The sequence below is a fragment of the Solea senegalensis genome, linkage group LG4 (genome assembly GCF_019176455.1).
Source record: "Solea senegalensis isolate Sse05_10M linkage group LG4, IFAPA_SoseM_1, whole genome shotgun sequence".
Lineage (NCBI taxonomy): Eukaryota > Metazoa > Chordata > Actinopteri > Pleuronectiformes > Soleidae > Solea > Solea senegalensis.
In genome coordinates this window covers 21,086,025-21,201,315 of record NC_058024.1, presented here as the reverse complement: position 1 = coordinate 21,201,315, position 115,291 = coordinate 21,086,025, and the positions used below count along the sequence as shown (strand labels likewise).

The 115,291-nt window shown below is 40.8% G+C and overlaps 10 protein-coding genes across 23 annotated transcripts; 4 read left to right on the top strand and 6 right to left on the bottom strand.

Moving 5' to 3' along the window:
• The first annotated feature begins 4,049 nt into the window (after positions 1-4,049).
• LOC122767610 (mitogen-activated protein kinase kinase kinase 12-like) lies at positions 4,050-17,568 on the top strand. Its single transcript, XM_044022987.1, has 14 exons — positions 4,050-4,472; positions 6,333-6,864; positions 9,273-9,456; positions 9,557-9,748; positions 10,129-10,287; positions 11,906-12,064; positions 12,265-12,373; positions 14,091-14,200; positions 14,353-14,469; positions 14,731-14,868; positions 14,964-15,675; positions 15,994-16,061; positions 16,360-16,660; positions 16,815-17,568. The coding sequence occupies exons 2-14, from the start codon at positions 6,372-6,374 to the stop codon at positions 16,899-16,901; spliced, it is 2,829 nt and encodes a 942-aa protein (XP_043878922.1). The 5' UTR covers positions 4,050-4,472; positions 6,333-6,371; the 3' UTR covers positions 16,902-17,568.
• A 1,434-nt stretch (positions 17,569-19,002) lies between these two features.
• On the bottom strand, positions 19,003-29,264 carry LOC122767611 (poly(rC)-binding protein 2). Of its 8 annotated transcripts, none has more exons than XM_044022988.1 (14): positions 29,096-29,264; positions 27,583-27,711; positions 26,876-26,899; positions 26,744-26,776; positions 26,486-26,602; positions 26,276-26,407; positions 25,984-26,112; positions 25,441-25,515; positions 24,679-24,720; positions 23,833-23,889; positions 23,500-23,599; positions 22,917-22,969; positions 22,504-22,673; positions 19,003-20,206 (listed from the first exon to the last, which is right to left on the bottom strand). In XM_044022988.1, the coding sequence occupies exons 2-14, from the start codon at positions 27,649-27,651 to the stop codon at positions 20,170-20,172; spliced, it is 1,038 nt and encodes a 345-aa protein (XP_043878923.1). In that variant the 5' UTR covers positions 27,652-27,711; positions 29,096-29,264; the 3' UTR covers positions 19,003-20,169. The 8 variants fall into 8 exon arrangements, with proteins under 8 accessions (XP_043878923.1, XP_043878925.1, XP_043878924.1 ...); XM_044022990.1 differs by having other exon boundaries at positions 23,500-23,572; XM_044022989.1 differs by lacking the exon at positions 29,096-29,264 and adding an exon at positions 28,828-28,944.
• A 1,110-nt stretch (positions 29,265-30,374) lies between these two features.
• On the bottom strand, positions 30,375-33,110 carry LOC122767613 (proline-rich protein 13-like). 3 transcript variants are annotated; one of them, XR_006360227.1, is made up of 5 exons: positions 32,877-33,108; positions 32,216-32,279; positions 31,554-32,104; positions 30,923-31,084; positions 30,375-30,809 (listed from the first exon to the last, which is right to left on the bottom strand). XR_006360227.1 is itself a non-coding variant. In XM_044022997.1 (4 exons), the coding sequence occupies exons 2-4, from the start codon at positions 32,229-32,231 to the stop codon at positions 31,028-31,030; spliced, it is 624 nt and encodes a 207-aa protein (XP_043878932.1). In that variant the 5' UTR covers positions 32,232-32,279; positions 32,877-33,108; the 3' UTR covers positions 30,375-31,027. The 3 variants fall into 3 exon arrangements, 2 of the variants coding, with proteins under 2 accessions (XP_043878932.1, XP_043878933.1); XM_044022997.1 differs by having other exon boundaries at positions 30,375-31,084; XM_044022998.1 differs by lacking the exon at positions 32,216-32,279 and having other exon boundaries at positions 30,375-31,084; positions 32,877-33,110.
• A 3,137-nt stretch (positions 33,111-36,247) lies between these two features.
• Positions 36,248-43,827, bottom strand: LOC122768813 (bone morphogenetic protein receptor type-2-like). Its single transcript, XM_044025056.1, has 11 exons — positions 43,793-43,827; positions 42,167-42,458; positions 41,667-41,876; positions 41,283-41,447; positions 40,939-41,022; positions 40,101-40,207; positions 39,706-39,927; positions 38,808-38,922; positions 38,274-38,642; positions 37,226-37,362; positions 36,248-37,146 (listed from the first exon to the last, which is right to left on the bottom strand). The coding sequence occupies exons 2-11, from the start codon at positions 42,201-42,203 to the stop codon at positions 37,012-37,014; spliced, it is 1,581 nt and encodes a 526-aa protein (XP_043880991.1). The 5' UTR covers positions 42,204-42,458; positions 43,793-43,827; the 3' UTR covers positions 36,248-37,011.
• On the top strand, positions 43,092-46,493 carry LOC122768815 (cell division cycle-associated protein 7-like). Of its 2 annotated transcripts, none has more exons than XM_044025060.1 (9): positions 43,092-43,169; positions 43,278-43,358; positions 43,812-44,168; positions 44,756-44,851; positions 44,994-45,146; positions 45,469-45,612; positions 45,784-45,933; positions 46,121-46,257; positions 46,384-46,493. In XM_044025060.1, the coding sequence occupies exons 1-9, from the start codon at positions 43,167-43,169 to the stop codon at positions 46,424-46,426; spliced, it is 1,164 nt and encodes a 387-aa protein (XP_043880995.1). In that variant the 5' UTR covers positions 43,092-43,166; the 3' UTR covers positions 46,427-46,493. The 2 variants fall into 2 exon arrangements, with proteins under 2 accessions (XP_043880995.1, XP_043880994.1); XM_044025059.1 differs by having other exon boundaries at positions 44,994-45,152.
• A 61-nt stretch (positions 46,494-46,554) lies between these two features.
• On the bottom strand, positions 46,555-53,900 carry sp1 (sp1 transcription factor). 3 transcript variants are annotated; one of them, XM_044025051.1, is made up of 6 exons: positions 53,817-53,900; positions 53,141-53,214; positions 50,555-51,941; positions 49,592-49,733; positions 48,794-48,987; positions 46,555-48,447 (listed from the first exon to the last, which is right to left on the bottom strand). In XM_044025051.1, exons 1-6 carry the CDS (start codon positions 53,821-53,823, stop codon positions 48,146-48,148), a joined length of 2,106 nt encoding a protein of 701 aa, XP_043880986.1. In that variant the 5' UTR covers positions 53,824-53,900; the 3' UTR covers positions 46,555-48,145. The 3 variants fall into 3 exon arrangements, with proteins under 3 accessions (XP_043880986.1, XP_043880987.1, XP_043880988.1); XM_044025052.1 differs by having other exon boundaries at positions 48,794-48,984; XM_044025053.1 differs by lacking the exon at positions 53,817-53,900 and adding an exon at positions 53,728-53,810.
• A 2,365-nt stretch (positions 53,901-56,265) lies between these two features.
• On the top strand, positions 56,266-66,570 carry tespa1 (thymocyte expressed, positive selection associated 1). Its single transcript, XM_044025055.1, has 12 exons — positions 56,266-57,172; positions 58,309-58,466; positions 58,643-58,685; positions 59,963-60,003; positions 60,225-60,278; positions 62,478-62,517; positions 62,817-62,855; positions 62,967-63,062; positions 63,268-63,476; positions 63,569-64,662; positions 65,498-65,579; positions 65,772-66,570. Exons 2-12 carry the CDS (start codon positions 58,328-58,330, stop codon positions 65,861-65,863), a joined length of 1,929 nt encoding a protein of 642 aa, XP_043880990.1. The 5' UTR covers positions 56,266-57,172; positions 58,309-58,327; the 3' UTR covers positions 65,864-66,570.
• Positions 66,571-67,070: 500 nt separating this feature from the next.
• Positions 67,071-72,193, bottom strand: tarbp2 (TAR (HIV) RNA binding protein 2). Its single transcript, XM_044025061.1, has 7 exons — positions 71,736-72,193; positions 70,488-70,802; positions 70,335-70,404; positions 69,754-69,871; positions 69,543-69,670; positions 68,502-68,697; positions 67,071-67,766 (listed from the first exon to the last, which is right to left on the bottom strand). The coding sequence occupies exons 1-7, from the start codon at positions 71,786-71,788 to the stop codon at positions 67,609-67,611; spliced, it is 1,038 nt and encodes a 345-aa protein (XP_043880996.1). The 5' UTR covers positions 71,789-72,193; the 3' UTR covers positions 67,071-67,608.
• Positions 72,194-78,628: 6,435 nt separating this feature from the next.
• Positions 78,629-82,751, bottom strand: sp7 (Sp7 transcription factor). Of its 2 annotated transcripts, none has more exons than XM_044025057.1 (2): positions 82,658-82,751; positions 78,629-81,282 (listed from the first exon to the last, which is right to left on the bottom strand). In XM_044025057.1, exons 1-2 carry the CDS (start codon positions 82,691-82,693, stop codon positions 79,936-79,938), a joined length of 1,383 nt encoding a protein of 460 aa, XP_043880992.1. In that variant the 5' UTR covers positions 82,694-82,751; the 3' UTR covers positions 78,629-79,935. The 2 variants fall into 2 exon arrangements, with proteins under 2 accessions (XP_043880992.1, XP_043880993.1); XM_044025058.1 differs by having other exon boundaries at positions 82,673-82,751.
• Positions 82,752-104,851: 22,100 nt separating this feature from the next.
• igsf8 (immunoglobulin superfamily, member 8) lies at positions 104,852-114,004 on the top strand. The gene is made up of 8 exons (XM_044023339.1): positions 104,852-104,980; positions 105,156-105,315; positions 108,102-108,482; positions 109,205-109,666; positions 110,515-110,693; positions 110,945-111,197; positions 111,487-111,936; positions 112,908-114,004. Exons 2-8 carry the CDS (start codon positions 105,261-105,263, stop codon positions 113,033-113,035), a joined length of 1,908 nt encoding a protein of 635 aa, XP_043879274.1. The 5' UTR covers positions 104,852-104,980; positions 105,156-105,260; the 3' UTR covers positions 113,036-114,004.
• Positions 114,005-115,291: the final 1,287 nt, after the last annotated feature.

Below are 115,291 nucleotides of genomic sequence, written 5' to 3'. Positions count from 1 at the left end.
CACCTTTGGGCATTTTTGAGTCTTCAATTAGACTGCATGATTTTTGGAGTGTGAAAGGAAGCACGAGCCCCCGTGCTGGCACAGGGAAAGCATGCACATCTCATACTGCGCATCCTTCTCATCCAGCCGAGTCTGACTCACTCACTGTATATTGTGTTGACAGTCGAGAGAACAGAGTGCATGGATACCATAGTGAGGCCAAATGTATTCTTTCCCCACCATTGCAGGGTTCAGTTAGATTCTCCCACATGATTCCCACACATGACGTCACTCAAAACGTGACTCCAGGTAAAAACATCAACTTCTGTGCAGAATCACGAGCAATAGAAGATGTAGTAAATCCAACTGCTGCATCCGTGATTTCCTCATGGATGTTTTATGCCATGATTCGGTGAGTAGATGTTCCAGGACCAGCTCATCGGGGAGGAAGACTTAAAACTGGTTAACTCAATGTAAGCCACAGCACACACATTCCCAGACATTTGTACGACAAAAAATTATGACTGTGTTATAATAAGATTCAGAGGATGTATATATGAGCTACACAAAATGAATGTAAAATTATATTTAAAAAAAAACATTGGACCTGCCAGAGCAAGTTGGGCTTTGACAATTACTGTAATGCTGGATAATCTGCATACAGCATACCAATAGAGACAGACAAAAGCTTACATTTTTTATCAGAAAATAAAGTGACTATATCAGTCAATTTTTTATGACGTCTTCTTTTTGGTCCTGTGTTGCTGTAATGCAGACAAGGTCAAGTGATGAAAACTAATAAACACTCATCCTTTGTCGAGTTCTTAAAGAGGAGGAGGAACCTTGGCGTCCAGCAGTGATCTCACCTGAATGTTGTCTCATTGGCTCAACTGTTTCCTAAGCGTCCCAGAGGGAGTATGTGTGTGTGTGTGTGCATGCGTGCGTGCATGCACCGTGCACATGTTGGTGTGAATGGATGAACTTTATGAATGAAGTCTTCTTCCTGAGCTGCAGACAGGAGGTGAGATCATCTTGTTGAAATGGAGAATCCCCCTCCCACAGCTCCTCCCCGTGCCTCCTACCAATACTGTGTGGCGCCAATCTAAATGAATCCCATCAGTGGAAAGTATGGGTGAAAGGCACAGTAGTGGCAACGTGATTGATGACAATACTGTCCAATATCAGCTTCCCCCAACAGACAGGAAGGGATCGGTCAATAGTGCATGCTGACACAGACACAAACACACAGACACACAGTTACCTTTCATCTTTCATAGCAAATCAAATAGAATATCTTTGGTGATCGGCTGTGGATTGTCCGTCGATATGGCGTTGAAGCAGAGTGCCAATTATCTTGTCTTCTTTGTCCACGCTCACTTTAGGAACAGAGTTGAGTGGATTTGATAATTGGCCGCCTTTTCACGTGACAATGAGTAACACAAGGGTTCCTCAATGAGGATCCATAAATAGGCTCTCCAGTGAGCCAAAAGCTGTGCTCCCCCCTCATTCTCCAGTCTACAGTCACCCACACACACACACACACACACACACACACACACATACATACATACACCTGTACCCCCCATACACTGGGACAATCTGTGACCACTTGGCACGGGGCCTCGCACAACACACTGTCCCCTCGTTCTCAGAGGCGTGCTTCTGTGAATTCCTTCCCACAGATTGCGAGGCATGTTGTCAAACAATGCATCATTTGAAATCAGGCATTTAGACGGATGCCATACAGACTCTAGTTTTTCCTTCAGCTTGTGTTTATCTTTTCTTTAAGGTGGGTAAGAAATCTTTCTAGGAACTATGGTGGCCTTTGCATACCAGAAAGGATGTTGTTCTTTTTCATTTATGTGGTGAGCTTGTGCACTAAATGTCCATTTGGGTATAAAAAACATGGTGGTACAAGATTGTGGCCTCGGAAAAGTTAGGCCCTTGCCTATAGTGCATATAAAAAGGCTTATTCAACAATCTTTATTGTAATGTGATTAGAAACTCATTTAAAAATACTTGATTTATTCTATGTCCACTTTCTCTCAGAAACACCCCCAAATGTTTCACACTGGACATTTAAATGTAAGGAATATTTGCATGTACATATGTGATGTGTGGACTGTATAACCTGACTGTGAAACAGCTCAAACCGAATCCACTGTGCAATGTGTTATAATGGAAGCTCCTGCTGAATATATTTTCACTTTGTAGATTTGGTAGCAGCTTCCTCAGAGACACACAAACATCCACAATGTGAAGCTACAAACATAAAAAAATAAATAAAAAATATCATGGAAAAAGTTTTTAAGGGAACAAAAAAAGATGGAAATAGAACAGATGACGTGTTGCTGCTTTCAGATTTGTCCACTAAGAGACATTGTGAAATCAAAACATGACATAATTACAGTTGAAAATAATGCCATTAAATATGCATAGGCACATCTGACGGTGTCCAAATGTGAAACTGAGTGTTATATATGATTGAATATTTAAATAAGTGCATAAAAATAGGTGCTATTCCTGCCTGGTTTCCTTTGGTGGTTTGAAAACACAGCATTATTTATCAAGAACAGCTAAGAGAGTGTGGTGATCTTTTCTTCAAAAAAGCACAGTAAAAACAGAAAGAGGAGGAGGCTCTGAAATGCCTTTGTAGGTTTCTCGGTCTTAACTTGTCTGTGTCCTCGTTAGGGTTTCCCCTGCTCTCCGCAAGCGGCACGATGAGGTCATCTTTATGGGTTTAAGCCTAACATGAGCTTAATCTGGGAGATAAGGGGTGGATTTGGATTTAGCACTCAAAAAGGGTCATGTCGCTATACAACCATGGAGGCTCTGGGTAAATACACAGCTCAGACACGGGAACCCCATCTGGTTCACAAAGTCATGTCTGTGCCAGCCAAATAATTTGAATGTTGGAGGATTCTCTTGTGTTTACAGTGATTTCATGCTCTCCCCACAGAGTTAAACTGGCATCTGTCATAATGTAGGATTTCCCTGACTTGTGTTTGTGAGCTGGGTGATTTAGGGGAGGTAGATCGTTTATTTAGGTTTAACCTCTAAGTGTCTTTTTTTCCCTGTGAAATCAACAAGCCATAAATGTGAATACCTGTTCAATTCTGATGTGATAAAGCTTGTTTTGGGTAAAAAATGATTATTTATTGTTTTTAATGTTCCTCAGGATTATGAATTTCACTGTAAATTTGTCTGGAAATCTGACTTAGTATTGGTTAATCTTGTCTTTCCACTTGCTGTACACCAGTTTGGTTGTGTGACTATTTCCAATTGTCTTTTATTGTTATATAGAGGCGGCCAGTTGTCAAAACTTTTTAACATGACTTGACAAGATTTGCTGTTAGATTTTGGCTTAACTGTGGCAACACTGCCAGGTCTTTGTAACTATATACCCGAATAATAAAATGATGAGTTAGAGATGAAGTTGATCTTCACATGAGTGGGACATGTTCAAAGTTGACAGTTGTTTAAATTAGTATTGTTTTATTTCATTTAGTTGGTTTCAAGTCACTGAGGCAAACAAAACACGACTGGGGAGAGTTCCACTTAGGTCCTGAAAGTGTTGCAACCAATCTCTCAGAAAAGTCTCAGGAAAATGGGTCAGCACAGATTGGAATGGTAATAATAATATACTGTTGAAAAAAGCAACCTGCCCTTCCTTTTTCCTTCCTTCCTTCCTTCCTTCCTTCTTTTCTTCCTAGTGCTTACAGATTATGCACCAATCACACACGATACTCCGGGTGTTAATAGGGCTTGAGGGGATTTTCATGAGGCTGTCCAGTCAAATGCTGCATTCCCTGGGAATGACATCATTTTGATCACCTCACATACCGGCTGACCCCCCCACCGTCCTCCCTCCCTTCCTCCCCTCTATCCTACCCGGTCCTCCCAAAGAGTAGCCTCACACAGTAAGCACATAAACAGGTTTACCTGCAGTTGTCCCGTGTCTCACCGGACTGCGCACGTCACAGCAACGTCCTCCTCTGATAGGTGGACATCTGCATCGAGCCTCCTCCCTCACATTCCTCCCCCCTCTCCTCCCCCTCCCAGCCTCCCTCGGTCTTCATCCTTCCTTCACCATCTCCGCTCTCTCGCTCTCTCTCCTCTCCAGTCGTGGTTACTATAGGTGAGGTGACCGTATAAATCCCTGAGTGTGCGCACATCTCATCCTCAGAGGAGAATGGCAAAGCAGCATCAGGAGGAGGAGGAGCAGGTGTAGGCACGAGAACAACAAGCCGTGTTTACTGTTCACGGGGAAACGCGCAGGCGAAGACGCGCACTTCCACGCAGCCCTCTCAGGCGCAGAAGCCTCACTTGGACGCAAGGAGAAGAAGGAGGAGGAGGGGAGGTGTGGATGCTGAGTGCACAGAAAGGAAGAATTATTATTATTAAACGGTGGATGTTTTTTAGACTGAATCCCGAACCAAAGTGGAATACGCTATTGCCTTCACCGGGGATGGAGTGAAGCTGTCGACACTGAGGTAGGAAACGTTACATTGGCAGAGAGGATGAGCGGGGACATGGCAGCTGAATAATATCGCTGCCTTCGTCCTTGTAGTATAGCATAGGAAAATGAGCTCCGGCGGTTTTGTAATGGAGTGCTGTCACAGTGATGCTGCTGCTGCTTCTGCTTCTGCAGCTGCACCGCACGAGAGAAGCGATGATGCATCTCTGATACATCCACAATTCACTGGCCTGTGACAGAGCGTAGCCTGCTTCTGCAGCTGATACCATCCTCCACATTAATGAAGTGAGAGTAGGAGGATCAATCGTATGTGGATGATGTGTGATTATTCCACATTTTATACACCAGATGTGTCTCAGTGGTTGGTTGATTAATTCGGGTTTTTTTTTTAGACTGGGTATTTTATGGTTTTATTGGCTGTGACCGTCTTTCATGTTTCCTTCTATTTATGAATTGCAGTTTGGTTGTACAGTACAGCGGTGGATGGATAACCATCAGTGTTTCCTCTACAGTGGGTTGTAGTGGTGTCACGCCATCGGCTGATAGCCCATCCATCTAATGCCCGCTGCATTTACTCTAATCGGGGGAATTGTCACAGAAGGAAAGTCAATATGATAGTCTGTAATAGCATATAGATACATTTAAATTTAGTAATTTGATTTATATTGACTTGTAAACGGAGTATAAGCAAGAAAGTACACCTGAAGTGCACCTTACATAAGCAATGGAGCTCCATGTTTAGGGTTTTTTTTAACATAGGAAAAACATACTTGTATACTATACACACGTTTTGATATATAAAAATATATATATTCTGAAATAAACTGAGGAGGCCTCTACTTGTAAAAAAAAAAAAAACGGCCTTCTTCCTCCACTGAGTGTGTGTGTGTACACGCTTGTCTTTGGAGAGATGACAGATAAAACAGTCTTCAGATATAATTCAGCCATCATCTGACCTCATCCATTTTAATGCACTGGTGCTACGGAACATAAATCACTGAGTATAGCACCATTCTGCATCATGGCCCTGCTACACTATTACTGTGACATTCTATGTAAGACTCAAGTACTTATTCTATTCATTTACTACTTGTATTTGGCAAAGCCTGGTCATTTTTTTCACCCTCACCTAATTAAAGGTTGTACTAAGCTGTCCAAGGCGTCCTCAGATTTATGACCCAGACACAGTCTAGTCCTTTTGTCCTTTATCCACATCCCGCATCATGTTTCATGTCCTTGTATTGATTTAATATCAGACATATCATATGATCAGTGCCCCCGTCACATGGTACATGTACAGTGACAACCACTACACTCTCACCTTACTCAAATTACGAGCGAGCAGAACTTAACATAGTTTGAATTGTGACAAATGCTGGAAAAAATATCACGTATGTCTTTTGTTCTGTGACATTTGCCGTCTATGCTGATGACGAATCCTTTTCCCTGGGCCTTTTATTTGTAACCTAATCATTCAAATGCTACCGGTCAACAACATATGAAGATTTAAGATTCATTTGCAATTTGTTGTTAAAGTACGAGTGCCCAAGACCAATGTTATACAGCGGATAGAACAAATCAAAAATTGACTCATCTGAAATCTGATTGGTTTAGCACAGATATCAGGAATGTGCATTTCTGTGTTATTGATTGTGCTTGCCTGCCAGTTCAGCGGTGCTTAGTTCAAACCTGGGCATTTCCAGATAAAGAACTTCCACTGACTGAAGTGTCTACATATACGTGAACCTAAATAATAATTTTCCAGAGGTGACATCCAAAATGAATGTTCAGCTAAATCAACCTTCCTGGCTTTGATTTGATTTATAATCCTCTTTTTTTCCCTCTTCCTCTCTGTTTATGTTTGTTCTTGTCAAAGCTCCCTCTTCGCTACTTGTTTGGATGACAGCAGTTCCTCATGGCCCTCGTTCATGAACCTCGTGCCCCATCTCCTTCTCTCTCTGGCTTCAACTCACCGCTCTCTGACCCGCCATCTTTTCGGCGGCTCGACGCAGAAACACCATGCACGCCAGAAATGGATCTGACCCCAACTCAGTGCGTCCTTCGCAACGTCCTCTCCATAGACACTGGAGGGGATGTTGAGCCGAGGGACGGAGGAGGAGAGGGTCAGACTGCTGGACACAACCACACGCCAGGAGAAGAACAACAGGAGCACTTTGCCAACAGTATCCTGAAGCTCCATGAGCATGATGGAAGCTCTGGAAGGACCGAGGGAGAGGGGCAGGAGCCGGACAGCAGTACAGTCAGGAGCCAGGCGGATGCTGCCAGGTTACATTGCCAGTCTACCGGAGGAGGTGGAGGGTTTCTGGAGGGGTTGTTTGGCTGTCTGCGGCCCGTCTGGACAATGATTGGCAAAGCCTACTCCACAGAGCACAAGCATGTCCTGGACGGTAAATATACCAGTCAAATTCATTTCAGCACACGATCACAAACACAATCACATCCAGGCACGGTGAGATCAGTGGTTGCTGCTTTCTTCCCCAATAAAAGCAGATACGAGCCGCTATTTAATTTCACGAGGAGCTTTGATATGCTAATTTAATGATCTTATACCCCCAGTTTAATTACATTAACCAGTTGGTAGCAAAATGGCTTCCACACAAGCCACATTGTAAACAAACACAGTCTTTGACGTGAAGAGCTGCAGCCGGGGAAAGACACTATCAAAGCTGCAAAGGGCTTATTTTCCCCTGATATTCCCCCTCCATCTTTTTGCCTGCTTGAGCCCATGCCACCTCCCTCCCACTACCAACCCCTAATGAAACTAGCTCCCTGTGACGCTGTGTTGTTTATGTCTGCAGCCACTACAATAGTGCAGAGCTCCCCCGGGACTCCTCTGCCAAATCTGCTTCATGAATTATGCATGGCCACGCTCTGACCCTGCGCCTCTCATCTCTATTAACGCAAACCTGACACACACACACACACACACACACACGTATGTGAGCATCTACCCAAGGGTGAATGCACACTCACACACACGCACACATGGGTTTGTACAGCTTTTCTTTTTTGGACCATTAATTTGGACAGCCTAAACAAAGCATTATACCTAACCTAAACCATAACCAGTTACACTAACACTAACACTAACCCTAACCTAACCACAAGCACTAAACTTAACCAGTTCCTCAGCAATTAGGTTCTGCCTTTATATGGCCAGGTTTTGGTCTCCATCTGTATTATCTTTCTATAATATTATCTGGCTGGCACTACGATAAGCAAAGTTGGCAAAGAACAAACTTCAAAGATAAAAAAACATTAACGCCTCACACATAAGGCATTTTTATATCTCTCCTTGTCTTTATAGCCTCCTGATATTTTGTCACCCATTTGACATCCACATCTCCCCTTCACACCCCCACCCATCCACCCATCCACACATACACACACACATCTCTTATTGTCTCCTTTCCTCTCCTTTTCATCCTGTGCTGTTATCACTCCCAGCCCATCTGCACCGCGCTGCTCCCCTTCTCTGTGCAGCATCACAGGGAGTCACACACACTGAAGGGAGGGGCAAAACGGATATTATAAAAGTGAAATAAATAGGGGTATTTCAGGGAACTGCCTGTCTACCACATGAAAATGCCCTAAGATTAAACATTGATTGCAAAGAACGATGGAACGCAGTAAAAACACTGTCTGACCTCTGTTAATTCTGATGGATTTTGAGGTTTCTCGTGATGTGTTAAATTCCCGTATTTATTTATATTTTTCAGCCCAAACAAAGCACACAGGGGGAAATTCTGGCATTATCAGATGTGGTGATTTTTTTTTGTAGACAATTTGTGGGGGCTCATTAGAGGATGAGCCCTCAATTACTGGAGAGCATTAATCATTCATATCATTCTTATTAATATGATAAATGTGTTCCTATCTTCCCTCCCTTTGTTATGAACAGCCGCAGAGCAGGCGGTACATTTTTGTCATATTAACAGTCTGTCTTTGGACACATGGACCCTCACAAACCCACTGGGAATCTCCCCATCTCTCTCCATCACACACACATCAACCACTGCCACTGTCATCACTTCCCCTCCACCTCCCGATTCACCACACATCCACATTAGGCCCTTAAATCCTGTCCCTTTCCTAACCCTCTCCTGTGGGTTGGACCCCTGTTTTGCATCACCCCCACAATGGGACTAAGTAGGATTTAGGACGCTGAGAGAGACTTATACCCACAGGAGATTAAAGCTCCATATCTGTCTGCCTGCACTCAGAGTCTTAGGTTAAGTTGAGGTTCAGTTGCAGAACAATACTTACAACTGCTTTTTACTGTAATGGGATGTGAAGATATGGCGCAGATATGTTTTTTCTTTATGTAATCATTTTGCCTCTGGAGTTAGCAAGAATTTATGTTGAGATAAGCATCAAAATAACTCAAATTATGTATTACCAGAATAGTAGGAAGCTGTATAAAAATCTATTTAGAAAGAGAAATCTTACAAGCCTCACCACCGCAATGAAAGTCAAATGACTAGTTTTACTAGTATTTGGTCATAAACTGAAATATTTGGCAAATAAAATGCTGTACCTGATTATAGTGCACAAGCAAAAAGTCGTTATTTTTATTAAAATGCATCTGCTGGGGATCTTGAATATAACAGATGTGGAAATGTCATTTTAACGCACCTGAAAGGTCAGAGGATCATCAAGATCATTGGGTGGAATCACCTGGGGATGATACATGTCTGTACAAACTCACAAAAGATAAAGTTTAGTAAAATGTTAAGTTCTAAGTTGAACCCACTAAGGCTCCACTTAGCTAATAACTAATTTTTTCCAATCACAGAGGCATGGGAGGTCCCATTCGAGGAAATATCGGACCTACAGTGGGTGGGCAGTGGAGCGCAAGGCGCCGTCTTCCTGGGTAAACTCCACGCACAGGAAGTGGCGGTAAAGAAAGTGAGAAATATCAAGGAGACCGACATCAAGCACCTGCGCAAGCTCAAGCACCCCAACATCATCACGTTCAAGTTAGTGGAGATGATCTGTTGACTTACTGTATAATATGGTTCCAACACTGCCACTGTAGCAACTCCTAACATTTCTATACATGTTTTTATTCTATCTCAGAGGTATTTGCACACAGGCTCCATGTTACTGCATCCTCATGGAGTACTGTGCCCAGGGGCAGCTGTACGAGGTGCTGAGAGCGGGCAGGAAGATCACACCATCCCTTCTCATGGACTGGGCCATGGGCGTCGCTGGTGGCATGAACTATCTCCACCTACACAAGATCATCCACAGAGATCTCAAGTCACCGAAGTGAGTTGTGTAGACTGTTAGAACATTCTTTGATTAAAATAACTTGTGATTGATGTTTATATAATTTCCTAAGCAAATGATAAAAATGGCTTATAATGTTAAGGAACGGTGGGGAAACAAATCTGGCAACCACCTCTATGACTGGATCTGCCAAAATATAATTCTTCTCCAGAGTTGCATGATTCAAAATTTCAAAACAGCAGTTCCCAAATCTAATCCCCTCGAACTAAATACCTAATTTTGTCCCCATGTATTGTAATTGCTGTTGTTGCTGTTGTATTTTTTAAAGAGGTTATTATATTTTCATATGTGACACATGAATTAACATTTCTGGAAATGAAAACCAAAGTTGAGAAATGTCATCTCGTGTTTAATTGTAGCATATTGATCACCTACGATGACTCAGTGAAGATCTCTGACTTTGGCACGTCCAAAGAGCTCAGTGACAAGAGCACCAAGATGTCCTTCGCTGGGACGGTGGCCTGGATGGCTCCTGAGGTCATTCGAAATGAACCTGTCTCAGAGAAGGTGGATATTTGGTAGGTGTCATCATTTCTATTATACTCTTCTTTTGCACTGGTGTGTTTTCCCTTATATGTCACTGAATCTATGCAGAATCTCATTAGTTACAGTCTGCTACAGTATGGAGCACAGGATCCTATTTCCAGAAAATCTATTCAGTATTACATACAATATCTCATTACATGAAATTCTGTAGGGTCTCTGCCATATCTGATGGGCTGCCCTAGATGAGACCCTGATCTCCCTCAGTGCATTCTCCCTCCCTCCCTCTCTCTCTCTTTCTCCTCCATCCTATATCCCTCCATCACTCTTCCTCTCCGTCCTGAAAGGAACGCTGGCTAATTTAATAATTGATTTGCCAGATGCTGCAGCGCTCAGGAGAGGCTGAAATAACCGTCCAAGCCTACAGATGGTTTGGCCTAGGGCCAGGAGTGCATTAGCAGAGAAGTGAAAATAGGATTAAAAAGCTTTTGAAGTAGAAGGAAAGCAAAGTATGGGTGCATACTGAAGAGTTTTGTTTAAATTCACGTGGATCAAATGGATGTACATGCCGCAAAAGAGAAGGAGAGGCCGTTGTAGAGCATTGTCCACAGTATATATACAGTATATTCAGTTCTGCGGTAAAATACTTACATAGAGCCACATCCAGAATTAACATTAACATATTTGGAGGACATTCATTCACTGTCAACCGCTTTATCCTCTATGTGAGGGTCATGGGAGAGCATTCATTGTCGCATTCACACCTTCAGGCAATTTTTGGACTGTGGGAGGAAACCGGAGTACCCACAGTACGTGGAGAAAACCCACATGCACACAGGAAGAACATACAAACTCAGTCACAAGCTCTTGGACGTGTACAGTGCCAGCCACTATTCTGTCAACTTGAACTCGGTTTATAGCCCTTCAGTTATTTCTTCGAGGGAAATAGAATTAATTATTATTATTATTATTTAACAGGATCTGGTTGTGTAAAAATGTTTTTGTAAACCAAATCAAAAGCAAGCAAGAGGTGGAGAGACTCTAAAAATATACATGCAAACACATCACACACCCACTAAGTGCCTTATATGATGCTATTGGCACCTTGGATACTGTACATGATCACCATGGCAACACCGAGAGTCAGCGACAACAGACTTTCCTTGGTTGGCATCCCGATGGGCCTGCTGTCCTGCTGCTCTCCTGCAAAACAGCTCCATGTCTCGTCAATTACAAAAACAAAAAACATATTTAGACCGAGTTTGGGAAATCATAATCATGATCATTTTCCGTAGTTGTGATGGTAAATGGTCTGCTTTCATAGAGCGCTTTCCTTGTTTCGATAACGACTCAAACCTGCTTTAAACTAATGTTTTGCTATTAACCCATTCACCCATTCACACCTACACATCAGCATGTAGACGAGCAGGGCCAGGAATCAAACCCAATTGAAAAAAAAATGCGTAAACTGTTCAAGGCATCAGCATAAACTACTAATGCATTAAAGACTGATATATTTGTACAGAAAAATGACTTTTATAACTTTTTGCCTATCTTCGCCAGATGTGCTTTTTTTTTGCAGAAAGTGAAAAAGGTGACTATGATGCTGGCTCTCTGTGTGTCTGAAAGTAAATGTGGCACGTCTCTCTGCAGGTCGTTTGGCGTTGTGCTGTGGGAGATGCTGACAGGAGAGGTGCCCTACAAGGATGTGGACTCTTCCGCAATCATCTGGGGAGTGGGCAACAACAGTCTGCAGCTGCCTGTACCTGATAGCTGTCCAGACAGCTTCAAGCTGCTCCTGAGGCAATGCTGGTGAGCATGCTGGGATGGGAGGGGAAAGGGGAGGAAAGTAGATAGCAGAGAAATGGAAGGAGAAGATAATAAAAGTGAACGCATGAAGGGTGAGGGAGTGAAAGTTTTCCATTTTATCAAGAGACGGGGAAACTGTAGCTAAGAGGTGAAAAGTCATTTGTCATTGTCTCTCGAATTAACATGGTGTACTACATTTACAGGAACTGCAAGCCAAGGAACAGGCCGTCATTTCGACAGATTCTCCTGCATCTGGACATCGCCTCAGCTGACATGTTGTCCACTCCACAAGAAACCTACTTTCAGTCTCAGGTAAGCTCCTTCAGGTATTCCTCCACATCTGAGTGAACACATCAAGTGTTTCTAGTGTTAAACACAATCTGCAGTGGAGGCCAGTAACACAAAGAGAAAATGTTGCACTAAAATCCCTTGAAACCCAGGAAGATCTTTTTCTTGTCCCCTGTTATTAGCATGGGAATATGAGGGATTTCTGTGGCATGCTAGAAATTGGATGTGCATGTTTATGTATTATATGCACAAATATTTATTCATTTAAATTAATTGAGATCAATCACTTGCCTCGGTCCTTGTCAAAGAATAAATGGCTGAGAGACGAGGGTAGAATTTACCAAAGAACATCCTGTCAACAACATCCACCAACCATCCTCCAATAGTAATTTTCTATCAAGAAACAGCCATTTGTTTCCAGTCTGCTGCAGTGATTTCAGATTTCAGGCAGTGAGTGCAGGGTGTGCAGCTGGCCCGCAGAGCCCACTAATAATACCTGCCATTTCAATCACAACATATTATTGTTGGTTTCCTCGGTCTTTGTTCCTTGTGGTCAAAGCGGGAACCTTTTTTCAGCCTCCATCAAATCAAAATGAGAAGGCCTGTGTGACGGGGAGGGAGGGCGTGTCTGCCTGTCACTGGGTGGGGGATGGGGCCCACATCTCCAATATGTAAGACATCTGCACAACACAAACAGATGACGGACAGGAGACTCAATAAGTGTCACTGTATGGGGATGTCATTGTCTGAAACTCACAAATATGCAGTGTGTGCGTTGGTTTTTGATTGCGCTTTGACTGCCACACACACAACCATACGGTAAATAAATCATTATGTTCGTCTTAACTGCAACAACCTCCTCCTCTGTTCACTTACATGATGCAAAACACATACCTCTCCCACTCCCCCCTGTTATCCTTGATCCTTTATTTTCCGCCCATACCCCTTCCCCCTCCTGTTACCCTCCCCAGTTTCTATCCTCTCTGCCCCATAATGGATTTTTCTAGTGATGTTGGAAAGAAGTATTTTCTGCTCTGGAGTGTATTGATTGCTTTAATGGTAGGGAGCAGAGAGCTAAGAGAGAGAGAGACAGAGGGAGAAGGAGAAATAGGGGACTGGAGACACCGAAGAGTGTGCAAGAGAGTCCATTAGCTTATTAAGAACTGCATGGCTCATGCAGACAGAAATGCACGCACGCACACGCACACACACGCATGTATGTGCACAGAGTCATATATCTGACTTCCGTTGTCGTGATATGACAGGTATCAGATAACAACGGTCAGGCTTCAATGTCAACCAAAAAAAAGGGAGGAGGAAAAGCCCACACAGCATTTTTCTTTGTGTTCCTGTCATGTCACGCCATGTCTACTTCTGTTCCTTATGTATTGATGACGATCTTGACAGTGTATTGATCTGATTTCAATGAGACACACAAGTCTTATTCTGTTTGGAAATTAAGAGCTTCTTCACTACGTCATGGCGCAATAATACTTCATGTCAATATGAATAGCATGTGTTGAGTATCACCAGTCAGATTCAAGAAATCAAGTTGTTGCTGCACAGCATTCAGATGACTGTGTTGTTCCAAATCTAATGATACACAGAATTTACAGAAAGAAACAACTACGAGGATCTTTCTTCCCTCATAGTTTCTTTCTTTCTATCTGAATATTGGACCTTCTTAATTATCAAATGTAAAATAGTCTGACGTGATGGATGTGTTTTCTTTAACCCACAGGCGGAGTGGAGGGATGAGGTGCGGCACCACTTTGAGAAGATTAAGTCTGAGGGGACGTGTCTTCACAGGTTGGACGAGGAGCTGATCAAAAGACGCAGAGAAGAACTGAGGTTAGCCGGGGAATTGGGGGAAAAAAAGGGTCCATGAAGAGAATAGACGTCTTGAGATAGAGAACAAGGAGAAACGCACAGATGCAATTATGGCAGAAGCAGATAAAGTAATGTGTATTTATGTCCATCTCCACTCTTTTCTCTCTGAACAGACATGCACTAGACATCCGGGAGCACTATGAGAGGAAACTGGAGAGAGCCAACAATCTCTACATGGAGCTAAACGCGATCATGCTGCAGCTGGAAATCAAAGAGAAAGAACTGCTCAAGTATGAACACATTGACATGTTATTTTTGAAAGAAATATAAACACATTTAGTAATGATAGAGATAAAGGAGATTTGTGGCTGTGTACTGAAACATTACAGGAGTAACATCGGGAAAACAAAGCTAAAAGCTTGTTGTCAATGAACTTTGTTTTACTACCGGTCACACTGGACCATGACATGTAACAAAGTGCTCTCAAATGCTGGGCTGAGTTGTCCATGGATGTCTGTTAAATAGCTATCGGTTCTGTGTTTAAATGTCAGGAGGGAGCATTCACTGGACAAGAAGTACCCGGGCTGCTTCAAGCACCACAGTTCCAGACAGTCGGCCTCCTCCAACTCGATGGAGAAACTCATGAAGAAACGCAACGTACCTCAGAAACTGCCGTCACATAGCAAGAGGTGAGAGAGAATTTGTTAGGCTATGTTTTGTGATGTAGTGAAAAGTCAAAATGAATTATTCATTATATGTTTTATTATTATCTGTGTCTCTTCAGACCAGACTTACTGAAGTCAGAAGTCATCCTTCCCAAACTGGACTCGTCCATGACCCAGGTCACAATACCCAACAAAGGTTCTACCTCCCCTGGACGCTCACGCAGAGGAAAACCCCGCTACAGAAAAGCTGGGAAAGGCAGCAGTGGGGATTTGGCTCAGCTAAAAGCCACCCTGTCTTCATCTTTAGCAATGGTCAATGTCACCTCATCTGTTCCCAGCAGCAAGCATCATCTAGACCCCAGTGCAGCCATCAGAGGCCTGCAGCATGACCTGCTACTCAAAAAAATGTCCTCCTCCAGCCCTGATCTCATTTCAACCACGCTGGAAGCCGAAGGGCGGAGGAAGGGACAGATGAGGCCAGGGCTGGACAGAGCGGGCAGTCAGAGTGCCTCAGCTGGTCTGGGGGAAAGCAGAAGTACTGGAGGACCAGAGGAGCGGACGGGTCTGGATGTAGTAAATGATGACTTGGCAGAAACGCCTCCACGCAGTGACACGCCCAGCGAAGACGCAGCTTCCATCCCGTTCTCCAGCAGCCCGGACTCGCCGTGTGGCAGGGGAGCCGCCGCAGGGAGGGCGTCTGTGCTCGGCAGCCCCCGCGCTCCCCACGACAGTGAGGACAAGGAGGAAGGAACAGTGATCACGCGCTCACCCAGAAGTCAACGTCTCACACCTGCAGCACTTCTCTACAGGGCAGCAGTTACACGCAGTCAGGTGAGACTGGAGTGAACGACTTCCTAGGGAGCATATAGACAAATTGATGCTTCTGGGCAATAAAACCATTACTACCATTACTACCAGTACTAGTACTGCTAGTAGTACAGTATTAGGTTAATGACTGCTCCTCCACTTGTTTTCAAAAATCCAATAAGAAAGGGAAATCATGCCATTGGTGATTCAGTAAAATGTAATCCAGTTCATTCAAAACCTGGCATGAGATTTCCAACAGCAGTATGTTGTGTCAAACACTTCATCTGTGGTGAGACAGGTCAACAGTTGGAGTTTGATACTTACAGTGAATATTGTCCACAGAGACGTGGTGTGTCCTCAGAGGAAGAAGAAGGCGAAGTGGACAGTGAAGTGGAGTTGCCAAGACGACGGTGAGTTTTGTTGTCACACATTCGGTGGAACTTTGAATTATATCTGCTGTGTTTGACATTTAAATCTTTGTATCCACCCCAAAATACTTATCTAACACCAATGCAGAAATATCTGTTATTATAATATTATATATTAGTAAATGAGAATTTGATGACCTATGTTTGAGATTGCATCATGTTGAGTTTTAAAATATCAGTGGGTCTTTACCACTGAGAAGCACTAATTAAATCACTACTAATGTAAAATTATGCAGGAATTTTCATGAATATATATGTCCTCTCTCCAATTGTCCCCTAGGCGTCCTGTGAGCATGACCAAATGCCAGTCCCTGTCCACGTTTAGCTCCGAGAACTTGTCCGTCTCGGACGGCGAGGAGGGAAACACCAGTGACCACTCCCATAGCGGCACACCAGACGTGGTCAGCACCAACACAGACGAGCGTCTGGATGACAAGAGCGATGACCTACTCTCTCAGGGTTCAGAGATTCCCGCCGACCCATCTGACCCGACCCAGCTGGGCTCTGACGGGCTGTCTGAGAAAGAAGCTATCCTACGACAAGTCAAGACCCAGCTGGCTTCAAATGACCACAATTATGAGGTATGTAAAAAAAAAAAGAAAGAGTGAATTGATAGAACAAAGAAAAAAGTACAGAGAGTGGAATGTAAACGTACATCCAGTATTTCACCCTTCAAGAATCTGATGCTGTAGATCAAAATCTAGTAAAGTAATTCATGTTTTTGCTCCAAACCAGGGCCTATATGATGATTCAGACTGTGACAGTGCAGAGCTGGATCATTCAGGCTGTACGGAGCCCAACCAGCCTCCAACCAACTGGTGAAAACCCAACACCTCAGCCCACTCAGACACCCGCTGGCCTCTTTCACTATCACAAGACGTTAGAAAACACGAGAGTCGTGATCAGGGACATTAGAGAGGGTCAGGGAGGGAAGGACTGTCTCCTTCATTTTGAGCTGCATCACAAAACAAATACTTGGAAAAACGGTTTTGTGGGATCAAAACTCCTGATACCCTGGGAACTGAATCACACTCTATTTGAGATAAACGCATCAAGGGGATTTGAAACTAAATCGTGGCACCAGCCAAGCTGACGGAGCAGCTGCTTTCTCTGCTCCTTCCACCGCAATTGGTCCAAGACCAGCTCTACAGAAACACATCGAACAACACCTCAGTGACAGAGGCCTCGGTCAAAAGAGGCCGTCTACACAAACACGTTATCCATGTCTGTTGTAATGTCCCACGTTAATTTTTATGTCTTTATTTCTGTCATATCGATTTATGTTGAGAACACGTTCATGAACTCCTACCAGGGCTCATTCTCATTTGAAAACTTCACCGTTACTTGACATCCGACGATGCTTCTTGCACTTAATTTATGAAATTGTCCAATGTCCTTGAGATGATTGTGTCATATTCTCTGAAATCATTATGCACTAATTTATTATTTATTTACAGTGAATTTATTGACTCTTTTTTTTAAATTCCCTTTTTTTAAAAAAAGGGAAGTTTACATTTTTCCATGTGTTGTTTACATTTGTAACTCGGATTATGTTGCCATTTTCTACTTCTGTGTTTTAATATAGATGTAAATATGTGACGCTGTACAATGAACAAATTTTTAAAATGTGAGATTGTATAATTTAAAGGTGCTGATGTTTCTAATTAGGTGGAGCTAATCTATTTGAACCTCATACAAAAAAAAGCTTATGGTAGTAGAATGTACTGTAGCTGCTGTTCATGTCTGAGCATCGAAACAGAGACGGAAGAGGAACAACAACAACAAAAAGCAATATTTCTGCTGTAGTACAGTATGTCCTGTCATATCACAGGTCAAGGGGAACCACATCTGGGTCCTTTCAATTCTGAAAAATTAGTATTGCAGTGTTTATTGTATTAAAACACAATACCGGTTCTGAAATCATTTTCTGAGCATCAAGGTGTGTATATATCATCAAAAACTGCACAGTATGAAAATGACAAACGTGCATAAATGAAAAATGCACTCGAAGTACTACTTAACATGGAAAGCATTTGGCCCGTTAATACAAATCTCAAAACATGTGAAAAATTATGCCTTCGTTTCTGGTTTTCTGCCATTATTCAACCATGCAAGTTGGCACAACGTGTGCTAATACAGAAGAGGAAATTATTCTTTAAGGGAGAGTTACAAGCAAGTAACCCATTTGTTCTATGCTGATGATTTTAGTATTGTTATATTTAGTATGTAAATGTGGCTTCCTAAACATCAGTGGGTAAAAATACCCAAGATTTTAAAAGCCAGCTTTTCTACCCACCTAAAATCAGTCATCATCAGTGCACCCCCAATATCAGGTCTGTGATATGACAATTTCCCCTGCTTTAACATAGAAGCTGAAGATTTCCAAGTCCAGTGTGGTTCATCAGTTAAATATAAATAAATATTAAATATAATAAAAATTAGATGCTAGTCCTAATAAGCTGAAAAATACAGGCCATTTAGTTACATAGGTTTGAGGCCTCCTCTATATTTGGTATGACGTTAAAGACTGTGATGCATTTGGTTTAATCTGACTGTATAGTGGCACAAGATCTTCAACTTATAACTGATCAGGTCAAAACCAATAAGCTAAAAATGGCAGCTTTTTTATTTATGTTTTTAAACTGATTGAGCCCCAAGATTTAAAGCTGAAAATCCTCATGCAGGAGAAGAAATGTTGCCAAAAGCAAAACTACTGCCCTCTAGTGTCTCGAACGTAGAGGTACTCGTTCCCTTTGATGCTGATCAATACAACCCAGTATGACATGCAATGTTTGCCTTTTATACTGCATAAGTGTAACTGTACAATAAAGATATTTAACAATTTAAAATAAAAAATCATGCTCGTGAAATTTCAACTTGTGTGCTCAGAATACTTGAAACATTGACAGAATACTGGAGAGACTTTGTGGTTTGAGCATTTCACATCTTTATTTCTCTATTTTTTTTTAAACAATGTTGTGGCACCCAGATCTACAGTCTCAAAAACGTGCACAAAAGTTTTCTTTCCTGCAAATAAAAAATAAAATAAATCCTGACTTGAGCAAAGCAAAGAGCAGGAAACTAGTGTTAACTCACAACCCTTTCTTTGTCTAGTTCCAGAGCATCCATGATTTCATTTCTACGCCTCGTCACATTTAACAGACAGGTCAGTCAGTGTCCAAGAGTTAACCCCTTTGGTAGTTAAAAAAAAATATTTTCTCCATTTAAAACAAATATTCCAACATTTTTTTTCAGTATATATCAGTCTTTACAAAAAAAGCGAGGAGAACCCTCTGCTTCCGATCCCTTGAGCCTAGCCCAAACCCCAAAAACCTCCCATCCCAACAAATATCCACACATGATCTCAGGAACAGGAGTGGGGGGAGGCAGGAATGACATGTATAGGGGGGTAAAATTGACATGCGGAATAAAATAAGTCTTATATTATCTGGATAAATTCAGCTGTAAGTGTTAGAACATTTGTCTTCATAACCAAATATAATCAGTGACAGTGCACGTACGGCTACGTATTCTCGGTGACACGAGCAGAATCCATGTTACACGCACTTCAATTGAAAAGGTGACAAAGGGGGGATAATGAAGTGTATATTTAAAGCAAGTGAGTCGTCGTGAAAATGACAGTCTGACTTGTGGAGTGGGTGAGAAAAAGGGGGCTCTATGTAAATAGAATAAGTCACTCTATTTATATTTTGTTTATTTTTTTCCTTTTTAAAGAAAAAAAAACTGACTGTACAAAATTAAATGTAAATGCCTCATCAGAGTTTTCGGCAAATAAACAAAGGAAGAGGGGTCCATCAAAAAGAAGAAGAAAAAAGTCTAATAACATATCACTAAAACCTCCAACTCCACTCAAAAAAGGGGAATTTAAAACCTAATTATTTGCTTCTTTTGACTAAAACCAAAACAAAATAAATAATGAACTCAATGGATCAAATCAGCTGCAGTTGACATGATTTCAAATGAGGAAGAGGCAGTATAATATAAACTCTTATGGTGGGTAGTTGCATTGACTGCTTAAAATGGTAGCTGATGATATAAAAGTGAGATTTAGTGCAGATGCAGTGCCTTATCAGTTGGCTGCCAGTCCTGTGGCCTCAGAGGAAAGCCTGGAGAAAAAGACAGACAGACAGACACCCGGAGACCAGGGAGGGAGAGAGAGAGAGTAAGGCATGCAATCAGACAGACATGATATATGTCAACCATGATAATAATACATAACATTAATATTATAATAATAAAGTCTTATAGCAGGGTTTTCTGAGTGGGACATTTTTGTTGACACAGAAAAAAGAAGGTTCCATGTTTGGCTGCTTATATCATCAGTGGTAACAGCTGATTGACCAGACGTCAAAACTGATACGCAAGGATTTGAGATGAACTCAGCAATTTGGAATATGCACCCGTTTAGTTTCTCGAGTGTAGGATTGTGAAATGAAACATAAAAAACTGGAAACGACGAGGTAAACGGCGAGCTCTGGGACTAAATCTAATGGGTTTTTTGATGCTCACTCTTTTAAATGTTTGTTTTTAATCTACAAATGTAAAAACAACTAAGTTTCTAACTTTTTCCTCATGTTTGAGAGGTCACTACAGGAAGCGACTGTACCACAAAATAGCCTGATAAACAGCATGTCACACCTTCACACTGGTTAAACTTGCATTGTACCACACCGATTTATAGGTGCCAGATTGTATACAATACGTAGTCACCTCCCATTCCTTTATGCTAAATTAAGTCAACCAACTTCCAGCTACAAATTTACTGTATAAGAGATTACGCTGATTTTCTTTAAATTTGAAGAACAATTTATTTCAAGAAAGGGTTACTATACCTTTAAAATTACACTAAACTGGTGTAACAGTATCTACAAGGATGATATGGTACCTTTGATACCTGAGGGCATATTTAGTTGGAACTGAAACTACAACAGCTTCTTACATAATGCAGAAAAAGTGACACATATTATGTATTTGTTCGATTATGACAGCTAACATTAGTCACTTAAAATTCACTAGAAGATAAAGTATACTCATTAATACAACTTGACATCTTAAAGAGAGCCGCTACCTGAGCAGAGCTTACACAAAGAGAGAAAAGCTTCAGTAATAACTCACTGTCCATGCTAAGTAAGTTTAAAGTCATTTAAAAATATAATCCACACAAGTCATTTATTTTAAGAACAGGCCAAATCAAGCTACAGATTGATCCTTTTGTATAAATATGGCAGCAACCATCTCTCTGGCTGTGTCACTCGTTTGTGTGCATTTGTTTTGTGTTTAAGCGTGGCATGGCACAGCCAGGTACAAAAGCAAGTGCAGATACAGACAACATAGAGCATTGTCAGTACTTAATAGAAGATGACTTATGTTTCCTTCATTAGTAAGGGGACAGCCTTCGCCTTTTAGACTTGGAGCCAAGCTCTGGGGCAATTTTTGGCTCAGTGGGGATTGGGTGTGCGGCGTTACTGGACCCGCTGACAACATGGAGGGCCAGTAGAGGAAGGGGCTTGAGACTGAGAAGACTCGACACACAGGCAGGAGAGCTGGGGAGCAGGGAATCAGTGGAGGAGGAGGAGGAGGAGGAAGAGGAGGGAGGAGGCGGCCCTGGAGCCAACAAGGACAGTGGGATGGAGGCTGAGGGGGGCACCACACAGGAGGAAGAGGAGGAGGAGGAAGAGAAGGAGGAGGTAGCAGCAGAGGAGGTGGTGGTGGTAGTAGTAGTAGTATTGGTAGTAGTAGTAGTGGAGGTGGAGGGAGGGCACAGGCTGGTCTGTTCAGGGTTCAAGGAGGAAGAGGAGGGAGGAGGTTTAGAGGACTCTACACTGTAGAAAGAGAGACAAGGAGAGAGGGACAACACAGTCGGGATGGGTCACAGGGCAGGCTAGAGAGCAATGGGTAGAGGGAAGTTACATGTAGGAGGACTGGTGGGGTGTGCGTGGATCACTCAGCGATGAGACCAAAACGTAGGATAAAAAGCTTAGTTGGAAATAAGGTGTCAGTTATGAGCAAAATCTCATCTCTAAAAGACATGTTAAGTAAAACGTAGAAAAGTGAAATAACTGTAAACTGAGAAAATTTGAACAAATATCCAAACTAGAGAAGGTCATGCATTGCACAAATAAGCAGGTAAGCCAGTTATTTCTTAGCACATATTAGTCACATTCAGTGTTAAATGAAACCCTGTAGTATTGAGGCGGTGGGAGAAACTCAATGTAACAGTCCAGTACAGCAGGGAGGAACTGAAGAGCAGAACCAACTTGAGGGGGGGGGGGTCAGGGAGACAGAAACTTGAATTTAAATGTATTATTGTCATTATTGAGCTATGTGAAACATTTTAATTTATTGCAGCCAATGAGTGCATCGCCTACCAGGAGCTGACATGTTTTATAACTGCATATCTCACCTTGCGTTGATGAGGTACTCCGCCAGACTGATGCTGGCAGGTGACCCTGTGATGGTAACCTGTCGGTCAGTCGATCCATCCACTGGATTTGCAATCTTGATCTGAGCGCCTGACATTTGCCTGATCTCATTGATCTTGGCTCCCTGGCGGCCGATGATGCACCCAATAAGCTTCAGTAGAGAAGGGCAAGACCATTGTGGAACAGGAAAGATTGAAAGACCGCGGACAACATAATTAACAGATACCCCAACTAAAGGTAGCAATTTGCAATTAACACAATAGCAGGCTGTATTCTTTTTTTGTTCCCAGTCCCACCACATGGTAAACATGGTCATTTTTTGTAAAGAAATTTTTTTATGAGTTTCTCCATTTAACTATAATGATGATAAAGAAAAAAACATTTCTGCACTTACATCATTTGGAATGGTCATCTCATGGGAACTGGGTTGAGCAGAAGCATCTATCCCTATTGAAAAAAAAAAACATACAACTTTCAATCTACTTGTGATATTATATGTATAGCACTTTCATGATGACAACATCAAATTGTGTTATGAGAAACACATTTAGAAGGTATTTAAATTAACATGTTATAAAGGAGCCCCAAATTCCATCCAGGCATGTGAAATCTAAAAGTTTGATTGTGAATTCAGAGATTTGAGAGATTCTCCGAGTTTAAGATCCCCTTCTTTCCTCACAGACAATGTGCTGTTTGTTTTCTCATTGGGTTATCTGTAGTGAATGTCAAATAAATTGACAAATTATTGGAATATCTTTTAAAAATATTGCAATTACATACACTTTAAGTACAGTCTCAAAAACAGACAACCATATTCCTAAAATGTTGTCAAAATAACTGCAATAACCAGAAATATGGTTTCTGCTTATTCAGTGGACTTTTAAAAAGGATGCATGATAGCTTAATAAGGAATCAAGCCTATGATTTTCACATTTTGCTTTTAGTGTCTGTCAAGACATGTCACTCATGCTGCATACCAGTGAATCCCTGGTTACTTGGTGCGATGGGGAAGGGGCTCTGCTGCATGGCCAGCTGGTGAAGCTTTGTGAGCTGTGGAGAGATAGCAGCAGAGGAAGACTGTGAGAGCAAAAGAGGAGGCAGGGAGAGAAATGGAGAAAACGGAAAACACAGGAAGAGGGAAAAACAGAACAAAAAACAAAAATGACAGTCAGTACAAACGGCTACACAACGGACCTCAAAAGAAAAAACAATATTTCACATACATCAGTTCATTTAGTAGGGTGGAGAAAGATGATGAAAAAAGTTCTATATCAAATCAATGGTGTATATGAGTTGTCTATGTGGGGTACCCCATAGGTATTCCTCCAAAGTGCAGACTGCATCTCTTGATAATGTTCTCCTGCCGTCTTCAATGTCAGGGGAAAGTCACAATACACAAGAAAGGGAACTCTTAATATGCAGCAGGTTCCCTAACCAACACCAATAAAAGATGCAAACATGAACTGAAACTAGCTTCACATTGTACCAGTCGACACCATTTTAGCTGTAGGGGGAAATCTAGGTCAAAGACGCAGGCTAGGTCTAATTAAGAAACGGTCATGTTTCATTACATAAAACTGCACTAAGTGATGGCTAGCAAATTACATTAATAAATCACAATTTTTTTTTTATAAACTTTATAAACTCACTGGCCATTTACTCTGTTGCCAATACACAGTATAGTGTAGGTAAAATTAATAATATATAACCAATATCCGAAGAGGCACCTAGAGCTCATTTATAAAATGAGAAGGATAACAGAAAGAGCAGAAAGAGCACAGTTTAATGATGAAGTGAAAAAAGAGGGGGGGGCAGCATGTTAATGTGGGGCTTATGGTAAAATAACAAGACAGGACAAACAAGAAAAGCAGACCAGAACGAGCAGCAGGAACAAATTGTTATCCATGGAACAGTGGAGAATTTGGACAAAAAACAAATGTCAGTTTAATTTACAACTGACAGCCAGTCAACTGAGAACTACACAAACATCAAGTTCTACCCGTGCCACTTTACACAAAAATGGGGGCAAGTGCATCTACAATAACACGCTGTAAAATGAGGAGGGGGTGGTTGTACTTTTCTGAAGAGGACAGTTATAATTATGGATGGGAATGATGATGGGAGGGGGGGTCATGTAAAATGTTTCCTGCACTTACATCTGGTTGTGGAATCGCGTGCTGTCCTTGTACGGCATATGCCTGAAACAAATGAAAACAAAGCTATCATATGCCCCACAGCTGAGTTTTTGCAATGTTTACTGCTCCAGCTATATCCTAGTAGATAAAGATAATTTTTCAGACTCAGGCTCTCCAAAGCTGGTCAAAATAAAAAAAAGAGAAAAAAGAACTTGTCCAAAATCTCCACATTTCTGGGAAAATAGGGATTTTTAGAAACACTGCAGTAGAATTCAGGAAAACAAGAGGCGGAGATTTTTGTTCCAAGGAATAAAAGGGTATTCAGTGACATAAAAGACCTTGTAATGTTACGCCAAAAAGGACAAGAAAGTGCATTGTTTGAGACAAACAAAAGCAGGAAAAGGGCTCCCTCACTTTTGAAATGGTGTTCAAACCAACTAATACAACTCTGGAGAATAAAACAAACAGAAGGCCCTGTAGCTATCTCAGGTGAATGTTTTGTGACTGAAATTCATGAACAAGTAGCACATCTGTCTGTTCTCTAAAATTAAATACCTCCAACAGCTACTATTTTAAAAATGCCTATTAGGAACCTATTATTCATTTGAGACTTTTATCTGTGAGTGAATTCACATCACTTAATCTCTTATCAAGGTGAACGTTCTGCACCTTTATACATGTTCTACAGGCGAAAAAAACAAACTGACAGACAATGGCAACAAAAAAAGAGCATCATGAATACACAGGTTAGATCGCTGTGTCCCTCTGAAGTCTTGTATGTACCTGTCCACCTGCAAAGATGACAGGAGATCCTGAAGGCTTGGGTCGATATGGGATAGTGACCCCCTTTGGAGGAGACTGTACAAGAGAAAAAGTGTGTCATTAAATGACCACCAATGACATCAAAAGTGTAGCTGGAAAAAATGGATGTTGGTTGTGCAACACATGCATCATGTTTCCATATTGCAAAAACTGAGCATTTATAGTTGTAACAGTAAAATTACAATTACAGTAAAACCATAGCGACAGTTTTAAAATTATCATCAAGCCCATTATGGGGATATCTCTTGAGTAAGTTTTACCTCAGTTAAATATGTACCCTCAACAGTGGCCTGTTTTGTTTTGTAATGCATCACATAATATTGTAAATTGTGCACTATGGTGTATTTTTTATGACAAGTTACAGCATCAGAAGTAGAGCATCTGAAGTTATCCCTAATACAAAGCAAACACTTAAGAGCGAAAATTCCAGAGACCTCAGTATTTCACATTAACACTTTACAGATCAACAGCTGCCATGAAATTTGCTTCACCACTTTCACTTACCTCAAGCATGACCACACAGATCTGCTTCACACACTCAATTATGGACTGGGGAGTGCCGGCAATTGTGATGGCACGCTCCGTTGAGTTGGGAAGCATGTCTCCTGCCACTTGTACCTGAGCACCAGTTGACTGATGTATGCAAATAAAGGGAAATCAAGTAAGAATTTAAAAGATGTGATCAAAGTAAGCTGTGCTAAATTATACAGGTAGAATGTTCACAGTCAGCAAATACTGAGGAGATTGGAGTGTGCATGTTAAAGGTTTTGTACAACATGCTCTTCTTTCCGCATACCTCACGAATTTCCTTGATTTTGCAGCCACCTTTCCCAATGAGGGACCCACACTGGCTAGCAGGCACCACAATGCGAAGAGTCACTGGGGGCTTGCTGGTAGCTGTGCTGTTTGTCATTGAACTGCTTATATCCTGACAAAAATGTGAACATGCGAATTAGTCAGGTTTGTATTACTGTTGACCTGTGAACTAATTTAAGCTGGTACCTACCTCTTCCAGCTTTTCAATAATCATGGAGAATGCTTTAAAGATGGCCGTGGTTGGACCTGCCAATGTAATGATCCTCTCAGGACAATTTCCCTCAGAGATGTTGATGCGAGCCCCACTCTACACACAAAAAGAGAAGAAAGAAATTAAAGAAGCAATTGAAATTGTATATATATCTTTCAATTTTGGATTCATGCCAATTACAGGATTACAGCCAATTGCACTGTACCACAACTACAAACATGGACGAAAATACCTCACCTCTTCTCTCATCTTCTTCACAGATTCACCTTTCTATTAGCAGAGGATCACAAAGTCAGATTCATTCTCACTTAATATGCACAAATATTTACATTTGATAAAAACAATTACACTATATCCACCATAGCTTACCTTTCCAATAATACTTCCAACTTCCTAAAACAGAAAATGATAGAGTTTTATTAGGTTGATGAATCCACTGTAACCCACATTTAAGCTCTCTAGTTAAGAGTGGCCCAGATTATCTGGCAATGGAAAAAAAACCTTTCAATTAATAAAACTATATAGTTTCCCCAAGGTATCAATCAGTATGTGCTCCTCCATTAGAAAGTCATGAGTGTGAGTACTCGGTATTCTCTCCTTAATGAGAGAATAACGATCTGATCATTCCGCTGGATGATCAGATCAGGACAGCATTGATAGTCTGTCCAGTTGGTAGCCTTTTATAAAGAAGGAAATGCTCCAAGACACTGATTCATCACAGGTTCCCAGTATCTCCATCACAGTTTAAGTTTGACTAGCCCCACACTGACAGTCAGGATGCAATCAAGAGTAAAGAGTCAGCACCTATAGGTTGCCAATGTACTGACAAGAGCTGGGACTTGTTAAAGATGCTATAAGCTAGTAGAACGTTTAGGTCATTTGGTTTGAGTGAATCAGAGTTTCAGCTTTGTATACTGAGCCGAAACACCATTTTGCTTTGCTCTGAGATACAGAATACCATTACAATACCCTAACTCATCACATTAAGTCCCTTTCACATCAACAAATTATTTAATTTCCATATACTACCCTAAGATAAAAGACTACAGACAGGAGCAGCTAAAACAAGTCCTCACCTTGCCATGCATGAGCAGCCTAATGGTAAGGGTGACATTAAGGCCTCCTTCAATCACACCGGAGTCCATAACTGCAACTGAAATCTGTCCGTCTGTATAGAACTAGAGTCGTTGGTCACTGAGATGGATCTGAAGAGACAAAAAATACACACACACACAGCAAATAATATTATATGCCAAAGATGATCACGCAAAGTACAGAAAAAACATAACAATGCAGATTGGGGGTAATATAAGACGAGTGAGTTGCCTCTATTCTATGTAAGAGAGTAATCCATTACCACAGACTTGCACATGATAGTAGTTAGCACTAAAAGTCAGTCTCTGTGGCGTTCAGTTACAGCAACATTTGCAACAACCACGGGAGGTCTCATAGCACATCCTCACATTGGCAAGGATGGGAATTGATGCATGCCCGATTTTCAAACCTATCAGGTTTTTTCTGCGTTTGTGAAAAACAAAACAGATTATTTACTGACCACAGGTATAAATATCATTTAAAAAATGAATGAAAGCTCTTGTCTAACTACTTAAATAACAGACGTAAAACACCATGTCCAGACACATAAGACAATTTCACATCTATTGGCCGAAATGTACAAAGTCGGACGGTAAATTTTCAAAATATATGACGAAGCTGTAGGTTTTCTACGACACAAATCTAAGAACCTAACGAAATAGTACACGAATAAGTGCGCGTTACAGGCAGCCTGTGCTAACGTGAATGCTTACGAAAACTGGTGCGTACTTGAATGAAACTGAATAAAATAGCTTGGTGCTTGACGAACTTGCTGCTGGATTAATGCCTGTTATTTCCAAACACCCGCATTCTGCTCCGACCAAGTTATGCGAATCCACACCAATGGAAAAGCACTGAAACCCCATTATTGCTAACTGAAAAACGTATGGCTCGTGTGCTAACGTAGCACGTAGCCTTCTTCGATTAAGCTATAAATCAAGTTTACCAACAAACATGCGCAGAATCACTCCATAATTACCGGTTGCAGTCCTATTTAAATTAAATACACTGTAAAGAAAGTTCGCTACGACTAAGAAACAAGCTAATCGCAGACTACCCCTGTGTTCAGCAGTTTAAAGTGAGTCCATTTAACTATTTAACCCCCTTTGCAAATCCGTTAGCCGTTTAACACTGTGGTCGCTCACCGTGCTGGAAAATGAATGGGGCATGTGTGCGCTACATAGCAAAGCTAGCTACTTCGGTTAATTACTCCGCGTTAGCCCTACCTGGTCAAATACCGGGGTCGTTTAAGGCACATTAGTTGTGTCTTGTGTAGATTTAGAACAAATGCTTAACAACCGGCAGCAGTTTTCAAATGCGACACTAAAAATTCAACTTTCCCTCGCTAAGACTGCGTGCTCATCGCCGTGCGGCCTGGTAGCATTAGCATCCTGAACGAGCCACCGCTGGAAGCTGGGCGCGATTTATTTCCGCTACTTCTGGTCATAACAACAAACGCAAAAACAAAGTCAATAAACATAAAAATGAACTCACCTGCCTCCTGTGCTGGTGTGTGTGTGACCGGGGGGAGGGTTGGGGTTGTAAGGGTAGAAGGGGAGAGGTTCGGGAGGGTAGAAACCCGGGGGAGAGTTTAGAGAGGACTCGGGGAAGAGGGAAGAGTGATGTGAGATCGAGCTCCACTCGTTACACAAAGACAACAAAATCGTCACCTTTGAACTTTCCCCTTTCACCTCACCCCCATCCTAAGCCGACCCGAGGACGTCCCAAAACCACGTCCTTGTTGATATAAACTGGAACCCGCATGTTTTGTGGGACATTGTGTATAATAAGATTTAAATGGAAGTATGTTCATTAAAAATCAAGAGTTATTGCTAACAATATAGAAACAATTGCACTAGTTTAAAACTGCAAAGACGTGCTGTCGGAAATCGATAGTGGTATACTGGTTTTACATGTATACAAACATGGATTATCAGGTACTCACTATTGCAGGTAAATTATTTACTATAAGACAACCATTACTATATTATGGTACTTATTTTAATGCCCCTAGTGGGCGTAAAATGCACTGCAACTGTGACAATCCTGAGGACATTTTAAACTGGATTTATTTATTTTAACTACAAAATCTAGTTTTGGTTCTGTTAGCGCATCATACTATAATGTATTCAGTATGATTCCACCTCACAACATCATGATTAACTAGCTCTTAAAAATGTATGTTCCAAGTACAGTCATTATTGATTTTGTTCTTAACTTAAAAACAGGTCCCAGTCTATGGAACAGTGTACACTACTTCCCACAACACATAAGCTGGTGATACAACACTGATTGGATACATGAGAAATCAAGAAAACTGAAGAACTAGTTATGGATTTCAGAAGGAACAAATCGGTGGCTGATGCTGTGGTAATTACCGGCCTAGAGGTGGAAAGTGTGAAGCATCACAAATATTTAGGTGCGGCCATTACGTACTGGCTCACATGGAATGACAATGTCGATTCTTCTTAGTATCAGCCCACATTCGTAACTTCTCAGGAAGTTAAACTCGTTCAATGTGAATTCTGGTTTTACAAAGATGTTTTGTTATGTCAGTGATATGTAGTGTGATATTATTGTTTTGTAGGTTGGGCATGGAACACTTGGGCAGTTTAGGAGGGTTTAATCTTGCCAGGATTGATAAAATAAGAAGGAATGGTGAACTAGCTGGATAGTGAGTAGGAGGATGCGGGACACCATCTCATTTTGATACATGATACAGTGTGTGCTCTCTTTTGTATACCAAGCAATAAAACCACAATGAGCACTTTAATTCCGTTATAGGGGCTGTATTTAAGATATGCAACTTAAAACAGGCAGTACAATCCAAATAAAAAAATTACAACAACCATTGTCTCCTCTCCCCCTTCTTACCCTGAGACTTGAGGTTGCCAGGTAGTTTGAGGAACTACGAGGAGCTACACTTGTGTGAGCGTGTACAAAAATGTAGGATGTTAATAAAAATTGACAGTAGTGTCTGTACCAATAGTATTTTAATTTAACATGTTTACTTAATATCTAATGACATATCATGGTAATTTCATGACTTGATACAATGCATTTCTTACATAAAGCTCCTTTAATTGTACATTATTGGAGCCAAGTTTGTAAATATGGCTATAACCATTGTAGTGTGTAATAAAGGGGGCATAAGCACGGACATTTCTTTTCTAATGGATGATATTAGAATAGATAATAGAAACTCTAACTCTAAAGAAAATCTGACATGAACACACCCAGAAAAGATGCAATATGGAAGAATGTCAAAACAGATAAATGCTGTGAAAATAAAGATAGCCCATATTAGAATCAGAATAATAAAATAGTGTAAAAACCCTGTTTAAAATGATACAAATCTGAATATGTAAATTGTCCTTTTTGTAAAAGAGCAAATTTCCATGAAAGCTTTGTCTTGAGCCGTTGACCTTAGTCTGAACTGCTGCTGCTGCTACTGCTGCTGCTGCTGCTGCTGCTGCTGGATGACTGTATATAGAGAGAAAGTGTGTTTAAGTTTGGGAATAAATTCACAACATTTAAAAAGAAGACTAGACAATACAGAGAATCCTATACTTGTAGCATTGTCGACAGACAGTGTGTGGCAGTTTTAAGACAGCTCGCAGTATGTTCAGTGATATAGTAGAACTATATATAATATACTATATATATATATATGTAGTATAGTATATATAGTAAGAAGAACTGGCACATGTGCTTGCATAGGGTCTTAACAACCACTCAAACATTTGCCACTATGAGTCACATTCACACATTTACACACATGCAGTGTGTATGTTTACACAATGTTGACTCTTTAACAGTAGACTGAAAACCATGTTGATTCACAAGAGAACTTACAACATGACTGCATCTATGCTGTTTGGTAGAAATTGTGTGCTGGTTAGTGTAGACAGGTTCAAGTTGGAATCTAGTTTAAACTTAAATCCGAGCTCACCTTGCCGTGTTTGTGGTGCCCATGTCCATGCTTCTCCCCCTTATGTCCTTTCTTCATCTTTTTGTGGATTTTGTGTCCACCCATCCCCATTCCTCCCATCCCCATTCCCATTCCTCCCATCCCTGCCATCCCTGCCATCCCTCCACCAAATGCACCAGCCATGGGATTCATGCCTCCATGATGATGTCCTTTGTGATCTTTGTGGCCTTTTCCGTGATCTTTCTTGTGATCTTTCTTGTGATCTTTCTTGTGATCTTTTTTGTGATCTTTGTTGTGACCTTTTTGTTGACCTTTTTGGTGATCCCCCTTTGGAGAGTGTGGATATGGACCTGGGCAAACACCTCCTGGGGGGATCGGAAATCCACCTGAAGCCATAGGATAATGTTGAGGCCGTGGAGCGCCATAAGGCATTGCACCTGGAGGTGCATGAGGTACCACACCTGGGTATTGGCCTGGTGGGGGGAAGAGACCTGTATAAGGTCCAGCTGGATATGCAGGGTTGTAGCCAGGAGGGTAGGCAGGGTTTGGTGGGCCCATGGGAGGGCGTGGTCCTGAAATACATAAAAGCACACACACTTTACTCTTGAGAATAAATATTTTACAACACAGGCAAAAAAAAAATCACATTTCTGAATATGGATGAACCATTTGAGAAATACTACCTTGATTTGGCCACATGTTTAGATTTCTTTGACCTGACAGCACTAAAGGAAACCTAAGGAAATGCTAGGAAATTAATGCAAAGATTGTTTGTTTAGTAACATTACACCACATTGAGCTTGATTGACAGCTTTGTCTTCACACGTATCTCCAGTATATGACACGACAAAAACACAGAAATTGCAATTTCAAACAATGCAAGTAGGACATCCTAAAATGCTGCAGTTTAACTGTCCAATGTTGTTATTGTTCACCAATTAAAATGCAATACATTCACGTTAAACACAATTTATAAATATGTTTAAGTACAAAAGTTAATATTTTGATGGTATTGTTTTGCTCACAGTACAAAATAAACATTATGATTCTTCCACAGCTAAATGCAAGAGAGTTCTTCAGCTTCAAGTGCACTTAATCAACATCAAAATCTTTTTTCCAACACATAATATACAGTGACGGATCATTAGTTACCACATCGTGGTTGAATTTTGCTATAAGTCTCATTATTTATGTCAGCAACTGCATTCCTCCGTGTCATGTGATCAATACTCAAAAACAAATCAGACACTTGTAGTTTTAGCGTTTTTTTGTTCCATACATATAATATATATATTATATAAAACAATAATCACTGATTCGTAATATGCATAGGTCCACGCTTACCTTAGAAACTGGCCTTGGATGTGAGGAAGTTTTCGCAGAATTCACCTCCGCCCTGTGCTTATCTTCCGCGTTTAGCAGCAGTGGGAAGAAGATGCACGCCCATTTAGTTTGTTGCGTGTTTTGTTTCCGTCACGTCAACATTCCTGCAGGCTTTTTAAATGAGAGGGTGACCCACGAGTTTCCACTGTACACCTTCAAAACGATGCTGACAGGTGCGGCTGTGAATGACTCGATGCGTAATCTACAACTGTGCAGGTGACGTGGCCAAAGCATCGTGTGCACACACTCTTTTCAGGTGCAAGTGGAAAAAAAGGGACACCCCTTCATAAACATGAATTGAAAAATAATAACGCTCATTCAGATGTTAAATAACACGGCCCATGACCTCATCTTCTTTTAAACACGGCTGCCAAAGAGGTGATAGAATATAGACAGTATATTGAACGAAATGAGTTTCAACGTTATTATTATTATTATTGTTGTGCGATTTTAAATTTATTTAGATTTATCTCATAAAAACGTTTTATTATGACGTATATATCATTCCATATCAAAATATCATCATGAATATCTAATTATGTGATGTCATGATAGAATGTTGTGTTTTAATTTCAGGTTCTTGCTATTGAAGAGTAGCAAGAACCCCCACATTTCTCCAAAATATTGTATCAAATGCAATATTTGGATATTATTGCACACTTTCACCTGATAATTGGTGATGCTATCAAAAAATTGGAATGAGGCACTTGCTTGAGCACCACCTGGAGTCCTCCTGTGCACATCTATGGCCCAACGTGATCATGTGCAAAAACCAATCTGTGCGTGCTGTAGCCTTTTTGACCCACTTTTTCACTGTCATTTCACAAGTGTTTTGATTTGAACACTTTGCACCCACTTTGCAGTTATCATTATGACTGTATTATTAATATCCTGCCCTAGATAGATTATACCCCCATTCAGTTGGGTTTTTTTTTTTACCTGTAAGGAGCGTCTGCCTCAAAAATGACCCTCAGTACATTTACTGTAATAATAATAATTAGTTTTCACCCACAAGAGATTTGACAGATTATAGCCTACTCAGTCCCCCTTTACCTTTTTACTGCATAATATCAGACATGCCATTTAACCAATGAATCATATTCACAAACACTTCCTTCCATTACACGACAGACAAATAAGTTTACATAAAAATGCAATTGTTTTGTTTCATTTTAACAAATTACTCACAGACAGTATAACTCAAACCTTGGTTACCAACAGCCAACATTTTTTAATTTCATTACCAATTACCAATACATATACAAATGTCAGACATGTCATGACAAGTTGAGGACAGCGGCCGTTGATAGCATACCGTCTTAACAGTTTGACTTGTCACAGCAGATCACAGTAAATGCACATAAAAGTAATAAAACTGTTGCTGGCTTACAGCACGAGTGGCACTGATCTAACCTGAAAAAGAGCACACACAGCATGCTTACTAGTGGTGTAGCATAAGCTTAGTAAAGAGCTTAAGTAACACTTTTAACTTTACTTGAGGTTTGTTTTTTTCTATAACAACTCAAATATCATCTCAACAGAAAATCTTCAACATAAAATAAAAAAAAACAGTTTATATTGTCAGAGATCCAAAGATTAAGCAGTGCTTTAAAGTTCTGTTCCCATTGTCGTAAACCCTTTACAGAATGTTTCACTATATACTGTATATACATACTCATTCGTATGTATTTTAACTATATCTTTAGACTGTTTGACATAAATACAAAAACAAAATACTGAAATAGGCTTCTGTAAATAATCATCTCTGTCACTTTGCATGTCTTGTGGTGTTGGTCCTCAGTCTGAGTCACTGCTACTGCTGCTGGATGACTATTGAGAAAAAGAGAAAATCATACGTTCGAATGTATCCAATTCAACAAATGCAAAGGCAGACTTGCAGTACATCTTTTTTGATAATAGGTGAATAATACGGAACATCTGTAACTCAAATGTGCTTCTTATTGATACATTCATGGTACTGGCAGGTTCAAGCTTAATCTTCTTTCATCTGCAGAAGGTAAGATTTTAAAACCCAATCTCACCTTGCAGTAGTGGAGCCCATGCTTGTTCCACTTGTGTGCTTTCTTCATCTTCTTCCTCATCTTTTTGTTAGCTTTGTGTGTTACCACTCCCATTACCATTGCTGTCAATCCTCCGGTTAATGACCCAGGCATGGGAGTCATCCCTCCATGATAGAGACCTTTGTGGTGACCTTTGTGGTGACCATACTTTGGATAGTGTGGATATGGACCAGGGTGACGTGAGTGTGGGTATCCGCATGGGTGAACACCTGCAGTGGGGGCAAATGGAAATCCACCTGGAGCCATAGGATAAGGATAAGGTTGTGGAGCCCCATAAGGCGTCACACCGGGAGGTGCATGTGGAACCAGAGCTGGGCTCATCGCTGCTGGGAAGTGGCCGGGTGGGCACCCTGGATTTGAAGGTTGGGGATAAAATGCTGAAGAAGGTCCAGGATATGCAGGATATGTAGGATATGCAGGGTTGTACCCAGGAGGGTTTGATAAGCCCAGTGGAGGAGGAGGTCCTGATACACATACAGTAAAAGCATGCATACATACATACAATACATTTTTCCAAAAAAGTATTTGTGGGTTATGCTGATTTTTGATATATCCTACCTTGATTTGGCCACATAGTTGATGACACGTCAAATACTTCAGGAAACCTGGGAAAACATTTATACAATTAACATTTAGTCAACATTTAAAAAGCAAGTTTTATACATTGTGTAAATGAACTATATGGTATTATATATATGTATATATATATGTATATATATACATATATATTATAAGAGGATTTTGATTCAGTCCAAGTCACTTTCATGATTGTACATGATTCTATGAAAAGTTATAATCTGAGATTATACTTTTCGGTTGCCATATACTGTATATCTTACCACATATAGTACATACAGCATAAACAAACATTTTACCAAAACGCAACACACAGACAGACACACACAGGTGCACCTGTAGTCTAGTATCGACAGGTGTAGGGCTATTGTTATCAACTTTATGACAACTGACAAACTCGATTCACAAAATATATAGTACATCATGCTCAGCATTAGATTTTGAAACTCAAAAATTGTTTAAATCACAGTCTAGAGATTCAGGCTTACCTTAGAAACTTACCTCTATAAGTTTGTCAATTCAGCTCTGTCTCGTTTTGTCTTCCTGTTTACTGCAGGAATACGATGCACCAGAGTGCCACACCCTTTGTTACGCGACATTCCCGTAGGCTTAGAAAGAGAGGATGACCTACTACAGTAGTTTCTATGGTGCAAAACACACACACACACACGTGACTTGAAATCATTGTAAACAGCTATTTTTAATGCTCCACACACATTTCCATGACATAATGACACAACACGGTTGTTGCAGCGTAATAATACAAATTTACTTTTACTCTTCAAAACTAAATTACATCATTATTAAAGAAATTATATGAAAATGAAATGAAAATACAGAATTAAAACTGTTAAGACACAACATTAAGATAACAATGATAGTAAACTAATACACAAACCAAAATTATATCGTTTCACAAGAATGGGTACACAATAAAAACACATCCAACCTACTGTGATTAGAGGAATAACCTCTTATTCATTATTTCTCAAATACTACAACTTTCTTCATGACAAAATGGAAATTTTTAAGTAATTCTAAGTAAACCAAATTAAAGGTGAGTAATAGAAACATGCTCAAGAAAACACAAAGCGTTCAATCTAAAACTATGACAAGTAGTGACACAAAAGAAACCATGAAATTGTTTGTTACACAGCATAAATGACAGTGTACATTGTACTTAAAATATTTAAGTTCAATTTTAACACTTTGTGGAAAAATATACTCTCTAATTAGTACATTTTCACATTGTTTTTTCCAACAACTGCAGTGGAAACCTAGAACCTGCACAGAACATTTACCACAAGTCAGTGCTTTACATTCACTTCACACAGTTAATAATTTGACACCAAGAGGGTAAAAATGTACACACCTGTAGTGTAGATGTAGAGTCCTCAAAGAATTAAAAAAACACAACAGTGGTAACAGTTGCTAGTGGACTACTGTAAATCGGGTGGGAAAAGAGTCATTGTAGACTGAAGAGAGTCTAATCTGTCTGCGACACACTGAGCCGTCACTCGAGCGTCTGGATCAAACTCCCAACAATCTGACAGGAGCTCCTGCAGTGCAGATCCCTGAAAGGTTTAAGCCATACCCAGTTAATAAACATACACAACACAGCTCACTATAGCTAATGAAAACACTAATGAATACCTGTGGTAGCAGCTCCCAGTGTTTAGGTATGGAGGGTCTCTTTTCCCTGGTAATCACATGCATGATGAGGCTCTCCAGTGTTACATTGCCCTCCAGCTCAGATTCATAGGGCAGTAGATGTTGTGGAACGTTACCGCCTGCAGATGGAGACATTTATTTGAATTTCCTTCTGATCTGAAGCTATACTGTATATTTATCAGAGCAGGAGGCTGAAACAAAAGTTGTGAAAATCCCAGTGTTGATGATGTAACCTTTTTTGTCTGGAATACTTTTTGTGCACTCTTTCAACTCACCGAAGAACATTCTCATGATATAAAAAACCCCAAATATGTGCACTTTCCTTCTGCAGTGTGTTTTGACTGTAAAAGTTACTGGAACATTTGCTTTTATTCATTTTGTAATAAACCCAAATAACCCTTAGTGCTCACACGGCACAGATCTGTGCTGCAGGTGAACCCATGGTAAACTGCTGTGGGAATAATACACAACTCCTTATATGGACATCCTGGGGAGAAGTCACATATTCAGGTTTTAAAAAATGTGGGGCTTTTCCGTCTTAGGTTTTTGAGTCAAAGTTATGATTTATTTTAGATCGCATTTTTAGTAGTGATATAAAGTAGCAATAATTTGTCACAAAATAAGTCACAAAATAGATCTTTTTTCTTTTCTTTTTGTTCATAAAAACAAGCCAAGTGAACTTTGACCTGTGGCGTATTTCCAAATTCAATTGGATTTTAAACATCTTAAGTACTTTTTGCTCAGGTGTCTTTATATAGTTGGTGAAATGTATTTTTTTTCTCATCAGGTTGTCCTGAAAAAAAAGGATATGAGACCCTCTATGTTGCACGTTCTTATACTCTCAGTGTATACTGTACATTTAAACGTAGTAATGGAAAAAAGCAGCTGGAATGCTCTGTGCTCTAAGGGTTAAATATCCAAACACTGGCTCGATCTGCGCAGTAAGAATTACAGTTGAGAAAAATAAAAATGTCAGAGGTGAAGAGAAGCACTATCTGACATCACATGACATTACTGAAAGTGAATTTACCAGCAAATAAAGCCGAGCAGCGCATCCAGATCTCCCACAGCAGCAGTCCCAGCGCATAAATGTCCCCCTGCTTGAAACAGCTACTGCTGCGTAGATCTACAGCACCATCCAGGATCTCAGGAGCCATGTAGCACAGAGTGCCCCTCTGACAAAAAATATGAGCGTCTCCATCTTCTTTGGCCACTTCCCTTTGACCAATTACTCTGTGCTGCCTGCTTCTCACCATCATGGCCATGAGGTGGCTTTGATATGAACAAGTACGCAGGATGGTGGAGCATCCAAAATCACACAAGGCACAAGTACCATCTGCTTTCACAAGTACATTGGAGCTGCTGAGGTCTCTGTGAGCCACCGCGGGTTTATGCATATCTGCAAGAAAAGATACAAACACATGAATAATCAGTCATATAACAGTATACGTGCTATTTAAGCTACATAGCACACATAACAGTACAACCATCATGTCCACATTGGTAGGCTGTAACACACCGGCAGATACATGACGTGTATTCTCAGTAACATTCTGGCTCATACCATAGCTGTGAAGGTCAGAGTGGAGATAGGAAAGTCCCTGCGATAAAGACTGGCACAGCTTCAGTGACTGCATCCAGCTGATGGTGTGTGTGCACAGAAAGGAACAAAGAGAACCCTGAAATCAAAGAGACATTTTAATATTGTTAAGCAAATGATTCTCCACTTTGAATGTTTGCATACATACTGTTGTTAATTGACTATAAAAGTTAAATCAAGAAGATTAAAACAAAAAAATTGATTGCATTTGTGTGTGTTTGTTGGGGGAAATAGAACTGTTGATTTTCCACAGTATCCGATAGAATAGAATTAGCACACACACACCAATTAGTGATAGTGTATTGTGTCTTACACACCACAGTAGTGAACACACACACAAGCCAGTATGGTATGGTATGGTATGGTATGGTATGGTTAGGGTTAGGGTATGGTACCATAGTAATGATCATTTGAGCATCCATGAAAGTGAGCCAATAAGGTGGAACAAGAGGATGCTTTTTGTAATTGTGGTCAAAAGTGGAGGCCTGCAGTCTCATATTTATAACACTGTTACTCTTTTCCCTATTTTAATTTCCAACTTACTACAATAAAGCTGCTTTCAATGAAATACTTAAGCCAAAATGCATGTTACATAACTCTATATTGATATCTGTGATATCTGGTATCAGTGACACTGGATTATCGGGCGTCTGAAGAAAAAATTTCCAGTATCCCACAAGACTTTTTCCAATCGTGAGCCAGAACTCTCGGTGAATAAATGTCCCCCTCACCAAACATGTTTATGAGGTGACTATAGAGAGGAGGCAGGGGAATGCTGACCATGCAGACAAGAAGTAAGCCAAAATAACGTAGTCAAAAGACAGCAGGTGTAATTTTCCATGAATGAGTGGTTGCCATTTACATATTCAGCTAACTGCACAACAATGAGCCAGCTGCCATCATCCTGTTTCCTCCCTGTGCCCAGGAAGTGGAGAATCCCAGCATGTTTCATCAGTGGTAGCTCATAAACCTCCTTCTCTGCAGTAAATCTATGTTTCCAATCAGAGGGTAAAACTTTCACAGCCACTGCAGATCCACGGTATTTCGCCTGCCAGACAGTGGCAAAATATCCACGGGCCAAAATCTGAAAAAGGATTGAACACGTAGTTAAAATGGAATTGTGTATGTATATATACATACTGTATATATACATACTGTATATATATACTGTAGATAGATATATATATACATATAGTATCACCTCATTTTCCACACTGTAAGTAATATAATATGAATACACTTGATAAAAAGACTTACATGCTGTAGTTCAATATCAGCCACATCAACCTCATTGTTTTTTGTGGTTTGGCAAGACAACCGTGAGGAGACACTGTGACCATGAGGGCAACCTTGTAGATTCTCTTCTAAATCAAAGCAAATGAACAAAATCCCACTGTTAACACACTTACTATGGGTAATGTGATGCTATGATACAAGACATAAATTAAACTGGAGATTGACAAAGAAAGGACACACAGGTAAAAGGGAGTATCACGGCAGAGATAAACACTCAGGGTCAGTCAAGCAGAGGCAGTTCCGAAGGTCAAACAAAGGCATCACTAAAAATGTGAATGAGAATGTTAATAATGTGAAAAGAAAGTCTTTTTTTCCCCTCTAATCTTTGAGAAGTAGAGAAGGCATTTGATACTAAAGCAATACCGTTTAAGGTTTTAAGAGAAACAACAAACTGCCTGTCTGTTCCGAATCAGGTCTAAACCAGGAAGCCAAGATTATCCAGCAACTCTTACTTAAACTGTAACAGCAAGCTGAGTTTTAATCAAGACAATAGATCATCTCTTTTGTGAATGTTAATGTAACAGTCACAAATATCAACTAACTTTATTGTCCTTGTATAGGAAACATAAAAAATGCATACAACTGAAAAGGCATCTGGATTATTCTAGTTTAACTTTCTGCAACTGTATTTCACAAGAGAAAAAAAACTTGTATTTCTATATAATATGATAATGTAAAATCCCATATATGGCTTCAATACTCTAAACAAGGGCGTCAAATTCAATGGAATTTCTAATGTTACCAACTAAAGTAGGCATTTAGTGTTAATAGAAAAATGAAAGAAAATAAAAAATCTTACTTTTGCTTTTGAAGAAGTGTATCCATTTGGCAGCAGCGATCACAAAGCCCAGGACGAGTAATGCTCCAATTAGAGTGACAGCAACTTTAGTAATTTATTTTGAGAAGAAACAAAAATGACAGCACCATTTTAATTCAGACATTTAACCGTCACACATTCTATGTAAGACTGTGTGAGTATATTAAAAACCACGACAGAAAACAACATTATTCTTCTCAGCTTTGTCCTCCAAGTTTGTGAAGTGGGAAAGATCTTTAGCTACAATGTCAGTATAGTAATGGTGTCACTATATAGTTCACAAAACTGATATTCAATGGCTGATAGAAATCGCGTTATCACCATACCTTCCAAATTAGAGTGTGTGTGTTGAGGCTGTTCTGAATCTGGTGTCCACGTGATGTTGCTGTTGCACAAGTCTGTGTTGCAAACACATTTCATGTAGTTCCACTTAAAGCGCGTTTGTGTCTTGCAGACGGCATCTGGGCAAGCCTTTTCAGCGACATCACAAGCTGCAACAACAACAACAACAACAACAACAAAAAGGAAGTAACACATTAGGCTCACAGAGGAGACAGCTGCATAAAACCCTATATACTTAACTATACTTATACTTATAACAATATCAGACAATATTAGATGGCTTTTGGGCTTAAATTTGATTAGAGCATAAATCACATGTCTTTCTCTAATGGCACCAGTTTGGATATGTAATAAGTAGGTTTTCTTACCAAGAAGGTCGACCACAGGCTGACCACTGAGGACCCGGAAATATCCCACACAGCAGTGAGTGCTCTCACAGACCTGCACTGACCTGGTCACATTGCCAGAAGTAACGTATTTGTTGTTCTGCTCAGTGTTTGCTGCGGTGCCGTTCAAGTGGAACGCACACCGTCTCTTTTGAAGTGAAAACGGGCTGCACATGCATGTACAGATGAATACTGGAAAGAAGAAGAGGAAATAAGGACATTAAGATGTGGTACACATTACCACAATTTCACTTCAAATAATAGTAAAATATTTACCACCTTCAGTTCAACATTTTCATTGTCCAAGTTTTAGTATGATGAAGTTTAGTAACAGACCCAGTTACGGAGTTGTTGTATATTGTTGCATATTAAATTGCATATTAAATTATAGCAACATGGCAGCTATCAAATCACAAATAAGAAGTCACGAGGCAATAAAATCAAATTAAAATAAAGCAAAGTATATACAAGAGCACACTCACCAGCAGCCAAAATCACCAACCACTGTTGCAGGATCATGGTCCCTCTGAGACCAGAGTGGCCAGGCAGGGAGTGTCCTGGGAATGTGATAGGAGTTTCCCACGTTTCCCAGCATCACTCCCACTGCCACACACCTGCATGTGTTGGACTGTGAGAATACAGTTCTTTTATCAAAAATAATCTACTCCCAGTGTTAAGAAACATACCATGCTGTCAATGTGGGAGTGTTGTATGCCGCTGCCTTTGTGCTTTTATGGTCAACTGATGACAGCAGGGAAGTCCTTTTGGGAAAAACTGACAGGGCCACAAAAGAAACCAGTACAAAACGACATCCATGCTTCAAGTTTCCATTTTGTTGTACTCAAGTCCTTTATATATATACATATATATATATATATACATATATATATATATATAAAAGGGGGTTTAGTAGTTTTTTCTACCTAGGAGCAGATAAGAATGATAATATACTATAATATAATAGTTTTATGTGTGTCAATAAGATACATACCTTTAAACTATCCATTTATTTTATATATACATATTTAGTCACATTTATGACTGGTAAGTCAAGGTATTTCCTCTTAATTCAATATTTTGACAATATATTTAATACAAGAAGCAGTTTTTTGTTTGTTTGTTTACAAACATTCAAGGACTTGCATCTTAATTCTTCTTACCCACACATACCTTTGATAAGTCTGAAATAAATTATTTTTTTTAAATATATACTTTTTAAAAATTGTTTTAAATTCGCGTGTTTCTAAATTAACGTTATCCAACTAAATAGAGATAAATACATATACACAGATAAAAACAGAATAGTACGTGCTTTGACCCCGGCTGGTGTCTATATAGTCCGCTGCCCTGACATTTAAAACAAGCGCATCTCACTGTCAATCACATTAATTAAACAGGTGACCGGTACCGACGCGTGGGCGGGTCCAACTTTTCACGCTAAAGGTAGACTTGTCTTCGGTCCACACGTTAGCCACGAATAAGATGGTAAAACATTCAAACAACCCCCCAAAAACAACTTGCTTTCAGTATTAGTGGTTGATATTCAACCCGTTATTCTGTTTTAACTATTTTTCTCGACATGTCTGTCTTCAGGCAACGGTTTTGGCTGATGTGTTTGCGGAAGATTCCGAAAACGACCGAACATTTTACGGCTTCTCGGACAGTGAGCTCAAGGTGCGTTTGCTGGCTTCAATCGAGGCCTTCACGTCCTCTTCAGGACACAAATGAGAACAGTGAGACTTATTATTTTAAAGAGATTATTTATATGACATAAGTTACTCATTGTCGTTAGGGCTGTACAATATATCAACATTCACGGTACACGAACTTCAATAAACGTAGATGTTTTCCTTGTGCTACCTTTGTTTGACCAAGGTCTTACCTTAAAGGACTTACCTCATGTGTTAAAGGGGGCATTGATTTTATTTTTCTATCAATTCTGTTAATTATGTTGTTGGAATTAAGACAACAAAGTTAACACGTCTTCGATCAGCCCTAATTGTCACTTCAGTGCAGAGTGAACATGCTTTTCATTGCATTGCTGCATCAGTCTCACTGTAAAAACTGGTGTAATGTCAAGAGTTGTCACTAACCTCATTATAAATCACCTGTGTTCATATCCACCAGAATTTAAGTTTGGAAGATGAGGCTGAGTTTGATCTTTCACCCAAGAAGCAGGAATCTAAAGCACCCTCTAGAAACCAGCCCTTCAGGCTGAGAGTGGCACTGCGCTCCACCCGCTCCACCCCCTCCACCTTGCAATCCAGTGAGGAGGACAAGGATGATGAGGTGCAAGAGGAAGAAACCTCAGCACAGAAGGCAAGAAAGACTAGTAAGGCAAGAAGAGGGACACGTGTTAAATTTGAAGATGAGACGGCGTTGGCTGCTCCGCCTCCTCGTGAAAATCCTAGATTCGATTCAGGGGACGAGTCGGCTTCTTTCCTGGCGAAGAGGGAGCAGAACATCAAGGCCAACAAAGCAATGGTAAACCAGAATCACTGCCCTAGAATATCCAGGTTAATTTGAAATTAATATCACCAATGTCCCAAACAAAGCTACAATTCAGACTCATGATATATTACTCCACTACTAAATGTAGTCACTAACACCTTTTGACATTTTTTATTTTTTATCTCTTTGACTTAAGGCAGGATTGACAAATGAATTGTCAAGTTAGACATTAACACCAGTAACTCATGACTAGTCTGTGAGCTGAGTGAGTGCAGAAAGAGCAGAGGGATGACATTACATTACATTACATTACATGTCATTTAGCAGACGCTTTTATCCAAAGCGACTTACAATGGAATCAAGTACAATTAGCCAGGGGTGGAATCGAACTTGCGACCATGATGTCTTTGGTACACAAGGCAGGGTCTTAACCACTGAGCCACTCCACCCCCGATGACAAACATACCTGTGTCTCAGATGATTATCATAGTAATATATGTAAATATTAAAGGCTGGCCTGGCTGACACTGTACAGATTCAGAGCACTGAAAACAATTTGGATATTGGTGTAATACATACAGATATGTTCTTCAAACTGTATCTTCTCTGTTTTCTAACAGCTGGCTCAACTGATGGCAGACCTGCAGAAAATGCCAGGAGGTGCAGGGATCCTGAAAAAACAAGCAGACAAACAGAAGAAGAAAGAGAGAAGACATGTGAGTTGACAGTGGACAATTGGAAATGTTTAATATTAAACAAGTGGCCAGAAATCTTGATAGAATTTCAGTCAGTCTTGTTGGAACAGTATTTCTTTGCAGACTGATGACTTGTGTGATTTTTATCTTACTTGGACTGCAGCGTCCACCAAACTCTGGTGCAGCTGGAGGCGAATCCAGGAGGAACCCAGATCGGGTGTCCCGCAGACAGACCCGCTCGATGGGAGGAACCGAGGATCCTGCAGCTGTCAAGGAAGAAGAAATTGAATTCAGTTTGGAGGAGGAGTTGTTGGAGGTACATGTATGTTCTATTTGTTCATTTATCAAGGATTGGGTTATGCATGGGACTTGTGATAACCTTCAAGATATTGTGATTACAGCTCCAAAATGTCACCTCCACATACAGCTGACTGACATGCTTCTCAACAGCCTGAGTGATTCCTACATCCTGTTTATGACAAGTCATTAAAAACAACTTATACTTTAGGCAGGTTATGACAGAATATTAGAAAGTTATAATCAAACTTGTGTAATGCTGCAGAGACTGTAGCCGTGATACTTGGCACTAGCTCTTTTTTAACAAATGCATCTGGGGGGTTATTGCCTCTGTGTCCCAGGTACGCCGAGCCCCACAGCGACGTGGCACTCCACGACCTAACCAGAGCAAACCTCATTTTGTCCGTCCTGTGGAGGACATCACAGAGGACGAGCTCCAGCTGGTAGCAGACAACATGACTGAAAAAGTCTACAACAGTGCCACAGTGAGTTCACCACGAGACCCCCAATAAAAAACTGGTATCATGCCGCTATCAGGTGGCTTTATCCTTTGTGCTAAAGCCTAAATATTAAAATTACAGAGAAAATTGTAAAATTAAATAAAACTCTGTACGTGCCTTCCCAACTCCACTGTTGAAGCTTCTTGGTATTTTCAGGGCTCCACGTGTCATCAGTGCCGTCAGAAAACTGTCGACACAAAGACGTGCTGTCGGAACGAAGGATGCCGTGGCATTCAGGGTCAGTTCTGTGGGCCGTGCCTAAGGAACAGATATGGAGAGGACGTCAGGAAGGCGCTGCTGGATCCGGTTAGGCTGCTGATAAATTGACACACACACAAATTGACATACAGCTGGAAAAATACTCACAAATGTCAATGCTCAAGGTTGTTTCTGTAACCATGTTTGTCATTTTCTGACATTAAAAAAAGAGAAATCTTATTTTGGAAAGCAAAGAAACTTCATTGTTTAACCATGCTGTAATTTTATTTTCCAGGAGTGGCAGTGCCCTCCCTGTCGAGGCATTTGCAACTGCAGCTTCTGCCGTCAGCGTGAAGGCCGCTGCCCGACTGGCATCCTGTTTCCTCTGGCTCAATACCACGGCTTCTCCGACGTCCACTCCTACCTTACAAGGTGGGCTACTGGTGGGCTATGCAAGTGTGGAGGTGCACTGCAGGTCCTACAAAGTGGTTTTGGGGGGACCTTAAAAAGAAAAGACAACATCTGTTCACCTGACATGTGTTATTTATCTCATTACAGCCTCCGTAACAAATTGAAGAGTGAGGATGATGTGGAGATGTGACCTCAGCAGCATTGTTCTGAGTCTTTATTTTAAAGCATACACAATCTGTGATTCTAAAATCAATAAAATGTTGTTTTTTGTTTAGCTGACTGTTGTTTGATACAGGTTTTCATAGAAATCAGACAAAACATGTTCAGAATTTTAATCCAGCTGTTGGCAGTTGCAGTAGTTGTAGACACACACACACAATATAAAATCCCTTATTTAAAATGGGGCAAAAGTAAGAGCACTTGTCTGGATGTAGTTTCAATGAAGAGTTTCTAAACATAGTTTATACAAGTTATAGCTTTATGTGAAATTAAGCAGTGTCAAAGCAAAGAAACAAAAGCTACCACTGGGTCATCATTATACATTTTGCAACTTATTTATTTCAACAATAAAGGGATGTGTTCGAGGTTTGCCTCGAGCTGGATCTTTCCAGTTAGAACTTTAACATGCATATTGTGAGTAAAAATTAGAACATTTGTGGACCAAAAAAAAAAGCATTTCTTAGTTTTCCCCAAAACGATTATGAACCTTTGGTTTGGAGCTTACATGTATAAGCTGTCTGGACGCTAATACAAAATACTTAACTATGACCAGATGAGAATAAACAAGAAATAGTTTTTCACACACTCAAACAGTTCCAGGTGGTAAGTACAGCATAGAAAAAGAAATACTGGGAAGATCTTGACTGTATAGAATAAGCATTCTATGACTGAAAGGCTTTTATGTTAACATATTTCATCTACATACATACATACATATATATATATATAAAAGTAATAACAAAAGATTAAGAGTGATTGTGCATGAGAGTCATACAACTGAAAGGCAACTGTGTATGCTAAGAGTATCTGCAGCCTTTACATTACCAAAAGAATTATATTTATATTTTTACATGGAAAAAAATAACAATCAAAAATGCATTTGCAATGATAAACATATCAAAACTTGATGGCTTAAATGTGTGTACCTACACAAGAGGTTTAAGAGTTACTCAGGATTTCAGCACCCCAGCACACTGACATCCTCACACTCATTATTGCTTCTGGCTTATAAATTGCTGTCCACCATAAAACATGTAAGTATTATTCCTATGATACTGGGATTGCTCTCCCAAATCATAGAACTCTGAGAAGCAAATATTTGCCACACTAGATCATTATGGCGTGCCTCTGATGGAGAGAATAAGTGTTAAGGGGTGAAGTGGGCCTGGAGTAATGTTTGATAAACACCTGAGCTGAAAAAGGAAGAAGTAGAGAAGCTCACAGCCCTGGACACAAGCGTAAAAGTCCAACTTAGTAGTGTCATCTGTTAACTACTGGAGGAGCTTGTGTGAAGAATAGTACTACTTAACAATAAAACACTAAGTGTGCTGGTCTGTGTGCTTTATTGCAATCCCACCATCAATTAGATTGGGCTTTATGTGGGACAAATGTTAGTGTAGTGCCAGTTCCATTCATGGGATATATCTCATGACTTTTCTAATCTAACATTTTAATTCACCTCGATCAACCTCTGACCTTTAAATGCGACATTTCCTTAAATAAAAGGTGGAAATCATATTCCTGCCTTAGTTTTATATCCAATAGCATGGGTTGTGTTGCACCTGTGACCACCTGTCCTGTCTGAAGCCCATGAGAGGATCTGCATCTGACGTCAGATGTGCTCTTTTTTCAACCCCAAATGTCCCAGTGCAGCATCCATCAAGGCCATCGTCCTGCTCCTTCACTGGACTTAGTAGCTGTTGCCATTGATCTGGTGAAGGTCTACCTGCATCATGTTGATCCCACTGTTGGCAAGTCGAGCTATGCTGTCAGCAGATAAGGTCTCCATGGTGACAATGGTGTGCTGGTCATTGGCCGACACTGCCCCACCGCCAGCTTCCGTTCCTGCTGCAGGAGAAACGGCGCCAGCGGAGACTGCGGTGCCGCTGTTGGGGGCTACTTTTTTGTTCAAATGGGTCTTGATGTGCTTTGAGAGGTGATCACTGCGCATAAAGCGCTTAGGACACTCTGGGCAAATAAACTTTTTCTCGCCTGAAAAAGAGTTAAGAGAAAAGATCAGTGTAAAACAGCTTCAGCTGACAGTCATTCACACTATGAACTACCACTGGCAATACTGTGGACATAAGTAAATATAGCAAATGATTAACATGATGTAATATTCAGGATTGTTAATCGTGTTAAAAAAAAAAAACACACTCAATCACATAGCAAATATGCCGCTGTCACATGACACACACAAACGGCTGTACTGTGCTCCTTTACTGTATAGTGTTAGTACTAATGACATAATCAAGGACTCTTTTCATTTATCTTTTCAACATGCATGCATTTAAAAATGTCCTCCTAGATTTTGTTTCCGTGTATATCCTGATTGTACCTGTGTGTGTCCTCTTATGACGCTGAAGCTCATCCGAACGTGTGAATCGTTTGCCACAGAACGACCAGCTGCAGACAAAAGGTCGTTCCCCTGTGTGCCAGCGGAGGTGGGCCCTCAGGTGGGATGTCTTGCCATAGATCTTCCCACAGCCAGTGATGTGGCAGATGTGCTGCTTCTTTTTAGATGGGTCACTGCTTAAAGTCAAAACCATACATCAGAGTTAGAGGACTCTGAATAGACAGTACAGGAAAAAAATGTCAAAAGAACAATAATAATAACTTAGTCCTCATCGACTAACTTAAAGAAAAAGAGTTATGGATTTCCAATAAAATTTGCCCTTTTGATGAAAATAAATTCAATAACAGCATACCAGATTGAAATAACATAAATTACTGTGAAAATAATGTATGCCAGTTTAAAGCTGGGAAATGTTTGATTGTAGAATCTCAAATCCAGGTTGTTAAATGCTTTGCCAATGTGTTTTATTGTATTTAATGTCTTGACTGTTTTTCTCTTTTTTTGGTTTATGTGCAACAGGCAGCCAAAATGAACTTCCTCAGAACATCCACTGCCCTGTGATTGGCCAAAAATTCACATCATAAAAAAAAGAAATACTGATTTTTGGTATAAACCTGTATACTACCCAGCACTATAATCAACCCACATCACACTGCAACCCCCTCACACAGATACCACCACAGACTGAATCCAATTCTGAGTGAAACACTACAAACACATAGTTTGTCCAGAAGGAGGGTTAGACGGATTCTGATTCTGAAATATGCTAAAGTGACATACCGTCCTTCTCCATCCTTGCAGAAGGGGCAGGTGCAGGCTTCCCTCCGGTTGCGTCGGCCTTGAGTTGGCGGGCTAATGTCCTCGTCATCCATAGCTGTGCTATCATCCAAACTTTCTCCACCTGTCTGTAAAGTCTGGTCTCCTATAGTGATGTAAGAGGTTAATAGAGATAAGTCATTCAGATCTTTTAATTTGATGCACATTTAATCTCATTTCATTCAGTACGATCAGAATACACGTCCAGAATACACATTCTTTTTCATAAACCATTTTATTTATTATACACATTATTATCATACACACACACGAGAGAGAGAGAGAGAGAGAGAGAGAGAGAGAGAGAGAGAGATTTGGACGTGATAAAGATTTCTGTAAGACTGGGAGTATCTACACTGACAAAGACACTGTGGCCAACTCAGTATTGTAATCTGAGCATGATCTGAACAGATGTAGTGTTACCAAGTTAAGAAAGAAATAGATTTTAACATGAACACAAACACATAAGAGCTCAGGGAAACTCCAGACCAGTTAAACTGGCTAAACCAGTATAGTGCACCTTTTTCAAACAACAAAAACTGATCAAAACCAGAGATACAAGATAGTTTGAATTTCAGAGCAAAAATCAAACCCCTCAAGTAAAATACTTTTTATGGCCTACTTGAGATACTTTCAATTTACTGCTATGTTACTAGTTTGTACTAACAGCTAAACCCATGCCTCAAATTCGAACAATGAAAATACAACTACATTTGCGACTAGGTTTGTTATTTAAATCCAAGCAAATACAGACTAACAGAATACATGATCCAAATAACACACTGACCAGTTAGTACAAATAAGACTCCTCTTTTCCCTAAATCACTAATTATACTTGTCTCATTTTGCGAAATAGTATGTGCACATTACACAACAGCGTGTACATTTTTACACAGAATATAAATAATTTGTGGACAGACGACTGACCTGCTGTGCTGGAAATGGTGATGGGAACACCCTGCAGCTGCAGCCCGGACCCTCCGAGTGTGTTCAAATTTATGGTCTGGATACCTGGGATCTGCATAGTGTTGACAGACATTCCTCCAGATGCAGCAGCTCCTTGAGTCTGACCAAGTTGGGGGAGAGACTGTACTGGGGCCAGCGTGATCTGTGCTCCTGTCGGACTCTGGATCTGAAGGGTCTGCCAGGTCACCTGGCCGTTAGGGCCTACAGTGCGCAAGATGATGGGGCCTGTATTTGGCATAATTTGAAGGTTCTGAAGCCCTTCCTGGCTGAGTGTTGGAGCTGCAAATACCTGACCTCCTGCTGCTGTGACAGTACCAGCCTGGATGGTCTGAAGGGGCGTTCCACCTTGGATAAGCTGCTGAGGCTGGAGAAGGATCTGTTGTGGCTGCTGCCCATCTCTGTTATCTGATTGTATCGGGACACCCAGAGAAGATACTGTGCCGTGCTGGTATGTCCCTGCCACTGCTCCATTGCTGTTATGTGTTTGAGCCATTCCATAAGATGAGGTCTGCGCAGTGACAGTGGATGCACTTGTCATGTACCCTGTCCCACTGCTGGAAGACACTGGTTGTTGCTGTATAAGCTGGCTTCCAGTATCCCCTCCACCATTTGCATCTCCCCCTGTACTGTTTGTTCCAGTACTAACAGGCAACAATGTGATGTTCCCATTAAGTGATAAAGGCATATTTGCCAGAAACTGGGGCTGGTTTTGTAAGACATTATTGCCTAAGCTAATATTTTGAATGGGGATGGCTCCCTGAAGTAGACTGGGCATTGTTATGATGTTTCCTGATGCACCAGGCCTGTTGGTTGTTGCTATAATCTGCTGACCATTTGGAGAGGACACAATCTGAAATTGTTGCCCTTGTCCTGCTGCAGATACAGCGGACTCCTGCTGAGCATGTGCAAACTGCACTGGCTGCCCATCTACTGTCTGAAATTGGGGAATAACCTGGTACTGAATGTTAGGCATCATACCAGATATGGTGGTGAGCACCTGCTGACCCTGCATTGATGGAGCCTGGGCTACTACATATTGTGGTGGCTGTTGATGCTGTCCCTGAGTTACAGCAGCTGATGATGACAGCACCTGTCTGTTCTTCCCTAGGTCTACTCCTGTCATCACCCCCAACGTGTCAGTGGTGACAGTGTTCGTGCCTGAGGATGCTTGAATGCTGAGAGGTACAACCTGCCAGCCGTTGGCACTGGAGGTGAAAACACCCTGGTTTATTTCCAGCTGTTGCTGCTGGTTTTGCTGTTGTTCTGAAGGTGAATCGTTCTCTCCTGGGGTGTCAATACGACTGCACGTGGCTGCCAACAAGGCGAGGGGAGATGGCTGCTGTGAGTCCTAGAAAGAGAATACATAAAACAAAGAGAGAAGATTGGGACGTTATTATGTTAAAAAGTATTAGTAGATGACTTTAGTACAGTCTGAGGTAGATAAGTTTAAAATAAATCAAGCAGTTCAGGAGTTTGAATTTGTATACTAAAGGGAATAATGGGCACACATAGGCTCAGTGTTTCAATGTATCAATGTGCCACAACATTTCACTCATAACTTGCACAATGAACACCAAAGAAAGCAAATTAAGATTAAAACAAAAAATAAAAATAATTATATACAATGATTACTAAGCCATTTAAGTTAAAGCTACTTTAACTAAACTAATATGGGTCATATTGTTGTACACACTCATTAACACTGGCAATTCATTACAACTGAAAAAAATTCCAGGGAGAATTGCTGTAGGCAAGCTAACAATTATCTAATAAATGAGGAAACATGTTTTCAACAAAACAAAAAACAAACAACAAATACAATTGGGATAGCAGAAAAAAAACAAGCAGAAAATTCTAACAAGGCATAAAAAAAATGCTAGGATACAGGTGCAGTAAAAAATAATGAGAAGTGCATCTGATAAAAAAAGGAAAATTGACTGTGACTAAATGAGACATAAACCAAGTGTGTTTAATTTGAAATAAACATTATAATGGAAAATAAACGACAGCATTTGATTTAATCGATCTAATGATGACATACTACAACACTCCCATAAATCCAATTCATAATATTAACCCACTTTTGTTTGTCACGCAGCTCAGTTATTCAGAGAGGATGGGCAGAAGTGTGAAGTCCGTGGAGGAAACACGGTGGGAGAGAATGGGAGGGACATTTTCCCCAGCGCAGCGGCGGGCTCCTCTTCCCCTCCCCCCAAACCCACCCATCTCCCTCCCACACTTTATTTTGTCCTATAAACTGAGACACTTCTCTAGCCACCCCCTCCAAACCCAGCCAAATGGGCCGAGCGAAGTGCACACTTGGTGCCGGGGTTTGACGGGAACACCCCATGTGGGCGAAATTTACCTGCCCATTCCCCACCCCGGTGACATGTGCTCCAAAGAGAAAAATCAACAACTCCCGCACAACACAACTGAGCAACACAGAGGACAATTAAACGACATTAAATGCTAGGTTAAGTGGAGGTAACTGGACAGCAGAATTAAGTTCATCGTCTGATTTGGCAAAAGCGCAAGCGTTTAACCTACTTGAGAGTTTGTGTTTCGCTTTTGACTGAAGCCTCCACCGCTCCCCACAGCGGCCATGTCGCCCTGCTGCTGATCTGCGGAAGAAGAGTTTGTCAGATCAATCTTCACAAGAGTGGCTCGTCGACGTACACTAACAAGACCACAACACTGAGTAGAACAGACGGGAGTATAATTATGGACGACCCCATACAAAAATAACTAAGCGTTCCTGAAGTTAACGATACGGGAATTCCACAAGGAAATCCATGCCACAAGTGTTCGGAGGGGCAGCTAGCATATTAGCTAAGCTAACACTAACTCACTATAAGTAATGTTGGGGAAAAGTGCTAAGTACCAGCTGAAGAGTTTCGACCGTGCCACTAAAGCTAGCTCCAACAAACTGGACTAAGTTAAACTGCAGGGTAGTGTAGGCAGAGTGTGTCGGTAAAGAGCAGAAGTTAAGTTAAACCAGTTGACCAGCTCGATTTGTTTTCCAAAATGTTGTTAGCTAAGTACCAACAATTAGCAATTAAGTAGCTGGTACTTTTAAACTGCTCAGGACGCTAGCTAGAAAACAATAATACACCACAGTAACAACACATTCTTACACTAAAACGACGTAACTTGATTTGACTTCGATGTGTAAACTTAATGGCTGGTTCACCACACGCCGCCGACTTTAAAAAAGTTCACTTACTGCTCATAATTTGAAGACGGGAGGAGTTTCTCTGCGCTTTTCTCGGGTTGACAACTTTTCGCAGCTTCACACTAACTTGACTGACCGCCCGCTATGAAGAAGAAAAACACAGTGTGTGCGATTTATGCACCCGCGCGGCCCGCCAACGGGAACATCAACCAGTGAATAAAGTTGAACTACTAGTTAACGAACTAAACATTTATTAAGTTACTTTAATTAACTATCAACATGAAAATTGTATTTATTACATTCTTCCTTTCCACCAATTGTATCCAGAACCTTATTTTTCCTGGGACAAATTACATCATGTGTATAAAGTTGGTCATTGCAGATATCTTTATCTAAATTATGACTATACATAACTATACATAATACAATTTAATTATTCTTTTTAATGTTCCTACAGTGTATTATCAATGTGGGATTTTTTTCTTTTCAGCGTACAATATAGACAATATATACAATTTAGTCAACCACAGCTAATATAGCTCAACTGTGATTGAAGTTAACCATTTTATTTTTTTATGTAAATTCATACATAAACAGAGGAACATAGTTTAAAAGCAACTGATTTGGAGGATAAAGCGGTAGAAAATGGATGGATGGATGATTTAGCTGTACAGTCTCAACCAGATCAGACCAAAGTAAATAAAATGTCTTTTTGGAAATCAACACATCACCATTCACACTGATAAATATTAATAAACAATCCTGTCAAAACATGCAAAATGAAATAAGATAACCTTATTAACTCAATTCAAATCCATTTTAACAATCGATCAGTGTGAATTTATGTCTTAGTATGTGTTTCCTGGAGGCTTTCTGTTTTGTTTATTCAGTATAATCTATATGTTTTTGTTTTTAATATGCAATGTCTTTATGTTTTTGTATTTTTTTATATATTTGCAGGGTGACCTTGAAAAAGAGAACTTATTGCTGCCAGTGGCCCTTTATTGTTTTAAATAAAGTATGTTGATAACAAAGAAATCCATTGGCCCTTATTTAATACTCGCAGATGGTTCAGTTTCAGACCAAATATCTTCAAGTATCTTATCCAATCGCCAGCATAATATCCAAACATCCACAGATACTAATCAATTTCTATTGACTCAAAGCATAAGCAATATCAAAATAATCAATTGTTTAATGACGACAGTAAAGTGCAATCATATTGAAGAGTTTGATTTAACACTGACCGGCTATTGAAAGCAGATGTCCCCGTGTATAAAAGAAGCGCACCCATCTGAGAGCTACGTGTGAAGGATTGCTTGCTCTTGTCCAATGGAAAAGAGTGTTTCTGCCAACGAGCCTCTACCAGCCAATGTAATTGGGTCAAAGGCGGAGAATGGGGCGGGACTAAGCATGGTAGGCTGCATCCCCGAGTATGATTGACGTTGGGTTATCTGTTTTCCGTTTAAAATGCGCCATGTGTAAATATGTTTACAGAAACAGCAATGTTTTCCCTTTCCCCAGCCGCGCTGTTGTGTTATAACCGAGAAGTAAAACCAAACAAACACTTGAAGTCCTGTTCTGAACACGGAGGTGAGGAAGCCAGAAGCATGCTCGGCTTTCAAGTATTGCCTCCGTGGCCGCTGGCCACTCCCTGGTGGCGCCCTGTGGGTTGGGAAACAGTGAGGAGGCGGGAGGAGATCGAAAGGGTGGAGGAGGAGAAGAGACCCCATCACAATCACACACTGGCTGTATCCGCGCTGGGAGGAGAAAATGGCTCGCTTGTGGGAGGACCTTTATTACTGGGATGTGTGAGGGGGCTGTCAGTGAAGCAGCACATGTGCCCATGTAAACAGGATGGAGGGTGGAGTCCATCCTCAGGCCAGGCCTGCATCTATTAATCAAACACTCTTGATGTGCTGCTTAAAGGTCCAGTGTGTAACGTTTAGGAGGGTTTATTTAATATAGTATTTAATATACTAACAATATGTATGTTTGCAAAGGTGTGCAATCACTTTAAAATACAAAGCATGTGGGTTTTTGTACGCAAACAAAGAAGAAAGCCATCCTTTGAGGTTTGTGAAGGTCTCTGTACTGACACCATTTGGGTCAGTACATGATGGCTGTGAATTTCTGGTTGCAAAGTGTCAACATGGCACTGGATGACATAATAACCTGTTGTCACTTTAGATGTTACCAAGTCTTACAAAACTGACTCATTTTCAAATGTTCTCATTATTACATTCATTTACCACTGGACCACAGTCAAGGCTGATTGTGTTGAATGCACAGTATGTCATTTCTCCCACTAGCAGTCTGATTCAAAACAATAACAACAATAGCAAAAATGGGCTTTAATGAAAATGTACTTGAAAAAAAGTATTAATACTGCAAAAATACCCCATTAAAAGTCAAGTCCTGCATTGAATTAGGTATTAAATATAGAATTAATCAAATATAATGTATTTAAAAAAAATAAATGTAACAGCTTAGCTATAACGCTGAGCTGATTTGTTTAGTTTAGTAAATTTTTGTGTATATTGTGTGCAATTTCTGTGTATAATCTTAACCTGCTAAGGAACCGGTAACTATTGCTATTGCTGTGCAAAGCTGTGGAGTAAAGATGAGCTTTCCATCAGAAATATAAGACGGGGTGTCAAACAGCAAAACTATAGGAATTATGAAGCAAAACTATATATAGAAAAAAAAGCAGACGGTGCTGCAAGAGGAGGATAAACACCAGTCAACCACAAGCAACTGACACAAATGATAAGCTCAACAGTTTTGCAAGACTAAATGAAGCTAAATGAAGAGTTTATTGTGCCTTTATAAAAACTGATGGTACATGCATGACCTTCTTTACTTTTAGCAGCAGCTTTGAATGAGGCACAGGGAGAGAGAGAGAGAGTTCCCATATCACACAAATGTCCATGCTCCTATAACAAAATTCTTTTTTTTTCCTACTTGGTGCGATGTGTGGGTTCCTATGTCTCTATTATGATTGTAATCTTTTCTTATGAGCAGCCAGCCTTATCTCTGACATTTTGCCATAGCGTGTATCAGTCTGTGAGCTTTTGTTTCTACAGGATGTGTCGCACGCTGAATTAACTGCTGTGTTTTACATGACATGCTCAGTCACTTCCTACACATCTGCTCAAACCAACCCCATCCCCTGTGATGATCGTCTCACACTCGACCAGACACGGACAACTGATAAGACTTCAGAGGGAAATTGGCCTAAACTCACAATGTTGCATCCTTGAAAACTCAGAGGAGGCTGATGCCAGCAAACAGTTTGTCGAAGGCTGCAGTCGAAAAAAATTCAGCACAGCTCTGCCACAACAGGAAACAAGAGAAAAAAGCGCCACTGTCACACGAGTGAGACCTGCAGACCTGCGTTGATGAAGGTAAAGCTGTTTTACTTGTGACAACTTTCACTGCTTTTACACATCACCTCACCTGAGTGGATCTTTTTAATCTTTCATAGATATTATGCGGATGACATTATAAAATGGAACTCATCAAACAAAAACACCATAAGAATAATTATAATACATTTTTACATGATTCACATTTTATTAAAACTTTACATATTGGTTATTTGACTTCCTACTAATTAATTTTTCTAAAGTAAATCATTACATTTATGTTCTACTTATTCTAAAGGAAACTTACAGTATTTACTTAATTTAATTGGTCTGTGTCTTATGTTGACACTCAAGGAGTACATCTGTCTGTACTACATGGCTATAGGTTATGTATAATGTAGAAACATGTTCCTTCATGGCATCATCTGACGTGTTTATGCGCTCTTCTGTCAGCTATTTTCTACACAAATGACTTCACAAACTTTAACATAAACTTGACTTTGTAATAGTTTGGTTTATTGGTAACTACATTACAGCACAGTATGGTAATAATGCTGTGTAAAAGTGTCAGTAATATTATGGTAATACCATCTCATTTACAGGTTAATCACCAAGTAATAGCTTGGTAAATATGAAATAATAAACCAATAAAATGTGGAAATAACATGGTATCACTGTAATGGTATCTCCTTATTACCACAACATTACCTCCCATGCTGTAAAAAGCATTAGAAATTACATGGTATGACCAAAATATCCAATCCAATCCAACTTTATTTGTAAAGCACTTTAAAACAACCACAGTGAACCAAAGTGCTGTGTAGAAGAATTAATAAAACACAGGATACATATAGGCATAATAGCTCACAAGAGGTGATAACATGCATCTAAAACAACTAAAATAAATGAATAAGTATGACCTTCCTATTACAAAATAATAACCATACTGTTACCATGACCATCATATTTATGAAAATGCTGTTGTCATGTCATGTGAGACTGTGACTCCATGTATGCATGTTTAATGAGGAAGGACAGCATCCTGGAAAAGGCAGCTTTAATGTCAAATATAGATATAAAATAGTGAGAGTCAGTGTAAAATGATATCAGTCTTTGACAAACCAAACATCGCTCGAATCTATAAAGATCCCTGCTTTTCTCTGCATGTTCTCCAGCTGTGTGTGAACTGATACGATGGACAGCCCGTCCTCCATAGTGAGGCGGCGAGCCTGGATCAACAGCAGCCGACAGTGGCCCACTCTGGAGGAACCGGAGGGGCCGTCGTCCCGATTCCTGTCGGCCTCAGTAGCAGACGATGACGTGTTTTCTGATGGTAACTCAGAGATAAAATCAAAAATCTTTAGACATGTACTTGTATTTTATATATGAGTAAAATGGAGATGCATAAGAAGTCTGATCAGTTCCTTTAATAGAATAAAAGAGTTATTTATTCAATAAGGATTACTCATAAAGCATATATGCTTACATACACTTGTATCATTTCCACAGGATGCTTCACAGGAAAGATTGAGAACTGGCTTCTTGGTTGTGGGTGAGTCACCCCCCCCTTTTTTTTTCTTGTGTGTGTGATTATATTTTTTGATCAGACTCTTGCCGACTGTGAGGGACAAGGTGTCACTGTCACTGGAATCTGCTTTGACAAACAAAAGCTGAGAGCTGAGAGTGGAAACACTCTGAGGTCTCATGTTCCACAAAGGCAGTGCCGTGCAGTAGCTGCAGTATTGTTTCCACCACAAGAGCCTGAGATGATGTGTGTGTTGTTGTTTTTTTAAACTTTGTCACTGGAAAAACAAGCATTTAACTGAACAAAACTGACAATGTTTGTTCTTGGGAGATGTCGTTGACACAATAAATGGATATTCAGGTCATGACGTGCACACAGACAGCATTTAGCCCTTTCATCATCTGTTGACTCATTTGTTGTTCAGACTAAAATTGTTATAAAGTACGAGGGAGACACATTACGTCCTTTTTTACGTTATGAAACTGAATGAAGGAAGAATGTCTGCTCCTGGACACTTGTCTCTTACGCGGTGTATCGGCCATTTAAAAGGAAGCTGCACTATAGTGGTAATCGGTGAGTTCAACCACAGTGTGTCTACATCTGACTCCCATCCCTTTGAAACAGTGCAGCGAAAGAAGTAGTGTGATGGAACCCAACAGGGGCTGGATGTGTCGACTGTGAATATTTCTGTGACAGGAAGTTGAATTTAGCAGCCAATTAAAGGCCCAGTGTGAAATATAGAAGATTTATTGGTAGAAATCAAATATACCAACCATAAATATTCCTGTACACACGTGTAGTTGGTTTAAAAATGCAGTTTTGCGCCTTGCTAAAGAGAGGCCATCTTAAGCTGACGTGAATATAGTCTGTGTTATGTGTTTGGATATAAAATCTTACTCAACAAAGAACAAAGATATCCTTTTTGGTATGTGAAGGCCACTGTAGCTCCCTGGTGAATGGAGTAGTGTTTTGTTTATGACAAACAGCAGTTTCACCACTAGATGTCACTAATTCTTACACACAGGATCATTATCTAAGAGGTGATCAGAGGACGATTTCTCACAAGTTTACTTGTACTTATATCTTTGTGAGGTCAAAAAAAATGTAAAAACCTATTTTTTTAGGGACATTATGTCTGAGGGGTTAAAACCTGGTTTTAGGTTTTAGGGTTAGAATTGGGTTTAGGTTAGGGTATAAGGATTAAGGTTAGGCACATTTGTGATGGTTTAGGTTAGGGTAATGCATGTGTCCTCACTAAGACATAACAACAAGTTTGTGTGTGTGTGTGTGTGTGTGTTTTACAGGTCAGAAATCTGTCCCGAGAACACCAGCCGGCTGAGTTTTGGTAAATATGAATTGAAATAAAGCTTCATCATGAATAACAATCAACAAGCCAATTCAAAGTATTTGAGTAAAATACAAGTAGCTCACATGTATGCGTGTGTATATGATACATGAGTTAATATAATTGGTTACTTTGTAACTGTGAAGGCATAAACAGATGTACAGCCAAATGACTGAATATTCATGTTTGACTGAGTCGCCGACTGTGTGTTCACTCTTCAGAGTCTGCACTCAAAACCAACAACTGTGATGATGACCTGAGCCTCGGCGCTGATGGCAAGCACGCACACACACACACACACACGCACGCAAACACGTATGAGCAGCTCTTCTTTTAAGGACTCACATTGACTTAGCATTCATTTGCCTAAAACCACCTAAATAAACTGTTATCCCCAATCTTACCCATAACCAGTTTATGCCTACCCTTAACCCTAATTTTAACTCAGTGGCAGAGCCACTTCCAACTCGAAGGTTGTGGGTTTGATTCCCAGCTCCGCTAGTCTACATGCCGATGTGTCCATGGGCAAGACACTTAACGCCACGTTGCTCTGCCCATAGATGTGCTTTATGAACGTGTGAGTGAATGATGGGTGAATGGCATTTACCAATGACCATTTACCATTTACAATTCAAATCTTAGCCCTGAAATAGGACCAGGTTTGAGTTAAGAGTTAACACACACATACACGTTTATGAAAAGGTTACTCTAACCTTTTCATAAACTACTGACCTAATCCTAACCCTGACCTTAGCCTAACTTTAAAACATGTCCACACACACACACACACACATATACACTGGTTTCCATGACTTCAGAGAGGACATTACATTGACTTACATTAATTTCCTGGAGACTTACTCTAACCTTTTCATAAACGACTGACCTCATCCTAACCCTGACCTTAGCCTAACTTTAAAACATGTCCACGCACACACACACATTTGCACTTCATTCATAGTGAGGAACCTCATGGACATAATGCCTTCCCTAGGCCCCTACCCTGAAGTTAACCATCACAACTAAATGCATAACCCTTAACCCAATTCTAGCCCTATGCTTAAAATGGGGTCTTAACTCCCAAAAAGTAATTGGACCAGCCAAAATCTCCTTACTCTGTGTGGTTTTTGGTCCTCACAAAAGCACAAATACAAGAACATACACATATTTTCATATAGGAAAATGCGGAGTGTGTGATGTATTTTTTATGAGCTTTCCTGCCACACCAAGAACAAGCCTTTCCTTTGTCATGTTTCATGTTTAGTGGTGAGAAGGACACACACAGGTACTGACCTTATTCCTTTCATATCAGCTGTAATACCCCACTTAAATGTTAAGAGATACACAGTGATAATGAGACAATGATATTTACTATTTTATATTACCATCCTAAAATGTAAAACCATACCAGGGCACCACATACAATATAATGTAAGGTGTGGCCATTTTCATCTGCTGTTCCTGGACAGGCAGCAGAGAGCGACAGATAAACGGGCCATCAGATAAATAAAACATGCATTTACAAAACAAAACCTATTCACAACAAATGCAAAACGTCAACACAACACATATTCTCAACATGGCCTCACGATATCATTGTATAAAATGTGAGTGTTCATGTGTTATGTGGACGATTTGAGGCATGATTTCACCCGAGACTTAGATAGTATGTTAACACTATCCCCTTCCTATAGTCATCACCAAATAATAAGAATGGAAAAGTGTCTGGGTGGTTGTTTGTCTCCATGTGTCCCTGTGATTGACTGGCGACTTGTCCAGGCTGTACCCCGCCTATAGCCCTATGTCAGCTGAGATTGACACCCCCTCATGTAGAGGATAAAGCAGTAGAAAATGGATGAATAATATGGTAAATTTTAATGTGAGGTATTACATTGTATTACACCTACTGTAGATCTCAAAATCAAGATAATACCTAGATATTATATTAGAAATTACATGATTTAACGTCATCTCCTTATTATTACCAATTAGTATTGTTACTACCAATGTGGAAATTGCATCAGAAATAAGATGTTATTACCATAGTATTACATCCATGTTATAATAAAATAATTGCTGCTAATGTGCGCTAATGTAACGCTAAGTCTTATCTGAACTCTGTCAGGAGGAGGAACCAGATGATTGAGCACTTTATATACTAAACTGTCAAAGCTCAAGTTTTTATCTCAGGATAACGTTACAGTGACGGTATCTTAATACTGTGACCAACTTATGATACAGTATGTCAGCATGAATGCCTTTATATTCAAAATATGATACATGTACATTAGATGTCCTTTGTATTGGTTTACTTACTTAACACAACTTCCTCCTCGAGTGACATACTAATTTAAGTTCTGCAGTAGAACGACGTAAACATTATCACTCGAGCTTAAATTACCCAACACTTTCCCAGAGGTTTATTGGGTTTTAAGAAGCAAATAAATGTATTCCTCTTTTATTTTTGGTTTCAGCTTCTGTAGTAAGAGGTGGAGACATTTCATGTGAAGCAGGGTGAGTAGCAAATATAATGTTATGATTATGTAAATATAAGGTCATATAAGACATCACTGTTGATCATTTTACTCTTGATCATGTGCTATGAACAAGTTCCTGGTTACACCCATGCACACTTCACTCTGTTGAAATGAGTCACCGGTGTGACTACAAGTGTGAAAAAAAGCCCTCAAATATTACTTCATTGTGCAAAATATGGGCCATTTTGATGCGTTTTCAAAACATGGCACTTCCATAACTTGCCACATAGTAACGAAACTGCTGTCATATCTTCTCACTCCGCGCTGACCATGAAGCCGTGCACCGCATCCATCCCTGAAACGACACAGCAGCAGGTCAGTTGATAATCATTTTCACTCAGTACACCGTTTACATGTGGAAGCATAGTTGTTTTTTAATGTTTATGGCTCATACAGAGTGTAATTCTTAACTTTTCTGGTCTATAGCACGTCTCGTCCAGGATTATCTTTGCCATCACTGAGCCTGGGCATCAGCATGGCCTCCAGCTGCCTCTCCTCGTCCACCTGTAAAACCACATCAAGGTGAGACTGCAGTACTTTTTTTCCTGTACGTCAGCAGACAGACAACCAGGATCTTTGCTCCACATCAATCTATCCTGAATATTACAGCACAGAACATTGTTATTCTGTTCAATTACTGTGTAAAGCGTCTTGTAACCTTTCTTGAAAAGTGCTTCACGTCCTTAAACACAACATTTTTCCTCCCTGTGTCTTACACATACACCAGTGTTTCAGAGGTCCTGCAGATGTGTTCAGAAGATGCAGAGGAGACACTGTTTGAGTTGGGCTTTGGCTCCGATGAGCCACAAGTCCATGTACGCATCCCACCTCGCTTCTTTACCTTCCCCTCTCAGGCTCAAGGCATCAACTTCCGCCTCTTTCTTGACTCACAGCTACGGCGAATACGAGAGGAGGACCCCAGCCTCTCTCTTGCAAGTAAGGGCTATTGATTTATCAAATCTGCTCGAGGTCACATTGGTCATGCCAAGTGTATACTGTAATAATGTATGGTGTTATTCTGTACACAGGTCGCTTCAGACAAGTCCAGGTGCTCACAGCCATGGCCAATGCCTTTTACTCCCTCTACTCCCACGTGTCGCGCACTCCTCTCCAGAAACTGGCCACACCGGAGTTTACCTTCTCGTCTTCCATGGAGAGGATCGAACGTTTCAGAAGCAGCATTCGCAGTGAGCCACGCTCTCCGGTGGAGAGGCTGAAAGACACCGTCTCCAAGATGTGCCTCTACACCGGTTCTCCCAGAGGCTCAGACTCCACTTCTCCACAGCCTTCACCCAGGAAGAGATCCAGCCTCCCAGATGTTGTGGATTTATTGCTGGTGAAAGCCAAGACTGGAGGTGGCAAGAAACTGGATTTTGAGGAATATAAGAGGAGCAGCGTTAGTCAGTTAGGTTCAAATGACGGGAAATCTTGTAACAGAGGGGAAGAGGAGATAACGCATCCTAACATGGAAGACACAGGAAATCTTCAACATGCAAATAAGGGGATGCACAGCAGTAAACACTCTGCTGATGCTGCTGAAAACATCATCCACCGAACACACAATGAGAGCAGGACATCTGTAGACTCGTCAGTATCAGGAGAAACTGTGATACAGCCTAGTGATCACTTTTTTTCATGCCACGACACAAATTCCCCTCAAAGTGACACAAGGACAACAGCTGAGATAAAGCCCGTTGCCAGGGTTACTCACGATCTAATCTGCCCCCAGATAGCCGAGAAGGTACATCAGGCATCCTTCTGTACTCAACACACAGATACAGATACATCATGTGCAAGTAAAAATAAACCCCACATACAAGTCCCTATCTCATGCTCGGGTGATATTACCTCTACAGCAGAGTCCAGATCACTTCCTGTCCTGGCCCAAAGTGGCACCTACACTCATTACTGCATCACTGTGACGGGCTGGGAGGGGGACAACACCTCTGCTTCGTTATTGAACACACGGGATTCCAGCAATACCTTAAGCCTCCCGCCAGTCCACGCAGGCGAGGAGCCGTTAAACGAGGGGAAAACCTCGTACCTGACTCCTGTGACACCTCAGGGCCTGGGATTTCTCTCCAATAACCTGCAACAAGTTAACTCTTTTGAGCTGGAGGAGGTACATTAATATATTGAATATGTGAATGAATGAATGAATGAATGAACTGATGCCAAACATGAAATAAAAAGATAAGAAACAGATAAGGAAACACAAAAGCAAAGGAATAATATGTGCCTGGATCCCATTATACCTTCTTCATAAATAAGTGAATGGATTCAAATCAAAATAAATATATAGATGACTTAACCAAAACTCATGAGCAACCCAAAATGTTATTATCCCAAATTTATCCACGACCCAAATATTTACTGTGTTAAAACACAGAAGACAAATAACCATATTACAATCCATTCTCATCCATTTACATTATAAAACCAAACTATTTTCTGTATCTCTGTTTAAACTGATTCACAAACAAAATCTGTTAAGGTTAAAATCTCCCCTTAAATTGTGTAATTATAGATATTACTCAAAGGACAATCCTTTCTTTAGTTGTACATAATTTTTGAATTTGGCCGGATCCATTTGACTTTAGTACAGTGTTAGTTAGTACTGGAATATTCTATTAAATCTCTATCAACATGGTAATTATTAAGTTCTGAGAATGGTTTGACTTTATCAAGATTTTGAAAATCAGTAAACGTGACTAACAGTTTGTCTGATAAACAATAATAGGTGATAGTAGTGTTTAAATTCATCAGGCAGATTAGACTGTTACTGATACCAAATGATACCGCTGAACCTTTTGATATTCTATCAGTAGATTGTTTACAGTGTACGACAATGAATAAAAGTGCACAGGGGGATAAAACAATGTACACACTGTTCAGCCCCAGTGATAAACAGATGTTCTTTCTATTATTACTTAAATAATATATCTTTGTGTCAATAGGTGCACAGTGCAGGGGAGGAAGATTTGAGTCAGTCGGACACAACAACAACCTCGCCGTTGTCCACCAAACATCAAAACAAAGGTACAGTATTTTTACACACATGACTTGTCAATTAAAATAGCTGAGCGTTACACACATCTCTGGGTGAGAGCATGAAAAGGTATTTATCAGAACAGGGAGGTTTAACACCGAGTGTGTCACCGTGTTGTCGGGTCACACTGCAGCTGAATTTGTACAACACTTAAAGCGGACTGCGTTTGTGTCTGCATCCAGGTGAAGTGACCCGCGGGGACAGCGTGCAGTCAGACAGCAGCGGCTACGCGGACGAAGAAGTCAGTTCCTCTTCAGACAGACACGGCAAATGACAAGAAACGGAGTGAAACAACGTTCAAAGGCGACGTTGTTTTTCTAGCCTTTGGAGTGAAGATTTGTCTCTCTACAAGTCATGGTTTTGAAAACCATCCAAGTAATAGCCTAGAGCCAAAGGATTGAAATGTCTCTTTCTTTGGAGAGGACTTGCATAAGAATTTCATCAGCTCGACACTGAAGGACAGTCCCGTCCCCCCCACCCCCCAGTGCTCATACTACAAATATTGTAAGGAATAAACATAAAGTTGCTAAAAGGGCTTTAATGAAACTGTGGAGATCATATTTTAGAGTAATGAGGCAGTCTGGAGTTACATCATGTCCAGTGTATCACACACAAGAGAATGCAGTAAATTTACATCAAATGTTTTATTGGAAACAAAGTCAATTTCACATGGAGCTCAAACTTTAAAAACTGGGAAACATTTCTTTGACGATGACAAAAAAACAACAGCAGCACTAATACTGTGTCAGCACCTGAAATTTAAAAATGAATTTCATTTATCAGAAAAAAAAGGAACACGCAGATCTGCCATTTCAAAGAGAATGAGGTTCATTTTGTGTCGGCCTTCATTGTGCAAATAACAATGTCCTTTTAAGTAGAACAAAAACGGTTCACTCTGTTCAATATTTATTTCAGCAGAGTGGAAACCAGAATGTCAGCAGATTAGCAAGTACAGTACAATAAAGGTGATGATGAAACTTTTACAAGACATTCATTTACACATAATCCTAGTGGTACGAGTCACATAGACAGAGAACCTTTTCTTTTACAGGGGCTAAAATTATAAACAATGGAACATTCTATAGCTAATATTGTATGCAGAACAATTTGTGGTTGCTTTATTTTTGTGGCATTTAATACAGAAAATCAAGAGTAAGTTTTTGTTCCACTGCCGTTTGATTTAAATTGTAATTTAACTGTAAAGATCCTAATGCAAAGTAAAATGACGGTAAGACATTAAATGTTATTTTGTTCATACGTTCACAGAAATAGGAAGTCAATTTTTATCGCTTGAGGAATTTGAACAAGCGGCAAAAAAGGGGGTAATTCATATCACTTTCCATCACCTTCTAAACACTTGTTCTTTAAATGCCTAAGAGTGACATGAATAAAAATGGTTCAACAGATCAAAAAACAGAAGTTTAAACTGAAAGTGAGAGGGGGAAATAAGAATTTCTAACAGCAACAACATCACAGTGACATAGAATGTGAATTTTATTGGCGCGAATTAATATACAAGACTAAAGCACAAACACGTGTGTAAAAGGGGAAGTCTCTATAATAACTATTTTCTGACTTGTTTTTAGTCTCCTTCTCCATCTTCCAGCAGCATGGCTTATTTGTTTTATTTTATGTCCACCTATGATTCGTCTTATATCTTTTAGGTTGCGCCAGAATTAATCTACAGTTGCTTGGGAAGTCGGTGTGAAAGCACCATTTAAAATTCCAGACATCGCTGCGCTGTGTATGGATGACAGAATACCTTAAAATAATTTGTAACAAATATTTAAAATTAGTATCGATATACATTTTCGGGCATCTCTCATCAATCAGAAATCAAAGTGACCAACGAGGCTCCATGGAGTCGACTTGGGGACAGAAAAAGTGTCCATTTCCAAATTTGAGGTAATTCATGGTATTTGAACTCATCGCAAAAGGTTTTCTCCGTCCAAAGTGGAATCCTGGCAATGTGTCGTCACGCTAGTAGCTAGTTAGAGTCTGTGGGGGAGGAAAATGACATCACTTCCCCCCGGCCATGATTTTGAGGTACTGCAGTGCATTGTGGGCTGCGTTGGCTCGAGCTGCATCTATGCTCGGAGCATAGCCATGGCACACTGTGATTGGTTGTGTGGACAGCTCCACTAGACACTGACACAGGCCGCTCAGACTGCGCTCCTCTAAAACAAGAAACAACAACCGCAATGAAAAAAAAGGATGACATATTACCAGTGTTACACAAGATAGCAGAAGCTGATGTGTCTCGGCCTCCAGGTAAGTCCAATCATCGATGAGGGCGATATGATAGCTATGCTATCATTTTTCATTCCCATAAATATGTCAGTGACTGCTTCCACAAGCATGAGGCCAGAAAAATGTCAAGTGTATTTCAGTTATTCTTTTTTAACTTTGAAATTTATCACTGTAATGTGTCATCAAGGGGATAAATCACATAAAACTAATTGTAACTAATTCATTGATTAATGCAAAATGAAAAATGTCAGTCACCTGTGGAATGGACAGGCCTGTAAAAACACCATCTAATCATATTGAATGGCCCGTACTAATTAATTGGATTGTGACGCATCAATCTAACTGCCACCTGGCGGAAATTTCCAGGATCTCCAACCCTACCTTTAATTATTTGACATATGAACCTTGTAATACAGTATTAATTGAAATGTATTTATGTAGCTATAGTTATCTTCTCCAATCTTAAACTATGGTAACATGCAGCTGCAGCCTGTAGTAAAAGTGACCACAAGGGGGCAGGCTATTTGTTTTGGTCATTGTATTTACAGACATGCAGTTGCTTGTGTGAATTAACAATAAACTCTTACCTGGAGTGAGAATGTGGAGCTCAGCAGACGTGAATATAAACACATTTGTTCAAATCCTGTTATTTGCAAACTCACCTAGATCAAGGTAACTGATGTCAAAGCACTGCTCGAGAGAGAGGTCGCTCAGCAGGGAGCAGAAGTTGGAGCCGGAGGGCATGCCCAGGGGGTGGCTACGGAGCTGAAGGATCTTCTCTCCAGCAGAGTTACGCAGAGAGTCCCACGTGCAGCTGAAGCTTTTACTTTTGCCCGACTCAGTTCTGCTTCCCATGTGCTGTGGGTAAGAGATGAAATTCAAAAAGTAGTTCATAAATACTATTTTTTATTAGCCATCAAGATTTAGCAGCATAAAAAAGGGGGTAATAAAATGTCAGGTGTGTGTTTGAAGGACTGGAACTAACAGAAATTAAAGCAACACAGTGACATTAGTAGAGCTGAAATGATTAATCAATTAATCTTATTAATCGATTACCAAATTAATCGACAACTATTTTGATAATCGATGAATCGGTTTGAAGCTTTATTCATGATTAAAACAACAATACTTTGTATTGTATTCTCTGGATAACAAAGAAATCATTACAAGTCAAACATTTTGGTTTGTGGACAAAACAAGACATTTGCCAACTGTCATCATTTCCAGGTTTGACAAACACTGATCAACATTTTTTTAAGGTTTTCTGATATTTTATGGACCAAACGATTCATCGAGAAAATAATCGACAGATTAATCAGTTATAGAAATAATCGTTAGCTGCAGCTCTAGACACAAGACCTGAAACAAATTATTAAGACATTAACTCCACAGCAAAATGTTAACTGACAATATAAATCAAGTGAAAGGTTCATTTTCCCCACAGACTTCCATTTAAACTAAGTTATTTTTGCAACCAGCTGAAAAGCCCCCTGGTGATTAACTGCAACTTCCACCCCACTTTCTGGGCTTCACTTTTATAATTAGACTACGAACACAACCATAGATCTCACTATCTGGGTTTCATAGTCACATATTTTGCATACATGCTTTTTTCAAAATAATTTACCCTACAAGACTTCCATAAGGTTTTGTAAACTGGTGAACTGGTGCAAGGAGGAGGTATGTCTGGATTTCTTTCTCACCATGGTGAATGTGTCATCCTCCAAGTCAGCATCGTTGCTGGTCCTAAGGTCTACCGGGACGTCATGTATGCGAGATAACATCTTAGCTGCTGCGTTTCTCTTGGCTAGCTTCTTGGACGTTCCACTTCCTGGAGATTAAACTCGAAATTGTGAGTCATGCTGAACAAGAATTTATGATCACACACACAGAACAAAATATTGCACATTTTACCGATTTCCACAAATCTCTCGACTCTACAGGTCATGGTGAACTCTTTGCGATGTGCTGGACCAGACTCCTGAGTGACAGTGTATTCTGGCAAACGCCATCCTTTCTGCACCACCAGTTCCTGACAGAGAAAAGCACAGATAGACATTAACTTAAAAACTACTCCTAAAAGGTTGAATAACTGCCAGATATCAAGAGTGAAAGTTACTTTGAAAAAAGGGGCAGAAGCACTCACTCATTGAACATTATTTTGACAATTCTACAGCCATAAAATCAAAATAAATCCAGGCAGCCTGAATATCATAATGGTCATAAGCGGGTTAATATAGTTTTCCTGTAGTAGCCTTCAGTTCTTTTACATTCAGCCTACACACTCAAATTACTGTGAAAGGGAAGGTTTTATGCGCATCATGTGTGAAAAACGGGACATAGAAATGCGCTTCACACATGCAGTGTGAACACTCATTTGTTAACATGGGTGCCAAAATGACAACACAGCCACGGCATATGCAGTGTGAATGAGGCCTAACAGCCTGAGGAAAGTCAAATGACAAAATTAAAATGTAACTAATAGTTTTAATCACCTGTAAAGCCCCTACAGGATTGCATTCAGACTGTTGAGAGCTGCTTGAGGTCTTCATCTCTGACTGGGAGCTGCACAGAAGATGGGGAAAAATACCTTAGAAGACAAAATAATGATGTATACTTATGACTGAAACTAAAAACAAGAAACTGACCTGTCTACATCAGTAGAAACTTCAACCGCAATAAACCCGTCTACTCCAACACCAACTCCGGCGGGACCTCCGAGACCTCCTTTGAGCATTTTCAGAGCAGCCTCGGCTGCTTTGTGCTTGGCCGCCTTCTTGCTGGGCCCTTGGCCGGTGCAGCTGATCTCTCCAACGGAGACGCGGAAAGTGAAGTTGGGCTGGTGGGCCTGTCCCTCGGCCTTCAGCAGGTCATACACTGGGGTCTTGCCTATCCGCGTTCCATACTCCTGCAGCAGACTGATGGGCGTCTTTCCAGGATTCACAGCCAGCATTTGCTCAATACTAAACAAACAAACAAACAAAGAGCAGAGTACGGCATGTCAGACGACATATAAGTATAAGAAAGTAGCAAAAAATATCAATAACTGACAGTGGTTTTGTATTAAATTTAAGCCTCCCACCACTAGTTAGCAGCAGGCTTTTCATCATTAGACTTTCCCCTCTCTTTCCTCTCCTCTCACTGCACAATAACTAAATTATTGTTGCACATAATTTGTTACTTTTTACTATGGCAGTTTTTCTTAAAATTATTTTGGGGGCAAATAGTAATTTGCTGCCTTGTCTTGCTTTTAGTTTCAATACCTCTAGTATTGAGGTATGTATCATATCAACTGTCAAGCATAGAGGAAGATCATGAGACATCTGGTTTAAGTGGCAGTCAACTTTTCTATGACTTGGTAACATAAATTATACAAATGTTTCAATATCGATGTGAACATTTTGCCTCAGATTTATGAAATGGTTCTCAATATAACAACAGAGTAATATTTTGCTATATCATGCTTCACTAATATTACCCCATTAAACCTCATTGTGAAGATTAACCATTCCACATACAACTGTTATATAAAAGTCTTTCAATTCGAGAGAAACAGGAAAATGTGATATTCTTGGTTTGCAATGACTTACTTTAGTGCAATGCCAAACAAAAACAAATAAATACAAGTAGACAATCTAACGTATTTCTTGCATCCTCTACTGTCAGAGATGTGTTGGGATGCAACAGTGAAAACAGACAATAATCAATTATCAGAGCAGTTCACGACCAAAGCAGAACCCAGTCAGTCACATGTATATTTGGCACCTTATTTAGAAGCTAGCTAAGAAAGGTGTGCATTTAACTATCAGATGTAAATAGATTTAGACGGAAAAAATCTACTGTTAAAAGCACGTAAGTGTACGTGCTATATTAGCTTAGCATTTGTGCAACATCACCTGGAGCACCCGGAGTTCTTCTTCCAGCCGTCCGATGCTGTCTCGTCGATCATTCCCTATTTCACGCAGACAGTGCCGGTCGGTTTCGGATGGCGAAGCCCCCACCAAGACGGACACTTCGCTGTTCATTAGACGGTGTTTTCCCGGCAGAACGTAAGTGAGGCAGCGACATGTGAAAAGCACACGAAGAGCACTCTTCGACGTGACGTATGGAACGTCCCGGCGAAACTCCAGCTCCCATTGGTCCGAGGAAGCTCTGGGTTAACTCGTTTTACAGACCGGGAGGCACCGCCGCACGGTGCACTGTAGCAAGAACGCTACCGTACCGTTTTGACTTACTCGTCATTACATTTGACTGGTCTAAATGACAGTTAGAGGGTGTGAGACAAGTCACAATTAAAGTTATACTCTTTCCCCGTTGTCACAATTAAAGTATCCGACTCGGTGCCACAGTTGTCAGGCGTTACTACGACTAGGTTAAATGAAACAGAGCTAGTTGATGTACGCCGTCAGCATCCGGTTTTCGAAATAAAACGTTAACTAACAGGTACACTGAAACAAAGGGAGATGACGCACGGTGTTAACATCCGGTTTTCAAAATAAAACGCCAACGAACACGCAAAACGCCTTGTAATTAACACCGTTCAACGTTCCAAAAGTATTTTGTATGAATGTTTTAAAAGAAACTTTTCACTGAAAGCATCAATACACCTACAGTTTCATTGCTTAGTTCTTCATTTAATCATCAGATATTGTATTACAGCATCGGCTGTCTTACATCAGGTATAGTGGTGGTTTTTTTTTAAAATTCTTAAATGTAAATTCAACTTTTATTTTGTTAACTTTGGACTCAATTCAATATTTGCTGTAAATGCATCACACTTTAACTGTCATGAATAACATTGGCCAGAAGAGGGCGACAGTCATACACAGATCTGTCTGACTTTTAAGCGTCTGTGTTGAGGCCGTGGTCGAGATGCTTTATTGGTAATTATCGAGACTTCCTGGCACCTGTCATCTTTACAATACACAATTATTAATTTGTTAGTTTAGTAGACTGAACCTTCTTAAGAAAAAAGTGAAGGTTTGGAGTTGGACCCAGCCATAAGGTAGGATGTCAACTCAAATACCCTTTCAAGAACAGGACTAACATACTTATACAGACCCCATTAAAAAGGTGGTTTGTTTTTAGTTTTTAGCATGACAATATAAATAAAAACAGACCTTTTTTTCAATATTTACATTGAAAAAACAAGTGGAGCAGGACAGCATAAAAATAAAATACAGTGCACAAAGGTAAAAGCATTTCCGAGAAGGAAACATGAAAAGACAAGAGTTTTATCTAATCCACAAGGCTTGACCATGTCTTTAATCTTAAATTTGAGTTTTTGTTGTTAGAGAGGTGGGGAGGTTGCATTTATTTGTAATTCAGGCAAACAAGAGTTGATGGTAATGAAAATTGTTATAGTACAACATTACAGGCTGAGACGAAGCCCAAGCAGGCCATTAAAACTCATTTTGACCCACAATGTCACAACCCTTCTGCCCAACTAATCAAGCAGCACCGCTATACAACATTTCACTACATTTATTTCTTTTATTTCTGTGGCTGGACAATTAATCGTTGATGGTTTGCTCATGAAATCCCCTCTGGCCACTGCTGAATCAGAACTTGGATTCTGATGGCCTCATTCACTGGCATCAGTGTGTCGATGTGGATATGCACATTTTGCCAAATGCAACACAAAGTGAACTGGCCATGACAATGAGTAAAGTTGTCTCCCATTTGAACTCCCAAACCTACAATCAAAGCATGGTGATTTATGTGACATCAGAGTAAGCCGTGCCTACTCATTATTCTTACTGTGAGCGTTAATTTGCCTTGTTCACCAGGCCTTCCTTTGTTGGTCAGAGGTCCTAATTTATTGACCTACAACATGATAGTCTAAGTGTTTTTACTGAGCTAGTGGTTAATGAGAGTGTACGTTAATACCGCTTTAACTGTGACAATATACTTCACCCAAAATATATTCACACATCCACAAACACACTTTCTTTTTCCCTGTTTTGGCCTGGCACGTTCATATGTGTGGTTCCTCGGTTGCCAAAATCATCAGTAGATATCTTCAAGCATGGGGCTGTATGAATGCTCTTTTTCCCTCCTTCCACAATATGATGTGTTTCCTTTTTTGTGTGTGTTTTGATCCCTCTCTTGCGGCCAAGCTGTGCTGTGGTGAGGCGCGGGTTCGAGTGGCGCTCCTGTGTTATTTTTGGCAGCAGCAGTGGTTGGTGGCTGTTGAGGAGAGAGGAGACAGAAGGGGGATAGCGTGAAGCCCAAAACCGAGGCTGTTTAAGGGATTTCTGTCTGAAGGAATTGCTTTGTAATGATCAGACCTATTATGGATGTGTGCGTGTGAGCTCTCAAGCATGAATGCACACACACACACACGGAAAAAAGGCTGGCATGTGTATTCCTACATTTAACACCTAATGTATGACCTTATTTACAGACCACTTTATCATGTAAAATGTGAAGGTTTTCGGAGAATCAGTGCCATCAATACACAAAGAAGCCGGAATTTAATTTCTTCTTTTATTCTCCACACTTCCTGTGACATGGGGAACTATAGGATTCTTGTTTGTCATCCACTTTGTTTATGCTCTCTTTTCCCACTGTGGGAGTCACTGTGAGACATGCTCAGGCAACATGCAGTGTCAGACATTCACGCTCCTCCCTCTACACGTCTGAAAGCACCATTTGAAAAAGATTTCCTCCAACTCTATTCTTGGCCACAGATCAAGAGAGTGTTATTACTCTACTTTATTTATTTATATAGTGTGGTGGCAATGTGTGGGAATGTATGTGTGCATGTATGCACTATATGTGCGTGTGCGTGAGTGTGTGTGAGTGAGTGATGTGTAATTGTGTATGTATGTGAGTTAAGCCACAGAGATATTTCAATTTCTTCAGAATATTAAATAAACATGCAGCAGCAGCAGCAGCTTCAGTGAAGCGCTGCTTGCCAGTGGGTTTTGGGTTGGATGGGTGGCGGTGCTGGTGGTGAAGGGGGAGAGGGGGTTTGTGGCCGTGGCTCTGGGGGGGTGAGGCAGCTCATGGTCAGGGCCCCCGCCGGACACACTGGCGCCTCGCGCTGGAGGACTTCTGAACCACCACACTCCTCCACCAAAACCCTGCCAACCCTGGCTCCGTGCTCCCACTTCCAACCCAAATCACTCAGTTCTCTTTCTGCATTTTGACTCTCTCTCTCTCCCTCCTTCTCTCAGTCTATACCACTGTCTCTCTCTCTCTCTCCCTCCTTCTCTCAGTCTATACCACTGTCTCTCTCTCTCTTCCCCCTTCTTCCCTCCCTCTTCCTTCTGTCCTCACACAGTTTTTAATTTGCTATTTGGCTGCTTTTCTCCTTTCTCACTTACCGCTGTACTTTTGATGGCAGGTCTCTCTGATTGTGTTTTCTCTACCTTTTCTCCTGAGGGTTTTGTGTTTTTACATATCCACCCGCCATTCTGTGCATGGTCTCCACTCAAACCCCTACATTCTAAATGTTCCAAGGAAGTATTTAGTGGCTTGAACTAAAAAAAAGCAAACATGAATGGTTTGGGCTGTATGTCAGTCATCGAGAATACCATCAAGATAGTAAGCATTTTGAAGAGGAAAGAACAGTTTATGGGTGTTCTAGAAATTTATAAGAGTATTAGGTTATAATGGGGCATCAATTTTCTAAGTGTTTTTCCAACCATCTCCAAGAGATATAGGGCTGTTCATCTTGTCAGGGTAAAGAAATTTCCATTGAGGTCAAAATTGAGTAAAGTGTTCCACTGTGACTATGCGCTTTAACAATAACGCTCCTAAATTGATGACGAGAAATACTTTTTAGATTACTGATAGTGCTCAGCCACTTCATTCAAGCCTGTTTGACTTTTTTCACAAATCCTTACTGTACCTAGTGCTGAGCACAAGTGAATTATGGACGTCAAGCATCTTAAGTAGAGTGGATATGTCTTTAAGTGTCACACGTGCAATTTTGCTCACTTAATTTTCCCCTGGAAGCAATTTGTCATCCGGAGGCCATTAAAGGAGAGGATATTATCTTTTTAAAGGGGCACAGAGTCACCCACAACTCTCCCACAGTTCCTATAAACAAAATGGCCTCATTTAGTGGTACATTTGGTGCATTGGGCAGCAAGGGAGCACTCCCTTTAAACCTTTAAGGCGGTTTGGGCTCGGACAGGCTGTGACATTGCACGATTGGAGTTGGAAATATGAGAGACACTCCAGGTTTGATGATGCAAGGCACACAGGCGGCTGTTTGTTTTGCTAAGTGTGAGAGGGGTCTCGCCTCCATCGCTAATGTAATAATGATTCATACGGTGCAACGAGGAGCGATAGGGCACAGTGTGGCAAGATACAGCATTGTTGCATCAGCTGGGCTCAAAGGCATGCTGCCACAGTGAGAACTGAAACGACTCCATGAACGAAGAAATGCACACGATGAGGATACTCCAAGACTGAGGCTCAATTTCTGTACTTTTCTTTGGCAACGTGGAGCCACTTCCGCCTCTGACATGTAATTGATGGCTTAAAATGATAAGGACAATTGACCAAAAGTCAAGATAGCTTGACCTTTTTACCTCTTTCCTCTTCAGCCACTCTTTCATTCAGGCTGACCTCTCCTGCTCTCCGGGTCATGTTATGGTTCAGCCAGGTCAGTTTGCCTTTTCCCTTTGCTAGGAAAACCTTATCTTGTTTTTTTTCTTATGACCTGACTGCTGAGCCTCTGGGCGTGCTGACATTCTTTTCCCTTTCTTCCCCCGCTCTGTCACAGAGACCCAGCCACACCTGCAGACACCTGTGCTTTTGTCCTACCTCATGCCTCCCACAACCCCCCCTCCTGCCTGCCCTGCATACACGGGTATGTGGTGTAGGTACTGGTGCCTGTGGCTATGTGGGAGCACAGTTGATTGTTTTCCTTGACCACTCAGTTAGGACCAGATAATCACAAGAAAAAAGGGGGCTCATTAGCATTTGCTCCAACACATCATGATAAGTTGTTCTCTCATTTTAAAGAGTTGAAACTTGTGTCTCAGAAAGTATGTGTAATTTCATCTAACTCATCAAGACTTAACTAAACACTGCTTGAGTGAATGATTAAAAATAACTTACTTTGTGTTAGGTTGCGGAAATGGGCTGTGTGATTGCTAAAACAGGTGTGTCTGGAATAACCCTTTCTAGTCCTGTTAAAGCCTGCAGTGATTTGATTTTGTAAATGGAGTGCAGGGGCACCAGTGGGCAAGCCATATGGAACAGATTGTCCTTCATGTGTCATTGCATGTATATTTTCTTTTAATGACCTTTTTTTTGAAGCGACGCTTAATGTTTCCTGGCTTCCTAAATAAAAGAAGTAAAAATAAAGTTAAGGCTACAGTATGCCACCACCACTGCCGAGGGAGTGTGTTTAAAAAAGGCAGAAAACACCAGTAGCAGCAAAGGTTTTAAAAGCCACTGACCGTCTTCTCAACCCCCCACCCCCCCACCCTTACTTACTGGTCAGACACACCCTACCAAAACCCCATTCTCCCTGTTTGCCTTTTATGCTGTGGAATCGACAGTGCGCCCACTTCAGACCACCATAAACATGTCGGTCCCTGATGACAGAGTCGGCCCCGGGACGTTTTATATAAAGTGACCTCAACTACAGCTCATTAGAGGCCCTAAATTGGAACCATGCAGACAGGGAAGTGTAAATGTTACATCAGGAGAGTAGGTACAGCTTCATGGGGGTTCTGTCTGCACAGGTCTTCACTTCTGTGATGAGTTTTATGTAGCAGTTACTTCATATTGCATGTCCCATTTGTATTTTTCTTGTATTTTCATTAGCATTCAAATTATGACTGGCTACATAAATCAGTTGTTCACCAGAGTGGACAGATGTGTGAGGTCTTGCATGCTTGTCATTGTTTTAAAACATCACCTGCTACCATTCATATGTCACAAAGAATTTAAAATCTTTGCCTGCCAATACTACAAAGCAGAACACGTCCATTGCAGATTTTATTTGGTATATCCTGAGGTTATCTCACCTCTAATGGTGAACTGGGAGTCCACCCACCTCAACTATTTTTATTAGTCTGCAAAGTAGCCTCCATGACCTGGCAGAAAAGTCGACACATTGTGGCTTAACCTGTTGCCACTCACTGTGGCAGGCATGAGCGCACATTCGAGGCTTTTGGCTGACTGTAAAATGGAAGTAACGCTCAGTCCAGCTTCTTCTCTGAATCTGAATCTCCACATCGTGTCTTTCGTCCAGCATCCTGACTTAATTGGGGTCCTTTGTTTGACCGCCTCCCTCAATAAACAATACAATCTCAGCACCCTTGTCCTAATCCCCTTTGGCCTCTGCCGGATCATCGCATCGCTCTGAGTAATTACCCCTCTCAAGCAGGAGAGTGGAGTAATTGTCTTTTGGTGTAACTACAGTGGCTCTCTGAAAAGGGGTCATTGTGTGGAGTTAAGACTTAACTTCAGTGGAGGGCTTTGTTTGTGCCGCAAAAGATAATAAAGTATTTGGTCGGCCAAACGGTGAGGTAGAAATATTCAAGGAACGACAACTTCTTTTGCACCTTAACATCAAAATGGCACATTTCAATGTCCATGAATAATAATAACGCTAGCAAAGGAAACGTTTTGAAATGTCTTTACTTTTAAAAGCACCAGAAAAGTCATGATTTCACACCATAACTCTTATACAACATGTACACCTTTGCCAGGTTTCATGCTTTAACACTATTTACAGTATCTTATACACTAATTTTTCACAACACATCTGCAAATGTTGAGTGGCTCAACACCACGCCAGGAAATTATGAACAACAAGTCAAGCTCTTATGTTTATGTATCTTTTTACGACTCAAGACATCATTCTTTTCATCATGAAAGTTATACAAAATGTAGGAAATACATCACAAAGTAGAAAAATAACACACCTAACAATATCTATATATTGTTGTAAATATATAGTATGTACAAACAAGGAGAAGCCCTTATTATCATTACATTGTCAGGTGTGGAAGACTTCACAATTAAAAGATTATATAGAAATAGTTTACACACACACACATCTAACATCAAGATCTATAAATTAATCTTTAAAAACATAGCCCCAAAACTCCACAGAATAACTAATAAATAAGAGAAAAAAAATTAATTTAATGCATTTGAATTTCTTTTTGGCCAGCTTAAACCATCTTGCATTTTTTTTTCAGGCAGAATATGTCTTACAGGGTGCAAGATGATCTTCCTAGTGTATAATTTAAGACATAAATTAGATTATTCATGTAAATATGAAATTAAATTAGACATAGCAAGAAGCAAACAGCAAACAAAAGTGAAATGCAAAACCAAATGTCTCTGGCAACAAGAAGCAGTAAGTAAGACTGTCCGTTGATTGTTTCAAGAATAATGAATAAGTATCAAAGTACAGCTGTAAATCTGATTTTTCTCAAGGCATGCAATGCTCCATCAACTCCATCATCCTGACCATAAGTCTCGTTGTAAAACTACTTTCCTTTTGCGGCTTGAGAGCTCTTTTCCTTCTGCTTTTGCAGATTAAATTTCCCCAGTGGTTTGTCTCATTTGAAAGGCAGAAAATACGCGTAGGACGCGAAATGTGTGCATGGACATGTTTACTATTACGTGTTTATGAACGTGTGTGTGCATTGACACAGTCCTGTGTGCGCATGTATGTATGTATGCATGCGTGCATTACATATGCTTGCACATTTGTTCATGGTTATCTCTGTGCATGTGCATGTGCTCATGCAACATGCATGATATATTTGCGTCCACTTAGTTGGTCATTTTTGTGTGTGCCTGCATATATTGGTGTGCATTGGTATATGTTTGCAGGATTGGTCATGTTTTCTGATTGTCAAAGCGTGTGTGTGTTTGTGTGTACAGTATTTGCATATGTGTGTGTGTGGTCTAGAGAAAATGAAGCGATTGCTACCTGCAACATACTCAGTCTGTTATCATACTATCAAGTCTTTGTTAACTTGGTCCGGTGTCCTTCATTTGTCATGAAACAAAACACTTTTTTATTTAAAAGGTGGACTTATTTCGCCATAAAACAAACCCACCATGTCAGAATTCAGAAGTGAATACAAGATGTGACAGCTGATTAAGTCAGATCTCCAACAGTCCACTGCTGTTCTCCACTCCGTTTGGTGTGCCAGTCTTCTCCTCTCCGTTGCTGATTTGGTCAGGGTTGGTTGGTACGACGCTTGTGTTGAGCTCTGTGGTCTCTTCACTCCGAGGATCCGTGTCTCCCTCCACAGCTACAGCTTTCCCCTGCATTGCAGAATCTGCATGGGTCTTCTGGTGCTTTGAAAGGTGGTCGCTACGTGTGAAACGCTTGTTGCACAGTAAACAGGTGAACTTCTTCTCCCTCGTGTGGGTGCGCACGTGCCTCTCCAGTTCATCCGAGCGGGTGAAGCGCTTTCCACAGAAGAGCCAGTTGCAAACAAAGGGCCGCTCGCCGGTGTGCCAGCGCAGGTGGGCTTTGAGGTGGGAGGCCTTGCCGTAGACCTTCCCACAGCCTGGGATGTGGCAGCTGTGGACCGGCTTCTTCCTCAGAGATGCGGCAGAGGCTCCCAGCCTCTCCAGCTCCTGGCAGTTAGGGCAGTCACATGAGGACCTGGTGGGTGTACCCCCTCCGTTGTAGCCCCCTGATCCACGAGCGGGTTTTAGGCCCATTTGACTCTCAATCAAACCTGCACTTGGCACAGGCTTGGGTTTGTACATGTCCTGGGGCAACATGTGCTGGGAAGGCTGAAGGAGGTGTGAGGAGGAACCCAGTCCCACAGAAGGGTAAGGTGCTGGGTTGAGGGGTGTAAAGTCGGTGCTGTAACTGGATATCTGGGGACTCAGGGAAGCCTGTGGTGCTACAGGCTGCAGGGAGGCCTGGAGACCTCCGTCCGACTGGGGCTGTGTCGCTGACAGCCAGTTGGAGTTGGGATGGACATCCCACCAGGAGGATGTGGCATTAGCTGGGGCAGCGGTAATGCCAGGGTGGATACCGGCTTTATACCAGGAGCCATATGGATGTGTCATATCCAGTGAGGTATAGACACTAGTGAGGCAATCAGCCGTAGCGTGGGTCTTGGACACTAAAAGAGACGGGTCCTGTGAGACAGAGGTCTGGAAAGAGTGGGAGAAAGGGTTATACTCTGTAGAGTAGCCTCCAGCTGAAGGAGGGGGGCTTCCAGTGGGTGTGAGGAGCCCACCACCTCCTCCCCCTCCTCCAGCTGTGGTGAAGGAGCCAGTGTAGGAGTCCGCCAGGCCACTGCCGTCTGCGGTCCGTCCATTCTTAGCTGCGTGAAGGTCGGAGGTCATTGTGTAGGTCTTCTTGATTGGAGTGGTGCTGCCGGTCTTACCGGGTGTAGCCGAATCCCTGACGGGGCTGGTGCTGCCAAATTTGTTACAGGTAGCAGTTAACATAGCCAGAGGACTGGAGCCATAACGTGCGTCTTCCTGTGGAGGAGGAGACAAGAGCCAAAATGAGACTGTCTGTCTGCAGGAAATGGCTGCTTGCTGCTGCTGCTGCTTCTGTCAGTGTCAACTCTAATAAAAAACTTATGTCTGACTGCCACCGCTGGCTTTTTTCTGCTCGCTCTGTTTTCAAAGTGGTCAGAGCAATTTAAGGCATTGAATGTTTATGCTTGTGAAGGTTCTGCTCTGCTCAGCAAAGACGACATTCCCTCGATCTTTTGTTTCACTTAAACCGCCGTCTACGAGTTATTCTTAATGGTGCATTCATGATTGTTTTAAAGTTTTATAAAACTGCGTGTGCACGCATAGAAGATGCAAACAACTGCTTTTTGTCATCACGAAGTGGAAGCTCGTGGTCCGTCGGCCTTATCGTTGTCCTGTTTATATTCTTACACATTTAGTCGTGACCATCGTCCATGGTTATGATCCTGTTGATTGTCAATTTAAGCTGACGTATTTCCAGTAACATTTTAGACCTTTTAGAAAGCAAAGCTCCTCAGTGAATGTGTATGAAACAAAGTGCTTGATTTCTTTTAAATGATTTTATTTTACGTGTATAATTCCCTCCTAGATATTGGCCCTCTGGCGTAGCAGTATAGCAAACCCTGCAGCACGTCAGCATTTAAGAGGCATTAGCCAGTTACTGCTATTGTATATGTTGTATATTACTAAAATAATATCAACTCGACTTTATTTCATGTTTGATTCTGTGTCTGTTGAACATCCGTCCACTGCTACAAAATTCAGTAGCAAATGAATCATGTTGTACTTTCAAACGTATCTGCTTTATGCCGAATAAAGTTAATTTAAAGTAAGTGTGCCTGTAAATGTTCTTGAATATCTCTATCATACTCTTTTTGTTCTCCATGCAGACACGGGCGTTTAGAGGTCAACTCCCTCTAAGACCTTAGAGTGAACCTTTTGCATCGTCATACACATTGTGATCACAATGTTTTTATCAAAGAATTATGTTTACGGTCCCTGTGTTGGCCTTGACTTCCATTCCAATTTAGAAATGGATGCATGAGCCCTGTAGTGGTAATGTAAAAACTATAAGCAACGATGAGCAGAAGGTAAACCTGTTCTTCTGAACATCTCTGTGCAGCTTTACTTTGTCACTTACGTGGAGAACCACACTCTTCACAAACAGTAAAAGTGTAATGTAATATACAGTAAAACTCCAGTGTTAGTTTTCCTCACAACTTACTTTTTGTAATAAGTTTTTTTAGTAGGAATTTCAGCAACATTCGCATCATAAACGTTTTTCTGTTGTTGTAATAATAATAATAATAATAATAATAATAATAATGATAATAATAAAGAAGAAGAAGAAGAAGAAAAAAACAAATCTACTTACAAATACATTCCCTACCTCCAGAATAGATGCGGCCATCCCTGAGAAACAAAATCCTAAGGAAGCTGAGGGGAGCGGGAGAAGCGCAGCTCTGAGTCCCGGGACAGTTTGGAAGAAGTTGAGCTCTGCATCGGGGAAGTGTTTTGAGGCACAGGGAACCCGCCCCCTAATTACAGGCTCCGGGCTCTTTGAAGGCTCGCGAAGAAGCAATAAAAACTCAGAGATGGGGGGAAAAAGGACGGAGATTGGTGGATGAAGAGGGGACATCCCACCTCCCTAGTGGGTTACTCATCAATCACCATGTGTGGACATTATTTCAATTTCATTTTTTTTTTCCACCGGGATTAGTCCAGTGAGTCTGAGGCAAGATATTTAACAGTCGAATTCCATCACAGAAACTGTACATTTGTATTCACATAGTAATGCATATACGAATTGGGGCAAAGTCTCACCCGAAAGTTATATTATAGCAACATAATAATAATAATACTACGCCTGGGCCTATAGTAGCCTGCCACATAAATAAATAAATAAAATAAATAAAAAATCAGCTGACCGAGTCTGTGGTTTCCATCCGAGATTTTATTATTCTGGTTTCAACCCTCGCTCTGTTTCCAATACTCTTGAACGCAGTTAACTGCCTCTCTCGACATTAATTGTGATGGTTAAAGAGTCTCAGCAGCGAAGAAGGGAAGGATCCAGTCATCACATAAAATAAAGAAGAGATTATCGCGTCAAATAAAATGAGTTCATACGGCGAAATGACGAGAGAGGGAAAAAAAGAGAGGCTTGTTTCCTGAAAGAAAAAGGGTGAAATAAAATTTAAAAAAAGAGGAGAGGAATCAAAAACAGACAGTTTGACACATTGCAAAGACTATACAAAGTCCTACCAGAGAGTTGCACGTGTATTTCAAAAATCCTGATCATGATTATGTCATGATTAATATTCCAGTCTGGAGTTCATTTTATTTCGGTAGAATATATATATATATATATATATATATATATATATATATATATATATATATATATATATATATATATATATATATATATATATATATATATATATATACATATATATATATATATATATATAAATAGCACATTTTTCAAATGCAAGTGCTGGCATGCATGCAAAGTAAAAGCAGTGGCCACATAGTTCAGTCCTGTGTGAACCACTTTCAACATCTTTCAACACAAATCGTTAACTTTTTATTGATTCATTCATTAAACTTAAAAAATATCGATCATTATTCGGCTGTACATAGTTTTTTTTTACTGTAAAACAAAGCAGTTACGTTCAGAAATGCTAAATGACATGGCTTTTTAATGATGCATGGATTTAATTATGAATTCATAAAGATCAAATATTTAAGTATGTATATAAACCAAGTCATTTTAGTAATATGTGTCCTGATGTGGCATAAAACCAGTGTCGGTACAGAACATGCACAATTTTGATACATTCAAAAGGAAAAGTATTATTTAATTAAGATTTTTTTGAATAGTCAAAACAACATTTTTAATAACAACATTTCTTAGAAATGTAATGTTACTTTAATACTTTTATTGAATTATTTGATACAAACCTGAGGCTGATGATGAATCTCATCAGAAAAAATCTATGAAAGTGTCACTTTGTACATTTTATTCATTTCATTTATTGCCTTGAAAAATGTAAAAAAGAGGCAACTTTCAGTCTAGAGCAAGACAGATTCTCAGCGCCCTTTTGTGGGCGTCTCGTTTTCTGAAGGAGAGCACAGAAGATTAAAATTGTTGTCAAAAATAAACATATAATTTCTGTCCTTATTTTCTCCTCAATTACAGGGCATGGTCAGAGCTGGGCTTGTCGCTCTGGAGAGTCTGGCCCTCACATGAACACAGCGGCTATATTTGGCAGTCTGTTCTCCAACTGACCTTCATTGCTTTATTTTCTTATTCCAGGAGGGGTGTGAGCAGAAGAACAAAGGCTGCAACACACAGGAGTTTACACTGACACACAGTTCTGCACTCACAGTCGTGTAAACCTGTCAGCTTCACCTCAAACTCAAGCCAACATGTTACAGAACACCTGCCTTGTGTATCTAACTCTATTCAGTGTAATCAGTAATGTCCTCTGTAGGTATTATAGTGTATAAAAAATAAAATCGTGACAGATGCACGTGTTATACGTGGCAACCTTTTCACACTTTCTGAGGCATTTCCTTCCTCTCTCATTTGGCACATGTTCTGTCACTGATGTACGTCTTTAACTCAAGTGTTCCTTTTCTTCTTCGTCTTCATTAATGCTTTATGTTTTACATTGAACTGAAATGAGAGGGGAGGCGAAAAAGTGCCCATATTTCTGAAAAGTGGTCAACCGTGGGCCACTTTTCCTCATTTTTACGAGACTTGTAGTAATCTAGAACTTTGCTGTGTTCCCATTTACAGTTCCCTTCAAACGAGTGCAAGTGAGATCTATAATTAGGGAATGCGTTAAGCTCTTAACAGCCTCTTCAAAAAGCTTTCTCTGCTCTATTTACTATTTTCTGCCCTGTGTGGTGTAGGTTTTTGGGTACGTACAGTAGGCACTGCGAGCTTGATGAACCTCGTGGCGTTGGGTGGGCACGATTATGCTACCCAGGGCTGATTATATGTTTCATTCAGTTATTGTCCATATGACTGCTATCACATGTATTGGTAGTTACAGGTTGTTTTTTTTGGTAAACTTGGTAGTTTAAATGTTGTGTGTGTAATTGCTGCTTCACACAGTACGCAGTATGATGTGTTATACGTGTTTGCATCAGTACCAAGCTGATAATCCTTCAATGAGATGAATTATGACACATATAGTACACCAGAGTGAGTTGGATGGTTAATGAATGCTTCAACTGTGACAATACAACTTGGACTAAAGATAAAAGTGTGACTTTTTTACATATCTGATACTAAAAGTGATAAACCTTGTTACAGGCTGAAGGCAGTGAGCCATCGTGACTCATATAGCGAGTTGTCTTCTAACCAAAAGGTCGGAGGCTCAATCCCTGGCTCCTCTAGTCTGCATGCCGAAGTGTCTCTTGGCATGACTCAAAACCATGGTGGCGGTGCTGGCAGCATGTGAATGGGTGTGAATGATGAGAGTGATAGAAAATAGATGCATAGATTTTGCTTGTATGAATGTGAGTGTAAAAGAGCATATGGCAAAACTGTAGTGTAAGACGATTCGAGCGGTTGTAAAGAAAACTGTTTTTCATTCTTGATTTCCGTGTGTGTGTAAACAGGCCACATATTACGGATGTTGTACATCAAGCAAACAAAAACAAAGCTCAGATCAGGTTCACCTGTTACCAGATAAAGCCTTTTCTTCAAGAACAAGTCAAACCTCATTATCTGTTCTCTCTATTTCAGGAATCATTTCACATTGGTAAAAAAAAAAACGGGAGGCAATACTGTAAGCCTAAGCCACTGACAGACACTGTCTCCATCTCATTCACCAGTGGTCAACTTTTCCGTGCAAAGTTGTTGTGAAGTCGTCTCGTTTTGGCGAAACGTCTTCTATGTGCTCTGCTCTATAGGAAATGAAACCACTCCCTGTGATGAGTTGACTGAACGGATGGCACGGCATCTGTTCACATCCATCCGAGTGACAGGGAATCTTTTTGAATATACCCTAAATGTTTCTTGATCAGTTTCTCTGGATCATCAAGTCATGTTTATTTGATCAGGTCAGATTTCCACATGACCGATATCTGTGCTGCAAAGATAAATATCCTGCCCGACAGAGAGTGCTCTGGTAAGGAGAGCATCAAACATGGGTTTTGTCAGGAAGTTTGTTTCATCTAGCTGCTTTTTATACTAAGAAACACGTATGATAAATATCTTTTCTGTTTTTTTCCGTACCTGCTTTGAATATTGTTCTTTTAAACATGACAAATAGTTTCAATAAGCAGCTTACATTTTTAAAATACAGCAAAAATACTGTTAATCTACCACCTTGGTAAAAGTTAAGACTTTCCTCTTATGAAGAAATATCCCTTAAGCTTTCTTGTGTTCACTTTTGAACTTGCATGTTTATCTATAGCAGGGAGCTTTCTTGAAACAGTAGAAATGACTTTTGCCAAGCAGGGAACAAAGCAGTGGGACTTACATTGTCTATATATTGCTATTACATCGTCACTTCTACGTTTTATCTTGCTTTTGGGTTCAATGGCCTTCTGTTTTCTACATTTGCTTTAAATTGGCCTCTTGGTAGCGTTAGGCCATTACAGCAACCAAGTAAGTGTGTATAATTGTGGATCAATGGAATATCTCGCCATAATGCATTTCCCTTGACATTCCCCTCTGGGCTGCAACCCTCAGAAAATTAACAATGTTAATAATACTGCGACGGAGGGGGAAAATTGAAATGATTAGATGTGTTTTACTTTGCTGCTGATGGAAATGTGGTGAGAGGGAATCAGGGTCAGGGATAGACTTGCTTTGCAGCATGACTCGGTGCTATTTTTCCAGGCTGTGTGGTCAAAGATTCAGGGAGCTTGTCAACGGAAAATGAGAGAGAAAGAAAATAGGAGAAGAGAGAGAGGCAGAAACATATAGACAGAGAGAGAGAGAGAGTGCTACAGAGTGGTGGGTTGTATCATGTACATTTGTGCTGCTGTGGAGTTTTAAATCAGACATCAACAAGAAAGAAAAAACAGCGTACTGTTAATAAATTGACCTGCTCTATTTTGGTGCATGTTGTGGTTTTGAGTAATTTAACCAACAACAGGCTACATTTCAGCCGCTGGACAGAACATGTTTAGTCACCATACATGGTGCTAATCCCAAAGCAGTGAGAAGAAAATAATCCTTTACCTTTATGTAATTTAAAAAAAGAAATAAAAGTTGATTGCTTTCAATATTTCATAAGCAACATCATTTCAGTTTGATGAAATTTGGTTTGTTGCCATCTCTGCTGCGACGTCTCGGTGACCACACGTCAGAAATCATTCCACATATTACTGAGGAGACGCTGGTTGTTTTCCACCGAAGCGTTTCTTCGTACCGTTTGCAGATTGAGATATTATCTCACTTTTGGGAACGCAAATGTTGCCCCAACAACATGCTGAATATACTCTTTGTCGTACAGGGTATTACAAACAAGTATCAGCTCCAGAAACGCTGAAGTCCATCCACTCCCAAACAAATCCCAGTTCACCGCCTTCATGTTGTATACAAGCCAACGTCTGTCCTGTAATCTCCGAGTCTGTCAAGGAGACCTGTGGCCACCTAATGACCCCGACAGGCGTCACGCATGCAATTGCTCAGGACGGCGAAATGATGGCAATGACAGTCTCCTTCAATATTTCTTTATACATACTTTGTGAAATGACAGGGACTGAGAGGATTACTATGCTTTTGACTGGACACTTCAGGCTCAAGTCAAATACATGGAGTAAGGACAGAGCTGACTGTTTCAGGTGATTCTTAATATTTTAATTCTTTTTTTATAAGACAGCATCAAAATAAATTCAATCCACACCATGCAGGCACAAATTGATTTTAAAAATCTATATCTATTGTGTATGGCTGTGCTGTAAACGTAAGTCAAACCCGGGTCACGGAAAAAAAGGGACCTCAAAGATTTCACAGAATCCAAAAGCCAATAGCTATCAGCTTACTTTGTACCTGGACAATTTCCATAATAATAATAATAATGGTAAAATAAACAGCAATACCACAAAAATCATGATGCAGACTTAACATAATCTCAGCTACACTTAATTGTAAGATCATATTGGTCACAGTTGAAGTTATTGGTTTCAAAGCTTTGAAAAGAAAATGTTATTTTTACAGTCAGGTTTGAGATCTGAAAGACATAGTGAGTCTTAATTTCATTTTGAAGACTTGGATTTGCCTTTAAGGACTTAAAGGTTCACTGTGTGCTTCAAATGAGGTACTAGTCAGATCATCAAAGCATCAGAGTGGATGTTTTTACCAACATCCCTGCATTAAAACAGTACATAACGTTTCAAATTGTTTTGCCAGACTACTGTGTTATTTCTATATTCTATATTTTGTCTGAAACTATGATATAACAATTAAGTTTTACATTTCCTATTGAGCAATAACCGTTTTTCAAGGAAATCAGAGAAATGTCTCAGAGTCTCTGTGGATTTCCAGTGGAGCTAAACCCCCACGGCCTAGTGGGGGCTTAGTTATGGTGCAAAACCACGGAACACGGTGGCATTAGTGCAACCTCCAGTAATATTGCAAATAATGCAGATTCAAGCTACAATACAGCAATGGAGGCCTTTGTCCCCAGGTCCTCCAGGCAAACTGGGGCAATGTCAGTGAGCATCAAGGCCAGCAAAGGCAGCACGAGTGGCCTCAGAATCAGAATGAATGATCAAGCTGGTGGCACAGTTCAATCACAATCTGGTGAGAGAAGTCTACCTTTCTGTTTAAGCCAGACCACGGTGGAGTTTAAATATGTAGAGAGAAAAATATAGAGGAAAAAAAGCAATATGTCCTCAATCCAGATCAAATATAACATGCCATTGTCATTTTTATCATTCACACTGTGTTTCACACTTCCTGGATTATCTCTTGTATGAATTAAGTGTGTGCTTTCTTGCTGTTCTTGCCCAATCAGCTGCTTTTCCCCTCTTTCTCCGTTTCTTCTGAACACTGTCATGGGCAGAAGGTGCTGAGGTGCGCTGTACCACAGAGAGCAGACCACCACCCTCCCCTCTCCCACTGCTGGTTTATACATATTTAGTCACTGCCCCCAGACTCTGACAGCAGCTGGTGCTGAGGTTTGGGTGGGAGCTCATTACTCCTTGGCGGAGCCCTTACAAAAAGAGGGGAGGTTTTTAAAAGGAGTAAATTGAGGTTTTCTTTTTTGGTTACTTTATTTCTTACGGCAGATCCCCACTCCACGCAATTGTGTGATCTGTTCCATGTGTCGTGTGCGTGTGCCACCAGCAGTCATGTCTCGTCCTCTCACTCTGGAAACAACTAATGATCTCCTTGGTTTGATGAACTGCCGCCGTGCCATTCTGCATCGTGAAATACAATTAAAATCTTCTTTTTTTTTTCACCCCATTTTCCACAGCACATGAAATGCCTTCTAGATTGTAGTCTTCCTAAAATGACAATTTATACATGCTGTATTTTACAGGATTCATTTAATTAATCTCATAAAAGACCATCTTGCACACTGTGATGATATCTCATTAACTGTATCTTTATAGTCTTTCTTTTTAGGTCCACTTCAGTTCTGCGGTTCTGCCACTTGCGAGACAAAGCCTCCATCTCCCCGGCTCTTTTACTCAGAGAATCATTCAAAGGTTCACATTTGATGTCTTAGTGCCATAACGATGTGGTTTTGGGGGGGGAATGGAACTATCGTTTATTTATGAAAGACATATTGCACTGCAGGAGATGGATAATGTCTTCAAGTGGGTCAAAAGAGTACGTTTGCCTCTGTGTTCTAGACGGGTGACCAAGAGTATCGGGTGTCCCTGTCTATTGAGTGATTGTGTGGAACAGAAGTGAAGTGTTCTTGACTCGTGTTTCCTCTTCTGGAGAGGAGACTGATGTGGGGACTTCCTGGTGATACTGATCAAGAACGGGGGTGGGGGGGGAGCAAATGCAAGGTTAGAAGGACAGAAGTTGTCGATTAACGCCGGGGACACAAAATGTCCAATCTAGTACTTCATGGAAAAGTTACAGATTTTGGATGTGGAGCGTGCTGGAGCTGGAAAAAGGCTGTAAGTACTGACAGAAATGGTGAAAGGAGCGGGTAGGGCATGCAATACATAAATAGAATGACATTATAGGTAGGTAAAATAAGCAGGTCTTACCTAAAGGGGACCTTATTACTTATAACCTAAAACCCCTAAAATCAAAACAAAAAAGGCCAAGCCGCACCATATGTGTGCAAGAGGAAGCTCATGACTTCTCTTCTTCAGACCACCCAATGTTTTACCCACACACTCTCCTGAAAAACACTGAGACTGTGCAGGTTTCAATTGACCAGACTTCACATATTTCACAACGCCTTGGAACTCAGTTTAATACTCTCAGTTAATCTGTTATTCTATTATTGGGAGAAGCACCAAACCTCACAAGTAAAACAGGAAAGAAATAAAGGTACCGGGAACGTAAGAGTTTCACTGTTCACTCTTAACGAAAAGCCGCCCAAACGTCGGGTCAACAACTTTAATCAGGAAGTGAGATGTGATTTTCTTCTCAGTTTCATCTCAGAGATAAACAATGTCTCCACACTGACTCAGTCGAGTGGAGAGCAAATGTAGAATTTCTCCCAAAGCTCATGGCACTTTGACTGAAAATAAAGAAGAGACCTTCCTTCCCCCACTTGCCTGAAGCCACAGCATGTGGTCTACTCTGTTGCTGCTCTAAAAATGGCAGGCGGGCGGCCTCGGGAGAAGCCCAGAACAGCCTCCACCGTAATGGCCGTGTGGGTGTGGCCCCTCGTAGATGGCTTTTGAGGGGGCCCCTCCCGGACGCCCGCACCCCTTGCCAGCGCCCAAGGGCTCCAGGCTGCCTGACCAGAGACACCGCGATGCGTCCCACGCTGAACCCAGGCAGAGCCAGGCTAGGGTGGGCTGGGCTGGGCTAGGCCAGGACCAGGACAGGATGCACAGCGGGTTTATTGCAGGTTCCTGCACTCCTGCCCTCTGCTGGGGTCACAGAGAATTAAGGCAACACAAGGTTGTCTGAGGGTAAAAAAAAAAAGAGACTTTCAATATAAGCACATGAGCGAAAAACAAGATTTTTAAAGTATATTATTTTTGTTTTCATTCATTACTGATTTACTTTTTTCTTTATCTTAGTATTTAATGATGTAATAGTGATACTCTCAAATAAAAAAGCGAGGTCAAAATATAAAAAAAAACATAACATAACAAGAGTTATGTAAGACAATATGACATTTAATCATTGCAGTCATGGATACACTTATACTGTATATTCTAATGACAGTATAAAAGTATTCTTCATAATTCAAGTACAGTTTGGAGGAAATATTGTGCTACTTCTTTGTTCATCTTACGTTATATTATATATAGAAATATGACTTGCTTGTAATGGGTGATTACTCATTTGACCAGAGTAACATTTGAAGTAAAAAATAAAAGAGAGGAAAAAACAAGAGCGTAACACACTTAACATAAAACACAGACAGTCATAGGTGCCTGGCAAAGACTGACGCCAAAACATGAGACGACAAAATGAGCTGGTAATCTGTGCACTGCCATTTTCACTGTTTTAATGTGGTGAAGAAAAGGCTTTAATCCGTAAAAAGATCTCTGACAGGTCAAACAAACACAATGCAATTCCATGTATGTATCCTGTGGAGGAGAAGCCTGTCATTGACAGAAACATACAGCACAGCAACAATCCGGAGAACACTGTCACATTAGAAAGCCCTGTAATACAGAGACAACTTGCAGTAAGTGTTGAACGAGGCAGTTGTCGTGTCGCGTCACAAGCACAATATCCTCATATAACATTTGAAATTGTCGTTTGTTTTATTACATTACACTTATTAACACTTTAACACCTAAGCCTCAAAAGGGCCAGAAAAAGCCCTGTGACTAAGTACTTTTGCCCATTTTTCCAGAATAACTTTCAATATCTAACCAAAAGGATTTGTCTTACATTTGAAATTTGAACAGTAAAACAACATTTGTTTAAGTCTGTGTCTCAATGTCCAAAAGAAAAGTACAGGTTTTTCAACACTCTCTTCTCTGGTGACAAAGTATTTACTGACGAAGAGCCAGTAAATACTTTTGTAATATAACACTAATAACTTGCAGGTTTATAAGAGATATATGAAAGTGAATGAAGAGACCGTGTTTCACCGGGTAAAAATCCATAACATCTTGGGTTGCTCAGTCCCACCTCACACCCAGAAGTCTGTGACTTTTAAATTAGGCTCCAGCAGCTCTCTTTGAACGTCTGCACATCTGTATGGCAGTGGCCGGGGATAGTGGTGAAGGATGGTTGGTGCCTTAAATAAAATGTTAGGGATCGATTATCTCTCCTCATGGTGTCATTTAGTACCTTTTCAACAGCCGCAATGTACTTGAGTGAAGTGAATAATCCTGCAGGAATAAAAGCAAATGCAACAATTTTGCCTCTTCAGTGGCAGCAATGCGGTGACGGTGAGGGAAAAAATATATATATTTAGCAATAACAAAATAATAATAACACACTTCACTTGCCACTCCTTAAAGTAACAACTTGGAGACAAGTTGACAACTGAGTCATCTTAGGAACTTTAAATTTAGCAGACTTCTTTAAACACCTAGAAACTCGTCTGTGTTTGTTGTGGCATGTTACCATTTCACAGTTTTTACTGGTTTAAAAAGTTAAAAAGGTCTGTATTTTTGGGAGATATCCGAGGAGCCACTTGTTTCTACAAACGCCATAAACACTGTCGGCTTTATCACAGTATTTCACTTTAATTACAATGACTAATGATGAATGAAGGCTAAATCAATTAGACAATTATGGATGTAGACTATTTAGAAAACCGCTATGACTTAGACAAACAGAATGAGCTACTTTTACTGTGTAGTTTTGGGATGTTAAAAATAGCTGATCTAGGAAAGTTTTTTGGTTTTTTTTACTTCCTAAAGTACTTGTACAAATACTGAGCGGCTTTGGATTCATCCAATGTTTGAGTCTCCACTAGACAACACAATTTAGCCTATTTGTCTCATTTGATGTCGCATAAAAAACCTCCCATGTTGAAAACTCGTGGCCTTCATTACACTGTGGTGATCTACCATAATGCCATAAAAGATTTTCTGTCAAAATAAACATTTTCGACACAGCCCGATGCCACACCACGCTTTGATCTTCAAATAGGATTCTAATACAGAGTGTCTAATTGGATCAAACAAACATGATGGCATGTCACAGCTGACAGGAGTCAGCAGCAGCAGCAGCAGTAGTGACGGTGGCCTCATAAACAATCCCAGCTTCTAGACCTTCTTCAAAGACATTCACTGTCCACAACAGGTCAGTACTTTTGATTCTTAACAGAGATTCAATATTAACTTGTTTGGGAAGAAGTCTCAGAGCAGTCGGCTGTTAGCTCGGCACACATACAGTAGCTGTCTGGGGCAGCTTCTCCCGGCATGTTTTAGGAGCCATAGATACTTGAAATAAGAAGTTTGTGGAGGGAAATCAAATAGGTTTGCTGCAATATTATTTTACGTTTTCCATAAATTAGCTAACTATTTATACATATGATGTGTGAGATGGTATATCTGTGGTCAAATACGTTAATAATACCGATAAGGTCTGTCTCTTTGGGAGATGAGTAGAGCCATGTCAGCATAAACAGCGTAGGCTCAGGCTGGATGACAAGTATGAGACAGTGGTTACAACTCAGTGAATAATAACTAATGTTGACACCACTACAATAAAGAAAATGTACATTTTTAAATAGATGTGGCCCTAGAATGTTTTCCTACTTAACCAAGTCAGTTGCCACAAATATTTCCCTTTCCAATAGGACAGAGGATGTGAAGACAACAAGACTGATGCATTCTGGGTGTTGAGGTTTTTCTACCTAATATGCGAGGGAATATCAAGGCAGTTTCTTGTTAAACCAATTTAATTTTTCTAGCCATTCTATGAGATACACAATCAAATGCTATTTTATTTTTAAGAAGGCCTGAGTTACTATTTTAAATGCAATGTAAAGCGGCTCTAGTCGGCAGAAACTACACCAAAAATAAATAATATAATAACACAGCTGACATCCACTAACCATGTGTAAAACATCACTGCACGGGTTAAGTTGTGCATGTAAAAGTGCACATGTGATGGTAATACGACCCGATCTGTGATAGTGAGTGATAGGGTGAAGTCAGCCAGTCACCTCCTGTTTCAAATCAAAAGCGGAAGGGGATTGGAGGGGATTGCGCTCGCTAGGTTGCCTTTTATTGCTTCTCCCCTTTGGTTTTAAACAGATCTGCCTGTTTGTGGAAGTGTGGCTCGCGGTCGGTTCCTCAGCTGGCGAGGCAGCGGTGTTTAATTGTTCTTTGTTGTGGCAGATTGGGGGTTGGAGGGGTTCTGTGGTTGTTACTTCACAATGGCGCTTTGGCAAGCCAACACACACACACACACACACACACACATGCAGGCACATGCGCCTATACGCATGGACACAAAATGTGCTATGCATACTTGAACACACAAGCATAGATTAGCATGCAAGTGCAGCCAGAGTCGTATATTTATCTTAAAATTCACTTTACCTAATAGCACTTACCATACGCTGTATAACTGCACACAGAGGAAACTACTTAGTGATGTAACAATGCTGGTTTATCAGGGATTAACTAAGTGTTGGAGAAAATAAAGGAGGAATTACAGGGAGCATAAACAGAAGCAGCATGGTTTGTATATTTGTGCTGTTCTACGAATGGCCAAGCATATAATTATCACATTTACAGGGAAGAGCTGCTGAATAATGGGTCATGGTGGGTGTAGTTGTAGGGCAGTAGTGTGCCCTCCCTTATTCAGCCCCTCCCGATGTTTGTGTAGGGGTTTAAAGGGAGAGAGAAACCTGAAAACATCTGATTTGCAGTTGTCTCCCCGCGCTAAGCTGTTCGTAATCATCAGAATGAACTAATGTTTGAATAGTGAGCGGCAATTACATGTTGCTCTCAACCAGATCACATTGCAGTTTGGATACTTTCCCCTCCTTAATGTGCTCATAACAAATTACATTGTAAATCACATACTTAAACGCAGTTCTAATTTCCTCTATCTCACTGTCTGCCGCGATGCCTTCGTCTCGGACAGAAATGTCTTCGCCTTGTTTACTTTTCCTGCAGCCCCTGCACGTGTGTTTATCCAAATCCAAAGTAGTCTCTTTTTTTTTCTGCTTCTCTGTCACGATGGCTTTTGTGCTCCACTGTGGTGAGATTTGTGTATTTCTGTGTAGTTTACTCCTACAATTGGTGGAATGATGCGCTCCCCCCCCCCGCGCCTCCCCGCCTCCCCTTCCCTCCGGGAGGTTCTTTTCCATTGATGCACTTACTGTAAAGTGTCCCCTCTGCCTCCATTGCTGACCACATCAACTTGGCCAATCACTGATGACTCATTATACACACATAAACAGAACAAAGCACAAACAGTCATCTTAGAGTTACAGCATACGTTTACACATGCAGCATAGCAGCGTCCCTCGGTTTGTGTTTTTCTTTTTCAACCTCCCCCTCTCTTTCTCCCCCCAGTGTCCTTCTCACTCTGACACACACACACACACACACACATACATACACGTGCGCACGCAGAGAATGGATGTGGGCAGAATGAACAGAAATGCTACGCCACTGTAATTTTTGGAAATGAAAATGGAAACTGGCACCAATTAGGGAAACCAATAAAGCAACCTCAGTTCCATAGGTCTGCCAAGTGGTAGAGGGGATTCGACTAGAGAGTATAGTGTTACATCCAGCCTTTAGGTTAACGTCCAGATAACATCATCCAATTTTATAGCATCGACGCAATTCCACTTTTTGCTACTACTAACCTCTTTGCCTTAAAAGAAAGCAAAGCATTCTGTTTTCTGCATTTTGTTCTTTTGCTTATTTGTTTCACCGAAGATGAGCTTCTTTCTTGTTGTTTTATTGCCTTATTATCTCACATATCACAGTTCTCCACAAGACAAACTCATTCAGTCAGCCCTTTATTAGGTAATTACCCACTGACAGCACAGATAGCTAATTCTGTTTCCCAGATTTATAATACTAATACTAAGACAATATACAGAGAGCAGGATAAGAGAAGACAAAATACACATGTTATGTTTTTGTGAATTAATTTTGTTGGGGCATGTTTTGATTTAGTTAAACACTTACTAATTGCAACCCTCATGGCTGCTGTGAGTAATTGGTTCCTGCAGAGGGTTGTCTGTAAGAAAGGAGAAGGAAGGAGGCAGATGGGGGTAGGAATGTTCAATCCTGCCACTGTTAGACACAAAGTAATAGGGTAATGGTTCCCGTGGCCCTCTGGTGCTGATGTGGTGTTGAAAGAGGGCGACCTGGGCTTCAGGAGAACCACTAAACACTGCCACATTCACTCACAGCAGTCATACTATGCCCCTCTGCATTCACATGATCAGGTAGACACGTGCACACAGGTATAGGCTTTTAAAACACTCACTAATCACAAGAACTTGGTACGCGGCGGCATAAAAAGATAGACACAAGAGGATAAAAATAAAACAAATTTATATTATTAAAAATTTATAAAAAAAGTTAAAGAATAGTAAAGAAAACATTTTGACTATATTCTGATTTTACTGGACATTCTTCAAGCCTTGGTTTTCACAAATACAGTAGGTGACTAAAACTCTTATTTCTTTCATTTATTTGCAGTATTTTTCCCCAAAATGCCACAAATGTGTTGTTTTATCATCATTTTATCATCATTCAATCGTCATTTTATATAACTGCAGAGTACTGAGCTGTCTTAGCCTGCATCATTCACACACGTACTGTACGTAAGTGTATGAATACATGGAGAGATATCGAATGGTGCATAGGACAGTATGCGCGTCTTTCACACAAATGAAAATGAATCTCAGCACAGTTCATCAGATGAAAGGAGTCAATTTCAGGATTGCGTTGAACTCTATATCCATGTGGATATGGTTATGAGTTTATCACTATTTCCACAGAACACAGAGATGTTGAATATGATGCAAAAATATGCACAGTCACAAACAAACCACTGTGTTGTCCTGTTATGAATCTTCACCCCCAGGCCCCAGAAATGAATCATGCACATTACAAAAACAATTTCACTCCAGACAGTAGCTTGTTTTTCAAAAGGAAAAGTCCCAAAACCAGTGGCTCTCTGTGGCTCCTTGTGAGGAGACCATTTAGCTGAATCCTGACATTTGCTTCCTTTATTGCTGATTTTTCTTTCCCCTGGGCTGTCACTCCTCCTTCACTCATCCTGTTCTATACATCCACTGTTTCCTGTCTCTTTTCGTGTCTTCCATCCCACCCTCTGTTCCCTCTCTCCATCCCTATACCACCCCTTCTGTCTTCCTCTCGCAGTCGTTCTGGCCTCTCTGTCTCCCTCTCCTTCTCAGTTGGACTCATGTGGGACTGATTGAGCTTGAGGATCCAGCCCTCATCAAAGGCTGAGTGTGGTTGAATGCGAGCAAGCCACTGAGGCTCCAATCTCGCACTGGTTAATGAGCCCCTTCCTCAGCCCTCCCGGCATACCTCCAGCAAGCTCAAACGATAACCACCCCCCTTCCTTCTCTTTTTCCTTTTACTCCTCCTTGCTTCCTCCTTCCCCAAGCGTCTCCACACTCCAGTAGTCTCATATAACACATCTCTCTCCTTTTCGACGCTACCTCTTTCCGCTCCTTCATTGCCAACACAGCTTCCTCCTGTCCTCTATAATTCATCTATATTTCAGCCTTTCAATCCCCCAAATTTCTACCCTCATTCTCCTCTCTCTCGTTCCCCAGTCCCTCAGCTCTCTGTCAGCCACAGTCCCTCCTCAGGCTTGGCTCCAAACCGAGGCTGGCGTCTGTCTCTCTGTGTCCGACCCCCCCCTCCTTTTCCTCCCCCCCTCCTCTTACCACCACCACCGCATTGATGATACATACACCCTCTCACTCTCTCTCTGCGGACCATGATTTTAATCACTGCACACACTCAGGCGCACTCCAGCCACACTTGTGCAAGTGCACGAACGTGTGCGTGCACAAACACAGAGGCAGCAGCTGTACACAGGTGGGCAACTTGTAAGTGTGCTTGTAAACACACACACACACACAGATGTAATTCTGCTCAAGCAAACATGAATAATTTATCATTTCCGTGTTGGGTTCTCTTTTGCTGTTGTGAAGCAAGAACAAACGGCACAAAAGAGTACGAGAGTTCACAAAGTCATTGGTACAAAGCGACCGCTTTTCATTCTTTTCCAGATGGTTACTTTGTTTAGGTCATTAAAATTCAACAATGACATTTCAACCTTTCAGGAAGCCACTTTAAAAGTGTGCAAAGCGTCTTGCTAAACATTATTTAAATTTAAAAAGCATGAAAGGCAAAGTGAGTTAATAAAAATGACATTTTAATGAGCAAAGGTTTCACCTCAAAGAAACAGGTTTGCTTGAAAGGTAACATTTTGGAACTTGTTGCCAGCGAAACTATTTAATAGTGCAATTTATTGTTTGTCTGTAGAAAAAAGAATGAAAACGAAAAATGTAGTAGCTCATTTCATGTAACGCAAGTGTCTACCTCATGTGTTTTGTGCATTTATGGACTTAATTTACAATTCCCCTGTAACTGTAAACTGTATGAGAGGCTAAGAAACAGCTGCTATACTTGCGATACACTGTAAATTAAATACAATAAATGTGCTGAAGTAAATGATCTCAGAATATGAAGATTAAAAAGCAGTATTTCTTCACACAAACACATATGACGTTAAGGTTTTTACCATTTACTGTATGTGCTTGTGCTATATGATGTGTCGGACTATACTTTTTTTTTCTTTTTCAATTTTCAAAAACTGGCGCATCGACATATCAGTACATTTCCATGTATTGTATCCTGATTTATGACAAAATGACTCGGCAAAACCTGAGGCAACAAACAGTTGAATGCTATGTCGCCACAAGGCAGTGAAAATCCTGTTTATCATAACTGCACCAATGAGTTGTGATCTAAGTAAATCAAAATGTGAGGTGTCATTTTCACTCTGTGACTGTGGTTAGGTTGTTGTTGTAGAGAAATACGTCAAACTTGCCACACTATCGGTTTGGTGTTTGCGACACACGGTCATCTTTCTTTAGGGAGCCAATTTCAGCAGCACACTTTCACACACAACATCCAAGAGCGTCACATTGTCACAGGCTACTTCAGTCAACTCCTAAAATGTGTTAGCTTTAGCTGAAGTGGCGTCAAGGAAGGAAGGAAAGAAGGAAAGACTTATTTGGTATGAGCTTGGTTTTATATGCAGTACCACACCACCAGTTTGTACTGTACATATGTATATCTGTTATTCCTACTTTCATATTTTATTTACAGCACATCGTGTCATCTGCATTTGTTTAACTTTTGCTTGTTGCCAGTCAGTGCCCATGTATCATCACCTTCGCACTCTGCCTCACACTATTTTTGGCCCAAGTCCCGTCTTTGTTGTGTGCGGTTGTCTGGATGAGGCAGAGGGGGGAAGACCAGCAGTCAGACCACTGCATCTGCTTCCAATTCCTCCCTGTAGACCTTCCCTTCCATCTCTCCTCTCCACTCCACTCCTCTCCTCTCCTCATGTCCACCAAATTGCCCATTAGACTTGATATCTATCTGCCCACCTGCTTGTGGCGTGGCAGCCAGCTAAGACTATCTATCCTCCAGCTCACGCCAATTACACCAGTGGAGAGACCACTTCAGACGTTTTATACTACATGTCTGCCAGCTACGTACTCCACACACACACACACATCATTGATACTTTTCTTGTATCTGTACATTTATTCGTCAGAATAATGTACGTTCATCGCATAGCTGTAAAAACACAGTTCATCAAGTGGCACCTTTACATCTGGTTTTTACCCCAAAGGTATATACAATATATATGTTCCTAGTGCTTTATTTAAACATTTCCTCCAAGGGACATTTGAATAATTCAAACGTCCTCTGTTCCAAGTAAAACTGACTGATCATTTTAACACATTTCAAACCCGAGACAGTGACCAAAAGAAGTTGAACGACGCGGTCAGATGCTTAGCTAAACATTGTTATTGCAGCCTGCAATAAAGAAAGGAAACCTACAAAACCAAAAGGTCCTTTGAGAGCACGCTATTAATATCCTGACAGCAGTAAATTAGCTGTATACGTATACATGTCCCTTCTCCTCGTCTTTGTTTTGTCTTGCAGTCGTCCTGCAACCGCCGCTGCTGGCTGAGCGCGTGTCCCCCTGTAGTGGTGAGACTGAGACAGGACGGTGATAAAACTGCTGACAGGAACAGAGAACAAACGGAGCCCATAGACTGTATTTATATTACATGTGTACACGTGCTTGACTGGTGGAAGGATGGCACACACATGTACGCTCTGTACCACCAGGCTGTGCTTCTATACGTCCAGTATCTATATGTGACGGAAATAAACCCGAGGAATTATTTAGACTGAGGCTGACATGGGAAACGGTGAAAGGATGGCGATGTGGAAGAAGAAAGCAAACACCACAAGAGAGAAACTCTGCCTGTGCCAATGAAAATACTTTTTCAGAGGACGACGAACAAAATGAACGAAAGCCGACTATGCACAGTATGTACATATGAACCGATGCCACACACAGTGAAAGGATCCTCTCTGACAGTCACCCAGGGATGACGGGAGCGTTTGCCTGGCTGTAGTGACTGGAGTACAAAGTAATTAGAGACCATCTCCGGTAGGTCACAGTTTAGTCTATAGTGGCCTTAAAAGAGACAGAGTGGGAGTGACTGCACAAAGAAGAAGGTGAGAAGAAGAAAGGACATGGAAACTTGAAAGAAGATGTAATAAAGATGTTTTATGCTGAAGCAGAATCATCGTATGTCCCGAGGTAGATTCTTCACTAAAGCTCCACTTTTCTATATATTTTACAGTAACAGTGGATGACATGAATGCGTGATATGAACATTTGTACACACCATGATGAATCCACTGAGAATGATCACTTGACTCTACTTGTTTCCTCAGCTCAGAGGGTTCATAGGTTGAATGAATTGTTTTCGTTTGATGCATTTTGGGGCCCTGGACTGTCTACTTCCTGCTCAGCTGATCGACTAAGTCAAATGGATGTATGAAGTCACTACAAATCAGTTTGAATCATTTAATCAAGAGAAAGCACTCAGAGACGGCAAACATCTGCCGATTCCCACAGTGTCAAAACACTCCACCATCTTACAAGGTTATTTTTTTAAAAACAAGCTTCCTAACCTACATCCCCAGGAAATGTAATCACAATTGATCTTTTACTTCTTGAGTTATGCTGCTCACAGTCATACAGACAAATGCAGTCACAAATAGAACATCCATGGTGGAGGTAATACTGAGTTTAACACAGATGTAGCAGATAAAATTGCAGCTTTAAGAAATGTATGCAGAGTCCACAAAACATTGGAGGCCACTCGACTGAGGAAGTTTACCCTGCGTGAGTGCCATCCCTCAGTGCTGGTGTTGGCTGCTGCATACTTAAGTCTGCATATCCTGCTTTTTTTTGCCTTGTTGACCCAGAATACATGACTTCTCCTCTCTCACTGTCAAGTCACACTGAAGTTATCCATGTTTCCAAGTAGCCTAAGGGGAGAAGAGAGGAGTGTGGAGTGAGGAAAGGAAAGGACAGCAAAGGAAAGGACGGGAACGTAAAGGAAAGTAAAGGAAAGGAAAGGAAAGATTAAGAGGGCCACTGACCTCACTAATGAGGTGTGCTGTGATGGCATAAATCATAACAGAGTGAGGCATCTCAGTGGCTCTGTCCACTAATGAACATCCCACAGACATTACACTGCAGGCCATTTCCTGTCCTGCTCCACTCCACTGTGGCTCCATCTACTGCATCTATGCTTGAACATTTCTCCCGATTCCACTGCAAGCGTGGAAAAACAGTTAACCGATTAGAGTCATTTAACGCTTCATTTGAGGGAAATGTGAAAAAGAGGCCAACGCAAAAAGGCTGAATGAAGCAGTGCAGCTTTTACAGGCCACAGAAATGGTAGATGGGATTTATCACTGCTTTACATCACTGTCAGCTCATGGAAATTGTTCTTGCTAAAACCTCACACATGGACGATTCAGACATGTGGATATTAACAATTACGATATATTATTGCACAGCACAGGCAAGACAGATTTCACATAACATTGTTATGTCTGATAGCAACAACATCAGAAAACAGATATGTTAATCAACACTTTCGCACAATACATTAGCTGAAAATCTCATTTGGTTTTCATTAATTTGACTCTCCTTTTATGTCACCTTTAGGGTCCATGCTGCACATGCTTGGAGATCAGTAGGTAACTTAATGTCGCCATCTAGTGGTGCCTAACACAATGGTGTGATTAATGCACAACACAACCAGAGGAGAGGGCAAACCTTCACCAAGGCTGCATATGAGTTTCTGCATGTGGATTACCACCAACAATTTATTATTTCTTCCCTGGTTCCTAACTCAATCAGGAGTCACAAAACGCTGAAGTGCCCTCTAGAGTGGTAAAAACACAAGGAAGTGCCCACTGACTGCCATTCATGTGTGACCTCTAAAGCAAAATATACATTTAAAAAACTGTCACTGTCTTTCTAGTGGAGAAAAGTGCATCTTTGTTTCTTATGAACTTCCCTACTGTCCCTACATGACACTGTCCTTAGAGGAAATAATATTCAGTGCTGTATTAAAACAACCCATCAGTGATAGGAAGTGATTCTGGACTGTAAAGACATGCTTCAGTACAAGTAACTTTTTGATTTAAAACTCATTTAGTGCCCTCTTATGTCCTTCCCAGTGATAAACCACAACGGGGTGCCCTTACATAGGCCAATACTGTATCATTTACTGTATAAGATTTACGGGATGAAGAGCCATCTGTACATGCTTCTCTTTCAACAAGTCAGTCAGCCTCCTTGTGAACTCTGTGCTGAACAAAACAATGGACATACTGCCAGAAGAGTGATTTCCAAATTGTCAGATATAATGTGCAAATTAAAAGATAGAGGTGTGATTATTAAAATTTCAATCTAAATCAATGATGAAGACTTTTTTATTATACATAATTAATAGACAGGGTTTTGAATGGAGGCCAGATTAGGTCATAACAAATGGAAGGTGGGGGCCAGCTGCTTCTTGCATACAACAAAATCAATAAACAATCACATAACAAGGGTTTATTGCATTTATATATTTAAAGACACAGCACTTTAAAAGTGATAAAATGCCAAAAAAAAAAAACAGCTTAATTAAACCATAATGTGAGAAGGTCCACATGAAATTCAGTTCCCTTTGGTCCCTTTTATTTTTCTTCAGTCATAATTTGGAAAATTCAAATGCTACACTCAAGTTCACATTTTTAGGTTAGGCTTTTGTCTGCCAAGTTGATGATGAGACAAAACCTCATTCATTTACATTATAAGAATGGATTCACCTGTCAACAGAGTTAGTACTTAATTCACCTTGGCAGCAATGATGCATTTTTTAAACGTGAAAATTGACTTTCTGTGGCGTGATGCAAATGCAGTTGATGAAAATGTAAAATTGTAGTTATATTTACCGACGTCAAAAGCCCTTTTTTTTTCTACAAAGAGGAACAAGAATAGTTTTCTCTGTTTTCTTCACATTCAGTACACACTTTATAGTACAATGTGTAGTATACTGTATCCTCTTTCACACAACATGCTTTTTGTCACTGTCAGGCATATGTTTTCTTTTTTTGACACTTAACCCCCAAGTGCACTGATGTCAGACTTTCTTCTAATGTTCATGTTTCTTACTGAGTGACGGCGAAACATGAGTGAAAGGAGATTTTAAAACAGTTTTCATGCATGTGTGCAGCCTTGGGGTCCCTGGATTTTTTGTCTTTACAGTGTCTTTTGGCAGTTAAATAACACGTGTGGAACATAAGGTATTGAATGATTGTTTATCAACACATACGTACAAACAGATACACAGGAGTGCATGTGCACACAAATACACATGTACAGACATACACTGACTTTGTCACGCCACAGCACTCTCAGGGTTTTTATATCGTTTTATATCGTTTTGTGGTCACTATCTCCCCCTACATTTTCCACCCAGATTAAACATGTCATAACACATTCAACTATTTAAATGTTTTTCAAATGTTCATGTTTCTTTAAACATTGAACACTCTGCATTTTTTATTTATCTTAGTGTGCAATAGAAGTAAACTATGTAGTATCATTAATAATCTATGTTTTCAGAGGAAAACGTTCTTAAAAACACAAACAAATCAGCATATTTCACTCACCTTCTACAGACCGCTCCTCTCTTCATTAATGGCGGACCACCATGTGCTTTACTATGGCGCCCCCTCGCGGTTCGGCGGTGTCTTTAACACAATGGCACCAGTTTGACATCTTTTGCATACACGCTCCTCCTTTTTTTTATCACTAACCATCCCTCGCTCCCTCCCTCCCCCTCCTCTCCCACACTCACACACACACACACCCTATTCATAAACCGTTGTGATGCCGGAGTGGACGGCGTGTGTCGTGTAGTCTGAATTCACACCGGAATATCATGGAGCAGTAGATTTGCGGACGGAGATGCATGACGCAAAGGTAATTACACGTGCTGCTTTTGCACTTTTATTATCGGACTAATCTTCATTGCAGTTCACTGATGGCGCCAACGCTCCTGTGTGTGTGTGTGTGTGTGTGTGTGAGCAGCGCTGCACTGTGACACAACATTATTATTGTCGTCCTTTAATCCGCTCTGTCGTTCTCTCCCCTGGAGACACTCGCAGTGCCCGGCGGCCTGAACTATGGTCGGCGGTAAACGAGCTCAGGATCACGGAGAGACGAATCTGACTCGTCCATCTGGAAACCTGCGGGGAGGAAGATGAGAAAACCCGCGATGGCGATGAAAACTGCCTTATTCGTGTTTCTGCTCTATGGTGAGTTCAGCCCTTGTATCTGCCACCATCATGGACACGATTGTGGTTTTAATTTAGAAATCACTTGCTGTTTTTAACCCTGATTATATTGAATGATTCTGTCATATTAATGTGTGCAGTAGTAGCAGCAGCAGCATATTCTCTGTGGTCTGTAAATGATCTACTCTATAACTGCACAGGTGACTGATAGATAAGGCAGTTCATAACTTAGTCTCTGTTTGATGTTCAGTACATTGTGTCAGAAACAGGTGTGTGTTGTGTGTGATTCCAACTTTGTCTCGCGTCAAAAATAATTCATATCAACTGCTGAAGAAATGAAAGTTAAGTTTTGAAGATGAAATTGGTTGAAAAGGGTGAAAGGGTGAGGTGAATAAAGAATAAACAGACACAAATGAGCACTTTAACAAATGAGTAATGGATTAGTAAACTAATATTTAATTACTAAATCAATATCTGCTCCTTTATGACAGTAGAATGAATGTGCGTGTTTGACAACGTTGTCATCTCTGTCATATTCTGACACTTCAGCTGAGGACACACTACATTCATAACTTTCACAGTTTACTGATTTAACAAAAACAAAACACACTTGGAGTTCACATTAGAACCCACTGGTGAGTCTGTAACTTTTTTTTATGATGACTGAAAGACTGTGGGGGATCACAGACGACATGATTTGTCAAAACCAACTGAACGCATCAAACTCTCGCAAGATTGACCACATCTACGAGAGAGACACAGACAGATGTGATATTCCCGCTACTTCCTGTCGTCTTCGTCTTCCGACGCTATTTCCTGTGTCGCACCAGCTCTTTTTCATTGGCTGTTGGCAACATGTGTTTGCAGTTGGGTCGGTAATCGGTACACTCTCCCAGATTGTGTCCAAAATTCAGACATGTTTGATTGACTGCGACTGAGGTCTGGTCTGTTATCCTCACACACTTGTCGCTTTCAAGTCTTTACCTCTGAAACGCTGTGAATTGAGGGTAAAGTTTAATTTCAGTTTGGACAGAATGTAAATGCGTATAAGACTGAGTGACTGAGTTTTGAATCTCTCTGCTCACAGTATTTCCTGTGATAGAGTCGTATGCTTGTGTGGGTTTGTCATAAGTAAATTTGGCATCCTCCCCGCTCTCGTCCTTGTTGCACAAACCAGATAGAATCGACCACTGTGATGAGCTGCGGTGTCCCCCGCCCTATCAGTCACTGCCCAGTGTTAATTAGGACTTGATCCGCTTATGTCTCCCACTTAGTCTCCCATGTCATTATCTGTGGGCGAGTTTTGTTATCACATCGTGGCTCGGACTGCGAGGAAGGAGGCTCCAGTTGTTTTTGGGTTTGACACGCACACACAAACTTGGGGAGTGCCAAAACGCACCCGTCTAGTTTATCCAGTTCAGGTAGTTTTCAGGTGTAGGAACTGGGTGTGGCAGTTGGTGCAGATCATTTTGTTTACTGTCAGTTGGTTCACATATTTGTTCACACAAGTGATTTAGGATGTCTTAACCTCTCACTGATTGGGTACTTCAGTACATTATTGTCAATTTGTAATAAAACCATAGTTGTTTGATCCACTAAGTTCACCGTGTTTGTTCTGTACAAAATATAAATGGTTTAATAGAAACAAATTAACTGTCGTTTTAACCTGTTATTTCCATAGGCTTTTAGTCATTAGAAAATAACAACGTGTCCGGTGTTTATTAATCAAATCAAACTTTGCTGCAGCAAACATCAATTTGAAAACGGGATCTCTGATTTGATTCTCAGTTCAAAAACTTCCTCTACACCTGGGGAAATGAACTCCCTTTGTTTTTAAATGTGCGGCATCATTTACCTTTTTGATTACTAGTTTCAGCAGTTTTGCAGAAGTACCTTAACTGGGTTGCTCTGAGCCGAGATCTATTTCAGAGAGGTTTTGGGGGGATGTGGGTTTATGCAGTCAGACAGTGACTCAGTGATGCTTGAATAAGGAAGCTGGCTGGTCTCGCGCCTGAGACCCACACCAGACTTTAAATAAAGTGATGCAGTGACCTTTTTTTAGTGGCACTAACAACAGCAAAAATGTTTTCTTAACTCCGCTGCTCACACCAATCCACCAACCTTACTGTAAACAGAGTCATGGTAAAGTATGTACCATTTACCTGCCTTCGCCTGCAGGATAGTAGAATCTCTTCTCAAGTTAGGTAGAGCAAAATGTGCTAATATATGATGTTACTGCTTTTGGAAAAGCCATATTATTTGCGGAGGTTGCTGAGTTGTTAGTTAAGTTATTTTAAATATTACATTAAAAACGATGTGATTCCAGCTCCAGTTTTTTTCTTTTTGATATTTCAGTTTTATCATAATTTTATATACTGCATCATAATTAATTTTGTAAATGTGTCACCTTATTTAGGAAATAATATTGGTTATTTTGTTTTAGTGTTAATGAGCAAAACAATGGAGAAAATAATCATCAGAGTAATTAAAAAAATAACTGGTGTGAAATAAAGCCAGAGTCTTGTTGTGTTTTTGGGAGGTCTGCTCTTTTAAATTCTAGTCTTTACAGAACTAAGATAACAGTGTACAGTGAGTTGATGCTGGTTCAACCTCAGATCCAGCATTTCCCACGGTGTTACAGTGTTTAATGTATTGATCTCCTGTTACCCAGTCATCAGTGCAGGATATTGATCGGTGAGTGCATGTACCAAAACCTGCTGCTGTGACTTGACAAATTGATATTGTTACTCATTTGTGTCCCTTCTCACCAAGTCTCTCCTGCTGTCTCTATATTTTCTCTTCCACAGTGCTCCACTGTGCCGTATGTCGCGACGTAACCCTTCCCACCGGACCCCTGTACCGCGTGGCAGGCTTTCCCCTCTCTCTGCCCTGTGTTGTGTCAGGATACGAGGGTCCACGCACTCAGGACTTTGAGTGGTTCCTGTACAGGGACGATTCTGGTGGGAGGCAGATGGGAGTGGTGTCCACCAGAGACAAAGGTTTCCCATATGCTCCGTTCCAAGCCCGGGTGAGGAACGGGGAGGTGAGGGTGGAGAGGGACTCCGGGGAGGCAGTCCGGCTGGTGATCCAGAGGCTCCGAGCAGAAGACCAGGGAAATTATGAGTGTTACACGCCCAGCACGGACACCGTCTATCAGGGAAACTACAGCAACATGGTAACTGTCAAAGGTAAGATGTACTCTATATATGTACAGTGTCACTACATATCAATTTTCAGCATAAGTGATATGTTTTCTGTGATCGGATTGCAATCAGATGGCACCTGAACACTAACAGGTAACCCTAACCCTACGTACAGGAATGAACAGGAATTTCTATTTGATCCACCAAAACCACTTTGGGAGGTGTTCCGACAAGAGAAGCGTAAATGCAACAAGTCTTCTTCCCCTGCTTTGAAAATCAAAGAGGAGTCCATGCAATAGTGTGACTTCACGTGCAGCTAACGCTATCGTCGTTGCTGTTGATATGGCTGCAAACAGGACGTGACGCCGTAGTCTGCTGCTGGTAAACGTTGGAGAAGCAACCAAAGAAGGGGATTCACCTCGTATTCTAGTCTCAATACGAGGTGATGTCCTGTGCGATTGTCTTGTTCATATTTCTCTTTTGCTACTACTGCGACAGCCCTAAGGAGGATCCATCTTAAAATGTGTTTCAACCATAATTGTTCTTGTGTGATACTATGTGTATGTTGGTATGATGCAGTGGAGTATGAATTCTTAATAACAGCATGCAAGTGTCCTTTTTTATAGTGGTCAAATCCAAGGAAGCTCAGGCACTGGAGATGCTAGTCTCAGCAACCTGGTTTCATGAAGACAGAAAACTCTAAACGGCACACAGGCACTCGTCCTCTCATCTGGCTCATGATGGTCTCTCTGTGTCTTCTTCTGCAGTGATCCCTGATACGCTCCAGATCAGTTACTCCCGCGCACTCACTGGGCAGCCGGTGCCAGAGGGAGCCATGTTAACGCTGACATGCTCGGGCAGCATCCGATCACAGCAGCTCACCCATCTGTCCATCACGTTTGGGAAACGTGGCGGTGGGGACAGTTCGGGCAGCGGCGCTGGAGGGGAGGTCAGCACCGTGAGAGAGATTATCTCCATCGACAAAATGCTGGGGATTGTCCCCGGACATTCGTACAAGAAGCGTTACGACGATGGAGAGATAACGCTGGAGAAGAGGAACGGCGAGGGCGGGCAGGGCGTCTATGTGATGAGGATGAAAGCGGTGCGGCCGGATGACAGCGGCTCATATTTCTGTGAGGCTTCACAGTGGATTCTGGACCCTGATCGATCGTGGCAGAAGATTGCACAGAGGATGCTGGATATTGGCAACTTGACCGTTCAGCAGTTAGGTCAGTGTGTCATAAAAACTGTGCCAGTGTTTTGTTTGTGTCCGCGTTTGCCAAAGCCATGACGGCATGTAGCAAGTGCCGAGGTCAGACTGTAACCAGCACATTGGACAATAGTTAGATTGTGCTACAGTTGATGCTACCGTCATTCAGTAAATAAATGTTGGGAATAAAATCTCACAGCAGGCAATATTTCAGCTACAGTAAGAAAAAAGGATAAAGGATATCTCAGCTGCTGTCAACACAGAGTCAATCTGAGAACACAGTTTAGTTTCTACGTATCAGCTCTGGTCTCTTCCTCTTGTTGCCAAGGAGCTGGCTTCGTTCAGCCTGGCCTTTCCTGCTGTTGAGTGCATTGGGCTTTTTCCAGGTTTCCGACTCTTGATCTTGTTGTTAATGTTACTTGGAACTGGTAACATCCTGTATCTTACAGCAGTTATGTTTCTGTTAGTTAGTTCTTTTATGTTCAAACATGGGCTTTCTAAAAAAGCCTTAAGATTTCCTTTCACGTAATAATTAGATTCTAATTGTCGATCCATTCTTTTTGAACCACTGATGTAAAAAGGCCAATACTTGACGTGGAAACCTATAAATATTCTAAAGTTCTGTATGTATCTGGCTTCCGTACTGTATTAACAACTCTATGAGGTTTAAGGTGTTTTAGCTGTGCTTGAGGTGAATAATCCACTTTATTCTGGCCATTAAACATGTGATGTATTAAGAAGCTTAATCACAGGCGTGATGTTCTCAGTGCAACACTTTTACTGCCACAGTATAGTGTGGTGCCAAGGTGGATTTGTGGAACTAGAACTTTTTTTAAATCCCCTCACTGTGTCTCTTCCTCTCTCCAGCCGAGTCTCTCAGCATTACTTCCTCACCCAGAGGAGAAGTGACCTTGCAGGTCGGTTCCCCCCTCATCCTGACCTGTGAGGTGTTGGGGCTGCCGTCGGAGGTGAACTCAGGTCTGCTGGTGCAGTGGATGAAGAGGGGATCTGTGAGGAGTGATGCAGTCGTTGCCGGGGGAGTGGAGGTACCGTCATTCTCACTTAATACTTATTCAGACTGAAAAGGCTGATTGCAAGCAGCGGGACAATGTGTCTGGTTTTGCGTCTTCTCACTGTAGCTCAACCTTGAGTCTTTTTATCATCTTCAGTTTTTGTATGAAGACATAACGTTTTACACACTTCAACAAAAGTGCTGCAGCCAGAGTTTTGACACCTGAGAGAAATCACACGCTATATTCAGTAGTCACAGCTTCCACACTTGTATTTTCATGTTCAGGTTGAGGTGGCGCGCATGAGCACGGATGGCATTGTGAGCTGGGGAGATGACCTCAGCAGAGCCAACGGCGGCTCTATGGAGAAGGTGGCGGAGGGGAAGTACTCTCTGAAGCTTTTCTCAGCCCGGCCTGTGGACACGGGGGTGTATCGGTGTGTGGTGAGCGTGTACGCTGGGAGGAGCAACCCCGGCTCGTCTACACCGGCAACACTCACTCAGAAGTCTGAGGGAGTCATCGTCAATCTGAAGACCAAAGGTGAGAGGCTGATACTCTTGTCCACAGGCACACAAACTGAATCTCATCCAGTGATTGTTCTCGTGGAGTGAATATAAGCATACGAACAAATATTTGTATTTGAAAATGACCACAGTCACTGGGTCTAATTTAATGTCCATTTTTTTTCTGTTGTATCTGTAAAATGAAAGATTCATAGCTGCTCCCAGAATATTATTTCCAATACGTGTGTTGTTTCACTTCATATTTTTACCACAAAAGGAATGTTTATCATTTAAAGTGATCTTTTACAAACCACTTCCTTTCCCAGACGTGGCGGTCTCAGCTGTGGCTCAGCTCCCTCGCGGTCCCCTGTTAAAAAGAGGCAACACCATCACCCTCATCTGCAACGCCACCGTGAAAACCACAGGTCCTGCCCAGGTCCAGGTTCAGTGGCTGCGCTGGCCAATCCCTGAACCCGTCATCAGGGGTTCGGTATCCGACGGTGCTCCACCCGATCCACCTGTGGTGGAAACCCCAAGACTGATCGCTGCTCTCATGCACGATGGTGTCGTGAACATCCACAGCAACGGCAGCGAGGTCAGCGTCGACCGCTTGTCCGCTATCAGCTACAGACTGAGGGTCCACCAAGCGGCGATAGAAGATCAGGGCATGTATGCGTGTCACGCCGAGGTGTGGGGTCAGGATCCACATGGAGGCTGGTACTACACGGGAGTCAAAGCAGAGTCGAATGCATTGAACGTTTACCTGTATGCCAGAGGTGAGTGTCTCATATTTGTGCTTCACAGGATGTAAGAATCCTAGTTTTAAATGAAAGCATTACAGCAGCAGACCTTGTTTGTTTTTATCTACAGCTTTTTGTTTTTCCACGTCTGTTCACTCCATAATTATTTATTTATGGTTTATTTAATCAGGACAGATACCGTGTGCATACTGTATCCTAGTGTTTATGGCTTTTAATTTGCAATAACTATTCCTAGAGGGACTTATATTGTTAAAGTAATTAACAGAAAGATAAAAGATAGAGATAAAACATGGGAACAGGGCAAAACACTGGATATACAAAATGGTACAGTCCAGATAAGTCAGCCTGATGGAGCATGTGCAGCTCTTTCACTTTGCTTGTCATGATTTAATCCTTTTTTTTATTTTGAGATCAAACTGGCAGATCGAACACAGGAATAATCCCTGGTCCCTGTCACTCACATTTTACTGAATGTTCCAGCGTTTACTCTGAACCATGAATGTTATCTCCCCTGTTTTTTTTGTTTTTTTGTTTTTATTAATTAAGATGATTTCTATCCTTCTTTCCTCAGACCACTGTTTGTCTTTTTGTGCTTCATCTCACTTGTCCCTGCCATGTGATTTCTAGCGGCAGTCATTTTAAAATAATGACAATAACCAGTTGTGGTTTTTGGGTTTTGTTTATTTTTTTCAATAATTATTTCATGTATGAAAAACTTGTATAAATGCATCCTAAAGTCTGTTTTAGATGAACTTCCTGTGAAAGTTGGTCCACAAATACCCAGTGTGTATGTGTTAGTTGCTGCCCTACTTTTTTAACTGAGAGTACATTGGTCTTTAAATAGGTTACTCCTAATAATTGGATCCCCATAGTAAACATACTTTATAGTTTATGCAGCACCAGTCTATTAACTTGGTCAGCAATGCGTTTGTTGTTCTGCAGTGTTCAGTTTTACATCACCGCATCATTTCGTCTTATTTCCCCAGCTGGTGACCTCCTCCTTATCCCTCTGGTCGTCGGAGTCTCTTCCGCCTTGTTCGTGGGCATCATCATCATCGCTACGGTAACCTGTTGCTTCATGAATCGCCTGGCAAAGCAGCGGGCTCGGAAATAGGTCGTCCCCCTTTGCCAGTTGTCTGAAAGCTGATTGGTCAAGAAGAGGCAATGCGCAGGACACGATGGATTAAATGGCCAAGAACTAACTTTTCAGACTGAGTATAAAAAGTATTTTTGTCACAGCGATATCTGATTTTTTTTTTTTTTTGTGCGTGTCCTGACCTACCTGTTTAACAATCACTGCCAAGTTGTTTCGGTTTTGTATTTTCTTGTATTTTATAACCAAACCTTCTCAGAAAAACGTCACGTACCATTAGGTGCAATATTTAAATTTCTGGAGACGCCACTTTAGCCATAACTCTCCTCTCCTTGAGTGGTTAGACTTCTTGTTTTCTGGGGGGTTATCCCAGTGTCCGTTGTCCCAACACACCTTTCTTTTTTAACTGGAAAAAGGGTCAAAGTGCAGAGGCAAAGGTTATTGTGACAAGGTCAGCAGTAAAGAATGTACAGCAGGTTTGTTTATAGTCTCTCAAATGTGCAGAATCTCTCACATTCTGACTAAAGTCATGGTTCGATTGTTAGTGTACGATGCTTTTTAAGTTTTAATAGTTCAATAGTTGTTGTTTTTTTGACGCTGTGCCCGTTGTTTCTTCCTAAAATGTGTCGTTTCACCCCCGACGTTGTCCGTATGAACATGCATGGTTGAACCACTAGCATTGCCACTGCCAGTCACATGAATGCTGATGGGAGCAGTTCAGATCCAGAAACTTAATACGAGCAGGGACCTTTTACGCCACTCGCAGTCCAGCACCACGCTGCATGTAAACAGAGTCTCTCTGTTGCTTAATAAGGAAGACGCTGGCCGGGGACTTTGTTTTGCCAAGAACAATTAAGAAGTAATTCTAAACACAAGCGTTCCTCGTCTGTGACCCTTCAAGGTGGAGTGTTGTCTATATTACAGACTTGTATAGATTTGACAAAAAAGGAAAAATGGAATAGATGTCCATGATGCACTGACTGAAGTTTATTTGAGCTGTTTTATTTGTCATTATTTAAGCTATGATGTATTGCTATATTCGTCTTTGACAGAGCTCCTGTTTTAAACAGCGTCCTGCTCTGCTCCATTGAAGCACTTGGAGGAAAATTGTGACCCTGTTGGTCTGCGTCGATTACTTGATTTTCTTGCAGCAGGAGCGTTTTTTTTTCATAGCTGCTCTTAACCGAGAGGTTTTTATTTTTCTTTCTCTGCTCCGAGATACAGAAATTGTATTGTGAAGAAAAATCCCCATTTTCTATTTTTTTCTTTTTCCACACTGAGTCACAAGAAAACCATTGTATTTTGTGTTTCAGTTACTTGTCCCCGAGGTGAAACTATCCTCAGCACTGCAGTCATATGACTAGATATTTTCACTCTCACTGTGGTCATCATTATAACAAACATATAGTTGCTGAGACCTATGATGTCTGTAGCTCCCGTTGCTAGACAGTAGAAATCTGGTGGATAGATTTACTACTTGGAAGAGAAAAAGATGGTCTAATCCAATATGCAGCTCTCTAATTGAATTATTTTCTAAATTTGCTTGCACTAAGTTATACGTTATACTCCCCATTGACCGTCTCTGTCCCCTGGTTGGTTTTCGATGTGCCTTTAGTCTAAGTCTGCCCTGTCCTTCCTATAACAGGTCCTTCCTTAACCCTCCAAATTTAAATGTTCACAAATGTTACGGAACAAACTCACATCTCAGCTTTTTTTCGTGAGCTAATTTGTCTCCCAACTGCATGATTTACACCCTCTCACACACGGATGCATGTGCAGTGGCAGGACAGCGCTGACTGGCTGCAGGTCCCTTCTCTAATCCCGGATTATAGCTGCAGCGTGTCCTGCTGCCCTTCCCCCCTTGGCTCTGTGTCTGAGGCAAATGTGGCAGCGCACAGCATGCAACATGTGGAGACTGTCCCATGTCTAACCCTTTTCTTGAAGTCGCTCTGTTTTGTTTGGATCGTTTACTCATGCTTTAACAAACCCTGCTCCTGAATACGACTTGCTGCCATTGAAATTTATCAACATTTTTGGTCAAGTTATTTCTCATGGTGCTTTGGCAAAGTTTTCAGTTGATAAAAAACAATAAATCACACTGTCACTGTTTTTTTTATTTATTTCCTATGTTCATCTGACGTTATAAAAAGGGCCTGTTTTTTCAGCAGAAGACATTTGAATGTTCATGTTGGATGCCAGTGCAGGACATTCTGCGGGGTGGAAAATAATCCAGTCTGTGTGAGGAAGTGTTCATGTGCTAGTGGAAACATATTTTTT

What these genes read in the sequence shown, in the direction of transcription:
- sp7 (XM_044025057.1), bottom strand. Translation starts at nt 82,693, where the DNA reads ATGGCCGCATCTATTCTGGAGGTAGGGAATGTATTT. An exon ending in TGGAGGTAGGGAATGTATTT is followed by an intron (nt 81,283 to 82,657) that starts GTAAGTAGATTT and finishes CCTCCTCCACAG; the next exon opens with GAAGACGCACGTTATGGCTC.
- LOC122768813 (XM_044025056.1), bottom strand. Translation starts at nt 42,203, where the DNA reads ATGATCCTGCAACAGTGGTTGGTGATTTTGGCTGCTG. An exon ending in GCCTGTGGTCGACCTTCTTG is followed by an intron (nt 41,448 to 41,666) that starts GTAAGAAAACCT and finishes TTGTTGTTGCAG; the next exon opens with CTTGTGATGTCGCTGAAAAG. An exon ending in TTGTGCAGTTAGCTGAATAT is followed by an intron (nt 38,923 to 39,705) that starts GTAAATGGCAAC and finishes CTTTGATTTCAG; the next exon opens with GGTTCTCTTTGTTCCTTTCT.
- tarbp2 (XM_044025061.1), bottom strand. Translation starts at nt 71,788, where the DNA reads ATGATCGACGAGACAGCATCGGACGGCTGGAAGAAGAACTCCGGGTGC. An exon ending in AAGAACTCCGGGTGCTCCAG is followed by an intron (nt 70,803 to 71,735) that starts GTGATGTTGCAC and finishes TTGTTTGTTTAG; the next exon opens with TATTGAGCAAATGCTGGCTG. An exon ending in CGAGAGATTTGTGGAAATCG is followed by an intron (nt 69,671 to 69,753) that starts GTAAAATGTGCA and finishes TTTAATCTCCAG; the next exon opens with GAAGTGGAACGTCCAAGAAG.
- LOC122767613 (XM_044022997.1), bottom strand. An exon ending in GGCACCACAAACACGGCAAG is followed by an intron (nt 31,085 to 31,553) that starts GTGAGCTCGGAT and finishes CTCTATATACAG; the next exon opens with TCATCCAGCAGCAGCAGCAG.
- sp1 (XM_044025051.1), bottom strand. An exon ending in AGCGAAACACAAACTCTCAA is followed by an intron (nt 51,942 to 53,140) that starts GTAGGTTAAACG and finishes TTCTCTTTCTAG; the next exon opens with GACTCACAGCAGCCATCTCC. An exon ending in CACCATTTCCAGCACAGCAG is followed by an intron (nt 49,734 to 50,554) that starts GTCAGTCGTCTG and finishes ACATCACTATAG; the next exon opens with GAGACCAGACTTTACAGACA.
- igsf8 (XM_044023339.1), top strand. Translation starts at nt 105,261, where the DNA reads ATGAGAAAACCCGCGATGGCGATGAAAACTGCCTTATTCGTGTTTCTG. An exon ending in ATTCGTGTTTCTGCTCTATG is followed by an intron (nt 105,316 to 108,101) that starts GTGAGTTCAGCC and finishes TCTCTTCCACAG; the next exon opens with TGCTCCACTGTGCCGTATGT. An exon ending in TCGTTGCCGGGGGAGTGGAG is followed by an intron (nt 110,694 to 110,944) that starts GTACCGTCATTC and finishes TTTCATGTTCAG; the next exon opens with GTTGAGGTGGCGCGCATGAG.
- LOC122768815 (XM_044025059.1), top strand. An exon ending in TCAAGGCCAACAAAGCAATG is followed by an intron (nt 44,169 to 44,755) that starts GTAAACCAGAAT and finishes GTTTTCTAACAG; the next exon opens with CTGGCTCAACTGATGGCAGA. An exon ending in GTCCACTCCTACCTTACAAG is followed by an intron (nt 46,258 to 46,383) that starts GTGGGCTACTGG and finishes ATCTCATTACAG; the next exon opens with CCTCCGTAACAAATTGAAGA.
- tespa1 (XM_044025055.1), top strand. Translation starts at nt 58,328, where the DNA reads ATGGACAGCCCGTCCTCCATAGTGAGGCGGCGAGCCTGGATCAACAGC. An exon ending in CGATGACGTGTTTTCTGATG is followed by an intron (nt 58,467 to 58,642) that starts GTAACTCAGAGA and finishes TCATTTCCACAG; the next exon opens with GATGCTTCACAGGAAAGATT. An exon ending in CCCCAGCCTCTCTCTTGCAA is followed by an intron (nt 63,477 to 63,568) that starts GTAAGGGCTATT and finishes TTCTGTACACAG; the next exon opens with GTCGCTTCAGACAAGTCCAG.
- LOC122767611 (XM_044022988.1), bottom strand. Translation starts at nt 27,651, where the DNA reads ATGGACTCCGGTGTGATTGAAGGAGGCCTTAATGTCACCCTTACCATT. An exon ending in GGCTGCTCATGCATGGCAAG is followed by an intron (nt 26,900 to 27,582) that starts GTGAGGACTTGT and finishes TTTCTGTTTTAG; the next exon opens with GAAGTTGGAAGTATTATTGG. An exon ending in GAGTACCTCATCAACGCAAG is followed by an intron (nt 20,207 to 22,503) that starts GTGAGATATGCA and finishes CTTTTTCTCCAG; the next exon opens with GCTTTCCTCTGAGGCCACAG.
- LOC122767610 (XM_044022987.1), top strand. Translation starts at nt 6,372, where the DNA reads ATGGCCCTCGTTCATGAACCTCGTGCCCCATCTCCTTCTCTCTCTGGC. An exon ending in CCCAACATCATCACGTTCAA is followed by an intron (nt 9,457 to 9,556) that starts GTTAGTGGAGAT and finishes ATTCTATCTCAG; the next exon opens with AGGTATTTGCACACAGGCTC. An exon ending in CTGCCGTCACATAGCAAGAG is followed by an intron (nt 14,869 to 14,963) that starts GTGAGAGAGAAT and finishes GTGTCTCTTCAG; the next exon opens with ACCAGACTTACTGAAGTCAG.